The sequence below is a fragment of the Manis pentadactyla genome, chromosome 13 (genome assembly GCF_030020395.1).
Source record: "Manis pentadactyla isolate mManPen7 chromosome 13, mManPen7.hap1, whole genome shotgun sequence".
Lineage (NCBI taxonomy): Eukaryota > Metazoa > Chordata > Mammalia > Pholidota > Manidae > Manis > Manis pentadactyla.
In genome coordinates, this window is record NC_080031.1 from 63,871,250 (window position 1) to 64,015,428 (window position 144,179).

The following is a 144,179-nucleotide window of genomic DNA, read 5'->3' on the forward strand; positions in this document are numbered from 1 at the left end:
AAATCTTGAATCACTATGTTGTACACCTGAAACTAATGTAATGTAATACTGTGTGTCAACTACCCTTCAATAAAAAATAATTATCTACAAAAAAATTAATTAATTAAAAAAAAGAAATTATAAGATTTATATAAAGTTTGAAAACAAAAAGTGCATTTACTTTCCTCAGTAAAAACTAATGGGCAAAATAACTGTGGAAATAGCATCCAGAACTAATAGAATGGACAGAAGAATAAGTCAAGGATAATAATAACCCTTTTGCTCCTCCAGTTCTGTCTGCCTGTCTGGTTGAACCCAACATCCTATGATTTTTCAGAGCCTCATGCCCCTGGGCAAATAGAGTGTGGCCAGTTTAAGTGAATAAAGAGAAGGGAGATGCCATCACACCTTGTTTCATGGCGCCTGTCAGAGGAGCTGATACAGGTGGGTTGACCAGTCCCCTTGACCTTCAAGAGGCTTGCAGCGAACAGACCTAAGCAAGGCAATCAACATTTCAGTTGCAGTAATCTGGTTTTCTCCTTATTCCTTTTAAAAAATATTTTGTTATTAAGTGCAATGCATACTACATTTTAACAAATATTTAAATTAATCTCAAAAATCCCCATTATTAATAAATTCTTTTTTTTTTTAGATAATTATTTTTTATTGAAGGGTAGTTGACACACAGTATTACATTACATTAGTTTCAGGTGTACAACATAGTGATTCAACATTTATATACATGACAATTCTAGGTACCAGCTATCACCATACCAAGTTGTTACAATATTTTGACTATATTCTTTATGCTATACATTACATCCCGGTTACTTATTTATTTTACAATTGGAAGTGTGTATATATACATATATATATATACATAATTTTGTGAGGGTTTCTCTCATATTTATTGATCAAATGGTTCTTAACAACAATAAAATTCTGTATAGGGGGTCAATGCTCAATGAACAATCATTAATCCACCCCAAGCCTAATTTTCATCAGTCTCCAATCTTCTGAAGCATAACGAACAAGTTCTTACATGGAGAACAAATTCGTACATAGTGAATAAGTTACATGGTGAACAGTAGAAGGGCAGTCATCAAAGAAGCTTTTGGTTTTCCTCATGCATTATGAACTATAAACAGTCAGTTCAAATATGAATACTCATTTTATTTTTATACTTGATTTATATGTGGATACCACATTTCTCTCTTTATTATTATTATTTTTAATAAAATGCTGAAGTGGAAGATAGATACAAGACAAAGGTAGAAAACATAGTTTAGTGTTGTAAGGGAGCAAATGTAGATGATCAGGTGTGTGCCTGTAGACTATGTGTTAATCCAAGATAGAAAAGGGCAATAAAACATCCACGTATGGAGAAGATTTCTCTCAGAACAGGGGGAGGAAGGTTCTAAGCCTCACCACTGTTGATCCCCATTTTCTCATCTGATGACCCCCCTGCGACTGTGCCTGTCTTAGGTTGTTCTTATCTTGAGGAATCTTACCCGTCTCTGGCTTACCAGTCATCTTCCAGGGTCATACAGGGAAAGGTTAAGTTGGTAAGTGAGAAAGAAGGAATATTTTTAGAAAATTTTAGCTTTTTACTTCTTTGCATATTTATGCCCTGTGGCTTCAATGCCCAGCATTTGTCTTGAGGTGTCTTTACCACTTGGAAGAATGATGATACTCGGGAAATTCGATATGAGGCACGAATTCTATTTAAGGGTTGTAATTAGGAAGGAAGAAGAAAAGCAATAGAAGTAGCAGGCAGAAGAAAACATGGGAAGATTGATTATTTCTTTGACATATCTTCTTGTAGAGTAACTTCAGCATGTATAGGTTTTAAACTACTAATTAAATTGTGCATACACATTAACATAATAGGAGCACAGTTACGTAACCAAAGCATACCTATAATTACCAGCCATCTCCAGTGAAACCAACAAAACCAGTTAGGCAACTTAGGCATTTGTGAAAACTTATCTATGATATGGTGGATATTGTCCAACTGAACTTGAACAGTCTGAGAGAAATCAGACAAATTAAAACAACCCATTCCTGGGGACTGTTCACATCCCATATGTTCTTTTAACAGTAAATAGTCTGTAGTTGTAAGATTTTGGAGCGCTACAATTTGCACTTCTCCTAATTCTTGGTTGAGTTCCAACACTATAGATTCAGTGAAATTTGTTGTTTTACTGTATGGGCAGGCCAGCTTAGATATCTCCTTCTTCATTCCCATGGCAAGTCCAGGAACTGGTGGGATGAGTGCATCTACACCTGTAGCAGTGCGTGGATCTTTGTTGGGGTTTTTTGATGATCATCTTCTGGCATGAGTCTTCCCGAGAGTGCTGATGTTGGAAGTTCTTTTTCATATCGTATCTTAGTTCATTTTCGGGGTAGCCAAATTAGGCTTTGATCCTCTGTATAAACACAAACAGACCCTTTGCCTACACTTTTATATGCCCTTTACATCATTGTGTAGAGCTCATTAGAGGTCACCACATAGGAACTGTTTTTTTTTTTTTTAATCATTAATCTACACTTACATGACGAATTCTTTGTTTACTAGGCTCTCCCCTATACCAGGTCCCCCCTATATACTCCTTTACAGTCACTGTCCATCAGCCTAGCAAACTGTTGTAAAATCGCTGCTTGTCTTCTCTGTGTTGTACAGCCCTCCCCTTTCTCCCACCCCACCATGCATGCTAATTTAATACCCCCCTTTTTCTCGACCCCCTTATCCCTCCCTACCCACCCATCCTCCGCAGTCACTTTCCCTTTGGTACCTGTTAGTCCATTCTTGAGATCTGTGATTCTGCTGCAGTTCTGTTCCTTCAGTTTTTCCTTTGTTTTTTACTCCACAGATGAGTGAAATCATTTGGTATTTCTCTTTCTCCACTTGGCTTGTTTCACTGAGCATAATACCCTCCAGCTCCATCCATGTTGCTGCAAATGGTTGGATTTGCCCTTTTCTTATGGCTGAGTAGTATTCCATTGTGTATATGTACCACATCTTCTTTATCCATTCATCTATCGATAGACATTTAGGTTCTTTCCAATTCTTGGCTATTGTAAATAGTGCTGCGATAAACATAGGGGTGCACTGATCTTTCTCATACTTGATTGCTGCATTCTTAGGGTAAATTCCTAGGAGTGCAATTCCTGGGACAAATGGTATGTCTGTTTTGAGCATTTTGATGTACCTCCATACTGCTTTCCACAGCGGTTGAACTAATTTACATTCCCATCAGCAGTGTAGGAGGGTTCCCCTTTCCCCACAGCCTCACCAACATTTATTGTTGTTTGTCTTTTGGATGGCAGCCATCCTTACTTGTGTGAGCTGATACCGCACTGTAGTTTTAATTTGCATTTCTCTGATAATTAGCGATGTGGAGGATCTTTTCATGTGTCTGTTGGCCATCTGTATTTCTTTTTTGGAGAACTGTCTGTTCAGTTCCTCTGCCCATTTTTTAATTGGGTTATTTGTTTTTTGTTTGTTGAGGCGTGTGAACTCTTTATATATTCTGGACATCAAGCCTCTATCGGATGTGTCATTTTCAAATATATTCTCAAATACTGTAGGGTTCCTTTTTGTTCTATTGATGGTGTCTTTTGCTGTTCAGAAGGTTTTCAGCTTAATATAGTCCCACTTGTTCATTTTTGCGGTTGTGTTCCTTGCCCGGCGAGATATATTCAAGAAGAGGTCACTCATGATTATGTCTAAGAGGTTTTTGCCTATGTTTTCTTCCAAGAGTTTAATGGTTTTGTGACTTACATTCAGGTCTTTGATCCATTTTGAGTTTACTTTTGTATATGGGTTAGACAATGGTCCAGTTTCATTCTCCTACATGTAGCTCTCCAGTTTTGCCAGCACGATCTGTTAAAGAGACTGTCATTTCGCCATTGTATGTCCATGGCTCCTTTATCAAATATTAATTGACCATATATGTCTGGGTTAATGTCTGGATTCTCTAGTCTGTTCTATTGGTCTGTGGCTCTGTTCTTGTGCCAGTACCAAATTGTCTTAATTACTATGGCTTTATAATAGAGCTTGAAGTTGGGGAGTGAGATCCCCCTACTTTATTCTTCTTTCTCAGGATTGCTTTGGCTATTCGGGGTCTTTGGTGGTTCCATATGAATTTTTGAATTATTTGTTACAGTTCATTGAAGAATGTTGCTGGTAGTTTCATAGGGATTGCATCAAATCTGTATATTGCTTTGGGCAGGATGGCCATTTTGACGATATTAATTCTTCCTAGCCATGAGCATGGGATGCGTTTCCATCTGTTTGTGTCCCCTTTAATTTCTCTTAAGAGTGACTTGTAATTTTCAGAGTATAAGTCTTTTACGTCTTTGCTTAGGTTTATTCCTAGGTATTTTTTTTTTGATGCAATTGTGAATGGAATTGTTTCCCTGATTTCTCTTTCGGTTGGTTCATTGTTACTGTATAGGAAAGCCACAGATTTCTGTGTGTTGATTTTGTATCCTGCAACTTTGCTCTATTCCGATATCAGTTCTAGTAGTTTTGGGGTGGAGTCTTTAGGGTTTTTTATGTACAGTATCATGTCATCTGCAAATAGTGACAGTTTAACTTCTTCTTTACCAATCTGGATTCCTTGCATTTTTTTGTTTTGTATGATTGCTGTGGCTAGGACCTCCAGTACTATGTTAAATAACAGTGGGGAAAGTGGGCATCCCTGTCTATTTCCCGATCTCAGAGGAAAAGCTTTCAGCTCCTCGCTGTTCAATATAATGTTAGCTCTTGGTTTTTCATAGATGGCCTTTATTATGTTGAGGTACTTGCCCTCTATTCTCATTTTGCTGAGAGTTTTTATCATGAATGGATGTTGAACTCTGTCAAATGCTTTTTCAGCATCTATGGAGATGATCATGAGTTTTTATCTTCCTTTTTGTTGATGTGGTGGATGATGTTGACGGACTTTCGAATGTTGTGCCATCCTTGCATCCCTGGGATGAATCCCACTTGGTCATGGTGTATGATCCTTTCGATGTATTTTTGAATTCGGTTTGCTAATATTTTGTTGAGTATTTTTGCATCTACGTTCAACAGGGATATTGGTCTGTAATTTTCTTTTTTGGTGGGGTCTTTGCCTGGTTTTGGTATTAGGGTGATGTTAGCTTCATAGATTGAGTTTGGGAGTATCTCCTCCTCGTCTATTTCTTGGAAAACATTAAGGAGAACGGGTATTATGTCTTCCGTGTATGTCTGATAAAATTCCGAGGTAAATCCATCTGGCCCGGGGGTTTTGTTCTTTGTTAGTTTTCTGATTACCGCTTCAGTTTTGTTGCTGGTTATTGGTCTGTTTAGATTTTTTTGTTTCTTTCTGGGTCAGTCTTGGAAGGTTGTATTTTTCTAGTAAGTTGTCCATTTCTCCTAGGTTTCCCAGCTTGCTAGTATATAGGTTTTCATAGTATTCTCTAATAATTCTTTGTATTTCTGTGGGGTCCATCGTGATTTTTCCTTTCTCTTTTCTGATACTGTTGATTTGTTTTGACTCTCTTTTCCTCTTAATAAGTCTGGCTAGAGGCTTATCTATTTTGTTTACTTTCTTGAAGAACCAGCTCTTAGTTTCATTGATTTTTGCTATTGTTTAATTCTTCTCAATTTTACTTATTTCTTCTCTGATCTTTATTATGTTCCTCCTTCTGCTGACCTTAGGCCTCATTTGTTCTTCTTTTTCCAATTTCGATAATTGTGACATTAGACCATTCATTTGGGATTGCTCTTCCTTTTTTAAATATGCTTGGATTGCTATATACTTTCCTCTTTAGACTGCTTTTGCTGTGTTCCACAGTAGTTGGGGCTTAGTGTTGTTGTTGTCATTTGTTTCCATATATTGCTGGATCTCCATTTTGATTTGGTCATTGATCCATTGATTATTTAGGAGCGTGTTGTTAAACCTCTATGTGTTTGTGAGCCTTTTTGCTTTCTTTGTACAGTTTCTTTCTAGTTTATTGCCTTTGTGGTCTGAAAAGTTGGTTGGTAGGATTTCAATCTTTTGGAATTTTCTGAGGCTCTTCTTGTGGCCTAGTATGTGGTCTATTCTGGAGAATGTTCCATGTACACTTGAGAAGAATGTGTATCATGTTGCTTTTGGATGTAGAGTTCTGTAGATGTGTATTGGTCCATCTGTTCTAGTGTGTTGTTCAGTGCCTGTGTCCTTACTTATTTTCTGTCTGGTGGATCTGTCCTTTGGAGTGAGTGGTGTGTTGAAGTGTCCCAGAATGAATGCATTGCATTCTATTTCCTCCTTTAGTTCTGTTAATATTTGTTTCAGGTATGTTTTTGCTCCTGTAGTGGGTACATATACATTTATAATGGTTATATCCTCTTGTTGGACTGAGCCCTTTATCATTATGTAATGTCCTTCTTTGTCTTTTGTTACTTTCTTTATTTTGAAGTCTGTTTTGTCTGATACCAGAACTGCAACCCCTGCTTTCTTCTCTTTGTTGTTTGCATGAAATATGTTTTTCCATCCCTTGACTTTACGTCTGTGCATGTCTTTGGGTTTGAGGTGAGTCTCTTGTAAGCAGAATATGGATGGATCTTGGTTTTTATCCATTCTATTACTCTGTGTCTTTTGATTGGTGCATTTGTGCCATTTACATTTAGGGTGATTATTGAAAGGTATAAATTTATTGCCATTGCAGGCTTTAAGTTTGTGGTTACCAAAGGTTCAGGGTTAGCTTCTTTACTATCTTACTGTCTAACTTAACTCGCTTGTTGAGCTATTATGAACGCGGTCTGATGATTCCTTATTTCTCTCCCTTCTTATTCCTCATCCTCCCTTCTTCATATGTTGTGTGTTTTGTTCTGTGCTCTTTTTAGGAGTGCTCCCATCTAGAGCAGTCCCTGTAGGATGCCCTGAAGAGGTGGTTTGTGGAGGCAAATTTCCTCAACTTTTGCTTTTCTGGGAATTATTTAATCCCTCCTTCGTATTTAAATGATATTCGTGCTGGATACAGTAGTCTTGGTTCGAGGCCCTTCTGTTTCATTGCATTAAGTATATCATGCCATTCTCTTCTGGCCTGTAGGGTTTCTGTTGAGAAGTCTGATGATAGCCTGATGGGTTTTCCTTTGTAGGTAACCTTTTTTTTCTCTCTGGCTGCCTGTAATACTTTGTCCTTGTCTTTGATCTTTGCCATTTTAATTATTATGTGTCTTGGTGTTTCCCTCCTTGGATCCCTTGTCATGGGAGTTCTGTGTACCTCTGTGGTCTGAGAGGCCATTTCTTCCCCTAGTTTGGGGAAGTTTTCGGCAATTATTCCTTCAAAGACACTTTCTATCCCTTTTCCTGTCTCTTTTCCTTCTGGTATTCCTATAATGCATATATCATTCCTTTTTGATTGGTCACTCAGCTCTCTTAAAATTCTTTCATTCCTGGAGATCCTTTCATCTCTCTCTGCATCAGCTTCTCTGCGTTCCTGTTCTCCATTTTCTAGTCCATTAATGGTCTCTTGCATCTCGTCCATTCTGTTTCGAAGTCCTTCCAGAGCTTGTTTTATTTCTGTATTCTCCTTCCTTAGTTCTTGCATATTTCTCTGCAAGTCCATCAGCATGGTTATGACTTTTGTTTTGAATTCTTTTTCAGGAAGACTGTCTAAATCTATCTCCCCAGGTTCCTTCTCAGCGGAAGATGTAGCAGATGCCAAAGCTGTCTTGGTTAGTCTTGTCTGGATCATATTTTTTTGCCTTTTCATGTTGACAGGTGCTATTGAATGTCAGCTGGGAGGGCCAAACTTTTCACTTGCTACTGGCCTTTCTTTACTGGGACAACTGCGACCCCTAGTGGCTTGTGTTGGGTAATTGCGTGTAGGCTGGGTCTTTGTGTCTTGCGCGGCCCAAGTGTAGGAATTTTCGTTTCTGTGGGTGTGTTTTGCCTTAGGCTCTTTCTCTTCTTTCGCAGCGCCCAGAGGGGTAATGGACGGGTGGGCTGTTTGGCTGTTTACCTCCATGAGGGGTCTCAGAGCTGTTGCCCATAGGGTTAGTGCGCCCGGTTTTCCCTGTAATTTCCTGCCTCTGGGCTGTGACCTGTGTTGTTTCCGTCTAGCTGTTAAATCCCTGTCCCTTTAAGACTTTCAAAAAGCACTCGCATTTCTTTGTCACAGGGGCATCAGCTTCAGAACCCACTCAGAGGTCTTGCTGCCCTATTTCCCTAGTTTCCAGCCCTCCACGCATGCACTGTGTCTGCGCTCTGGTGCGGGTGGCTGGGGCTAGGTGTTTAGCAGTCCTGGGCTCCCTCTCCCTCCCGCGGGGAGCTGGGGGGAAGTGTGCTCGGGTCCGCCAGGCCGGGGCTTGTATCTTACCCCTTTCATCAGGCGCTGGGCTCTCGCACGTGTGGATGTAGTCAGGCTGTTGTCCTGTGTCTTCTGGTCTCTCTTTTAGGATTAGTTGTATTTGTTGTATTTTCAAAAATATATTTGTTTTGGGGAGGAGATTCCTACTGTTCTACTCATGCTGCCATGTTGGCTCTGCCTCAATTAATAAATTCTTATCTGAAATATATGGCCTAGTTTGCATATAGCCTTTTGTTCTACAAAACAAATATGTATGTTTGAGATATAAGGAGATAATCTCTAAAAATTGTTTAAATATTTTTAGTATTTGTTCTTATCATCACAGTTACTGACTGACGTCTTGACAAGAATCCCTGTATCCAATAGAGCCCCAGTAATTAGTACTGTGGTGGAGATTTACATGGAGGTTTCCTGCTTCATATCGTTGTCTTTATCTCTCCTCATGACATGATTGTTTGTACTTTTCTTCATTCACTTACAGTCTATGCTACATTATGTACGTAATTTTTTCATTTTTCTATTTGTCTCATGGTAAACATAAACTATATCATCTCAACCATTTGTAAGTCTACAGATCAAAGGTATGACGTGCATTCTTATGAGGCCATCTACACCATCCTTACCCAGAACTTTCATTTTCAAACTGTAGCTCTATACCCATCACATAATAATTGTCTCAATTTTCTTCTCCCTATTCTCTTTCAATAACCATTATACTTTCTGTCTTTATGACTAAGTGACTAAGGACACTCAAAGTAACTTGTGTAATTGAAATCATGCAGGTTTTGTATTATTGCGAGTGGCTCATTCACTTAGGATATTATCCTCATTCAGCACATTACAGAACACATTACACCCTATATTTACTGCCACACTGTTTACCAATGTTTCTTCATTTTAAGGTAATATTCCGTCATGTGTGTTTTCGACGTTTTGCTTATCCATTTATCCTTCAAAGGACACTTGTGTTGCATTCATTTCTTAGCTATTATGCATAATGCTGATAGGAACATGAATTCATAAATACTACTTCAAGAACCTGCTTTCAATATTTTAGGGAATTTACCTAGAAGTGGAATACAGGCACATATTGTAGTTAATGATTAATTTAGGGGCATCCCCAGACTCTTGTCCAGAGCAAATGCACCATTTTACATTCCCACAACCATGCACAAAGGTTCCTCTTCTCCACATCCTCATCAGCACTTGTTCTTTTCTGTGTCTTTGATAGAGGCCATTCTAATGGGTTTTCAATGGTCTGTCATTCCAGTTTTGTCTGCATTTGGTATCAGCATAATGCCAGTCTCATAAAATGAGTTTGGAAGTGTTCTTACCTCTTCAACATTTTTGGAAAAGTTTGAGAGGAATGCATATATGCATGTATTTTTTTTCCATTAAAGCATAGGTGATATAAAATATTGCATTTGTTTCAATTAAGTCACAACATAGTGATTTGACAGTTACACACATTATTAATCCTGACTCAAACTAGTGTAGTTACTATCAGTTAACATAGACAAAGAGGCTGCACATTGCTAATCATCAGGGAAATGCAAATCAGAACTACAGTGAGGTGTGACCTCATAGCAGTCAGAATGGCCACTATCTAAAATATAAGAAAGAAGTGTTGGCAAGAATGTGCAGAAAAGAGAACGTTATCTTACACTGTTGGTGGGAATGCCAATTGTTGCAGACACTATGGAAAGCAGTATGGAGGTTCCTCAAAAACTAAAAATAGAAATACCGTATGACCCCATATCACCACTTCAAGGGATTTACCCAAAAAGAAATTATCTGATTCAAAGAGTTTTATGCACCCCTGTATTTATTGCCACATTAATTACAATAACCAAAATATGGAAACACCCAAGCGTCCATCAATAGATGAGTGGATAAATATTATGCAGTACATGTATGCAATGGAATATTCAGTCAGAAAAACGAAAGAAATCCTGTCATTTGGGACAACATGGATTGACCTAGAGAGCAGTATGTGAAATGAGATAAGCTGGTGAAGAAAGATAAACAACATGTGATTTCACTCATATGTGAAGTCTGAAAACAAAAAAGCAAAATGAACAAGAGAGCAGTTGGAGTCACAGACACTGAGAAGTGACTGGTGTGACCACGGGATGGGCGGGGAGGGTGGGGGAGGCTGGCGAAGGTCACAGAGGAGAACAAAAATCTCACTCATAACATAAGTTGGAAATACATACTCATCAAATCATCACATATACATCTGAGACTTATGTAATGTTGATTGTCAGTTATATCAATAAAACTGCAAAAAATTAAAATGAAATTTGAGAAATGGAAAAGTAAGGTAGCATTAGATTAAGATAGATTTCATGTATACAACAAAAGAAAGTATACAAATCAGTAATCTAATGAACAGAGGTCAAGACAAAGTTGTGAAGGAAATATACTTAATTTTACTTCTAACCATAGTACTGACTAGAGGTATTGTCTTTGACAAATCAATTCCCAACTATTAGTTTCAGATTATCAATGAAAAATAAAAGTAAAATTATTTTACAAATTTTCCTTGAACTTTAAGTGAGAAAGTATATATGTTCATTATATACATGAACATATTTCATAGCCAAGAATTTATTAGTGGTGTTGGGATTTGTGATTATTGTTAATATCGGTTAAGCTTTTAATACATGTTAACATTAACAATAAAAGATTATTTTTAAGACATAAGAAAAAAATCCAAAAATTTTAACCGGGCTATCCATCAGCTTCTTTAGCTCTCTTAATTGCACTCCTCATCAGAGTCTCAGAGGGGATTTGTCAAAAGAAAAAGCATCCACTCAGTGGGCATAGTAATGCCAGGGATGATGTCACTCTCCTACTTGTTTGTACACTTAACCTGGACATGCGCCATTAGCCCATCTGGATGAGATGAGAAACATCACCTGGTGGTGGTCTCAGCCACAGGAGTAGACAGAACTGCAAAGGGAAAGAGTAATTTTTGCTTTGACTTGTTATTCTGACACATTCTATTAGCTGAAAGTGTTTTCTCGATTTTGACCTGTCTGTATTTAAGAAGGAAAGCATGTATGCTTTCTCTTATGAATCTCTCTAAATTGCATGTATGTATTGCAATATATTAGGAAACATGTCTTTGTTTTCCAACTATTTGTGGGAAAAGGAATATATACATTCATCCCCTTTTACTGGATGATACATTTTCTTTTCTTGAGATAGAAATTGACAGAGGAAGAGCTACTATTTTACTTGGTGTGGGATGATTTCTGAGGATTGTAAAATACTAGAAACAAACATCCGCATCATATTTATAGTTCCCCAGGAAAGCTGACATGGGCATCCAACACCAGGTCGTCCCCCATGGAGGGAAGGGCGTGCTGTCAGATCTGAGGCAGAGGCACAGCCTGCGAAGCCGAATCAAGGGCTGAGATGAGTTCTCACTTCACTTAGTTTGTGGCATGACGCAGATAATCTGAGAACCTGAAGTTTTTATCATGTAAAAGGACAAAGTAAGCTGAGTAGGTACCTCACAGGCTCCTGGGAAGGATGGAATGTGGTGAGAGCATTAGGACAATTCCTGGAATGCCTTTAGCTTCCAGTAAAGGTTTGGCTTATGCCACAGACACTATCAATGACATCAAGTTAAATATGCACTAAACTGCTTCCATGAAACTCAAGGAATTGCGCTAAAGTCTGCATGGGGTGGGAGCAGCTGCTGAGGGTGGTGCAGACACGGCTCCCTGTCTGTCTGTATCCCAGGTGGGCTGCTTGCTGTGGCCTAGTGATGCTGATCCCCATTTACTGAGGTGCAGCAGAGATTTGCCCAGTGACTCCAAATTCCCTTCCAGTCTCCCTCCACTCGCTCAGCAAACAGCTGAAGGTCTCACATGACAGCTCCCTCTGCTAGCCCTCGTTTACTTTGACCACAAGTATAGACTGGTAAACATCTGTTTTGCAAATAACTGGAGTATTTTTAACTTTTTCACAGAGCTCAGAATCCATATGCCAGGGAGGGTGGAATTTGAAAGAAAGGTTATATTTTCTAAAGTGTCCAGATTTCTTGGATATTTATATTAAGAAATTGAAATAATTGTCTCTGTTGTCTGCTGCTCTAACACCATGAATAAATTCAATTTGTCAATAAATTGAATATAGTAATTAACATTTGGAATTAAGACAATAGCATAAAATATATTTGATATGTGTACTATCATTATGAAATTTCCCTGAAATATAACCACCTCTCAACTCTTTCCAGAAAAAGGAGCCCATATTTCCTTCCATTACTGCATTTTAACATGTAAAAAATTGAAAATCTGCAGATTCCTAATCTTCATGAGAAGATACAGATGAACCTATTACTGATTCTCTTAAGAAATATCAGATATCTTTGCATCTATCATTCATTTTATTTATATTGTAGTTATTTTAAAATTCGACTTTTAATCATATTTATATAGTATTTGTTTCTGAATAAACTGATTGCGACCTTCCTATGTGTAATGAATTTTAATTTGTCTTCGGTTCATCTTCAGATGAATCAGAAGCTCGCTGTGAGCAGCAAGACAGAGGGCCTGACAGGGAATTGGAGTCAAATCTCTCAGCGTTATTCCATTTTCCTCTTTGTATCTCAGTCTCCATGAAAATTATTTGCTGTGTACATTAAAGCAGATAACATTTGGGAAAACAAAAACTTGTCTGATAAATGTCAGTGATTATCTACATCCTATTCCTTGTCCCCAATATTTATAGCAAATTGTAGAAGTTTTAAGATGAATTTCAACTTGGAAAAACATATACTACATAGAAAAAAGTGGAATATTTGCATAAAGTTCTGCTTAACCAGGATTAAAATAAGAAATATATGTGTATATTTATTTATATACTTGTGTTTAATAATTTAAAATTTTTTGTAATTATATGTGTCTATACACACGTATAATAAGTATACATAATATATGTATAAATTAAACAGATTCATGCTTAAGTTATTTAAGAAGAAAGAAATTATGAAACACAAATTATCAAAAGCATATATAGATACTAAACTTGGTGAACTGACCTAACAGTGCATCTTATATTACCAGACAAGAAGAGCAAGAGCCCTCACTTACATATATTCTGGGCAATTCTTTCTCTCTCTATTAATTATTTAAAATAGTGGTATTATGTGTATTCACTGTAACTGGTCATTATCTAACCACTTCCATAATTTTAGCTCATTTATTCCTAACCATGCCTGAGATCATTGTGCTTGTCTGCATTTTATGTAGAGTGGACAGGGGAATAGTGAGTGCAGGATAAGCTGGACCCACAGCTGCAGTACGGCTTCAGAGTCTGGGGTCCTAATGTTGCCCTTAGGATGTCCAAAGGGTTCATTGGTGAGGCCCACAGGTTATTTCAGAATATACAGCTCAACCCACCCAACTTCACTCCTTCACCATGTGACCCAGCCTCACGGGCACAATGGGTTCAGACATTCATATGGATTTTCTCAAACTGTGATTCAGTTACTTTTTAAGTCTTTTTTAAAACTGAAGTATAAAATTGACATATAACATATTAGTTTCAGGTGTACAATGTAATGACTCAGTATTTGCATACACTGTGAAATGTAAACTCTTTTTTATATTGAATGAAACTTCAAGAGTTTTTAAGAGCCTAAGTGAAATTCCATGTCCTATAACAAAAACTTAAGAAAGTGATACCCCATCTTTAATAATTCACTTTTTGTGTTTGTATACACCAATGACTATGTAAATTTCCATACTTGAAAAAGGACATATATAATTAGGTCATCTCATGACCATGAACTTTGACAATTTCAGAAGCTACCATTTATTTTGTCCCACAGGTGTGAATTATTAATCTTCTGGTATATTCATAGAATTACTGGTAACGTGTAACCTCTAATTATCCAGGACCATAAGGTTTCCTCCACTTAGCATAACTGGGTTGATACGTGCACACACACACACACACACACGTGTACACACACACGTGCACACACACACACTAGTCATTCAGCAGGTGGCATCTCATGAGTGATCCATTACTTCTCTCTTTGGTGGGCCAGGTGAAATCATGGAGGACCCCACATGGATGGCCAACCACACAGAAAGATCAGAGTTCATCCTGGTGGGAATCTTCAGTCAATCCAAACACCTAGCCCTCCTCGCATGGTCATTTTTGGGGTTGTCCTGATGGCCTTGTCTGGAAACACCATCCTGATCCTTCTGATATGCTCTGATGCCCGCCTCCACACCCCCATGTACTTTTTCATCAGCCAGTTGTCTCTCATGGGCATGACGTACATTTCTGTCACTGTGCCCAAGGTGTTCGTGGACTGGGTCACGGGTGTGAACACGATCTCAGCCCCCGGATGTGGGATGCAGATGTTCCTCTTTGTGACACTGGCAGGATCAGAATGTTTCACCCTAGCCGCTATGGCCTATGAACGCAATGCAGCCATCTGCCATCCCCTCCGTTACCCTGTCCTCATGAACCACAGGGTGTGTCTCCTCTTGGCATCTGGCTGCTCGCTCCTGGGATCAGTGGATGGCTTCTTGTTCACTCCCATCACCATTACCTTCCCCTTCTGCAGATCCCTGGAGACCCATCATTTCTTCTGTGAGGTCCCTGCTGTGATGAAGCTCTCCTGCTCAGACTCCTCCCTGTATAAGACACCCATGTACCTCTGCTGCGTCCTCATGCTGCTCATCCCTGTGACCATCATTTCAGACTCTTACTACTTCATCCTCACCATCCTCAGGATGAACTCAGCAGAGGGCCGGAAGAAGGCCTTTGCCACCTGCTCCTCCCACATGACTGTGGTCACCCTCTTCTATGGGGCTGCCATGTACAATTACATGCTCCCCAGCTCCTACCACACTCCTGAGAAGGACATGGTGGCACCTGTCTTTTACACCTTACTCACTCCTGTGCTAAACCCTTTGATCTATAGTCTAAGGAATAAGGATGTTATGGGGGCTCTGAAGAAAATATTGAATGTGGGATCCATCTCTCAAGAAACCATAAAGTAGGAAACTTTGATATTGATGCACTTATACTGTACTCTATATATCATAAGTTTAGAATCTTACATCAGAATTATTATTCAGACTTATATGTTTTACATGTTTTTTTAAGAATTACTTGCATGTAGTAGAAAACTCTTCAATTTCTAACCTTTTTCCATTCAAAATGGATTATACAGTCAGTATTTATGTTACATTTACTAAGTTTGATACCTGCACTGTCTGTAGAAGAATATCATCATTCTTAGAAATATATACCAAAAATATTCAGAGGGAAAATATCATGAGAAACTATGATATTGATTTAAATGATAGAGAGAGGGATGAGAGAGGGGGAAGTGACAGAGCAAAAAAGGTAGAATGTTAATAACTGGAGACTCTTGGTAAAGAGCATGTGGTTATTGTTTGTATAACTCATGTCCATGCTAGTTTTCTATAAATGTAAAATTATTCCACATGAATGGTTAAAATTTCAATTCTTCATCCTTTATTGAGTTTTTATTCTTTCCATTCTTGTATCTGCATTCTGTTTGGTGGCTGTGTATGTGATATACTGTCTTCTAAAAATGCTCCTTTCAAAGTGCCCAAGTATTAGCAAGACAATCACCTGCATGCTTTAATTTTGTCTACTTCATCCAATATTTTCCAAAAAAGGCATCAAGTGGTGATTAATATTCCCCAGCAAGTAGATGTTTTAGTGCCATGAGAAAACTGTAGGCTCATAGTTGGAATATGAATTGGTGAAGGTCCCTTGTATGAAGTGACATTAGACCTAGATTTTGAAGTTTATAATTTTTAGACAAAGGAAGAAAGCAAATAGTCAAACTCATTTATTGATTCAATTACTCAATATATATATATTTTTCTGTCATATTAATATCCAAAAATCTCAGTGTTAAACGGTGACTAGATGTTACCTCAGTGGAGTGTACGAGGCTGGATCATGGGGAACTTGTTCAGAGACAAGATACCCCAGAAGAGCATGAGCAGCAGTCATATGGCTATCCAGGCAAGACAGGGAAATGTTCCAGTGGCCCTTCCTTTCATGCTTCATGCTGTAGACTCATTTCTTAGCTTTTTGTGACCTAGAATTTTAAAAACAGTATTGAAAAGACCAGACTAGCACTTTGGTGATGTTAAATTGATGATAGTCAAATGGTGACCTGAACACGGGAGTTCAGGGGAGCAGGTGAGTATGGACGGTTAACTGAACGGTGTTGATCTGTGGGCACCTGGAGATGCCTGAGCACCAGGAAGGCTTTCTGGGGAAGGTTATTTGAAGTGTGGGGCCTTGGACCTCTTTCACAAAGCCACAGACATGGTTGCACACTAACCATGATTAGTTTATGACAGTAAACTATGGATCTGTAGTGTTTGGGGAGGCAATGTGGCCCAATTTCCAATATTTTTTGTCACAGTAAAAAAGAACTAATAAAATATGCATACGTCAATTTTTTTTTTTAATTTTGGTATCATTAATCTACAATTACATGAGCAACATTATGTTCACTAAGCTCCCCTCATTATCAAGTCCACACCACATACCCCATTACAGTCACTGTCCATCAGTGTAATAAGACGGTATAGAGTCACTACTTGTCTTCTGTGTTGTACAGCTACCGTGTACCTCCCCCGTCCACATTACGTCTGCTAATAGTAATGCCCCTTTATTTCCCCTTATCCCTCCCTTCCCACCCATCCTCCCCAGTCCCTTTCCCTTTGGTAACTGTTAGTCCATTCTTGGGTTCTGTGAGTCTGCTGCTATTTTGTTCCTTCAGTTGTCTTCTTTGTTCTTATACTCCACAGATGAGTGAAATCATTTGATACTTGTCTTTCCCTGCCTGGCTTATTTCACTGAGCATAATACCCTATAGCTCCATCCATGTTGTTGCAAATGGTAGGATTTGTTTTCTTCTTATGGCTGAATAATATTCCATTGTGTATATGTACCACATCTTCTTTATCCATTCATCTACTGATGGACACTCAGGTTGCTTCCATTTCTTGGCTATTGTAAATAGTGCTGCGATAAACATAGGGTTGCATCTGTCTTTTTCAAACTGGGCTACTCCACTCTTAGGGTATATTTCTAGAAGTGGAATTCCTGGGTCAAATGGTATTTCTATTTTTAGTTTTTTGAGGAACCTCCATATTGTTTTCCACAATGGTTGAACTAATGGACATTCCCACCAGCAGTGTAGGAGGGTTTGCCTTTCTCCACATCCTCGCCAGCATTTGTTGTTTGTCTTTTGGGTGGTGACCATCCTTACTAGTGTGAAGTGATATCTCATTGTGGTTTTAAATTGCATTTCTTTGATGATGAGCAAGTGGAGGATCTTTTCATGTATCTGTTGGTCATCTGAATTTCTTCTTTGGAGAACTGTCTGTTCAGATCCTCTGCCCATTTTTTTATTGGATTATAAGCATTTTGCTTTTGAGGTGCTTGAGCTCTTTATATATTTTGGATGTCAAACCTTCATCGGATATGTCATTTATGAATACTGTAGGATGCCTTTTTGTTCCACTGAGGGATCCTTTGCTGTACAGAAGCTTTTTAGCTTGATATAATCCCATTTGTTCATTTTTGCTTTTGTTTCCCTTGCTTGGGGAGATATGTTCAGGAAGAAGTGGAAATTGTTTATGTCCAAGAGATTTTTGCCTAAGTTTTTTTCTAAGAGTTTTATGGTTTCATAACTTAAATTCAGGTCTTTGATCCATTTCAAATTTACTTTTGTGTATGGGGTTCGACAATGGTCCAGTTTCATTCTCTTCCATGTAGCTAGCTGTTCAGGTTTGCCAACACCAGCTGTTGAAGAGGCTGTCATTTCCCCATTGTATATCCATGGCTCCTTTATCGAATATTAATTGACCATATATGTTAGGGTTAATATCTGGACTCTATTCTGTTCCACTGGTCTGTGGGTCTGTTCTTGTGCCAGAACCAAATTGTCTTGATGACTGTGACTTTGTAGTAGAGCTTGAAGTCAGGGAGCATAATTCCCCCCACTTTATTCTTCCTTCTCAGGATTGCTTTGGCTATTTGGGGTCTTTTGTGGTTCCATATGAATTTTAGAACTATTTATTCCAGTTGATTGAACAATGCTGTTGGTATTTTGATAGGGATTGCATTGAATCTGTAGATTGCTTTAGGTACGATGGCCATTTTGACAATATTAATTGATCCTAGCCAAAAGCATGGGATGCGATTCCATTTGTTAGTGTGTCCTTTTATTTTCTCTTAAGAGTGTCTTGTACTTTTCAGGGTATAGGTCTTTCACTTCCTTATTTAGGTTTATTCCTAGTTATTTTATTCTTTTTGATGCAATTGTAAATGTAATTGTTTTCCTGATTTCTCTTTTTGCTACTTCATCTTTAGTGTATAGAAAGCAACAGGATTCTCTGTATTAATTTTGTATCCTGCAACTTTGTGGAGTTCAGATATTAGTTCTAGTAGTTTTGGAGTGGATTCTTTAGGGGTTTTTTTATGTACAATATCATGTCATCTGCAAATAGTGACAGTTTGACTTCTTCCTTACCAATCTGGATGCCTTGTATTTCCTTATTTTGTCTGATTGCCATGCTTAGGACCTCCAGTACTATGTCGAATAACAGTGGGGAGAGTGAGCATCCCTGTCTTGTTCCTGATCTTAGAGGAAAAGCTTTCAGCTTCTCGCTGTTAAGTACGATGTTGGCTGTGGGTTTGTCATATGTGGCCTTTATTATGTTGAGGTACTTGCCCTCTATACCCATTTTGTTGAGAGTTTTTATCATGAATGGATGTTGAATTCTGTCAAATGCTTTTTCAGCATCTATGCAGATGATCATGTGGTTTTTGCCTTTCTTTTTGTTGATGTGGTGGATGATGTTGATGGATTTTCGAATGTTGTAACATCCTTGCATCCCTGAGATGAATCCCACTTGATCATGGTGTATGATCCTCTTGATGTATTTTTGAATTCGGTTTGCTAATATTTTGTTGAGTGTTTTTGCATTTATGTTCATCAGGGATATTGGTCTGTAGTTTTCTTTTCTTGTGGTGCCTTTTCCTGGTTTGGTATTAGAGTGATGCTGGCTTCATAGAATGAGTTTGGAAGTATTCCCCCCTCTTCTATTTTTTGGAAAACTTTAAGGAGAATGGTTATTATGTCTTCTCTGTATGTCTGATAAAATTCAGCGGTGAATCCATCTCGCCCAGGAGTTTTGTTCTTGGGTAGTTTTTTGATTACCGATTCAATTTCTTTTCCTGGTAATTGGTCTGTTCAGATTTTCTGTTTCTTCTGGGTCAGCCTTGAAAGGTTGTATTTTTCTAGGAAGTTGTCCATTTCTTGTAGGTTTTCCAGCTTGTTAGCATATAGATTTTCATAGTATCCTCTAATAATTCTTTGTATTTCTGTGGGGTCTGTCATGATTTTTCCTTTCTCATTTCTGATTCTGTTCAGGTGTGTAGATTCTCTTTTTCTCTTAATAAGTCTGGCTAGGGGTTTATCTATTTTGTTTATTTTCTCAAAGAATCAGCTCTTGGTTTCATTGATTCTTTTTCTAGTGCTTTATTCTTCTCAATTTTATTTATTCTCTGACCTTCTGCTGACTTTGAGCCTCATTTGTTCTGTTTCCAGTTTCAATAATTGTGACTTCTGACTATTCATTTGGGATTGTTTATCCTTCTTTAAATAGGCCTGGATTGCTATATACTTTCTTCTTAAAACTGCTTTTGCTGCGTCCCACAGAAGTTGGGGCTTTGTGTTGTTGTTGTCATTTGTCTCCGTATATTGCTTGATCTCTGTTTTAATTTGGTCATTGATCCATTGATTATTTAGCTGCATGTTGTTAAGCCTCCATGTGTTTGTGAACCTTTTTGTTTTCTTGGTACAATTTATTTCTAGTTTTATACCTTTGTGGTCTGAGAAGTTGGTTGGTAGAATTTCAATCTTTTTGAATTTACTGAGGCTCTTTTTGTGGCCTAGTATGTGGTCTATTCTGGAAAATGTTCATGTGCACTTGAGAAGAGTGTGTATCCTGCTGCTTTTGGGTGTAGAGTTTTGTAGATGTCTATTAGGTCCATCTGTTCTAGTGTGTTGCTCAGTGCCTCTATGTCCTTATTTATTTTCTGTCTGGTGGATCTGTCCTTTGGAGTCAGTGGTGTGTTGAAGTCTCCTAGAATGAATGCATTGCATTCTATTTCGTCCTTTAATTCTGTTAGTATTTATTTCACATATGTCGGTGCTTCTGTGTGTATTGGGTGCATATATATTTACAATGGTTATATCCTCTTGTTGGACTGCCCCTTTATCATTATGTAATGTCCTTCTTTATCTCTTGTTACTTTCTTTATTTTGAACTCTATTTTATCTGCTACAAGTACTGCAACACCTGCTTTTTTCTCCCTATTGTTTGCATGAGATATCTTTTTCCATCAATTGACTTTTAGTCTGTGTATGTCTTTGGGTTTGAGGGGAGTCTTTTGTAAGCAGCATATACATGGGTCTTGCTTTTTTATCCAATCTATTACTCTATGTCTTTTGATTGGTGCATTCAGTCCATTTACATTTAGGGTGATTATTGAAATATATGTACTTATTGCCATTGCAGGCTTTAGATTCATGGTTACCAAAGGTTCAAGGGTAGCTTCTTTGCTATCTAATCATCTGACTTCACTCTCTTATTAAGCTATTATAAACACAGTCTGATGATTCTTTATTGCTCTCCCTTCTCATTTTTCCTCCTCCATTTGTATGTTAGGTGTTTTATTCTGTACTCTTTTGTGTTTCCTTTGACTGCTTTTGTGAATAGTTGATTTATTTTTTGCCTTTAGTTAGTATTTGGTTGGTCTGCTTTCTTTGGTGTAATTTTATTTTCTCTGGTGACATCTATGTAGCCTTAGGAATGTTTCCATCTAGAGCAGTCCCTTTAAAATACCCTGTAGAAGTGGTTTGTGGGAGGCAAATTCCCTCAACTTTTGCTTGTCTGGGAATTGTTTAATTCCTCCTTCATACTTCAATGGTAATTGTGCTGGCTACAGTATTCTTGGTTCAAGTCCCTTATGTTTCATTGCATTAAATATATGATGCCATTCTCTTCTGGCCTGTAAGGTTTCTGCTGAGAAGTCTGATGATAGCCTGATGGTTTTCTTTTTGTAGGTGACCTTTTTTCTGTCTCTGGCTGCCTTTAATACTCTGTCCTTGTCTTTGATCTTTGGCATTTTAATTATTATATGTCTTGGTGTTTTCGTCCTTGGGTCCCTTGTGTTGGGAGATCTATCAGCTTCCATGGTCCAAGAGACTATTTCCTCTCCCAGTTTAGGGAAGTTTTCAGCTATTATTTCTTCAAAGACACTTTCTACCCCTTTTTCTCTCTCTTCTTCTTCGGGTACCCCTATAATGCGAGTATTGTTGCATTTGGATTGGTCACAGTTCTCTTTATATTTTTTCATTCCTAGAGATCCTTTTCTCTCTCTCTGCCTCAGCTTCTCTGTATTCCTGTTCTCTGATTTCTATTCCATTAACGGTCCCTTGCACCTCATCCAGTCTGCTCCTAAATCCTTCCAGAGATTGTTTTATTTCTGTAATCTCTCTTCTGACTTCATCCCTTAGCTCTTGCATATTTCTCTGCAGATTCATAAGCATGGTTATGACCTTTGTTCTGAATTCTTTTTCAGGAACATTGGTTATATCTATCTCTGCAGGCCCTCTCTCGGGTGTTTTCTGGGTCATTCTTGACTGGACCAGATTCTTCTGCCTTTTCGTGGTGATAGAGGTAGTTGTAGGCAAGTGGTGCGTGTGTCAGCTCGGAGAACAAAGTCCCTTCCTGCTTGATGTTCACCTTACCCTTCTCCGCTGCCTGTGTTGGTTACCTGCACACTTGGTGCAGCCTCTGGGTTAATTCCCTGAGCTGCCATAGGCGGGGCAGGCACACCGGGTGTGTTCTTCTGTGAGAGTGGTGCACCTTCATGCCTTGCCCCAGCTTCCTCTGTCTGTGCCAGGCAGCTATGCACTGGTGGCAGCCTCTGGGTCTTGTCTGGGTAGCTGTGCACTGGGAGGAGACTCTGCATGCTTGGTGTGGGCAGGGCCACTCTCTGGCTGCTCCACCACTGTGGCGAGACCGCGTCGGCCAGGGAAAATGAATGGTAGGGTGCTTATTGCCATGAGGGGCTTTGGGGCTGTGTTTCCCCCCAGGGGGTGGGGCCAACTGAAATTTCTTAGGATTCCCAGCTTGCTAGGCCGAGTGTGCCAGGAGGATTCCATCCAGGTGTGAAGCCCCTGTCCATTTAAGGCCTTCAAAAAGTACTCACTTTTCTTTTGTCCCAGGCCAGCTGGCTCTGGGGACCCACTCGCAAATTTTACTTTTCCATTTCTGTAATTTCTAGAATGCCATGCAATGTGTGTCTGTGCTCCTGATGCAGGTTACTAGGGCTGGGTATTTAGCAGTCCTGTGCTTCCACTCCCTTCCCACTCTGACACCTTTCTTCCCGCCTGGTGAGCTGCGGTGGGGGGCTCTCGGGTCCTGCCGGGTAGCGGCTTTGTATCTTACCCCATTCGTGAGATGCTGAGTTCCTGCAGATGTAGATGTAGCCTGGCTGTTGTACTGTATCTTCTGGTCTCTCTTTCAGGATTAGATGTATTTTCAAAAATATATATGGTTTTTGGAGGAGATTTCCACTGCCTTACTCGTGGCGCCGTCTTGGCTCTTCTTCCCCTTATACTGTTTTTACATTAGTTTGTTTTGCTAGGGAGAGGGCAGTGTTATGTACTGGAGGTTCCTGGGCCCTGGGGAGGACTGGGAGAGTAGCAGACTGGGGGGAAAGCACAGCTCACTGGACCCGTTGGATCCCTTCTGACATAGGATGTTCACATGTAAGCCCTCAGTTCCCTGTGAAACAAATGGGAGAACAAGGTTTTGCTCACCATGCTGAGCTGCCCAAGGTGTTTCTTAGCATAAGACTCCTTAGTGACTCACTTTTTCAGAAGTTCCTTGGGCATGAGGCTGTTGCTGCAGGGGTAGGGCACACCTGGGGTAAGCCACCAAGGATGGGTTACAACCATGCCAGCTGCAGGTACTGGGAGGCCCTGAGGGTGACCTGCTGCCCAGTGCTGGTGCAGGTGTGTCCAGGTCTGGCCATCTCCATTTCTGCCAGTTGGGACTTGGTGGATACCAGGCCCAGCACCACAGGGCTGAGTTTCAGAGGCTGCCGTGGCACCCCAGGGATGCTGGTCCAGGAGGCCGGGTTGTGCAAGTGGGCGCTGAGGCCTCCTCTCTGAAGCAGGTCCCCCTGGCCGGGTGCAGACACCATGGCTCTGCCAGGCCCATTAATAACCTGGAGGCCACTGGGATCTGACAACACGGTCACCACAGGCCCTGTTTCCCATGGTGGCCTGGCCTTTTCTGGCCCAGGGACCATGGGCATCCACGGAGACTGGCCAGTAAGATGGGGGCCCCACACAGAAACCTGTGGCTTTCATATACACTAACAATGAACTAATAGAAAGAGAAATCAGGAAAACAATTCCATTCACTATTGCATCAAAAAGAATAAAATACCTAGGAATAAACCTAAGAAGTGAAAGACCTATACCCTGAAAACCATAAGACACTCTTAAGAGAAATCAAAGAGGAGACTAACAAATGGAAACTCATACCATGCTCTTGGCCAGTTAGAATTAATATCGTCAAAATGGCCATCCTGCACAAAGCAATATACAGATTTGATGCAATCCCTATCAAATTACCAACAACATTCTTCAACGAACTGGAACAAATAGTTCAAAAATTCATTGGAAACACCAAAGACCATGAATAGCCAAAGCAATCCTGAGAAGGAAGAATAATGTTGGGGGGATCTTGCTCCCCAACTTCAAGCTCTACTACAAAGCCACAGTAATCAAGACAATTTGGTTCTGGCACAAGAAGAGAGCCACAGACCAGTGGAACAGAACAGAGACTCCAGACATTAACCCAAACACATATGGTCAATTAATATTTGATAAAGTAGCCATGGACATACAATGGGAAAATGACAGTCTCTTCAACAGATGGTGCTGGCAAAACTGGACAGCTACATGTAAGAGAATGAAAATGGATCACTGTCTAACCCCATACACAAAAGTAAATTCGAACTGGATCAAAGACCTGAATGTAAGTCATGAAACACCATAGAACTCTTAGAAAAAAACATAGGCAAAAATCTGTTGGACATAAACATGAGTGACTTCTTCATGAACATATTGCCCCGGGCAAGGAAAACAAAAGCAAAAATGAACAAGTGGGACTATATCAAGCTGAAAAGCTTCTGTACAGCAAAGGACACCATCAATAGAACAAAAAGGTACCCTACAGTATGGGAGAATATATTCCTAAATGACAGATCCGATAAAGGCTTGATATCCAAAATATATAAAAAGCTCACACACCTCAACAAACAAAATAGAAATAATCCAATTAAAAAATGGGCAGAGGAGCTGAGAAGACAGTTCTCAAAAGAAGAAATTCAGATGGCCAACAGACACATGAAAAGATGTTCCACATCGCTAGTTATCATAGAAATGCAAATTAAAACCACAATGAGATATCATCTCACACCAGTAAGGATGGCTACCATCAAAAAAACAAACAATAACAAATGTTGGTGAGGTTGTGGAGAAAGGGGAACCCTCCTACACTGCTGGTGGGAATGTAAATTAGTTCAACCACTGTGGAAAACAGTATGGAGGTTCCTCAAAATGAAGAAAACAAATCCTAGCATTTGCAACAACATGGATGGAGCTGGAGGGTATTATGCTCAGTGAAATAAGCCAAGCGGAGAAAGACAAATACCAAATGATTTCACTCATATGTCGAGTATAAGAACAAAGAAAAACTGAAGGAACAAAACAGCAGCAGAATCACAGAACCCAATAACGGACTAACAGTTACCAAAGCGACTGGGGAGGATGGGTGGGAAGGGATGGATAAGGGCAGGGAAGAAGGAAGGGGGCATTACACTTAGCATGTATAATGTGGGGGAGGGAATGGGGAGTGCTGTGCAACACAGAGAAGACAAGAGTGATTCTACAACATCTTACTACGCTGATGGACTGTGACTGTAATAGGGTTTGTGGGGGGAACTTGGTGAAGGGGTGACCCTAGTAAACATAATGTTCTTCATGTAATTGTAGATTAATGATACCAAAATTTAAAAAAAAACCTAAAGACTCCACTCCCAAACTACTAGAACTAATGTCTGAATTCAGCATAGTTGCAGGATACAAAATTAATACACAGAACTCTGTTGCTTTCCTATACACTATCGATGAAATAGCAGAAAGAGAAATCAGGAAAACAATTTCATCACAACTGCATCAACAAGAACAAAATACCTAGTAATAACTCTAAGCAAGGAAGTGAAAGACCTACTATACCCTGAAAACTACAAGACTCTCTTAAGATAAATTAAAGAGGACACTAAAAAATGTAAACTCACCCCATGCTCTTGGCTAGTAAGAATTAATACTGTCAAAATGGCCATCCTGCCTAAAGCAAACTACAGAGTCAATGCAGTCTTCATTAAAATACCAACACCAATCTTCTATGAACCAGACACATTTTTATGGGATAAAAAGTACAGCATTTTGTCAGGAATAACAGCAAAGAATAGTTCTCCTACCTTACGGTGGTGAGCACCATGTTCTGTGACGCTGATGAAGTTCGAAGAGTTAGGGATGCCCCCTGCCTCACTCAGAGGCCAGGGTGGCCTGAAGAAGCAGGCTGGAAGTCAGAGAGAGAAAGAGAGACACTCCTAATAGATACCCAGTCGGGCTGTTGGGGTCTGATTCCAGACACGTGGGCCTTTGAGCAGCCACTGAAGTGTAGCCTCAGTCTAGACTCTCCCAGCAGTCAAGGGTCTTCCTCAGTCCCTTGCATCCAAGGAGATGCCTCTGAAAGGGAATGCTGACCTCCACTCAGCTGACTTTGCTGGCTCCCAAGGGAGATGGGGAATCCATTGAGGGAGATGCAGGGGAACCTGTCACTTGAGACTTTGAGATCGGCAGCCGGGCTAGTCCCATTTAAGAGGCTGACGAGCGCCTGATGTTGTGTGCCACAGATGGCTTTCTTCTACAAAGACAGTGAAAGAAAAGGCAGGCTTCGATGCTGATACTCACCTCCTAAGTTAACCCGGACGGACCCTCAAAAATGATGCAGTTTCTCACACCACAAGGGTATGAAACTAGAAATAAATTACGCAAATAAAATGAAAAAGCCCACCATCACGTAGAGGCTTAACAACATGCTCCGAAATAAACAAGGCATCAATGACCAAATGAAAACAGAAATCAAGCAATATATGGAGACAAATGACAACATTAATTCAAGAATGCAAAATCTGTGGGACACAGTCAAGGCAGTGCAAAGAGGGAAGTATATTGCAATACAGGCCTAGCCCAGGAAAGAAGAACAATCCCATATGAACAGTCTAAACTCATGATTCACGCAACTAGACAGAGAAGAACAAATGAGGTCCAAAGTTAGCAGGAAGAGGACAAAAAAAAGATTAGAGCAGAATTAAATAAAATTGAGAAGAATTGAACAATGCAAAGAACCAATGAAAGCAGGAGCTCATTCTTTGAGAAAATAAACAAAATAGATAAACCTCTAGCCAGACAAATCAAGAAAAAAATAGTCTGCACACATAAACAGAAACAGAAACAAGGAAGGAAAAATCACTACAGAAACCACAGAAATACAAAGGATTATTAGAAAATACTATGAAAAATTATATGCTAAAAAACTGGATAACCTAGAAGAAATGGACAACTTTCTAGAAAAATACAAGCATCCAAGGCTAACCCAGAAAGAACAGAAAATCTGAACAGATGAATTACTAGCAACAAAATTGAACTGGTAATCAAAAAACTACCTACGAACAAAACACCTGAACCAGAAGGCTTCACCACTAACTTTCATCTATCATGTAGTGAAGATCTAATACTCATCCTCCTTAAACTTTTCCAAAAAGTAGAAGAGGAAGGAATACGTCCCAACTCATTCTAGGAGGCCAGCATCACCCAAATACCAAAACCAGGGAAAAACACCACAAAAAAAGAAAATTACAGACCAGTATCGCTGACAAACATGGAAGCACAAATACTCAACAAAATATTAGCACAGCAAATTCAAAAATACATCAAAAAGATCATCCATCATGATCAACTAAGATTTATTCTATGGATGCAAGGATGGTACAATATTAGAAAATCCATCAACATCATCCACAACATTAACAAAAAAGACAAAAACCACATGATCATCTCCACATATGCTGAAAAAATATTCAACAAAATTCAACATCCACTCATGATAAAACCTCTCAACAAAATGGGTATAGAGGGAAAGTACCACCACACAATAAATGCCATTTATGACAAACACACAGCCAACATCATACTTAACAGTGAGAAGCTGAAAGCATTCCCACTAAGATCACGAAGAAGACAAGGATGCCCACTCTCGCCGCATTTATTCAACATAGTTCTGGAGGTCCTAGCCATGACAATCAGACAACACAAATAAATACAAGGAATCCAGATTGGCAAGGAAGACGTCAAGCTGCCACTATTTGCAGATAACATGATATTGTACATAAAAAAACCCTAAAGACTCAACTCCAAAACTAGCAGACCTAATATCTGTATTCAGCAAAGTTGCAGGATACAAAATTTATACACAGAGATCTGTGGCATTCATATACACTAACAATGAGCTAGCAGAAAGTGCAATCATGAAAACAAATCCATTCACAATTGCATCAAAAAGAATAAAATACCTAGAATTAAACCTAACAAAGGAAGTGAAAGACCTATACCCGGAAAACAACAAGACATTATTAAGAGAAATTAAAGAGGACACTAACAAATGTAAACTCATCCCATGCTCTTGGCAGGGAAGAATTAATATTGTCAAAATGGATAATCTGCCTAAACAAACTACAGACTCAGTGCAACCCCATCAAAATACCAACAGCATTCTTCAACGAACCAGACACATTTTTATGAGACAAAAAGTACAGCATTTCATCAGGAATAACAGCAAAGTGTAGATCTACCTTGCGGTGGTGAGGATCAGGTTCCGTGATGTTGATGAAGTTAGGAGAGAGTTAGGGATGCCCCCTGCCTCACTCAGAGGCCAGGGTGGCCTGAAGAAGCAGGCTGGAAGTCAGAGAGAGAAAGAGAGACACTCCTCATAGATACCCAGTCAGGCTGTCGGGGTCTGATTCCAGACACGCGGGCCTTTGAGCAGCCGCTGAAGTGTAGCCTCAGCCTAGACTCTCACAGTTGACTACGGACTTCCTCAGTCCCTCACCCTAGACTCTCACAGTTGACCACGGACTTCCTCAGTCCCTCACATCCAAGGAGATGCCTCTGAAAGGGAATCCTGGCCTCTACTCAGCTGACATTGCCGGCTCCAAAGGGAGACGGGGGATCCACTGAGGGAGACGCAGGGGAACCTGTCACTCGAGACTTTGAGATCACAGCCGTGCTAGTCCCATTTAAGTGGCTGATGAGCGCCCAATGTTGTGTGCCATAGACGGCTTCCTTCTATAAGGACAGTGAAAGAAAAGGCAGGCTTGGATGCTGATAAATCACCACCAAGGTTATCCCCGATGAGCCGCACAAAATGATCCTCAGGTTCTTCTTGTCTGTGGAGTTAAAGAATGAATTTAGCAAACACCCAAGGTAGGAGATGCTTTTAGTTAGAGAGACAGTGAGAGGACAGGGCTCCTGGCTCGCTGCACCAGGAGGGGATAAGAGAGCCCATAGTTGTGCGTTGTCTAGGGGTTTTATAAGCAGTTGAGGACTTTTGGGAACTGGATAAAGGTTTACCAGTGTGGACTTGTTAAGTGGTCCTTGAATATTTAAATTTAATTACACACGAAATTTACTGCTCTGGTTTCTCCCTGGGAAACTGGCATCTTGGTCGGGGAGCATATGAGACAAGGCCACATGCCCAGCCCACAAGGTGGGCAGAGTTTCTGTCTACCTGCTAAAGAATAAGTTAAGAATCTTACTACTTCTTCACTCTGAAGCGGAAAGGAAAATCCCAGATATCACAATAGCTCCTCTCCTGACAGTAAATTAACTGCAACCAACAGAGCCATACAGATTTGACAAGTCAGAACTCCACATTCTGGGTGGAGCATCAAAACAACTGAGACTGGATTAAATATGGTGGTGTGACAAGCGAGACAGAGAAACCCTCATAAAGCCACATATAATATGAAAATGTAATTAACATAACCAGTCCTGAAATAGCACCAGGAAAGAGGCTGCACCAGAATGCATACACGTGGAGAAAAGAGCAGACCTCACGGAACAGGGCACCAGCACCACTCCCCTGCGACCCCGGACATGGCTCCAGTGGCTGAGCAGCTCCAGAGAGAGCTTCTGGGCACTAGAGGGCGCCACATACTAATATGAAATATCAGAGGCACCTGGTTCAAAGCAAAATTGCAGTACCAGAGAAAGGACTGAGACTGAATTAATAAATCTTCCTGATGGAGTTTTCAAAATAAAAATCATAAACATGCTCATGGAGGTACAAAAAAATATTCAAGAACTCAGAAAGAATTTACAATGGAGATATAATCGTTGAAAAGCACAGTGGACTGTATTAAAAGCAGACTAGATTCAGTGGAGGAGACAGTAAATGAAAAGAGAAACTAGGGAAGAGCAATACAAAGAAGCTGAGGCACAGAGAGAAAAAAGGTCTCTAGGAATGAAAGAATTCTGAGAGAACTGTGTGACCAATTCAAATGGAACATTATGCGTATTACAGGGGTGCCAGAAGAAAAAAGAGAGAGAGAAAGGGATAGAAAGTGTCTTTGAGGAAGTAATTGCTGAACAGTTCCCCAATCTGGTGAAGGACATAGTCTCTCAGGCAATGGAGGTACATAGATCTCCCAACAAAAGGGACCCAAGGAGGACAACACCAAGACATATAATAATTAAAATGGCAAAGATCAAGGGTAAGGCAACAACCTATTCAAAGCAGCCAGAGAGAGAAATAAGACCACATACAAAGGAAAACCCAGCAGGCTATCATCAGACTTCTCAGCAGAAACCTTACAGGCCAGAAGAGAATGGCATCATATATTTAATGCAATGAAACAGAAGGGCCTTGACCCAATAACACTGTATCCAGCAAGACTATAATTTAAATTTGAGGGAGGGATTAAACAATTCCCAGACAAGCAAAAGTTGAGGGAATTTGCCTCCCACAAACCACCTCCACAGGATATTTTAAAGGGACTGCTCTCGATGGAAGCATTCCAAAAGCAAAATAGATGTGACCAGAGAAAATAAAATTACAGGAAAGAAAGAAGACCAACCAAATACTAACTCAAGGCAAAAAAAATAAAATCAACTATCCACAAAAGCAGTAAAAGGAAACACAAAGGAGTACAGAATAGAACACCTAACATAAAAACAATGGAGTAGGAGGAATAAGAAGGGAGAAAAATAAAGAATAATCAGACTGTGTTTATAATAGCCCAATATGAGAGTTAAGTTAGACAGTCAGATACAAAAGAAGCCACCCTTCAATCTTTGGTAATGATGAATCCAAAGCCTGCAATGGCAGTAAGCACATATCTTTTGATAATCACCCTAAATGTAAATGGACTGAAAGCACAAACCAGAAGAAACAGAGTAACAGAAGGGATAAAAAAAGCAAGACTCATCTACATGCTGCTTACAAGAGACTCACCTCAAACACAAAGACATGCACAGACTAAAAGTAAAGGGATGGAAAAAGTTATTTCATGCAAACAACAGGGAGAAAAAAGCAGGTGTTCCAGTACTTGTATCAGATAAAATAGAGTTCAAAACAAAGAAAGTAACAAGAGATAAAGAAGGACATTATGGAATGGTAAAGGCAGCAGTCCAACAAGAGGACATAACCATTATAAATGTATATGCATGCAACACAGGAGCACCAACATATGTGAAACAAATACTAACAGAATTAAAGGACGAAATAGAATGTAGTGCATTCATTCTAGGAGACTTCAACACACAACTCACTGCAAAGGACAGATCCACCAGACAGAAAATAAGTAAGGACACAGGGGCACTGAACAATGCACTAGAACAGATGGACCTAATGGACATCTACAGAACTCTACATCCAAAAGCAACAGGATACACATTCTTCGCAAGTACACATGGAACATTCTCCAGAATAGACCACATACTAGGCCACAAAAAGAGCCTCAGTAAATTCCAAAAGATTGAAATCCAACCAACCAACTTTTCAGACCACAAAGGTATAAAACTAGAAATAAATTGTACAAAGAAAGCAAAAAGGCTCACAAACACATGGAGGCATAACAACATGCTCCTAAATAATCAATGCATCAACAACCAAATTAAAATGGAGATTCAACAATACATGGAAACAAATGACAACAACAACACAAAGCCCCAACTTCTGTGGGACGCAGCGAAAGCAGTCTTAAGAGGAAAGTATATAGCATTCCAGGCATATTTAAAGATGGAAGAACAATCCCAAATGAATAGTCTAATGTCACAATTATCGAAATTGGAAAAAGAAGTACAAATGAGGCCTAAGGTCAGCAGAAGGAGGGACATAATAAAGATCAGAGAAGAAGTGAATAAAATTGAAAAGAATAAAACAAGAGAAAAAAATCAATGAAACCAAGAGCTGGTTTTTTGAGAAAATAAACAAAATAGATAAGCCTCTAGCCAGACTTATTAAGATAAAAGAGAATCAACACACATTAACAGAATCAAAAACGAGAAAGGAAACATCACGATGGACCCAACAGAAATACAAAGAATTATTAGAGAATACTATGGAAACCTATATGCTAACAAGCTGGAAAACCTAGGGGAAATGGGCAACTTCCTAGAAAAAAACAACCTTCCAAGACTGATCCAGAAAGAAACAGAAAATCTAAACAAATTACCAGCAACAAAACTGAAGCGGTAATCAAAAAACTACCCAAGAACAAAACCCATGGTCTGGATGGATTCACCTCAGAAATTCATCAGACATACAGAGAAGACATACAACACATTCTCCTTAAAGATTTCCAAAAACTATAAGAGGAGGGAATACTCCCAAACTCATTCTATGAAGCCAACATCACCCTAATACCAAAACCAGACAAAGACCCAATCAAAAAAGAAAACTGGAGACTAATATCCCTGATGAACATAGATGCAAAAGTACTCAACAAAATATTAGCAAACCGAATTCAAAAATACATCAAAAGGATCATATACCATGACCAAGAGGGATTCATCCCAGGGATGCAAGGATGGTACAACATTCGAAAATCCATCAACATCATCCACCACATCAACAAAAAGAAGGGCAAAAACCACATGATCATCTCCATAGATGCTGAAAAAGCATTCGACAAAATTCAACATCCATTCATGATAAAAACTCTCAACAAAATGGGCATAAAGGGCAAGTACCTCAACATAATAAAGGCCATCTATGATAAACTCACAGCTAACATCATACTGAACAGCGAGAGGTTGAAAGCTTTTCCTCTGCAATCGGGAAGAAGACAGGGATGACCACTCCCCCCACTGTTATTCAACATAGTACTAGAGGCCCTAGCCATGGCAATTAGACAAAACAAAGAAATACAAGAATCCAGATTGGTAAAGACGAAGTCAAAGTGTCACTACTTGCAGATGACATAATATTGTACATAAAAAACCCTAAAGACTCCACTCCAAAACTACTAGAACTAATATTTGAATTCAGCAAAGTTGCAGGATACAAAATTAACACACAGAAATCTATGGCTTGCCTATACACTAATAATGAACCAATAGAAATCAGGAAAACAATTCCATTCACAATAGCATCAAAAAGAATAAAATACCTAGGAATAAACCTAACCAAGGAAGTGAAAGACCTATACCCTGAAAACTACAAGATACTTTTAAGAGAAATTAAAGAGGCACTAACAAATGGAAACTCATCCCATGTTCCTGCCTAGGAAGAATTAATATCGTCAAAACGGCCATCCTGCCCAAAGCAATATACAGATTTGATAAAATCCCTATCAAATTACCAACAGCATTCTTCAATGAAATGGAACAAAAAGATTAAAAATTCATATGGAATCACAAAGACCCCGAATAGCCAAAGCAATCCTGAGAAGGAAGAATAAAGTGGGGGGATCTCACTCCCCAACTTCAAGCTCTACTACAAAGCCACAGTAATCAAGACAATTTGGTACTGGAACAAGAACAGAGCCACACACCAGTGGAACAGAACAGAGACTCCAGACATTAACCCAAACATATATGGTCAATTAATATACGATAAAGGGCCCACAGACAAACAATGGGGAAATGACAGTCTCTTTAACAGACAGTGCTGGCAAAACTGGACAGCTACATGTAAGAGAATGAAACCAGATCACCGTCTAACCCCATAAATAAAAGTGAATTTGAAATGGATCAAAGACCTGAATGTAAGTTATGAAACCATAAAACTCTTAGAAAAAAACATAGGCGGAAACATCTTGGACATAAACATGAGTGACTTCTTCATGAACATATCTCCCTGGGCAAGGGAAACAAAAGCAAAAATGAACAAGTGGGACTATATCAAGCTGAAAAGCTTTTGTACAGCAAAGGAGACCACCAATAGAACAAAAAGGCATCCTACAGTATGGGAGAATATATTCATAAATGACAGATCTGATAAAGAGTTGACATCCAAAATATATAAAGAGCCCCTGTACCTCAACAAACAAAAAGCAAATAATCCAATTTAAAAATGGGCAGAGGAGCTGAACAGACACTTCTCAAGAGAAGAAATTTAGATGGCCAACACGCACATGAAAAGATGCCCCACATCACTAATCATCAGAGAAATGCAAATTAAAACCACAATGAGATATCACCTCACACCAGTAAGGATCGCCACCATACAAAAGACAGACAACAACAAATGTTGGCGAGGTTGTGGAGAAAGGGGAACCCTCCTATACTGCTGGTGGGAATGTCAATTAGTTCAACCATTGTGGAAAGCAGTATAGACGTTAATCAAAAATCTCAAAATAGAACGACCATTTGACCCAGGAATTACACTTCTAGGAATTTACCCTAACAATACAGCAGCCCACTTTGAAAAAGACAGATGCACGCCTATGTTTTTCACAGCACTATTTACAATAGCCAAGAAATGGAAGCAACCTAAGTGTCCATCAGTAGATGAATGGATAAAGAAGACGTGGTACATATGCACAATGGTATATTATTCAGCCATAAGAAGAAAACAAATCCGACCATTTGCAACAACATGGATGGAGCTAGAGGATATTATGCTCAGTGAAATAAGCCAGGTAGAGAAAGACAAGTACCAAATGATTTCACTCATATGTGGAGTATAAGAACAAAGAAAAACTGAAGGAACAAAACAGCAGCAGAAACACAGAACCCAAGAATGGACTAACAGTTACCAAAGGGAAGGGACTGGGGAGGATGGGTGGGAAGGAAGGGATAATGGGGGAAGATAAAGAAAGGGGACAGAGACTGTAATAGGATATGTGGGGGGGACTTGGTGATGGGGGTGTGTAATAAAGATAATATTCCTTATGTAATTGTGGATTAATGATATCAGAAAAAAAATCTGCTGAAAAAAAACACATGATCATCTCAATAGTCACTGAAAAATCATTTGACAAAATTCAACATCCATTCATTATTAAAAAACTCAATATGGGTACAGAGATTATGTACCTCAATATAATAAAGGCCATATATGACAAACCCACAGCTGACATCATACTCAATGGGAAAAAGCTAAAAACTTTTTCTACAAGATCAGGAATAAAACAAGGATGTCTGCTCTCACCATTTTTATTCAAAATAGTACTGGAGATCCTAGCAACAACAATCAGACAAGACTGAGATAAATGGCATCCAAATTAGTAAGGAAGAAGTTTACCTGTCACTGTTTGCAGATGACATGGTATTATACATAGAAACACTTAAACACTGTACCAAAAACTATTAGAACTAGTAACTGGATTCAGTAAAATTGAAGGATACAAAATTAATACATAGAAATCTGTTGCTTTCCTATGTACTAACAATGAACTAGCGGAAAGAGAATTCAGGAAAACAATTACACTGCCAACTGCAACAACATCAAAACAGTGTATCTTTAAAGAAACGGAGCACGACTAAGCTAATTGCACTTGCAGGAACTGAAAACTCTGTACTTTTGGGTAGGTGCCCAATTTCATAGGGATGAAAGCGTTGCACCTGGGGGGATGAGGTAAGGGGATAATGACCACTGAACCAGAAGGCATAGGGGCCCAGTCGGGCTACTTCTCTTCCTAAGTGGGGGAAGCAGGGGCATGTCTTTCTTAGAGTTTCCTTAAACCATGTACAAAAATATCTGTAGTAGTGATCTTTTCTATTGGGAGAGTCTCCGTAATCATGCCAGGCCCTTTCACATGCAAAAATTCATGCTCACTTTCATTTATTGTTCTATTATTCCCCGAGACCCAACAGGTCTAGGAGTCATTTAGAAATTCCTCATGGAGCCGAGCTGGGCGGGGAGAGGGAACTGGAAACTACTCATACAATTCGTATTCATTATAACTTGATACTTGTTTCTAAAATCTTCTCGGCATCCCCCTCCTATTATTTTTAATAAAATGTTGAAATAGTAGGTAAAATAAAGATTACAGTTTCTAATAGAAAGCTGTTTAACACAGTTCACTTTTTCATAAAAGTTATTTAAATATTGATGTAAAATAAAGATGGAAAGTAGAGTTTAGTGCAGTATGAAAGCAAAGGTAGGCGGTCAGATCCATGCCTATAAACTGGGTATTGATCTGAGCGAGACAAGGGCAACAACAGCAGTGGGCGCAGAAGATTTCTCTCAGAACAGGGGGGGTGAGGTTCTGAGTCTCACCTCTGTTGACCCCTATTGTTCATCCGATGGGCCCCCTGCGACTGTGCCTGTCTTAGGTTGTTCCTCCCTTGAGGGATCTTACCCGTCTCTGGCTAAACAGCCATCTTCCGGGGCCATACAGGGAGATGTAAAGTTGGTAAGTGAGGGAGAAACAATGTTCTTTGAAAAGGTTAGCTTTTTACTTCTTTGCAGATTTATGCCCCATGGCTTCTATGCCCAGCAGTTATCTTGAGGTATCTTTACCACCTGGAAGAATTAGGGGGTTCTTGCCTCTACCATTTCTCCCAAAGTTTTTTAAATTGTGTTTTCTAATCTAGGTGTATGAATGACCTACTGCTTCCCTACTGTACTAATAACATTTCCAAACACCATAATGATAAGGAGAGATAGCGGGGATGTTCCTTTCAGAAGTCTGCTTTGCGGTTCCTTCTTTCCGGGCGTCTGGGAGGTGCCATCTGATGGACGGCGGTTTGGACTGTCTCCCGATAGAACGGGTGTCTAAGCATGAAGCCAGGTATTAGTTGTGATGATATGTTTTGGAGCTATGATCTGTCAAATAATATTTGAGTTCAAGGATCTTATAACTCAAATTTACAATCAAAGTTGGAAGAATTTAGAAACATGGACATTTTCAGATTTTTCATCAGATTATGCAATTTCTTTAATTTTGGCATCTGTATAACCAAATTCACTTCAAGAGGATATAGAACTATGATTTCATTTTGGGATCCAAATAAAATATTAAATATGTCTTGTAATAGTATTATATTTATCTTCATTGTTAAGATAAAATTTGTATATGCCCTTAAACATGTATGAATCACTAAAAAAATGAAGCATTACCATAATATTTAGAAGAGAATGTATGGCTTCCCATTTCCCTTACAAAAGTTCTACTTTCCCAGTCTGTAACCAAAATAGTTCAGCTGCAAAGCTGAAATAAGACTAATGTCTTAAAATATTCTTTTTTATTCATCAGGGTCAACTAGTTAAGCTATTATTTCTTTGTAATATTATAAAATACACCTCTTATCCATACCTAATAACTAAAACTAAGAATTGGATGCCACAATTATAAACTTTCTGAGATTTGGAAATATTGGAAATAGGTCCTAATAGACTATTACTTTGAAGGCACTTTTGATTTTACCCAGTGCTTCACCAAAACATTATTTATGTCCTTAGTAGTAAAAATAAAATGTGGGTATAGTGATTTAGAAGGAAAAATGCATAATTGAGTTGGCTATCCCTTCATTCATTTATCCAACAGTTTTTCACCCAATATGGAGACTTATTAGGTCTGCTGTACCATTATATAGGCCATCTTTCTACCCATTTGTCTAACAGTTTAATCACTGATCTAGTTTCTCTATAAAACAAAGTATCTTACATTTGTCTTACAGTTTAATCACTGATCTAGTTTCTCTATAAAACAAAGTCTCTTATCCTCAAAATCATCTTGTTTCAATTTAAAAACTATGTTTCTTAACAAATATACTAACTTGTTACATTTTTTAGAAATAAATGAGTTTACAATTATAAGGGCTGTATTTCTCTTACTTAAGAAAAACATTTTATCCAGTTGCAAATTACCTCTCTACTTGTGCCCACATTTTTTACCTTCAAGCAATTTGGTTATTATTTACTCCCTCCTTCTTATGCATTAAAGACTTAAGCAAAGTAAATCAGTGAAACAGTGTTTATACAATATTGTATGTTAATAAATAGTCTGTCACCTCAAATTATATATCACTCATTTCTTCCACTCTAATCTTTTTCTTACAACTCACAAATATGTTTCATATTGTTCATTTAAAAACATAATGATTTATCCCCTAATTTTGCTTAACAAAGCATTCTGCAGTGATGAGACTGAAGAAGTCTCAAAGTACTCTTATCACTTTCTTCTAAAACAAAAGGTAGAGGAAAACTTGCTTCTGTTTTCATTTTGACTGGGAATCTCTGTTTTGTCATTGTCCCACCCAAAAATGTACTTTAAACACTATACCCTACTACCTCTGAATGTGACCTTATTTGTAAACAGGATTATGACAGGTACAATTAATTAAGATGAGACCAGGTGGTGGGCCCCTACTCCAATATCACTGGTGTCCTTACAAGAGAGCAATCAGGTGAAGACTCAGAGACACAGGGAAGATGACTGTCTTCAAGACAGAGGTAAACATTGGAATGAAGTACCTGCAAGTCAAGGAAGAAGAAGGATTGCCAGCCATCACCACAAACTAGAACAAAGTCATAGAATGATTCTCCCTCAGAGGTTTTAGAAGGAATTAACTCTGCCAACACCTTACCTTTGGAATTCTAGCCTTCAAAATTGTGAAAGGATGCATTTTTGTTGTTTTAAGTGATCCCATTTGTGGTACTTTGTTATGGAAGCCCTAGAAACAGATTCAATGGGCAAACTACCAATTTTATGTGTTACCAAAATCCTTTATTTATAAACTCAAGATCTGTCTCCATTTATTGGCACATTCTAAGTATTAACAGTACTGAATAAACATTCTAAGTATTAACAGTACTCAATACTGTTATGTATACATACCACACACCCACATCAATATTTACTACTAATAACAATCTAGAATGTTGCCAAATATTTAATGTTAAATAAAAGACGATAGGTCAGAACATAACTTTTTGTCATACAACAATAAGAGCATTTCATAACTGTCATTTAATATTCAAAGGCAAATCAACAGATACCCTTTGATTTCCTTGGACTAAGGAATCCTGAGAGGAACAAGTCTATCATATCGCTTACCCTAAGAGAAAGAGTATTTCCTGAAAAGGACTGAACTATGGGAAAAGAACAGACCTGGGCCAACCAACATCTCTACAGCAGCATTTCCATTCTAATGGGTCCATGTGTGGAACTGGAAGTATTTTACTGTGGGTCAGCATAGAGTAACCCAGCACATTTCGGGAGCCTTAGAAATGGCAGTGAGTAGATAATAGTTAGTGAACAGAAAGAATCAACAGCAGAGAATGAATAGAAATAAGGGATTAATATCCAAAATATTTAAAGAACTCATATGCCTCAATGCCCCAAAAACAAATAACCCAATCAAAAAATGAGTGCAGGAACTGAAAGGATGTTTCTTCAAAAAACAAATACAGATGACCAACAGGCATATGAAAAGATGCTCCACATTGCTAATCATCATGGAAATGCAAATAAAAACCACAATGAGATATCACCTCAAACCAGTTAGAATGGCCACTATCTAAAAGACAAGAAATAACAAGTATTGGGGAAGATGTGGAAAAATGGGAACAATACTATAGTGTTGGTGGGAATGTAAATTGGTGCAGCTACTGTGGAAAGCACTATAGAGGTTCCTCCAAAAACTAAAACTGGAAATACCATTTGACCCAGTAATTCCACTTCTAGGAATTTATCCAAAGAAAACAAAATCCCTGATTTGAAAAGATATATGCAGCCCTATGTTTATCACTGAACTCTATATGAGAGCCAAGATATGGAGCCTAAATGACCTGGCCCACAGCAGCTCAGAGGATTAACCCAGAGGCTGCTCCCTGAGTGCGGCAGACTGACACAGGCAGCGGAGAACGGCTAGGCAACTGGCAAGCAGTAAGGGACTTTGTTCTCCCAGGTGACACATGTACCACTCACCAGCGATCACTTCTACTGCCATGAAAAGGCAGAACAACCTTGTTCACTCCAAAATCACTCAAACACCAGAGAGAGGGCCTGCTGAGACCAAAATAACCAATCTCCCTGAACAAGAATTCAAAACAAAAGTCATAACCATGCTGATGGAGCTGCAGAGAAATATGCAAGAGCTAAGGGATGAAGTTCAGAGGGAGATAACAGAAATAAAACAAATGATGGAAGACTTAAGAGCACACTCAATGAAGTGGAAGACACTGTTAAGGGAATAGAACTCAGAGAACAGTAATACAGAGAAACTGAGGGAGAGAAAGATAAAACGATCTTTAGGAATGAAAGAATATTAAGAGAACTATATAACGAATTAAAATGGAACAACATTCACAGTTTAGGGGTATCAGAAGAAGAAGAGAGAGAAAAACGGATAGAAAGTGTCTTTGAAGAAATAACTGCTGAAAACCTCCCCAATCTGGGGAAGGAAATAATCTCTCAGACCATAGAAGTCCACAGATCTCCCAACACAAGGGACCCAAGAAGGACAACAACAAGATATATAACAATTAAAATGGCAAAGATCAAAGACAAGGACAGGGTATCACAGGCAGCCAGAGAGAGAGAAAAGATAACCTACAAAGGAAAACCCATCAGGCTATCATCAGATGTCTCAAGAGAAACCTTACAGACCAGAAGAGAATGGCATAATATATTTAATGCAATGAAACAGAAGGGCCTTGAACCAAGAACATTGAAGCCAGCAAGATTATCATTTAAATTTGAAGGAGGGATTAAACAATTCCCAGATAAGCAAAAGTTGAGGGAATTTACCACCCAAAAACCACCTGTACGGTGTATTTTAAAGGGACTGCTCCAGATGGAACTACTTCCAAGGCTAAATAGATGTCACCAGAGAAAATAAAATCACAGCAAAGAAAGTAGACCAATCAAATACTAACTAAAGACAAAATAAAAGCAGCTGTCCACAAAAACAGTCAAGGGAAACACAAAAGAGTACAAACAAAACACCATACACATAAAGAGTAGAGTAGGAAGAAAAAGGGAGAGATATAATCATCAGTCTGTGCATATAATAGCATAATAAGTGAGTTAAAGTTAGATGGTCGGATAGTAAAAAAGCTAACCTTGGACCTTTGGTAACCACAAATGAAAAGCATGCAATGGCAAGAAGTACATATCTATTGATAATCACCCTAAATTTAAATTGACAGAATGCACCAATCACAAGACACACAGTAATAGATTGGATAAAAAAGAAAGATCCATCTATATGCTGCTTACAAGATACTCACCTCAAACCCAAAGACATACACAGACTAAAAGTCAACGGACGGAAAAAGATATTTCATGCAAACAATAGGGAGAAAAAAGCAGGTGCTGCAATACTTGTTTCAGACTAAATGGACTTCAAAACAAAGAAAGTAATGAGATAAAGAAGGGCATTACATATATATAAAGGGGTCAGTCCAACAAGAGGATATAACCACTATAAATATCTATGCACCCAACACAGGAGCACTGACATATGTGCAACAAATACTAACAGAATTAAAGGAGGAAACAGAATGCATGTATTCATTTTAGAAGACTTCAACACACCACTCACTCCAAAGGACAGATCAACCAGACAGAAAATAAATAAGGACACAGAGACACTGAACAACACACTAGAACTGATGGACCTAACAGACATCTACAGAACCCTACACCCAAAGGCAGCAGGATACACATTCTTCTCAAGTGTACATGGAACATTTTCCAGAATAGACCACATACTAGGCCAAAAAAGAGCCTCAGTAAATTCAAAAAGATTAAAATTCTACCAACCAACTTCTCAGATCACAAAGATTTAAAACTAGAAATAAATTGTACAAAGAAAACAAACAGCCTCACAAACACATGAAGGCTTAACATGCTCCTAAATAATCAATAGATCAATGACCAAATTAAAACAGCAATATATGGAGACAAATGATAAAAACAACACAAAGCCCCAACTTCTGTTGGACACAGCGAAGGCAGTTCTAAGAGGAACTTATATAGCAATCCATGTCTAATAAAAGAAGGAAGAATAATCCCAAATGAATAGCCTAAGTCACAGTTATAGAAACTGAAAAATGAAGAACAAATGAGGCTCAAAGTCAATAGAAGGAGAGACATAATACAGATCAGAGAAGAAATAAATAAACTTGAGAATAAAATAATAGAATCAATGAAAACAAGAGCTGGTTCTTGGAGAAAATAAAAAAAATAGATAAACCCCAGCCAGAGTTATTAAGAGAAAAAGATAATCTACACACATAAACAGAATCAGAAAAGAGAAAGGAAAAATCATGATGGACAACACAGAAATACAAAGAATTATTAGGGAATACTATGAAAATCAATATGCTATAAAACTAGGTAACCCAGAAGAAATGGACAACTTTCTACAAAAATATAACCTCCCAAAAATGACCCAGGAAGAAACAGAAAATCTAAACACACCAACTGCCAGCAATAAAACTGAATCAGTAACCAAGAAATTACCCAAAAACAAAACAGCCGGGCAAGATGGATTCAGTGCTGAATTTTATCAGACATTTAGAGGAGACATAATACCCATTGTCCTTAAAGTTTTCCAAAAATTAGAAGAATAGGGAATACTGCTAAACTCATTCTATGAAGCCAGCATCACTCTAATACCAAAACCAGGCAAAGACCCCACCAAAAGAGAAAGCTAGAGACCAATATCCCTGATGAACGTAGATGCAAAAATACTCAATAAAATATTATCAAGCTGAATTCAAAAATACATCAAAAGGATCATACACCATGATCAAGTGGGATTCATCTCAGGGATGCAAGGATGGAACAACATTTGAAAATCCATTCACATTATCCACCACATCAACAAAAAGAAGGACAAAAACCGCATGACCATCTCCATAGATGCTGAAAAAGCATTCAACAACATTCAACATCCATTCATGATAAAAACTCTCAACAAAATGGGTATAAAGAGCAAGTACCCCAACATAATAAAGGCCATATGTGACAAACATACAGCAAACATCTTTTTACCTAAGATCAGGTACAAGACAGGGATGCCCACTCTCCCCACTGTTATTCAACATAGTACTGGAGGTCCCAGCTATGGCAAACAGACAAAACAAAGAAATACAAGGCATCCAGATTGGTAAGGAAAAAGTCAAGTTGTCACTATTTGCACATGACAAGATATTGTACATAAAAACCCTAAAATATCCACTCCAAAAGTACTAGAACTAATATCAGAAATCAGCAAATTTGCAGGATACCAAATCAATAAACAGAAATCTGTTGCTTCCCTATACACTAATGATGAAGTGGCAGACAGAGAAATCAGGAAAACAATTCCATTCATAATTGCATGAAGAATAAAATACCTAGGAATAAACCTAACCAAGGAATGAAAGACCTATACCCTGAAAACTACAAGACACTCTTACGAGAAATTAAAGAGGACCCTAACAAATGGAAATTCATCCCATGCTCTTGGGTAGGAAGAATTAATATTGTCAAAATGGCCATCCTGCCTAAAGCTATCTACAGATTCAATGCAATCCCTATCAAAATACCAACAGCATTCTTCAACGAACTGGAACAAATAGTTTTAAAATTCATATGGAACCACAAAAGACTCTGAATAGCCAAAGCAATCCTGAAAAGGGAGAATAAAGCAGGGAGGATCTCGCTTTCCAACTTCAGACTCTACTACAAAGCCACAGTAATTAAGACAGTTTGGTACTGGCACAAGAACAGATGCATAGACCAGTGGAAGAGAATAGAGAGTCCAGATATTAACCCAAACAGATATGGTCAATTAATATATGATTAAGGAGCCATGGATATACAACGGGGAAATGACAGCCTCTTCAACAGCCGGTGTTGGCAAAACTGGACAGCTACTTGTAAGAGAATGAAGCTGGATCATTGCCTAACGCCATACAGAACAGCAAACTCAAAATGGATCAAAGACCTGAATGTAAGCCATGAAACCATAAAACTCTTAGGAAAAAACATAGGCAAAAAATCTATTGGACATAACATCAGCAACTATTTGATGAACATACCTCCCCAGGCAAGGGAACCAAAAGCAAAAATGAACAAGTGGGACTATCTCAAGCTGAAAAGCTTCTCTAAAGTAAAGAACACCATCAATAGAACAAAAAGGCATCCTACAGTATGGGAGAATATATTCATAAATGACATATCTGATAAAGGATGACATCCAAAAATATAAAGAGCTCATGCACCTCAATTAAAGAAATGCAAATAAACCAGTTAAAAATAGGGCAGAAGATCTGAACAGACACTTCTCCAAAGAAGAAATTCATATGGACAACAGGCACATGAAAAGATGCTCCACATTCCTAATCATCAGACAAAAGCAAATTAAAACCACAATGAGATATCACCTCACACCCATTAGGATGGCCAGTATCAAAAAGACTATGAACAACGAATGCTGGTGAGGATGTGGAGAAAGGGGAACCCTCTTACACTGCTGGTTGGAATGTAAATTAGTTCAACCTTTGCGGAAAGCAGTATGGAGGCTCCTCAAAAAACTCAAAATAGAAATACCACTTGACACAGGAATTCCACTCCAAGGAATTTACCCTAAGAATGCAGGAGCCCAGTTTGAAAAAGACATATGCACCCCCATATGTTTCTCACAGCACTCTTTACAATAGACCAGAAATGGAAGCAGCCTAAGTGTCCATTAGTAGATGAATGGATAAAGAAGATGTGGTACATATACACAATGGAATATTACTCAGCCATAAGAAGAAAACAAATCTTACCATTTGCAACAACATGGATGGAGCTACAGGGTATTATGCTCAGTGAAATAAGCCAGGCAGAGAAACACAAGTATCAAATGATTTCACTCATCTGTGTAGAATAACAACAAAGAAAAAACTGAAGGAACAAAACAGCAGAAGACTCACAGAATCCAAGAATGGACTAACAGTTACCAAAGGGAAAGGGACTGGGGAGGGTGGGTCAGAAGGGAGGGAGAAGGGGGAAAAAGTGGCATTACAATTAGCACACATACTTTATGGGGGGTACACGGGGAAGGCAGTACAACACAGAAGAGACAAGTAGTGATTCTATACCATCTTACTATGCTGATGGGCAATGAGTGTACTGGGTTAGGTGTTGGGGACTTGATAATTGGGGGAGTCTAGTAACCATATGCTGCTCATGTAATTGTACATTAATGATACCAAAATAAAAAGTAAATAAAACATTTTTAAAAATCAGCAGATTCTGGAAGACTGCTAGAGTATGAAGAAACTGTTTCCATGAGGGTCCATATGAAGCAATGTTACCCCTGTGATGAAATAGGACCTTCTCTTTCCATTGTACTAATCCTTGCCTCCATCTCTTCTACTAGCAGAATCAGAGGATAGCAGGAGCTAGGAGCCCATGGCATACTAAGTGACTGAGTTCACTTACAAAGAGCAGCTGTTTGAGGAAGCAAAGGTTTGCCAGATATTTCTGTGTGATAATTACATCTGACTCAATGGCATGTGAGATACATCTTTTGGGGGATTTCCTGATATAACTGGGGTTTACCCTGAAAAGTAAACTCTCTTGCCTGAGGAATGGTGGGGTTTAGAAGCATTGTAACATGACAGGACCTAACGTCTGAGTGTACGTGGATTTACGTAAGTCCTATTTGTAGCCACAGACAGGCAAGCTGGCTGATCTCAGGATTATATATAAATAAACCAAAGGGAAGTAAGAGGTGCTTCAATATTGTGTGCATTGATTATGACTGTGGAGAGTTACCCATTTTGGAAGTTTCTTGGTAGTATAGATCAAATTGATGCCCTCCAAATAACTTGATATGGAAAATACCAGGGAGTCCATGTCTGCTAGAATGTCTTGGTTTCAGACACCAAACTGAGATGGTAAAATGAACCCATACTTATTTTTCATCATAAATTCTTAGAATATTCTAAGAGAGCAAAGTTAACAATCATCAATTAAAATTTCCCAAGTCATAAAAATCCAGACCCTGCAGTCATGAAAGAGGTCTGCCATCTCTCTGGTGGGATGGGGTATCTCTGACCTGCATCCACTAGAATAAATGATTCTTGCTTCCAGTCAGCATTCAAAACCTATCTGGGATGTCTTCACATTACATTTGGGATAAAGGAAGGAAAGTTGCTATTTTGTTTGTTAAGACATCAATTTGTGCTTTATGGAGAAAAATCCCCACAGGCAAAGTATGCAATCTCAGAAGGAGACAGAAGAGGAAAAAAACAACTTTGCATAATAATGTCAAGGGCCATCTTCCTAAAGGCAATATAATTTTCAAAGGTTTTCACTCCCCAAAATGAAGACAGTGATATATCTTAAACTGATTTGTACTGTTATTTCTTTGATATATATATGTTTTCCTTGGGATTGTATGCATCTGAATGTACAAATGTGTTTTGTCTAAGAGCTATCCACAAGCAGGGGAAAATATCAGAAATATCAAACTTAGAGCAGGACAGGGGGAAGGACAGGACCCCAGAAACTCATTGTAAACTCAGGATTTTTGTGAGGCATTTTGTCCAATTCCCTGTTTTGCTCAAGCTCCTATCAAACCCCACAGGTTGCTTTTCCAGACTTCATAATTCAGACGCTGCAAGCAGACTGCCATGGAGTATTATCCCGCTGGCTTCGGGAGTGATGTATGCAATTCTAACAGAGGATAAGCAAGGGTAGCATTTTCCTGAGGTACACACTTGCACTCTAAGAAAAAGAAAGCAGACTTTCTCTTAGGGTGACTACAAAAAAACGGAAAAAATAAAATTGTATGTTCCTAAAAGGAAGCTGTATGATAGGTACAGTTTCTTTTATCTTTAGTCCTTAAGACTCTAGAAAAGTCATCTTAACATCTAATTTCCAAGTCTACTTCCCCTCACTCAATGTTCTAATTCCCTATGGCTACTTATCCCCCAAATTTCCACTACTTATGTTATACATTAAAATCCATTGTTAGTGGCAAAAATACCATGTTAATTCTATAGTTGCAGGCAGAAATCATGGCAAAGAGTTGAAGCAAAGGCTGGTTGGAAGAGTGACCACAAGGAACCTACTGTCAGGAGAGGGAGAGACGATACTCCATCCCACTTCAGATCAGGAGGAAGACAGACTCACTCTCCTTTGTCCAAATGCTCTGGAAGAAGTTTTGTCAAAGGAAGACGCAGGTTTGGGGTGTGTAGCTAGAACCCAGCATGTGGTGGCATATGGGCTATCTCATTAATACATATTTGGGTTACAAAAAAAGAGTTACATAAATGAAATATTTAATTGAAAAATGATTTATAGTAAGTGTACATATATTTCAACAGATATTCAATACAAGTAGGTATTAATTTGGAAAGCAAGGCATTTGAAATATCCCCCTAAAATCTTTATTTTGTAGAATATTTTGACAGAATTATATTAGAGGTAAAATCTTCTTGCACAGCTACATATCACCCTGTAAGAGTTTCATGTGGTTTCTCCTCCTGCTCCTACCCTCTCTGTAAGTCCCTTAGCACATGCCTATTGCAAAATTATGTGACTGGATTTTGCTGCTGTCCCATACTTAAATGACATCCCATAGACACCAACAAGGTCCCGGTCTTCAGCCAACTGTTAGACATGAGTCACCCTAACTTTCTTATTTGGAGGGACAGCAATGCTTCATTTATTTTCACATCATTGGTAGTTCTGTGGTAGAATCAACCATGAGTAGCTCATAACATGTTGACTCAGTCAGCCTCAAAATACCCTCACTTCCTATAGCCTGGTTAAAACAGCTTCTTTAAATGTCCTTCTATGTGACTCAGGGCTCTGAAACAGCAGCCCAGCTCTAAAGCCAGATGCTCATCACACAGCAGTCACAGTGGTCATCTAAATCCTCCCTGTTTCTCATTGGTAGTCTTAAAATTATCATTTATTATCTCTCTTGCTGTATCAGTGGGGAAGTTGTAGATTTGTAAGAAAAAGAAATGAAATGAGCATTTGGAGATGTGAAATTGAAAATCTCAGATTCTGAGGTCTGGGGCTTTAAACACATATAGACAGTCCCCAACTTACAATGGTTCAACTCATGATTTTTCAACTTTATGATGGTGTAAAATCAATACACACTGAACTTTGAATTTTGATCTTTTCCCGGGCTGGTGATATGCAATACAATACCTTCTAGTGATGCTAGGCGTGGGCAGCGAGCCACAGCACCCAGTCAGCCCACCATGCGATCACAAGGGCAAATGACCAGTATACTTGTGACCAATCTGTATCCATACAACCATTCTGTTTCTCCCCTTCAATACAATATTCAATAGATTGTATGAGATATTCAACACTTTATGACAAAACAGGCTTTGTGTTAGTTGATTCTGCCCAACTGTAAGCTAATGTATTCTAAGCATATTTAAGGTAGGCTAGATTAAGCTGTGATGTACAGGAAGGTAAATTAAATGCATTTTGCCTTACTGTATTTTCAATCTATGATGGGTTTATCTGGATGTAACTTCATCATTAAGTGGATGATCTGTACTCTTAAAAATGAGTTTCTGATCTTTGCATCTCTTCTTTCTAGGCCAGCAAGCCAGCAAGGGTAAATGTGTGTCTTCGTTTCTCCCATTGCACCCACAGCAGTGCTAGTCCTACACCAGTTCTCAGTAGATATAAACTGTATAGACAGATCCTTGTAATAGAATTTAATCTGTACCTATCAGATTGGGATTCCTCTGCAAACTTCTCCACAAAATAGGAAGTTCAATTTCTCCCAGTTGCCAAGAAAATAACATAGGACCATGAGACCACTGTCTGTGGGGTCAGGGTCATCAAGGTTGTCCACCCTCTCCAAATGGATAGTGTCAGATACCTATGTTCATATACAGAAGAAATTGCATCTTCTTTTCCAAACTATATAGGTCTTTTCATTAAAGTTAATGTAACTAGAATAAAGGCCAAAATTATCATCATTAGCCCTCCAGATTTTAATGGTATGAAAATTTTAACTGAAATAAGAAAACTTTATTTTGGTCAGCCAAGTGCATATGAATAAAATATAACACCATTGCTACAGGCTCACAATAGGAAATCTACAGTGAACTGGAAATCAATTAATTTATTAGTAAACTAAGTGAAGTCTTCTGAAGTAAACTCTTCTACTTCTCTTTTGAATTGTGCTGGGAATGCCCAAAACTCAGGTGCATCTTTTGGCACCAGTTTTATATTATGCCTTCCCTTCCCAAATCCCTAAATAAAACACAACCGATCTTATATTGTGTGTGAGAAGAGCAGGAATGTGTCTTCCTCCGCCATTCCCCCACCCACCTGCCATAACAACTGAGCACCACAGTCATGGGTTGGCTGATTCTCTTCATTAGAAACACAGTTCTTGAAAGGAAAGGCAGCTTGTCTCCCTAGTAACATTACCAGTGGAAAGTTGATTACCTGTTTAAAGGACAGATAAGAGGCAGATTTTAGATTTGGAGGTAGTCATCTGATTGAGGAGGCAATTTGCTGAGTCTCATAGGACACCAAAACTAAATCTGAACTCTTACCTAGACAAATTCCAAAGGACGTTTGGGTAAATAAAAGGTACAAGGGGACATGAGATGTGAATATTCTACATCTTATTTAGCCATGGCATGTATTAACCTCACAGACTCAAATATTTATGTTTCCAGCTGTGTGAATTTAAAATTAAAATGTTCTTTTCCTTTCTTTCTCTGCGGCTTACCCCCTTTTCAGACCAAATGCTACCTTCTTTAAGGCCTTCCCTGATGTACTTCTTCACTCTAATCCCCCAACCAACACATTTTTCTGTAATTACAATCTTTTCACTTCCCATAGATCATATACCACAAACTATGATTATATATTTCTTTGTTAACTATTTACTGTCTTTATCACTAGATTGTTATTTTAGGTTCTCAAAAAATGTATGTTGCATGAATAAGTACATTGAAACATAAAAAGTCAAAGACATACTCGTTTTTTAACCTTTAACCCTTCTGTTGAAGATTAACCCTTAACATTCATATACTCCAACTTATATTTTAACATAAGCAGGAAAACTTAGAAAATGATATAATTAGGAAATAAAGACACAAAAGCACACTCCACACATTTATAGTAAAATGAGTGCACACTTCCTACATATTTTCTGATGAAGTATAATATGAATTTGCTTTATTGTTTGAGAATATTCAAATATTCTCTTACAGAGTACAAAGCAAATAGAATGGATGAAACCCAGATATGTGTTAAGAAAAGAAAAATCAGTTCATAACACATGGTAGATATAAAGGAAATCAGATCACAGATGCTAACTATTGATAAGATAGAGGGCCCAACCTGTAGTATAAATATATAAGAGGCTGTCAATCTTCATGAGGTCTTAAATCATTGGTGAAAATCATTCTCATACTACATCTCCAAGGCAGGCTCACAAAACTGTAGGCTTACTGCAAGTTTCATTTCTGGGTCAGATGTATGTGCCCCTGCTTCTCTCTGAGTAAGCAGTGTGTTGTAGTCGTCCCAGTTTTGTAAGACCACATCTACCCACCTGCTTTTCTGGATATGGCAATTTTCTCTCAAGTTCTAAAGACCCATTTTCCTACCTGTTGTCATACCCTAACAAAGAGATATTAGAAAAGAAAAGAACAAGGTTAAAAAAATGTGAACCGGATCACGGGAAGATGGCAGCATAAGTAGTCCAGAGGAAATCTCCTCCTCAAAACATATATATTTATGAAAATACAATAAATACAACTATTCCTAAAAGAGACACCAGTGGATGCAGTACAACAGCAAGGATACATCTACATCTGTGAGAACTCAACATCACACGAAGGGGGTAAGATACAAGACGTGGCCAGGTGGTACCCGAATGCTCCCCCACCCCAAAACCAGGCAGGAAGAAAGGTGTTGGAACAGGGAGGGAGTGAAAGCCCAGGACTGCTAAACTACCAGCTCTAGAAATCTGCACCTGGAATGCAGACACAAGGTGCACGGGGTGCTGGATATTACAGAAACGGAAAAGCAAAACCTGTGGGCAGGTCCCCATAACCAGCGCACCTGAGACAAAAGAAAAGCGAGTGCTTTCTGCAAGTCTTAAAGAGACAGGGACCCCATAGCTGGATGAAGTTGTCCTGGCACACTTAGCCAGCAGCTGGGAATCCCAGGGAAACTTAGGCGCCCTAAACCCCGGGGAGGCAGTGCAGCTCTGAAGCCCCTTACGGCACTGAACAGCTTGCCAGTCGTTCCTCCAACAGGTGCAGACCCCGACACACCAGCCTAGTAGCAGGAGAGTGGCAGTGCGTGCTGGGGACAGTGGAGCCAGTAGGGACTGGGAGCAGATCCATGTGCCAACGGTGCGGGAGGGGACCAGGAGAGGCTTGTGCGAGCCCGCAATGGTGCAACCGAACAGCCTAGGTGTGCCTAGCATGCAGTGGCATCAGTGGAACAACCAGAGGAGCCCGGTAGAGGCTCACGTGGGAAAGCTTCGTGCGCACCTTCAGCGGAGCCAGAGGGAGCAGGCACACTCCTAGTAGCTGACCAGAATACCAGCCCAATGCACAGCCACCTGGGCCAGACCCAAAGGCCGCTGCTGCCATACAGCTGCCTGGCAGGGGTGCTTCTAGCACGGAGGAGTGCATCTGGCGTGCCTGCCACTCCCCACAGGGCTCCATGCTGCTCTGACAGAGACCCCACCCACAGCAGCTGAGGGGACTATCCCAGTGTCTGCTCCAGAGTGTGGGTAACCATCACAGGCAGCGGAGAAGGGCAAGGCATCCAGCAAGCAGGAAAGAACTTTCTTCTCCCAGCTGACACTCCCGCAACCTGCGTACAGCCCCTGCTATCACCATGAAAAGGCAAAAAAATTTAGTCCAGTCCAAGATAGTTCAAACAACACCTGAGAAAGGATCTGCAGAGGCAGATGTAACCAGTCTTCCTGAAAAAGAATTCAAAATAAAAATCATAAACATGCTGACAGAGCTGCAGAGAATTATGCAAGAGCTAAGGGATGAAGTCCGGAGGGAGATTACAGACGTCCGGAGGGAGATTACAGAAGTGAAACAAACTCTGGAAGGATTTATAAGTGGAATGGATAAGATGCAAGAGGTCATTGATGGAATAGAAACCAGAGAACAGGAACGCATAGAAGCTGATGCAGAGAGAGATAAAAGGATCTCCAGGAATGAAACATTATTAAGAGAACTGTGTGACCAATCCAAAAGGAACAATATCTGCATTATAGGGGTACCAGAGGAAGAAGAGAGAGAAAAAGGGATAGAAAGTATCTTTGAAGAAATAATTTCTGAGAACTTCCCTAAATTGGGGGAAGAAATAGTTGCTCAGACTATGGAGGCACACAGAACTCATGAGAGATGGGACCCAAAGAGGACAACACCAAGACACATAATAATTAAAATGGCAAAGATCAAGGAAAAGGACAGAGTATTAAAGGCAGTCAGAAACAGAAAAAAGGTCACCTATGAAGGAAAACCCATCAGGCTATCATCAGACTTTTCAACAGAAACATTACAGGCCAGAAGAGAACGGCATGATATATTTAATGCAATGAAACAGAAGGGCCTTGAACCAAGGATACTATATTCAGCACAAATATCATTTAAATATGAAGAAGGGATTAAGCAATACCCCGACAAGCAAAAGTTGAGGGAATTTGCCTCCCACAAACCACCTCTACAGGGTATTATAGAGGGACTGCTCTAGATGGGAGCACTCCTAAAAAGAGCACAGAACAAAACACAGACATATAGTTGGAATCATATAGTAAGTAGCCTTTGCAGATTGGCTTCTTTCACTTAGTAGTATGCATTACAGTTTCTCCATGTCTTTTGATGGGTACATAGCTTATTTCCTTTTAGTGCTCAATCCTATTCCATTGTCAGGATGTATCAGGGTTTATTTACCCATTTGCTACTCCTGAAATACATCTTACCAAGTTTTGGAAATTATGAATAAAAGTGCTATTAGCATCTGTATGCAAGTTTTTGGGTGCATGTGAGTTTTCAACTCCTTTCAGTAACTACCAAGGAACAAGATTGCTGTATCTCATGATGAGTAGTATATTTGGTTTTATAAGAACCTGCCAACTGCCTTCTGAAGTGGCTAGGCCATTATGCATTCCTCCCAGCAATGTATGAGAGTTCCTGTTTCTCCATGCCCTCACCAGCATTTGGTGGTGTCTCTGTTCCAGATTTTAGCCAATCTGAAAGATACATAATGGTATTTCATTATCATTTAATTTGCATTTCTCTGGTGCTATAGGATGTGGAACATCTTTAGCTTATTTGTCATCTGTATATCTTCTTTGGCGAGATGTCTGTTAAAGTATTTGGCTTATTTTTTAATTGGATTGTTGGTTTTCTTCTTGTTGAATTTTAAGAATTCTTTGTATATTTTGATTAACAGTCCTTCATGTGTCTTTTGCAAACCATTTCTAACAGTCTGTATCTTGTCTTCTTGTTCTCTTAAGATTTCTTTACAGAGCATAAGTTTTTCGTTTTAATTAAGTTCAGCTTATAAATTATTTCATGGATCATGTCTTTCATGATAAATCTAAAAATGTATCACTACACCTGTGGTCAGCAAGGTTTTCTCATATGTTATCTTCTAGGAGTTAATAGTTTTGCATAAGTTTGTGATATGTTTCGTTTTTGCAAAGGATGTAAGGTCTGTGTCCAGATTCATTTTTTTACATTATAGATTTCTAGTTGTTCCATCAACATCTGTTGAAAAGACCATCTTTGTTCCACTATATTGCCTTTCCTTTGTCAAAGATCAGTTGACCATATATTATGTGGGTCTATTTCTGGGCTCTCTGTTTTGCTCTATTGATCTTTTTGTCTGTTCTTTTACCAATACCACACTGTTTTTATCACTGTAGCATTGCAATTAGTCTTTAAGTAAGGTAGTGTGTCTTCCAATTTTGTTTTTCTTTAATATTGTGTTGACAATTCTAGGTCTGTTGTTTCTCCATATAAACGTTATAACCAGTTTGTTGATATTTATAAACAACTTGCAGGGATATCAATTGGGATTGCATTAAATCTCTACATCAAGTTGGAAATAAATGACATCTTGACAATATTGAGTCTTCCTGCCCAAAAGCATGGAATTTTGTTCCATTAATTTAGTTCTTCCTTCATTCTAAAATTTCACTCATCAGGGTTTTATATTTTTCCCACATATGGATCTTATACTAATTTTGTTATATTTATATATATTTCATTTTGGAGGATGCTAGTATAAATGACATTTAATTTTTAATTTCAAATTTCACTTGTTCATTGCTGGTATACAGGAAAGCAATTGACTTTTGTATATTAACTTTGTATCCTACAACTTGGCTATCATCACTTATTAGTTCCTGGAGTTTTTTTTGTTGATTCTTTTGGATCTTCTATATAGATGATCATGTCATCTGTGAACAAATGTAATTGATTCTGTCTTGCCAATATGTATACCTTTTATTACCTTTTCATGTCTTACTGCATTAGAACTTCCATTATGATATTGAAAAGCAGAGGTAAGAGAGGACATACTTGCCTCGTACCTATATTAGTGGGAAAGCTTCAAGTTGCTCATCATTTAGTATAATTTTTTAATGTTTTCAATTAAATATCTTTAATTTTTGTTTTGTAGTTGGTAATTCTTTTTATTATTTTTTTTAGTTTCCAAATCTATTCTTTATTAATTTTGTAGATTATAATGCAAAAATTACAGTTGCATAAGCACAATACAAAAGTTATTATTCTTTAAAAGAAAATATTATAGAGATATTTACAGTACTGTGACTCTGACAGCATGACAATCCTGAAACAATTTGAAATGAACACCCAGTAGAGGAGAAGAAGACACATTTAGAATTCAGTAATACATTCTTTTTTTTTTTTTGTAGATAATTATTTTTTATTGAAGGGTAGTTGAAGCACAGTATTACATTACATTAGTTTCAGGTGTACAACACAGTGATTCAACATTTATATACATGGCAATGCTAGGTACCAGCTATCACCCTACCAAACTGTTACAATATTTTGACTATATTCCTTATGCTATACATTACATCCCGGTTACTTATTTATTTTACCATTGGAAGTCTGTACTTTTTTTTTTTTTGTGAGGGCATCTCTCATATTTATTGATCAAATGGTTGTTAACAATAAAATTCTGTATAGGGGAGTCAATGCTCAATGCAACAATCATTAATACACCCCAAGCCTAATTTTCGTCAGTCTCCAATCTTCTGAGGCATAACAAACAAGTTCTTACATGGAGAACAAATTCTTACATAATGAATAAGTTACATAGTGAACAGAAGGGCAGTCATCACAAAAACTTTCGGTTTTGCTCATGCATTACGAACTACAAACAGTCAGTTCAAATATGAATACTCATTTGGTTTTTATACTTGATTTATATGTGGATACCACATTTCTCTCTTTATTATTATTATTTTTAATAAAATGCTGAAGTGGTAGGTAGATACAAGATAAAGGTAGAAAACATAGTTTAGTGTTGTAAGAGAGCAAATGTAGATGATCAGCTGTGTGCCTGTAGACTATGTGTTAATCCAAGCTAGACAAGGGCAATAAAACATCCACGTATGCAGAAGATTTCTCTCAGAACAGGGGGGGTAAGGTTCTAAGCCTCACCTCTGTTGATCCCCAATTTCTCACCTGATGACCCCCCTGCGACTGTGCCTGTCTTAGGTTGTTCCTCCCTTGAGGAATCTTACCCGTCTCTGGCTAACCAGTCATCTTCCGGGGCCATACAGGGAAATGTAAAGTTGGTAAGTGAGAGAGAAGCCTTATTGTTTGAAATGGTTAGCTTTTTATTTCTTTGCATATTTATGCCCTGTGGCTTCTATGCCCAGCATTTGTCTTGATGTATCTTTACCACTTGGAAGAATTATGATACTCGGTAAATTTGATATGAGGCACGAATTCTATTTAAGGGTTGTAATTAGGAAGGAAGAAGAAAAGCTATAGAAGTAGCAGGCGGAAGAAAACATGGGAAGATTGATTATTTCTTTGACATATCTTCTTGTAGAGTAACTTCAGCATGTATAGGTTTTAAGCTACTACTTAAATTGCGCACACACATTAACATAATAGGAGTATAGTTACATAACCAAAGCATATCTGTAATTACCAGCCATCTCCAGTGAAACCAAGAAAACCAGTTAGGCACCTTAGGGATTTGTCAAAACTTATCTATGATATGGTGGATATTGTCCAACTGAACTTGAACAGTCTGAGAGAAATCAGACAAATTAAAACAACCCATTCCTGGGGAATGTTCACATCCCTTATGTTCTTTTAACAGTAAATAGTCTGTAGTTGTAAGATTTTGGAGCGCTACAATTTGCACTTCTCCTAATTCTTGGTTGAGTTCCAACCATATAGATGCAGTCAAATTTGTTGTTTTACTGTATGCACAGGCCAGCTTAGATATCTCCTTCATTCCCATGGCAAGTCCAGGAGCTGGTGGGATGAGTGCATCTACAGCTGTAGCAGTGCATGGATCTTTGTTGGGGTTTTTTGATGATCATCTTCTGGCATGAGTCTTCCAAATATCTTTAATTTTTATATTCATTTATATTATTTCAGAAAGTCCCAATTCTGGCTTATAAACTAAAGAAAAAGATGAAGGACATCAAAAAAATTATTTCAGGCATAAATGATTTTATTATATGATAGCAAAAAATTCCTTTGGATAATGTAAACCAAGGAAAACAGAACTTAGTTAAAAGCTTATGTTGCACTTACTGCTTTTTTTTTTTAGCAGTTGAGCATAAAGCATTTATTTGGACATTTAGAGTTGAAGAGAAAAGAGAGAGTATGTGTCTGGGATGTTGGGATGTTGGGGTTGCAGGCAGACCCAGAGCGGGTTGCTCAAAGTAGGGAACCTCTTTTTTTTTCTTTTTTTGAGAGGGCATCTGTCATATTTATTGATCAAATGGTTGTTAACAACAATAAAATTCTGTATAGGGGACTCAATACACAATCATTAATCAACCCCAAGCCTAATTCTCAACAGTCTCCAATCTTCTGAAGCATAACGAACAAGTTCTTACATGGTGAACAAGGTCTTACATAGTAAATAAGTTCTTACATGGTGAACAGTGCAAGGGCAGTCATATCACAGAAACTTTCGGTTTTGATCACGCATCATAAACTATAAACAATCAAGTCAGATATTATTCATTTGATTTTTATACTGCACTTACTGCTTTTTATATGTAAGTAGCACATGGTAAAAATCTTAATAATAAAGATTCAGGACAACAATATCATAATAACCAAGAGAAACAAACTTTCCAACAGTTTTTACTTGCCTGGACTTTTGGTTTAACAATTCACACAAAAGGGTCCGGTCGTCTGAGGACTACAAAGAAAGTGGAAAGTAAGGAGCTCAAAGCAGAGAGTGAGGCTTTCTACTCCCACAAAAGAGATTATGTCCCAATAGGCAAAGATACATTTAAAACTCTCAATGTTGTCATTTCATCTCTTAAACACACACACACACAGGCATCAGTTGTAATATCAAAAGGAAGATGAACTATGAGTTATTAGAACTAAAACTGAATGCCTCTTGCAAGATTTTTAATTACATTATTATTTTCATCCAAATCAGTTATATTTAAGGAGCAGTAGTACATAGGAGTTTATCATCAAAGGAAAATGAACAGGAGAAAAATATTTATTAATACACTAATAATACATACTTCCACTTATGACCATAATTGGGTAACTGGTGTTGAAAAAGTTCTCCTGCCATAAATAACTAAAACTGGGCAAAATATGTGATAACTTGCTTAACAGACTATGTTACAGGCAGCACAGAACTAAGATTCTCAAGAGACCCTTGAGCTCCATGACTGCTCTGGCTTTCAGCCTAGGGAACCTTTCTGGATGTGGCACAGGAAGAAAAAGCCTAAGCAGAACACAGCAGTCTCACCACACTGAGGAGACAGAGCTTGGGGTTTGAGGCTAATGATATGGCTGAAATGAGTGAGGCAGGTTGCCTGAAAAAAGGGAATTATGCAGTGTAAGATCTTCATAAATCTGCAGAGAGAATCTGCTTTATATTTTGGTTGAATATAAAGCTGCACTTCTGCAGGGCAAGAGTCTAAATGGCCAAGCAAAGAACAAGTGCTGAAGAATGAATTATTACCAGAGCATGCAAAGGGCTCTGAATAACTACTAGGGCATGAATGCAGAGGGCTAGGAAAGACCCTGATTTTAAGAAGACCCTGTAAGCAGCTCACCTTATATAAATCTATTATGTAATAGATCTTCAGGTAGTCTTAGGCACATGTCTAGCTCTTCTAAGTAGTTTCCCCCTAATTTAAGGCTACCTTAGATCCTCCATACAGAAACTTTAAAGCAACCCTTAAAAGGAACAACTGATATGCAACAAATTAAGTGCTAGCAGAAACAACCCCCAAAATACCTTAATAAGAGAAAATTACCAAACCTAGATGCTCAACAACATTGAGAAAAATGATGTCTTTAATAGAAGATAAATTCATCAACAGAAATAGACCTAGAAATCACAGGCTCATGAAATCTGCTGTTAGCACTTCCTTTGAATTAATTTAGTTACTATCTAAAGTTTTAGCTATTATTTGTATTTTTAATTTTAATATTTACTGTATATCTTTTTGGTTCTCTGGAAAAGTTGCTAACTCATCTTGAATTCCTTACATATTTTAATCATAATTTTAACATTTCATCTGATGATTATCTAGAATTCCTATGGATCTATTTCTATTGTCACTTTTTCCTCTTGATTTTTTATTATCTCAATTTCTCAGTACCTTATTATTTTTGAAATTAGTTTCTGCTAGCTTTCAGCTATCAAAAAGGATAGTGCCTATAAATTTTATAGGGTCATTTCTGAGGTAGGGGAAGATGTTCTTGCCTCCAGAAATTTACATTGTTTTCTGCTATGTAAGATACAGACAGGTAACATTATGCCAATCAAGGATTATATTTGCAGTGGAGCTTCCGTTTTGGGCTCCTTTGGTATAATTTCTGATTGTGCTTAATCCTCAGGGAGAGCCTTATGGAATTTCCCTCAGGAAGCTGTGGCACAGACAAGCAGAAATTTTCCTTGGATCTGTCTAAATTCAAATATTTGTCTTCTAACCTCCCTGGGGCTGCTAAAGCTCCGATCATCTGGGCCTCTCATCTACTGATAATTATAGAACAGGCCATTTATTGCCTTAAAGCAGGAATCAGCAAACTTTGTCCATAAAGAGCCAGACAGTAAACATTTTAGACTTTGCAGACCAGGAGAAATCCCTAACCTGTCCTGATCTGTGCTCAAGGGAAGGTCAGCACACTTGCACCCAGTTGCCGTATGGAAGAGACATTCTCCAGATGAAGAGTGACCAGCTCTAGCAGAGAAGCCTGGTGGATCAGGCAGGCAGGAAGAATAGGGAGAAGGGGCCCTACAGTCCATTTTACACTTTGTGTCATTGAAATTATGATCCCTGTGTACCCTTTTTTCCCCTTTGAGAGCCCAGCCATCTCCACCTGAGTAGCTGGCCAGAGTGGAGCCAACTCATTGAGCTACCGATTCCCACACTGAGATTCTAGGTGACCGGCTGTTGCCAAGAACTGAGTCCTTAACTTCTCGGCGCAGATCCACGTGAGCCAGAGCAGCTGGAACCCACCGCCATCTTTTGGGGAGGCAGGGCTGAGGGTGGAGGGAAAAAGAGGTGGCAGTGGTTGTCCCAGCTTGGTCTCCACAGCTCACGATGCCAGTTTGCCCGAGGGTGCATGTGGGCCATAAAATCCCGGCAGCAGCTGCATTTGGCCTATGGGCTATAGTTGGCTAATCCTAGCTTAAAAGTTAACGATGATTCCCAATGCTAGACTATCCACTTTCTTTCCCTTTTCAAGAGACTGATCTGGCAAACCCTTACTGCCTAGATAACTTTTTGTTTTTTTCAAACTCCGTTTTAAAATGTTTGCACAGTTTTTTCTCACTGGGAGGTCTAGTCTAAGACAGGTTCTCAACATCATCACTGTTGACATTTGGGCCAAATAATTCTGTTCGGGGGGACTGTCGTATGAATCCGTTTTAAAATGTTTGCACAGTTTTTTCTCACTGGGAGGTCTAGTCTAAGACAGGTTCTCAACATCATCACTGTTGACATTTGGGCCAAATAATTCTGTTCGGGGGGACTGTCGTATGAATTGTAGGTTGTGTGGCACCTTGCCTGATCTTTATCCATCGATGCCAGTATCACTTCCCCAGTGTGACAACCAAAAATGTCCCCAGATATTGCCAAATATTCCGTGGGGGACAAAATGGCCCCAGTTGTGAAGTACTGGTAGAAAGTACTATTTCATCATTACCAGAAGAAACTGAACACATATTAAAATTCTTTGAATTGTGGTTCTTTTTCTGCAAAAATTAATAATATATAGCATCATAAGAATTACATAACATAGAAAGTACTCAGCTTAGTGTTTTGTACATCAGAAACTACTTAGAAGAGCTAGACATGTGCCTAAGACTACCTGAAGATATAAAAAACACTAATAATATATTTAGGGTATGTCCATAAATGATAACATTATTAAAGTTTGCACATAAATTTTCCATGCTTGCTAATAATTTTAAGTTATGATGTTTGTGAGTTACAGGCATTTTTCTAAACTTGTTACTTTTATCACCATATTTCATTCTCAGAATGCTCTGAGGAGATAGGTGAATGATTGTCCTCATCTTAAGTATACAGAAAATGAGGTGCAGAGAGGTTAAGTGGCTTGACTAGTAGTGACAGCAGGTAAGTCATGGAGCCAGGATTCAAAAGGAAGCAGTCCATCTGTGGAACCTGAGCTTCCTGGTTGCAAGGATTTCCAGATGTGATAGATTGTACTGGATTAGTCACAATGTGTCTCTTCAGAGTTCTTTTGATGCTTGTTAATATATCTTTTAGAAAGGATGAACACAGTGTTCAGTTTAAGATCATTTTGTTCAGTTCTTAAATAAGCTGAAACACATTCACAATAATGAGTTTTGGGATTATATGAGCATTTACTTAAAATGTCTCAGGAGGAATTTAGCACAGAATTCATAAAATATTTCCTCACAGTAATGGTTCTGAACTACCACTGTTGCCAAAAAGTAGAATTTCCAAAACTGGGAAAATAATGAAAAGAAAAACAATATGTCTGCTATAATTTAGCACCATAACTTCCTAATGGGATTTAGGACATAAACATAATTTCCAGGTGAAAAGTAACTATTAAAAGTTGTTGAAAATGGAGGAAAAATTACTAGATGTTATAGAGTAGATACAAATAAAGGAGAAGAGCAGGCTTTTTAAAGTAATAGCATCTGCCCTAAATATCAACTGTGTTATAAGTTATAAATTAATATATACAGCAGTATAAGGTATATGTTTCTGCAACAAAATTTAGAGTTCAAAATTTCAAATAAGTGATTTTGTACTTGAGTTGTGGCATGAAGTTATAATGCAAAAATTAAAAGCACTTCCCTGGGGGGAGGTCAAGGACATGGGCATAGTTAAATTTTATAAGCAGAGTCAGAAATCTATATTAGTGTTTATATGATTGGAAATATTGAAACACTCAACACTCTTCAGGTGCATATGCACACATATTTACATATGTATTCATTCCTTTTCTGTCTGCCCTACTTTATCACCTTTGTTTGTTATAAACTAAACATCTATTAATAAGGCTCAGAAAAATTAGTCCTTCTAAATACAGTCATGTAGTTATGCTTTTAGCATAATTTAATATACCAAATTACATACTGACACATTTAGTTTAATAGAGATAGAATTTATCCAGAGCCCAAATGTAGGTCATTCATGCTCAACTTGGAAAGGCCTTATGTCTTATGCAAATAGCACATGAAATGCTGTTAGATGCTTTTCTCATTATCAAATTATTGTTTTGTTTCCCATCTGTAGAATATACAGAGGAAATTAAGGGGAGGAGCCTGGATTACAAGAGACAGTTACTTAGTGTTTTCCCAAAGCTTTGTAGTCTATGTGGGATTACTAAAAATATACTGAAAATATAATTTTATATTGATCCTTCACATGGAGATGTGACTAGTATCAGCCTAACTCATCAAAAATAAAATACTAAACTACTGTTTTAATGTTTCATTTTTTGAGGCTACTATTTGTACATACTGGACCAAGGGGACACAAGAGACTAATCCTTAAAAGTCTGGGAATACATGAAGTCCCACAATAGCCCTGGATTTCTTCCTGGAGGCACTTTCCTCAACACAGGAAAGCAATGGACAAGCAGAGCACAGCATTCTTGCTAAATTGGGGAAATAGAGTTTGGAGATAAGGGCTACTAAACTGGCTGGAGGTTGTGCATTAGGATACCAGTCAGGAGGGAGCTGAATAGAAAAGAGCCCCAGAAATCTACATGGAGACACCCTTATTCTGTTGATCAAATACTAAGTTGTATGTATTGTGCTTAAGACTCTCTGAGGCATGGAAGAGAACAGCTAGTGGGAGCTGTGGGCTAAATGGAGATTTCAACATCTGTGCAATGCTAAGAGACATGGAAATCCAGCAAGAATGAAATGTGTTTGCTGAACACTCTTGGTACTCAGCTAACACCCAGAAAGTCCCTTACTAGTCCTAGAATGGCAAATAAAGACTCACCCTAACAAAGTTTTTAAAGAGCCTCAAAAAGATCAAGGTTATTCACCAGTAAATCAATGCCTGCCTGCAAACATAAAACTCAACACTTCTCAAAGAAAGGCAACAAAAAGTGACCACAAGGAGGCCTAGATGTTGGAATAAGTAGATAACATGAATATGTAGTCATATATACTCAGAGACTTAAATAAATATATGGTCATAAAAAATGAACAGATGGACATAAAAAGGTCAATGAATTCATTAAACATAGCTTGAAAACAAAAGAAGAGAAAGGATTATCCAGTCTACAAGAACAGAAAAAAAATCATACATAGACAGAGGCTCAAACTTCTGTGAGACAAAATGTAGTGATAAAATGCAACATAAATAGAAATGGTGTCTCAGATGTAGAAAAAGAGAGATCTAGGAACAGAAAAGGTATTTGAAGAAATGTTGGCCCAAAATTGCCAAAATTTGGATTCTGGGAAGATGGCGACATGAGTAGGGCAGCGGAACTCTCCTCCCAAAACCATACCTATTTTTTAAAATACAACAATAAAACTACACCTAACAGAGAGACCAGAGGATACAGTACAACAGCCAGGCTACAACCACACCTGCAAGAACCCAGTACCTCACGAAGGGGGTATGGTACAAGCCACGGACCAGCGGGACCCGAGCACTCCCCCTGTCCCAGCCCACCAGTGGGAGGAGAGGAGTCGGAGCGGGGAGGGAGTGGGAGCCCAGGACTGCTAAATACCCAGCCCTAGTGAACCAGGAGTACAGACACACAGTGTGTGCTGTGCTGTATACTAGGGAAACAGAACAGTAAAACCTGTGAGTAGGTTCCCACAGCTGGCTACCCTGGGAAAAAAGAAAAGTGAGGACTTTTTGAAAGTCTTAAAGGGACAGGGGCCTCACAGCTGGATGGAATCGTCCCGGCACACTCAGCACAGCAGCTGGGAATCCCAGGGAACCTCAGGCACCCTAACCCCCTGGGTGGCAACGCAGCTCTGAAGCGCCTCATGGCGATAAACAGTCTGCCGTTCATTCCCCCTCCGGCGTGGCCCCGCCACAGCGGCCACCTGGAGTCTCCTCCCAGCGGGCACAGGAAGCCAGGACAGGGCGCAGAGAGGCCCAGTTCTTGCGGGAGAGCACACCGGGTGTGCCTGCCTCCCCCTGCAGGACTCTGGGCATCCCTGAGGGCTGCTTCCGGTGTGTGGGAATCGACTTAGGCAGTGGAGAGGGGCAGGGCGACCAGCAAGCAGGAAGGGACTTTGTTCTCCCAGCTGACACACACGCTACCTGCCTATGACCATCTCTATTGCCATAAAAAGGCAGAAGAATTTGGTCCAGTCCAGAATCATTCAGACAACCCCTGAGAGGGGGCCTTGGGAGATAGATTTAACCAACTTTCCTGAAAAAGAATTCTAAAAAGAGGTCAGAACCATGCTGATGGACCTGAAGAGAAATATGGAAGAGCTAAAGGATCAAGTTGTGAAGGAGAATACAGAAATAAAACAATCTCTGGAAGGATTTAAAAGCAGACTGGATGAGTCGCAAGAGGCCATTAATGGAATAGAAATCAGAGAACAGGAACACAGAGAAGCTGAGGCAGAGAGATAAAAAAGGATCTCCAGGAATGAAAGAATATTAAGAGAACTGTGTGACCAATCAAAACGGAACAATATTTGCATTTTAGGGGTACCAGAAGAAGAACAGAGCAAAAGGGATAGAAAGGGTCTTTGAAGAAATAATTGCTGAAAACTTCCCCAACTGGGGAAGGAAACAGTCTCTCAGACAATGGAAGCCCACAGATATATCCCAACACAAGGGACCTAAGGAGGACAACACCAAGACATATAATAATTAAAATGGCAAGCACCAAAGACAAAGACAGAGTATTAAAGGCATCCATAGAGAGAAAAAAGGTCACCTACAAAGGAAAAGCCATCAGGCTATCATCAGACTTCTCAACAGAAACCTTACAGGCCAGAAGAGAATGGCATGATATATTTAATGCAATGAAGCAGAAGGGCCTTGAACCAAGAATACTGTATCCAGCACGATTATCATTTAAATATGAAAGAGGAATTTAAAAATTTCCAGAAAAGCAAAAGTTGAGGGAATTTGGCACCCACAAACCACCTACAAAGGATATTTTAAAGGGAATGCTTTAGATGGAAGCACTCCTAAGGCTAAATAGATGTCACCACAGAAAATAAAATAACACCAAAGAAAGCATACCAATCAAATACTAACTAAAGGCAAAAAAAGAAAATCAACTCTTCACAAAAGTAGTCAAAAGAAACACAAAAGAGTACAGTATAAAACACCTAACATATAAAGAATGGAGGAGGAGGAATAAGAAGGGAGAGAAATAAAGAATCGTCAGACTGTGTGTATAATAGCTTAACAAGTGAGTTAAGTTAGATGGTTAGATAATAAAGAAGCAACCCTTGAACCTTTGGTAACCATGAATCTAAAGACTGCAATGGCAATAAGTACATATCTTTCAATAATCACCCTAAATGTAAACGGACTAAATGCACCAATCAAAAGACACAGAGGAATAGAATGGATAAAAAAGCAAGAACCATCTACATACTGCTTACAAGAGACTCACCTCAAACCCAAAGACATGCACAGACTAAAAGTCAAGGGATGGAAAAAGGTATTTCCTGCAAACAATAGTGAGGAAAAAGCAGGTGTGGCAGTACTTGTTTCAGACAAAATAGACTTCAAAACAAAGAAAGTAACAAGAGATAAAGAAGGACATTACATAATGATAAAGGGCTCAGTCCAACAAGAGGATATGACCAGTATAAACATATATGCACCAAATACAGTGGTACTGACATATGTGAAACAAATACTAACAGAATTAAAGGAGGAAATAGAATGCAACGCAATCATTTTAGGAGACTTCAACACATCACTCACTCCAAAGGACAGATCCACCAGACAGAAAATAAGTAAGGACACAGAGGCACTGAACAACACTCTAGGACAGATGGACCTAATAGACATCTATAGAATGCTACACCCAAAAACATCAGAATACATACTCTTCTCAAGTGCACATTGAACATTCTCCAGAATAGACCACAAACTAGGCCACAAAAAGAGCCTCAGTAAATTCAAAAAGACTGAAATCCCACCAACCAAATTTTCATACCACAAAGGCATAAAAGTAGAAATAAACTGTACAAAGAAAGTAAAGAGGCTGACAAACACATGGAGGCTTAACAACACTCCTAAATAATCAATGGATCAATGACCAAATCAAAATGGAGATCCAGCAATATATGGAAACAAATGACAACAACAACACTAAGCCCCAACTTCTGTGGGACGCAGCAAAAGCAGTCTAAAGAGGAAAGTATATAGCAATCCAAGCATATTTAAAAAAGGAAGAGCAATCCCAAATTAATGGTCTAATGTCACAATTATCGAAATTGGAAAAAGAAGAACAGATGAGGCCTAAGGTCAGCAGAAGGAGGGACATAATAAAGATCAGAGAAGAAATAAATAAAATTGAGAAGAATAAAACAATAGCAAAAATCAATGAAACCAAGAGCTGGTTCTTTGAGAAAATAAACAAAATAGATAAGCCTCAAGCCAAACTTATTAAGAGAAAAAGAGAATCAACACAAATCAACAGAATCAGAAATGAGAATGGAAAAATCATGAGAGACTCCACAGAAATACAAAGAATTATTAAAGACTACTATGAAAACCTATATGCCAACAAGCTGGAAAACATAGAAGAAATGGACAACTTCCTAGAAAAATGCAACCTTCCAAGACTGACCAAGGAAGAAACAGAAAAGTTAAACAAACCAATTACGAGCAAAGAAATTGAAATGGTAATCAAAAAACTACCCAAGAACAAAACCCCCAGGCCAGACAGATTTACATCAGAATTTTGTCAGACACACAGAGAAGACATAATACCCATTCTCCTTAAAGTTTTCCAAAAAATAGAAGAGGAGGGAATACTCCCTAACTAATTCTATGAAGCCAACATCACCCTAATACCAAAACCTGGCAAAGACCCAACCAAAAAAGAAAATTACAGACCAATATCCCTGATGACAGTAGATGCAAAAATACTCAACAAAATATTAGCAAACCGAATTCAAAAATACATCAAAAGGATCATACACCATGACCAAGTGGGATTCATCCCAGCGATGCAAGGATGGTACAACATTTGAAAATCCATCAACATCATCCACCACATCAACAAAAAGAAAGACAAAAACCACATGATCATCACCACAGATGCTGAAAAAGCATTCGACAACATTCAACATCCATTCATGATAAAAACTCTCAGCAAAATGGGTATAGAGGGCAAGTACCTCAACATAATGAAGGCCATATATGATAAACCGACAGCCAACATCATACTGAGCAGCGAAAAGATGAAAGCTTTTCCTCTGAGATTGGGAACAAGACAGGGATGCCCACTCTCCCCACTGTTATTTAACATAGTACTGGAGGTCCTAGCCACAGCAATCAGACAAAACAAAGAAATACAAGGAATCCAGATTGGTAAAGAAGAAGTTAAACTGTCACTCTTTTCAGATGACATGATATTGTACAAAAGAAACCCTAAAGACTCCACTCCAAAAGTACAAGAACTGATATCGGAATACAGCAAAGTTGCAGGATACAAAATTAACACACAGAAATCTGTGTCTTTCCTATACACTAACAATGAACCAATAGAAAGAGAAATCAGGAAAACAACTGCATTCACAATTGCATCAAAAAGAATAAAATACCTAGGAATAAACCTAACCACAGAAGTGAAAGACCTATACCCTGAAAACTACAAGTCACTCTTAAGAAAATTAAAGGGGACACTAACAAGTGGAAACTCATTCCATGCTTGTGGCTTGGAAGAATTAATATCATCAAAATGGCCATCCTGCCCAAAGCAATATACAGTTTTGGTGCAATCTGTATCAAATTACCAGCAACATTCTTCAACGAACTGGAACAAATAGTTAAAAAAATTCATATGGAAACACCAAAGACCCCGAATAGCCAAAGCAATCCTGAGAAAGAAGAATAAAGTAGGGGGTATCTCACTCCCCAACTTCAAGCTCTACTACAAAGCCATAGTAATCAAGACAATTTGGTACTGGAACAAGAACAGAGCCACAGACAAGTGGAACAGATTAGAGACTCCAGACATTAACCCAAACATATATGGTCAATTAATATTTGATAAAGGAGCCATGGACATACAATGGCGAAATGACAGTCTCTTCAACAGATGGTGCTGGCAAAACTAGACAGCTACATGTAGGAGAATGAAACTGGACCATTGTCTAACCCCATATACAAAAGTAAATTCAAAATGGATCAAAGACCTGAATGTAAGTCATGAACGCATAAAACTCTTAGAATAAAACATAGGCAAAAACCTCTTAGACATAAACATGAGTGACCTCTTCTTGAACATATCTCCCCAGGCAAGGAAAACAACAGCAAAAATGAACAAGTGGGACTATATTAAGCTGAAAAGCTTCTGTACAGCAAAAGACACCATCAATAGAACAAAAAGGTATCCTACAGTATGGGAGAATATATTAGTAAATGACAGATCTGATAAAGGCTTGACATCCAAAATATATAAAGAGCTCACTCACCTCAACAAACAAAAGAACAAATAAACCAATTAAAAAATGGGCAGAGGAACTGAATAGACAGTTCTCCGAAAAAGAAATACAGATGGCCAATAGACACATGAAAAGATGCTCCACATCGCTAATTATCAGAGAAATGCAAATTAAAACTACAATGAGGTATCACCTCACACCAGTAAGGATGGCTACTATCCAAAAGACAAACAACAACAAATGTTGGTGAGGTTGTGGAGAAAGGGGAACCCTCCTACACTGCTGGTGGGAATGTCAATTAGTTCAACCATTGTGGAAAGCAGTATGGAGGTTCCTCAAAATGCTCAAAATAGAAATACCATTTGACCCAGGAATTCCACTCCTAGGAATTTACCCTAAGAATGCAGCACTCCAGTTTGAAAAAGACAGATGCACCCCTATGTTTATCGCAGCAGTATTTACAATAGCCAAGAATTGGAAGCAACCTAAGTGCCCTTCAGTAGATGAATGGATAAAGAAGATGTGGTACATATACACAATGGAATATTACTCAGCCATAAGAAGAAAACAAATCCTACCATTTGCAACAACATGGATGGAGTTAGAGGGTATTATGCTCAGTGAAATAAGCCAAGCGGAGATAGAGAAATACGAAATGATTTCACTCAACTGTGGAGTATAAGAACAAAGGAAAAACTGAAGGAACAAAACAGCAGCAGAATCACAGAACCCAAATCACAGAACCCACGCTCCCTCTGCACGACAGCAGGGTGGGGATGGAGTTCTTGGGTTGGGTTTCAGATCTGGGGACATGTGCAGCTATCAGAAAATGCTGCAGAATTGCCTGCCTGGGAATCTGTATTTGGGGGTTACTCTAATGCAGCACTTGACACACGATAAAGAATGTATTTTCCAGCTTTCTCTGGCTCTATTTTAAACTGTCATCATTTAAACCATGAAATATCTTAAGTGTTAATTAAACCTCATCACAGACACGTAGTCTGAAAATGATTAACTTTTACCATTTGCCCCACACACATTCTGAATATTCTGAGTCTCCCAGGTATGGGATCATTACATTGACAGATAAGAAAAGTTGTCTCTATAATAATTGATTTTTAAAAGAACAAAAACAAGACAAAAAATTCTGTGCTTCCCCTCTGGGTTTTAATTTGAAAACTTCTGCCATGAACTTGCTTTGAAAAGAGGCCTGGCAGCAGGGAGCACAGAGCTGTCAGGTCTCCAGCCCTAAGGCCACTGGCTGTGTGACCAGGGCAAGTCCCTCCCCCTCTAAACATATTTCCTCAGCTGTCAGACGCCAGTGATAATATCTTCACTCTACCAACTTAATATTAAATGAGGTGACCAGTGAGAACACTCTTTGAGAACAAAAAGCAGCCGGGTAATGCCATCCATGTAGGAGACATTATCATTTTAAACTCCGTGTAAAGGGGGAAAGCAATAATGCTAGCACAACTTTACAGGCCTGCTGTCTCTAAAAAAACAAAAACAAAACAAACCTCATTTTATTTTCAGCTGAAGTTTCTAAACATGACATTAGATCTGAATGTATCAGATAAATGTCTCCGCTGAGCCACAGGACTCCCATTTTGTGTCCAAATATGCAGTGACTCACACAAATGACAAAAATTCAAATGCAGCAGCCAAGGAGCTGGATATTCATGGGCTGCTTCTGGCAAAAAGAGAAAGCAAATAACTGCTAAACTCAGTAAAACAAACCAATTGAAGTGTATTTTTGTTCCCACAACTCATTTTCCAGACCTGTGATTTTTTTTTAAGGCCAATTTCTTCTGACCGTGGAGGTCCCTGTTCCCTCCTGCAGCAGACCTGCCGGGCCCCGTGACCCTAACCTGCAGGCATTGCAGCTGCAGAGTGGTGAGTCCCCGTACATGGATGTGAACTTTTCAATCAGAATGGCACAAACATTGCTGAATATCCATCACAAATGTGCTTTCCTGGATGTCCCCAGTTGAGCCCATTTTAATTCTTTGATCAATTTCCTATAGAGTTCAAAGGGTTCCCCTTTTTTTCTGTTTATAAAATAGAATTGCAATGCTTATGTCAGAGGGTGTTTATGAGGATTAAATAAAAGACTGAATGTGAAGATGTTGCCATGAGGAACTCCTCTCATCTAGGGAATTTATAGTAAAGCAGTGAAGTAAGCTTTTGCCCCTAAATTAATATATGGACAATCAGGAAACTGTCCAGTAAAAAGGGGTCCTGATCAACAGCTCTGGTTAGATGTGTGGCCCACATGCCCCAACCTCATCGGTGCCCCTGCCTGCTGTGAAATGCCACTGCCAACAGCCAGCCCAGTGAGCCCCACCACCCACTTCCCAAGAAAGGGGATCTCCTGTGAAAGTGGAAAAGAAAGCTTGTGAGAAGCCTCATTGAGGTAAGTACTGCAGTTGCAACCAGGGTGGAATTTGCATATTCATTTGTGATCCTTATGCTCTTTGGCTGAAGGACTAAAGAAAAGAGAGGGTGTATGGGTCCAAGTGGACAGGGATACCTCCCACAGTATGAGCCACTGGATACCTGATCCCTCCACCCGGTCCCTGCACCTAACAAAGTGGCAGGGGGCGAAAGAGCAGGGGACCCAGTCACTGGAGACAGTTATGATAAAAAGCAAACAGAAGTGCCCTGTACTTGTCATCAGCGATCTGCATTCCAACCACACTCCCTTATAAGCTCCTGTGACTTCGAGACACAATGTCATCTCTCAGCCTTGGTTTCCATCTTGGAAGATGAGAGATGCCTTCTCCCAGGAATGCTGGATGAGTACTTGTTAGGCTTGGCTTGCCTTTGAGGCACCCCAAAGTCTTTGGGGATGGATATAAGCCCAGATGTGAAATAATTAGGTACATGGTAATATGCATAGTGGATTGTGACCTTCCTGTATCCATGTGCAGAGCCCCAGTTGCCGTTTGGGGGCCCACCTTCCTCCCACTCTCAGCTCACAACATCCAGACAACAGGGGCACAGCTGGGACTCTTGCTAAGACCAGCAGTTCACAAGCATCCTGGTCTCCTTACTGAAGCCCATCCAATCCGAGTGGATCTTAGCACTATTTCAGGAAGTATCAGATCAGACGCTCCGTATCATGGAGTTGTGACGGGGAGGTTAGCACCTACCATGAGAGACAGTCAATTGTGGGGGAGAAATTAAGAGAAACCAGGCCCTTGTGCCCTGCATCAAGTATGCCTGAAGCCAGCCCCTCTGACCCCCTCTACCTGCTGCCCAGCTGTCCAGTTACATAAGCCAATAAGGTCCTCTTCCTCTATTTGTTTGAACTAGTTGGGGTGGGTTTTGCTCTTTGCAAGAAAATGCCCCCATGGATAGAGTGTGCCATTAAGAGTCAAAAGGAGACCTTCTGCCAACTTAATCACCCTTTGGAGAAAAGATCCCAAGACTTTACCTCTGCCAGAACATTCAGAGAGTTGTTCTCCTAGGCCTCTGTGCTGGTCTACACTGAGCAAATACTCTCCCACCAGCAAGGAGCCTGGCCATGGGGCAGGCCCAGCCAGGTGGCTTTTCTGTCTTTAGGACACTCATATATCTCTTCCACTGACACATTCATTGACACATGTGCTCTGTAACATCAAGGACCACGTCCAGTCATCACTGCACACCAAGCAAACTCCAATCTACCCAAGCATCCTCCATTAGCACCTAATAAACCTCCAGGAACCCCTAAGAATGGTAATTACCTTTCCACAGAAGCTATTTCTCCTTTAGAAGTAATAATCATAAAACTAGGTTTCCAGACATTGCTTTAGAAGCAGTACAGGGGTGAGAGGGTAGTTGAGGTGCCAAAACACCCCACCGTGGCCTCCAGAGAATGGGACAGGTGGGCAGTGGGTGTAGAAGCACCATGTACCATTCAATTTTATGCTGGCTTCACACAGACTCGGGCCCAGACCTCCCCCTGTTGCCTGTACCCATGTCCCATAAGGTTACAAGTCACTATCAACATTCTACAGAGCCAGTGGCCAGTCAGAACCTGCTCATTTCTGCGGCCAATGTCCTCTTACTTCTTGGAGAGCATAAGGTAAGCTAATCTCACTTCATGCAAAATTCAACATTCGCAAAAAGTTTTTTACACATATAGCCTGAAGCATTTCTTGGAATCCAATAGCAGCCCTGGCCAAGAAGGGTCGCCGAAATAGGATTGTGCAGAAAATCACTGGCAAGGTTGTAATGCACAGGCTCCCCCCGCCCCAGCTGCCTGATCTGCAAGGGCCCTCCAGGGGCACTGTGGCTGGTTCACCAAGCCCAGCGTGGGCACCAGAGGAGACACCGTGCAGCCCTCACACAGCCCCGGGGGACAAACAGGCCAGAAGCTCAGCAGCAGTGACTGGGGTCAGTCAGGAGAGGAAGCACCGGCAGGCGTCACTCAGATGAGACATTGCACCTTGCAGATTATTTCCAGTTTGGGCTCTGTTCCCAACGGAAGCTGAGAGATTAAAGATTTGTTAACAGAAACACAGTCTGAAAATAAGAAGGCAGGTTTGTTTTATTTTAAAAGATGAACTAATTCTGATGACAAGAAAAGAATTAGAACAGAATGGTCAGTTGGATTCTGTACCTCGTTTCATGATAAAGAAAGACTGCTGAGCATCAAGGAGACAAAAGAGGCAGAAACAAATGATTTTTAAGTCACAGATAATTAACCCCGCAGGCTTGCCACCCACCAGGTTCGTTAGTATTGCTGGGGCAAATGGCTTAACAAGTTTGAAAAGGGCTTCAGTGTCCTTACGGAGAAGATAACTTCATGGGTTCCTAAAAAGCGGAGAAACTCCTGGCTTGCAGGCAAGGCAAGGGGTAAAGATGACATACGTCAGTCAGCCTTCACTGCTGGGACCTCAGAGGAGGGTGGCAGGCCTCTTGGCAGGGATGAAGCCTCTTGGCAGGGCTGGCGGGAGGGCGTGTCATCACCCCCCTCTCCAGGCCTTGGCCAGCAAGCTCAGCACACTCCAGGGCAGTGCAGTCTTAGGAAAGCCTAGCCTCACCATCTCCGGGAGTCTGTGGCAGCTCACATCTTTTGCAGGTCATGACTCTTTCCCCACAAATTACAGATCAGGACTTGTGCCCCAAATTTGCAGTGGAAAGCCCCCTGGGGTCTCCTTGATAAGCACAACTCATGGCACAGGGGTTCATTACCCTGCCCAGACCTACCAAGGGCCCACCGCTTGCCGGTTACAACCGCAGAGATTTAGTTCATTTGCACGAGCATCTTTTAAGTAGTAAGCCCTAGAGCTATGGGGTTCCACAGCTAAACAACCTGGAAGCCCCTGTACCTGTGCTATTACCTTGTGAGAAGTGGAGCAGTGGCACAGAGCTGGCTCAGCCCTGGGCTGTGCCAGGCATATAATGCTTTCTCAGGGCTTGCTGTGTGTACAGGGCCGGAGAGCAGGGGGCGGGGTCTCCTTCTCTGCTCTCCCGGCCTCACGCCACACAACAGCATGACAGCTGCTCCAGGACACAGGACACAACAGCACCAGAGTTGCGTCCTGTGGTGCTGAAGTCCTGGATGAGGGGTTGCACGTGTGGAATTCAAACAGCAGCACGAGTGGCTCCCACCATCAGACCTGAGCTGTACGTGACAAAGCCCTGCTTCTTCCAAGTCACTGGAGAGAGCTGAAATCAGCCAGGGGACAGGAACTCACCCAGAGCCTGGGCAACCTTTGATCATGGGAGATCGTGTGCAGGGGCAGGAGCGAGAACTCAGGCTCGCCGAGGCTGGTGTTTCCAGGCCCAGGCACAGAGTTATCCTGGGGAGAGGTGGGCGGTTACCCGGGGCCCAGAGTCCTTTGGCCAATGCTCTGCTTGGCCTCTGGGAAGGGCCCTTTTGTCTTCACCCCCTGGGCTTTATTACAAAGCAGTAACTGCAGGGAAATATGAAGGGTCAGCAGCTGTGAGGCTCAAGGGCAATTTCTGACCCTAGTGTCAGAAAGCTCAGGAGAGAAAGTCTTTGTTTGTCCTTCAGTTCTTAAAGACATCATCAAAAAGAGAGTTATTTGGTTCTTCTGATTATGGGAAGAGAGAATTCCTGCAGAAAGTTAAAAAAATTAAGGACTCTGACAGAGGGGAGGGATAGGAATGGGCGAAGCTTCAGGTTATGCCTCACGGGTAAACTCAACAGGTTGCAACACGCAGGTCACATGTAAGCCTGCCTGGAGACAGGGGATGGACTAGGGAACTGAGATATTCCTTCTTCTATGTCTAAGGCTAGATCTACGGGAACAGCCATAATGACACGACCAACCTCACAGGACACTGATGCCGCTGCTCACACTGTCCAAGGGCTCCTCGTGCCCGCCCCTCCCCGACATCACCATGTGGCCATGAGGGCACCGGCTGCATGCTGCCCAGCATCCTTCCTCTGAGGACCAAGCCTGTCTGTCCCATTGAGTCAGGGTGATTTTGCAAACCTCAAAGGGAGAACGTGTGATCTCACTGGTCAATCTCTGTATTCCATCCCCTTCGTGCCACAGTGACAGGTTTAGGGCTTGAGTCATAATACAAGCCCAGAATTAGAGTCCTTGCTGGGACTTTTCTGGTGACATTCCAGGGGAAAGCAGTTTCACCCTCTGGGATGGTGAGCAGTCAGGACTCAGAGCTGCCACTGCTGGCAGCCATCCTGCCAGGCTGTGCCCATGAGGCAATGAGCCACAAGAAGGCAGGAGAGGGGAAGCCTGCGAGCCTTTGCATGAGCTGTTCTTGAAGCAGCTGGATCCCCCCTTAGCTTCTATAGCTTCATGACACCTTCAGGCTTCACTCAGCGCAGGCTGGGCTTCTACAGTCCAGAGCTGGGACCATAGTCTATGCTATTACTTTCCCTTTTTGTTTTCAGCTAAGATTGAGAAAATTACCTATAGTCACACCATGAGTAAGTGGGTAGGTGAGATCCTAGTGTTAGCCAATTGGTCATGAACAAAACTGGGTATCACATCACTGTATCCAACCAGAACACACCAGCCAGCTGTGCCACGCACTTCCCACTGAACCTGGGGCGACCAGGGGCAGGGTGGTCCTCCTGCAGCCGGGTAGGGCTCCCCAGAAAGTCAATTTCTGTGGGGTCAGAAGTGGAAGGAGATAGACATCACTCCCAACTTTTTGGAGCCCAGTGGCAGTAGGAGAGCTTTGGCAGCTCCACTGACGTGAGTGAAGGGAGGATGGGGACAGAGACTCAGCTCTTTCCCCGGATGGCAGTCTTCACTTGAAAAGGACCCGCTGCCAGGCCCTGTCAGATCTGGATGGCTCCCTTTTAAGTGCCTACATCTGTAGACATTAAGATGTTACCCCAAAAGGAGCTAGGAGTTTATTAATCTTTCACCAAAGAGTCAGCCACTCACATTATACTAAGACAGATTATGTAGGGAACTGACAGATCCAGAAAACATCTGGTAAACAAAATCAAAATGAATGTAAACAGAATGCAATTCTTGATAGCTTTAGTTCACCCAGATGCAGAGAAGTATAAAGGGGCTCCTAGAGGTGTTGCCAATTAGGAGCTGATTCCAAGGGTTTTCAGAAAGGGAGGCTCCAGTTACACACTCAAGACTGGCAGATCATGTTTATTTAGGAGATTTGCATTGCTAAGGAGTCAGAGCCCCCAGGGCTGTGTGTGTGGCTGTCACTTCCCTCTCTTTTTCCATGATGACAGCAGCATCCTCTTCTCAGGTCTCTCTCACAGCCCTGCCAGAAGCCTGGCACATGTGAGTGAGCCACCTTGGGAGGGTGGGCAATGCAATGTGACATTTGTGCCCACCCCTAAACTCACAGCCTCTAATCACCGCACAATCACAGACATCTGGAATAGTTTATAGATGGCCCCATGTTCCTAAGAGATGCCTGACAAAGGCTGAATTATCTCCGCCACTTGCTGAGCTCACTCAAGTGTTCTCTCCTGGCTGTAATCCAAAGTGATGGCATCAGTTAGAGAAAAGTACTGGTTTGAGTAGATTAACTGTGGCAGTCACAATTCAGTGCCAGCCCTAGGAGTGGACACGGGAGTGTCTTGGAGAGGTGAGGTTGGCACCTTTTTCTGAAGCATCAGAAAAAGTTGAAATTAAATTGCAGCTGTCTAGAGGGGGGTGTAAAACACCTGCAGTGGAAAGCAGGTGAAGATGTAGCCGTCTCTCCTTCTCCATGCAGCTAGCACAGGTGGGTCCCAGGGCTGGAGGCGATTGCAGGACTTCCCTGAAGGAGGACGGCCTTCATCCAGCCAGGGCAGCCATGTGCCCTTCGCAAAAGACACCCTACCAGTCTTGCAGTCCTGCCACAATCTTGGATACTATGTGTCTTCCTCCAGGTTCCCCTGAGAGTCCTTCCCACAAATCTAACTTTGAAGCAAAGATCCTCTAGGAATTTTTCTTCCAATTTTATGTCTTCTCAGCTCTCCGGCCTTGGGAGTAGACATGAAGGCACAGAAGCCCTTGGATGGTGAAGGAGGATGAAATCATTTAAGCCTCCCATTAGTGAGAAAGTCAGTGCATGAGGAGGACACTGGTGCAGAGGGAGGCCCTGTCCCATTAAAATCAGCCTGGAAAGGAAGGGATGAGTCTTGTGTGCAGGGTCTATCTGCTCTGCTCGTGTCATGGGTTGCTGGAGGTCACGGGAGGTAAAGAATGTGAAAGCTCTTTGAAAACTTCAGAACAACTGGGCCATTTTTATCATCATCATCATCTCTCCATTCTGCCGCTGCACTGCCCTTGAAGTCACGAGTACCAGGGCTTGTCCTCACCCTGGGCACTGGGAAGTATCCCCTTCCTGAAACTCTCTGGAGCAGAACTTGCATAGGGCATTGTGCCAGCCTTGAGGTTAACAAAAACAACAAAATTAGGAGGCCTGGGAAACTAAGTTCAGGAAATGCTGCATATTACACCCCCTTTTGAGAGTCATATTTAGCATCTTAAAGATATGAGAGGCTCTTTAGTAAAAATATCAGTAACCAGCTCAGTATTGAGTCTAGCATTTGCTACATGTGTTATTTCCCTAGGGCTGCAATAACAAAGTTCCACAAATTGGGTGGCCTTAACGCAAGAGAAATTAATTTTCTCACAGTTCTGGTGACAGAAAGTCAGAAATCAAGATGTTGGTAGAGCTGTGCTCCCTCTGAAGACTCTCCAGAAGATCCTGCCTTGCTTTTTTCTAGCTTCTGGTGGTTGCCAGCAATCTTTGGCCTTCCTTGTCTTATAGATTCATCACTCTGATCTCTGCCTCCATCTTCACCCAGCATTCTACCTATACGTGTGTCCGAATTTCCCTCTTCTGATAAGGTTATCACTCATTGGATTAGGTCCCATCCTAATCTAGCATGATTTCATTTTAACTTGATTACACATTTGCCAAGATACTATTTCCAAATAAGGTCACACCCAAAGGTTCTAGGTTGAGACTATAATATATCTTGTGGGGGAACACAAGTCAACCCATAACACCAAGCTTATTTGAACACGGAGCACTTTCATCAATTGCTCAACTAGGAACAGTAAATGGACATCCTAAGAACACTCCTCACATAACACCTTCCTGGAACCACAACCCTCAGTGCCTCACTTGTATAACACTAGGACAAGATCTCCTTGAAAAGAAAAACACACAAAGCAATTTCTAGCTTGCAGTTAATTAAAAAAAACAATCGTTGAGCAACTTCAGGTCCTGGGCTAGGACTGTGAGGGATTTGGGGATAAATGAGAGAAGGTTCTCTACTCTTGTGAATGAGTGACCCAAAAGGAGACCTTCCTTCTCAGACAAGGTAATCTACATGCTTCAAGAAAGAGTTGGAAGAGATGAGGGAGAGGTGGCATTTGACAAAGATGAAGGACAGAGAGCATGCAGGCTGCAGAAGCAATGTGACTAAGGCCAGAGACAAGAAAGGTGGGTTATATTAATAGTCTTGGACCCTAGGAGGGGAACAGGGGAAATAAGGCAAAAAGCAGGTCTAAGGCACAGAGTGCATTCATGTTACCCAAACCATCTCCAATCCCACTGTGATTTAGCATAGACTCCATTCCCTCTGCTAATAGCCTTTCCCACATCTCACTTTACAGACTTAATCAAAAGTCTCCAAAAGTCACATAGTGTGAAGTTGCAACTGGTCATCCATTTGCAGCACTGAAGCCTGGATAGAGATGATACCTCTGAGTTAGGTACAATATTAAAACAAAACGAAAACAGGAAAATATCTTAGATTTTGTGGTCAAGAGGCTACCTCTCCAGAACTCTCCAGAATCTTCTAGGCCTGTAAACTGAGCAGAACAATTCAGAGTGTTGCTTATTTCCTCTTCTCTCAGTTCCTAGTCAAGTCAGAGCTCAGGAACCAATCTTAAGTGTTTGTTGCTGGATGATAATATCTTATTCTTATTTGTAAGAATAATAATTTATTGAAATAGTCACACTGCCTCTATTATTTTCATACTCACACAGTATTCTCAAGAAGACTAACAACCTTCTCAGACCTAAAAACACTTGGAACCAACCTGCATGATCCCACTCTGTACTTCCTGCTAGGTTATAAGGATTGACATTAAGGCACTGGGAAATTTTGGAAACTTGAAAACACTCAACTTTGATGGGAACGTGCAAGAAAGATGTCATTCACAATAGGAAGAAAAAAGTTTATGTGATGTTAACACAAATTTGTCAGTACCAACCCAAAACACATGCTCCCAGTCAACCAGTTATGAAAGCTGATGCTTCCAGAGACAGAGGGGCTATGGAAGAGCAGAGCAGAGCCCAAACACACCCTTGCTCATCCTTGGACATTCAGTCTTCGATGGTTTTGGAGTGTAAACCGATCAAACCTTTTCATGACTTTGGACAAAAGTACACAAGGTTCTGTCAGACCCCAGTCTTAATATTTAGAGACATTTCTAACATAAGGACAGTCAGAGTCCAAAGCTGGTTTATATGAGATTCTGTAATGCAAGTTGATTCCAAACATTCATGCTCAGGGGTACTAACAGGAATGCATAGTATTCAAAACCAATGTTCACTCCAACTTCTCTCCTAATGGCCATTTCTCTCCAGTTTACATTCTTATCATGCTCATTGTGAACACAACTTTTAATAAGAACATGCCTTCCTTCCCTGCCTACCCAACTTCATCCAATTTCATTTGGTTTTGATACCCAAACAATGTAGTTTACCCTATACATGCAATTCAGAGGACACTGGATACAAAACCAAATGGGAATAGAAACCAGAATGTTCATCCTAGAGCCACAGCACATGGATCCTTTGAAGCCAGCAGTCCAGCTCCATGGACAGCAGAAAGCAATGATTTCAATGCCTATACCAATACAAGATCATGTGGGAAGTTTAGGTTTCTATGCTCTAGAAACACACTTTGATACCATGGCCATTTTGTCTTCCATTCTGATGCATAAAATAAGAACTAATCATGAGTCAAGGATATGTTAGATTTATGAGTCAATATGGAACTTGCTCACTTTTGTAGACTGCCACTCTTTCTGGAGACAGTGCCACAGAGGATGTGGTTAAAGCTAAAACCAAAAGCTAGAGCCTAGACCTAGAACTCACTTTGGTTTCTGACTGCATCCTCCTATCTCTGCAGTTAAGGGGTGATTGGTGCTGATTCTATAAATCATACAAAAAACAGTATCTTATTGGAGACTAGATATTGCTGAAAGTGAATAAAGGAGACTTCAATGCCACGAAAAGATTTCAGAAATTACCACCCATATGTACTTACCTCAGAGATCAGAAAATAATGTGCTAGAAGAATGGTGGGAGGGAAAATAGAACAATGTGGCATTGTTTTCAAAAGGAAAATGAATTGGTTATTTCTATTTCAGCTTAGCTAAAGCTAAGAATCTAACCAGAAATATTTTTCACAGTGGCATCTTTCCCCAGTTTGAAATACCTCAAACAATAAACCATTTTTTATTGTTGATGTTGTTTTTGCTGGGTGAAACTAAATAATGACTCCAAACTACGTTAAGAAATGAAGCTTCTCTCAAGACTGTAAACATGATCATGAATCAGTCAGTACCCCAGTCCCCACCTTGGATACTTGAAGGTAGAAGACATAGTTCCCACAAAAAAGCAAATCTGGCTTCAGCTCTTTGTGTCCCTAGAGGCAAGTGCCAAATAGTCAGCACCCAGAAAAGGCCACATGAAATTTCAAAGAACAGGCTGCTCACTGTCTGACGTTCATCTTAGCTTCAACAAACTGCTTACAAAATGTCAACATTGAGAATAAAATAGGTACGAATGCATTTCCCTTACCTCGCCTTCTTGGGACTTCAAAGCTTCTGGCTTCCTGCAAGAAAAGAAAGACTTTGTTTTTGAAGAATAATTCATATGTAGAGATACTTGTAGATATCTCACCTTTGTTGGTCATTTATTCATAGAAAGGTGAAAAATCTCATAAGAACATAACATTTAGCAATGTTGGGTCTGCTAAACTCTCAACACACATACATATCTATAAAGGCAAACAACTTCTTACTTTGGGGGCTTAGCCAAAAACATATATTGCTAAGCATTCAGTTTTTAATGAACAGAGCCAACTCTCATGGTCTTACTTGCATGGAATCTGGGCTACTACCAAGTATTAAGGAAGACCTTGTTCTATGTCAAGGCTCCTACCTTCCACCATAGACTGCAGGTGCTTGTAGGGCCTGGGGAAAATGTATTACCTGACCAGCAGCAGGTTCTGATCTGTAGTGTCATGGTGGAGACCACCACTGCTCCTATGTGGGTGATTGGCATGGTCTGCTGATTGATTAGGCTCAACTCAGTAGTTTCCAAAGGGTAGGATCTTATGGACAGTTTGGATAGCCAGTCCACACCACTAGACTAAATGGAACCCTTGATCTTTCTTAATTCAACCCATTTCCTGCTATATGCAGGGCAATAAGCAAAGTGTTTCAGAAGGTACATGGGTAAATCATGCAGAGTTCCTACGCTGATGATATTCACAGTTGAACAGGAGGCTACAGAACAAACACAAATTACTGAGAAATAAAAGGGTGATTTTGCCTTGGTAAATACCAGTATATCCATATTCCGCTGCAAGCACAAGGAAAAGAGTTTTTAAAAGAACCTTTGAAAATAGCACTGAAGAATAGCAGGCCTGCAGACAGGACTAAGGGAGGGAGGGTACACCAGGAAGAAAGAATGGCCTAAAACAAGGTAGAGTGATGGGAAAGTACAGGGAATACTCAGGACACAGGAAAAGGCCCAGTAGGAGAAAAAAATAAGGAAGAAAGGTTGGAAATATATATTATGGTTCTCAACTAATAAGTATCTACAATTCACCATAAATAACCAGTTTAGGATAAAAAGCCTAATATTGAGAGTAAGCTGAAAATCCATGCTAGGAACTGAGGAAGAGAAGAGAAAACACCAAACTTGGGCCAACTTCTCACCATTGCATCCAAGAAGACCGTGTGGCACCCAGCATGTTTTTAACAAATGATGCTGTCTTTCACACCTTCGTGTTCTGTCTAGCATCCTTTTGGGGTCAAGAAGAGAAGACAATATTAGAGATGACACTAAGGAAAAATTTTCAGATGAATGCATGGGTATGCAAAAAGAATAAAGAACACCAGAAGAGGCTAAAAGAGAGATGAACCTAATTTTGGCTGCTTAGCACAACAGCAATAATGCTTCCAAGGTCATGATATTTGTAAAAATAAAATACATGACAATATGATTGCAGAAGATCAGGAGGTCAAATGGAATTAAAGTATTACAATGTCACATCACTGTCCAAGAAATGGTAAAGTTAGTGCTATGAGGCCAAAGGAGTGGAATGACAAAAAACTGAATAGTCCAAAAAAAGGCAAGAAAGGATGGGGGAAGAAAAGGAATAGAAAAGCAGAATAGTATGTTAGATTTAAGCCCATTTAAGTAAAATAAAAATGGACTAAGTACTCTAACTAAAATGCAAAGATTGACATAATAGAGAAAACAATATCCAATTACATGCCACTTACAAGAGAAATATAAAAGAATACAAAGAGTCTGAATGTAAAAAGATAGAAAAGATAAACTATATTAATTCCAACTGAGAGAAAGTTGGTATAGATAAAATAGACTCTAAAGCAAAAATTGTTAGTGACAAAGAAGAATGGTTCAAAATGATAAAAATTTAACAGCAACATAGAGCAATTTCAAATTTGCACACCTAATAGCATAGCCTAAATATACATAAAGTTAAGGCTAAAAGAAGTAAAAGAAGAAATAGATACACCCACAATAATGTTCAGAGAGTTTAAGAAACTTCTGTCACTAATTGATAGACTAAGTAGAGGGAAAAATCAGTAAGGGTATAGAAGATTAAACCTCATAATTAATCAACGTGATCTAGGTGATGTAGATCAAACATTGTATCCAATAACTGCATCCAACACATTCATTTCAAGTGTCCATTCAATATTTATAAAAATTGGCCATATGCTGAGCCATCAGGAAGTTTCAATAAGTTTCAAATTATTGAAATCATATATAGAATATACATAGTTTTCTGACTGTAGTGAAATTAAATTAGAAATTAATAACAGAAGGATATAGAAAAAAAATCAAATATTTGACGAATGGATTTAGTAGTATATTATGTAATTTCCAAAAGAAAATAACAAGGTGTTTTGAACTTAATGGCAATGGAATTATAGCATTTTTTTAAATGAGGGATGTGGCTAAAGCAGTGCTTAGAGGGAAACTATAGTTTTTAGAAAAAAATAAAGGCTAGAAATTGATGATCTAAGCATCGAGCTGTAAAAGCTAGAAAAAGGACAATTTAAGCCCTCAAAAAGTAGAACAGAAGAAATATGATAGAAGCAGACATCAAGGAGATAGGGGAGAAAATTATACCACAAAAATTTAAAACTGAAGGTGGTTCTTTGAAAAGATTAATGTATTCGGTAGATCCTTAAGGTGGCATAACAATAAAGAAAAAGAGAAAAGGTATACAGAATTCAAAATTGAGCAGGAAAAGCACACATATGCAGTTTCTGGGTTTATGATGAAGGAGTCAATGCAAAGCAATGGGAGAAGGACAGCTTTCCGGGCAGATAATGGGCTGGACTAAGTGGACATCCATGTTGAAAGAAATAAACCTCAATCTCAGAATACCTTACAACATACACAGAAATCACCTCTGGATGGCCTGTAGATCTAAATGTGGAAAGCAAAACAATGTTTCTAGAAGATATCAACTTTAAGTAAATGAAAATTTCTTAAATGGGATGTGAAAGGCAGAACCATAAAGGAAAAGGATGATACACCAGACTTTATTAAAATGAAGACCTCTGTTCATTAAGAGATATGATTAAGACAATGAAAATCGAACCATTAAGGGAATATATTTGCAATGCATATATCTGAAAATGCACTCATTCAGAATGCAGAAAAATACCTTTGCAAACAAACAAGACAAATATAAATAACCTAACCGAGAAATGAGCAGAAGACTTAAATAGGAACTTCACAAGTTAAAACCTCTGTGGGATACCGTTATACATGACAGAAAAGATAATATTCATAAAAATTGATAACGCCAAATGTATACATGAATTTGGAGGAACCTGCACTAGGACTGACTCCCTTCACTGGGCTGAGCCTCAGTCCTAAGGGTCTCTCCCCTGGAGACAATATCTGCTCCCTACAGTCAAGTCTGAGTTATCACAGCGGTTCCTTTGTTGTCTTTTCAATCCTTTAATATCTGTTGAACCATTTCCTATGCTTCTATTAAAAACCAGTGTGATTTCTGTTTCCCTAACCCAACAATTCCTCTCCTAGGTAAATGTCCAACATAAACACATTCATGTAAGCACCAAAACACAGGTACAAGAATGCTGGTAGCAGCATGACGCATGAAAGCCAAGAACAGGAACAGCCCAAATGTTCAGCAGCTGTAGAAGGATACATTCTGGCATATTCATGCAATGGAAAACTTCACAGCAATGCAAAAGAACAGACCCTGCAATATGCAATGCCATGAATCTCACAATGTTGACTGAAGGCAGACAGAACACAAATGAGTACCATTTACAGGATTTCATTTTTATATATTTCAGAAACAAAAGGTATGTTTGGTGATATATTAGTGGTCATCATCTTTGGAAGTGTAATGACTGAGGGGACACAAATGTGGTTTCCAGGTGCTGGGACTGTTCTAAATGATGATCTTGATGGTATTTACATGGGTATGTTCATTCTGAAAAAAATTTGAGCTTTACACTGAACATATGTACCCTCTCCTATATATTTGATATGCTTCAATCAAACATTTAAAAATAAAATAGGACAGACTATCCTATAGTTCAAATCAGAAGTTTGTGGAATAGAGGGAGTAAATTGTACTCCTTACATCATAGATGAGGAAGGTTCTGTGTATGAAGAAGGAAGTCTGCAGCTTGCTGAGCACCACACATGTAGGAAGTGGCTGAGTTACGGCTCAAAGCAAATGCTCAGTAAAGAGTCATGAGGCATGGGACAGGGATTAAAAGCTGGGTCTCTGAAGTCATGTGGATCTGGGCTGGGCCCCTGCCACTTTTGGTGAGCATTTCACTCTCCTAAGCCTCAGTGTGTCATCTGAAAAGTAAAGGCAGGAATGGTCCCTTCATCATAGAGTAGTGTGATGATTAGGTGAAACAACAATCAGCCTGCCATGCTTTCTGTGCTGGCTGGCATACAGCAGTCTCCAAATAGTGGCCAATGTCATCATCGTCATTCATGAAGATAACTAATGAAGGTAAATGAGTTCAATGCTGCATCGACTATGGAGGCTCAGTAAGAATCTGTCTTTCCAGTACTTGAAAAAGCCACCCCCCAAAAGCTGTAGCACAATAGTACAGAACAAAATTCATTGACATAAACGACACCAAGGCCCTGGATATATTGCTTAAGGAAGAAATTATTTGCTGCACAAACTTTAAACCAGACGGTTATAAATGAGAGTTAGCGATGGGCATTACTTAATGACTACATTTCTTTAACTAAAAATCTAATTTTATTATGGTATATATCACACTTTCTGAAAGTAGGAAAATAATTTTAGATTTTTCATTCACTGTTCATAACCTTTCCATGAATTTGACAGCCAAATCATTTTAAACGTCATTTAACCAATACAATACAACAGCTTTATTCCTCATTGTACCCTTCCTGAATCCATTATCTACCACTATAATGTAGAAGAACTTAAGTAAAAAATTACCATCCCGTAAAGCTGTATTTTACTCTGACGTTGAACTGCATAATCTTTATTTTTGAATCAATATAATGTGAGTACTGAGTAATTTTTTTCATAATACAAGAATCTATTATAGATTCTCAGCTACCAAAAAGTTTGAGAGCTGTGAGAAGAGTATAAGTGAGGCTTCTCAGATTCCATCTTTGGGTCTTCCTCACATCCATTAGAGGCTGTGCTCAGGGTCTTAGCTGTGTGTGAGGCTCAGAGAAAGAGGGTGGAGCCTGGCCTAGACCCACGTATCACACCTCCTCCTCCATGCAGCCAGCTGTGCTTGGTTAGAGCATAAGTCTCAGGCTGTCATTTTAAATATTATAGGATTCAGTGACTTCTGGGAAAAGGCTGGCTCTGTGGACTGGGAAAATGGGGATCAAAAGCACCCACTGCAAGAGAAGAATGGTATGAAAACAGCAAGCTGGATGGAGCTCAACTCGGACAGGTCTCCACGGACAAAGCAGAGGTGAGTGTGATGCTGAAGCGGCCAGCTGCCGGCCCTCCGCCCAGGCCCGTGTCCTGCTGATGAGTCCGTGGCCGGCATCGCCTCTGTCCAGCGTTGAGGAGCTGAGGCAGCCCTGCTGCAGAGCTCCTCAGACTCCACCCAGCTGGCTGGAGAAGCTACAAAGGAAGCCCATGTGTGAAATTCATCAACCATTTGGTACGGCAGAGATAGAAGCTTTGCTAACAGCACTGTTACTGAAATTCTGACATCCAAATTCTACGTTTTCCATACCTGAAATGCTCTTAAAACTAATGCTTCTTTAACAACCTTTCTGACAATTTTTCATGTATTCATTTGAATTTTTAAAACTTTAACCATTTTCATTTCTGCTAGCAAGACGCCATTCTGCAATTAAAGTCTTCACTGGACTGACAGAGCACAGCTAAATAAAGTAACACCCTATGCAGCATGAATTCCATTACTGGCTCCCACTTACCGGGTGCACACCAACCATTCCGCACACTTTATCTCATTTCTATGGTTCAGTGAAAGGCAGAAGGAAAACCGTCATGTAAGACTTCCTAGCACACGTCTGGGTGTTCAACACCAGAAGGCGAGACGATTAGGGGATTAACCCTAAATAAGGGCTAATTTGAGAGTCAAGCCGAATAATCCAGGAAACAACAGGATGTTCTGGAAAGAGAGCCTGACATCCGCTGCCTCCTCCGGTCACGTGGAGCCCTATGGCAAGTGCTCAAGGCGTATGTCAAACACAGAAGTGGGGGGTCTCTTGAGAAATGCCACCTAGTTGCAGGTGAGAGCTCACCTTTTGCCTCACAGAGAACAGCATGCATGCTGGGAGTCCCCGGAACAGGAGGTGTGGCCCTCACTGGCAGCCGTGATGTTTTAAAGGCAAGTTAACGATGGGAGAACAACAGCAGGCGGAACTAAACCAAGGTGCATAGGTGGCTAGGGAATCTGGGCACAGGGCAAGGGTCTTGTGCTTTCCCCGCACCCCTGCCCCCAAGTTGCCCCATCAGGTGAGGCCTCTCTCGCCTTTCTCAGGAGACCGAGGACAGAAGGGATGCGGCTGGGCACGGCCACACAGGCTAAGGAAGCAGCCGTCTCCAGCACTCTGGGGCAGAAACACGAGGATGTCAGCAAGCTCTGTGCCCCTGCTCTTTCTTGTCTAACAATACATGGATCAGGGCAAGGAGACCTCTGTTTACACAGGACCCAAAGCATCTAAACAGATGTTTATCAAGACAAAAGGAGGAGACCATGCATGGATGACATTGAAAAAAATATCAAAGAAATCTCTTCACAATTAAGGTGTGAGTCTGATAGTCTCCCTGTAGCGTACTTGTGGGGAACATCAGTTTTACCATGTCCATAAGGGAGACAGTGAAACAAGATTCTCTCAGTTTCCAGAAGGTTTGAATGACTTGATTTTATTGGTGGCTCCACCAGCTGCAGCCCTGAGGGGGTCCCCAGGTACCTCCCACTCCAGTTTATCCATCTGTGAAGTGGGCACACTGCACAGCTCTGCCAGGACCAATCAGATGATGTCTCAGATACAGGGTCCCACAGTCAATTCTGCCCATTGCTTCTGATGGGGAGCAGAGGGGGGCTAGCCTACAGAAAAGCTGTAATACTGCAAAGAGAAAAGTGTCAATGGTGTTTACAAGGCAGCAGATAGAAAAGAAAGGATGAAATTTACCAGGCCTTCAGAAATCAAGATTATTTCGATGATAACTTTCTTGTTTTTAAAAGTAAGGAATGAATAGAATATTATATGAACATTTAAGGATTTTAAATTCCAGGTATTATTTAAAGTTACATGTTAAAGGTCATTTACTTACAATTAAAAAAGAAAACTTGGCTCTGAAGTTGAGGCAGTCTTCTGTGGCCAATCTACCCAAGTGATGATACAAGTAAACACAAATTACATTTGATGGACTGAATGTCAATGACTCATTGATCACTCCACTGTGTTAAACATAATTGCCCACACACAGTCCAATTTAGGAGATGAAGAAGGAAAGAGGGGCACTTTCCACTTTTCTCGCTGTCAACTCAACAAATTAAAAACGAATTAATTTTGATTTGGAAAGTAATCGACATCCTCAGAAAATGCAATCACTGAGTGCAGGACTGGCCTAACAGTTAGCAGCACGGGGTTCTAACTCAGCACCGGAGGGACCATTTCATTAACAGACGTTATCTGCAGAACCCAGCCGTTACATGCAGAGCTACTTAACCACAGCAAGCGACAGTCACACTGAATTGTCATTACTCGAGCAGCATCTGTCTGCCCCACAGTCCACATCTCATTCAACTCTTACCCCAGCACTGGGCCTAGCATATCATAGGCCCTCAACAAATTTATTACAGGAATAAGATGAGATTATTTCAAGATCTTCTGGCAAGAATGCAGGAAGGAGGCCAGTGTGGTTCTGCAGAGGGTCACAGAGCACACCAACTATCATTGAAGCCCGACTTCAGGTAAATTTCTGCAGCAACAGGGTTACCCTGTGATGCCTTCTCATTCTGGGAAGCTGCATGGCCGCCAAACAAGCATCTCCCCTGTGCTGGCTCTATGCCAGCAATCCTCACACCTTAAGCAAACCAAGACCACCTTGTGAATGTGGGGGGGATACCAGATGGGAGCAAGGACAGATGGCCCCGGGAGGAAGGGGACAGTTAACAATTTTACTATCCATTATGCCTTCCAGGTACGATCCAGTAGATGATGCAACTTAGCATCAACCTGGTTAACATGCTAGTCAAATCTGTCACGTTTTTTTCTGCCAGCTGCAAGCCCAAGATGAGGTTTAGAATAAACTATGTCTAGAAAATAAGAAGACAAAAATGGAAGAAAGGCTTCCCTCCAGCACAGCCTCACATCTGAGTCTCTATTTCATTCGTGGGTTTGTATGTGGAGTTGGGGGAGGGTATCACAGATGTAGGTGATCTGACATAAAGATGCCGAGTCCAAGAGCCATGGGAGGCTGGGGGTGGGTGAAAAAGCAGACTGCCTGCCCAGCTGGGAGGGGTGGGCTCTGGCAGCAATAAGGATGAGAACAGGCACACTCTCTTCCCCCAAACGGAGCAGTGAAAAAGCCCTTAATCTCAGCTTCCCAACCAGAATCTCTCCCCTTGCCCTCCGATCCTCCTGCTGGGTGAGCAGCCCCTCTGGCCTACCGGGGTCCCCTTCTCCACTTCTCCACCTCCTCTTTCACCACTTCCAGTCTCAGTGGGCTTGGTTTTGCAGACGCATGGTTGTAAGGCCTTATCCTGCCATTCCCACCACCTTAATTCTCCCCAGGATGCTCAGCTCCTCACCCAGGGCTTTCAGGAGAGCTCCTGATTAGTCTCCTGACTTATTCATGAACTCATTGCTTTCTTCTACATTCATTCATGCAGTAAACACTCACTGCCCTGGAGACACAGCAGTGCCAGGACAGCCACAGCCTCTGGCGCCATGAAGCTTATGATCTCACAGGAAGAGAGGGATCCACAACAAACAAGTCAGTGGAATTTAGAGAACATGTCCTGCTAAGATGTGCACAGTCAGAAAGGAAACAAGGTGGGGGTGGAGGGGTGCGGACAGAATGACAGGGGCAAGGGCCTCCTTAGATAAGGTGGTCAGACAGGGTCCTCCGGGGGCTGTTCCTGGAGTAGAGACCTGTCCCCTGGGTGCAAGTCTGGCTCAGGACTGCTCAGTTACCCCTTCTGCCCAATAAACAGGCCCCCTCCATCGTGACCTCCCCTCCACAGCTGTGGCACCAGAAGGAGAACTGGCAATATAAGAACCTGTGGCCCAGAAACGGCTGTGAGCTTCACAATTCGGGCAGCTGCTGTTCGCTGAGCTCTTGCCACACCCACCTGCTGACAGCCGCCCCCCACGGAGTCCCCACCACCAGGCCTTCCACTCAGTTCTTGGAGATTTTTGATTGTCGTCTGAATAAGTAATTGGAGGGGCTCCCATGGGTACTTGCTTTTTGTACAGGGAGATAAATCCCCAAATACAGTTTAATTAGAAGGAACTTTCATTGTACCACTATAAAACTTATATTAAAAGCGGAATTTACAGTAGTTGATATTAAATGAGTTACAGATAATTAAAAAGGCTTTAAGGCACAATAAGGCTCTTTTTCAATTTTCTTTTATAACAGTCAAGGAAGAAAGGCACCCAGTGGTCAACGTAGCTGGACTGCTGTTCGCTTCGTAGCCGGCCCTCCAAGCGTGTCAGGTAAACCTGACAGGTCCTTCCCGGTGCATCCCTGCTCCTCCGGTGGAAGCTCCCAGGTTGCTGGGGTGTAAAATGAGAGTCAGGGTTGTGCGAAGTGAGAGGGAGGAGCCAAGAGCACTAGAGGTCAGGAGGCTGCCAGCTTCCACTCAGAGACAGCACCTCAAGCAGCTGGGCATCACTTTGTCCCCAGCGCAGAGCCCAGAGTAGAAGAGGTGCCCAGCCACGTCTCAGGGCTTCCGGAGCGGGGAGTTCTGCTGCAGCCAGCAGACCATGACGGCAGAGCCAGAGTGCAGGGAGGCTCCAGCGGCTGGGACAGTGGTGACCGTGAACCACCGATACCTGGCCAGACGGTCCCCTCCCACCCCTTCTTCCACCCACCCCTGATTTCTCTCACCCTTTGGCACTGCCCGTTAGCTCACTGGCTCCAGTGCCCTTAAATGCCAGGCTTCCTTCCCCTTAGTGTTCTGCTGAGTGGGCACCTCGTGGAGCCTGCCCTGCACACAAGCTGCCCTTCCCTCCTCACTTACCAGCAGTCTGGACCCCTACCAGCCACAGCCATCCCACAGGCTCAGGGCTGCCACTTCCTGGGGCGCTCAGCCCCCAGTGGGGAAGGCATACCTCTGAAGGAGCTACCGCCTGCCACACGGCTTGACCACGTGCCTGGGCCGCCTGACCACTCCCACCTCTGGGGAGGAGAGAGCCCCCTTTCATGAAGCCCCTGCACAGAAGCAGCCCACGGGTTCACCTCTGGCCCTAACCCCACACTGACTCTGCTGCTTCTCCCATCAGCCAGTGGAAGTGTCAGCAAACACCAACATTTTGCCAATGAGCATCCTATCCCACAAAAAACCTTTATCTGACAGTAACAACCTTACTCACCAACGCTGGGAATCTTGCCTCCACCCTATGGTCAAGGTCCCAGAGCCTAGCTTTTGAAATGAAGACTATTTTTATCAACCCTTAGGAGCTTCTCAAGGTCAATTCTTAAAAGCAGAAACAGAGACCACCACACATTATCACACTTCGTTCCCCATCCACAGCCCAGACACCTGGCTGGGAGCAAAGCTCAGCCCCAGAACTGGGAAGCACCTGCCACGGCTGTCTTCCATGACGACTGGGCTCGTTATCCCTCAACAGCTCGATCGTGATGTTGCTCACTGTGTTCCAGGGGTGGCAGACCCTCCAAGAAGAGACACCTGGTAAAGCATGACCCTTCTCCCACCAAGCCCTACTTTCTTCCCAAGAACAATCCCAGCTGAACCTCAAAGCAGCCACACTAAGGAGCTCCTTGCTACCACAAGAGATATGACTGGGAGTCATGGGGCCACATCTAAGCCCCAAAGCCTGCTCCCCTTTAGTCACTTCGGTGGCCAGGGCCTGTACACAAGCATCAGGAGGCAGGGGAGCATCAGGGGGTAACTGGCCAGCCCTTGGAGGCCAGATGGACTTTATGGCCTATCTGCTGGGGTAACTGAGGGGTGGGTAAGTTCCACATTGCCCAGCTGCAGGCAGGCCAGATTAGTGTGGTGAAGGCACCAATGGTAGGGGAAGGTGTGCAGGCAAAGCAGAAAAGCAAAGAGTCAAGACCACATAGAATGCCCTCCTCTTCCCCCTCCAGATCTGAAGATCAGAAAGCTTGACTCCATAAAATGCCCGCACTTCTAAGAACTCTGCTCGTATTGCTGAGTACTGTGGCTGCAGAGACTGGCTCCTGAGCCTCGGCCCTGCCCTCCACCAGGTAGGCCTGTACCTACCTCTGCTCAGAGCCCTTGAATGTCACCTCACATGTGGGGACCTGTCCCCTGGTCACAGGTGGGAGGACTAGGGCAGATGCTTCTCCACGTCAAGCCAACCAGGTCCTTAGGGACTAAGCCTCGGCCAAGCAGTGCAGGGTCCTGGGGTTACAGTGTGTGTGGTGGCAGGGCCGTGGGGCTTCCATTACCCAGTGAAGGGTGGGGGATGGGATCTGCAGCTCTGTGGAAAGGCCAGTCTCCAGAAAGAGAAACGGATGTGGGAAATGGTGTGGCTGGGAAGTGGGGAGACGAGGGGCAGGCTGCCTGACGACTTTATGCTGGGCCCGCCAGGCAGCCTGTGGCAGGCTCCCAGACATCTCTGGGCCTCAGGATGACCCTTCTTTATTCAGGAGCATATTGGAACGTGAATCTGCTCCTGGCCCCCAGAGGGGCCCTGGTGGACCACCTTGATGGCAGGCCTGAGTATCTACCTCACCTGTCTTGTCTTTGTTCCCTTCCCACCAGACACGGTCCTACTCCACCCCACACCTGTACTTGCAGTCTTCCTCCTCCTTAAATGCTCTGCCCACCCAGATCTCTGCCTTCCTCTCCAAGGCCCTTTACCTCTAAGAGGTCCTTCCCAAGTCCACCCACCCAGCACCCCTCCACTCTGAACTCTCATGTCACCTACTGTTTGGCCCACACTGCGAGCTGAATCCAATTTGTGCTGTATTTACTGCTCTCCATGGGTGAGTATATAGGTGATTTCTTAAAGCTGTTTGTGATTATTCCTTCTTCTTTCTCATAATCCCAAGTTGAGACCACGTACAGGAATTTCCTGGAGAAGGCAGCTCATGGCCTTCTCTTCTTAATACAAGAACAGTCATTATGAATGGGATTGTTTACATTTCATTGTGTGTTTTCATCTAGAATGTATAATGAATCACAGGCAATTTAGTTCTAGTCAGCTTGGCCACAGAAGCATTTTCATTCTTCAAAATTCAAATCAGTTGATAAAACCAGTTGGTCAAGGATGGACACCTTGCTCAAGATGAGACTCGAATGCAAGAGCTAAGACTTCCAGCATGACAGTGCAGGCACTGTCACAGGAGGAAGCAACCTAAGCAAAATGAGACAGAGCAATAATGAGCAGCCTTCGCCCTGACCATCAGCCCACATCCTCTGAGTGGGACCTGCACCAACAAGGACGGGGCCATTGCAGGGAGCACCACCCTAGGAGAGGGCCCGGAGGGGTAAAGACTCTGCTCTGGGACAAGTGCTGGAAATGCAAGAAGGGCCCTGAAATTCTGGGCCCCGGGCGCCATGGGGCTACCGTAGTCAGCAGAGTCCAGCCTGTGTGGGTGACATTCTGACGCTCCAGCTTCTACCTTCAGAGCAGCTGAGGTATGGGCACTGGATTTCCCATCAGCCACACCTCTCAGGGGAGAGATACCATTTGATGACTAAGACTTAAAACTTCCAGGTGTCCCATTTGGCTCAGACCACACAGGATGCACAGACCCATACTAGGTGGGACACAGCACCCGGAGGAGCACAAGTGGGAGGCTCTGCTTTGGCACGCCAAGACACTCTCCCAAGCTACACTGCCAGGGGATGAGCACCCCAGCATGAGGCAGAGAGTCCCATTCTTCATAGCCAAATGCTAAAGTGAAAACAATAGTTTATGTAACAACCAGGCAGAAGACAGTAAAGGAGGAAGAAGAGGATCAGTGGGGCATATTTTAGAAGCACCAGTAGAGCATCTGCCTGGCAGGCCTTCCTCATTTGACATCTCCCCACATGCCTGAATGAAAGTCTATTTCTCTGGAATAAACACACAAAATGTGCCATCAGAACCATAGAAGTTTGAGGTCTTTGCTACAGAAAAAGGTTTTGAGCATGTTTTAAATACAAGGCTGGAAAGGGAAATAAATGGAAAAAGAGTTCTGTTTTCTTTCGAGAGCAAGCTTTAAATGATATAACAGCTTCAAGAAGCTTTTAACCGAACTGTCATATGACTAGCATCAAGAAAAGCCATCAGGAGTCTTACAGGTATTTATAATGACATCTCCCAAGACAGCTTCTGGTCCCACCACCCTCAAGCCCTCCCTCCCTTTTGTAGGGACAGCTGGCAGCCACACTTCCGGAACCACAGACTATTCCTGCTGACCACGAAAAGTCTACCCACAAGCAGAACATCCTAATTTGTTTGCATTTACATTTCACTCTCTGGGTTCTCATTTAGGGTGAGGCTCTGGTGCGCCTGCCATAGTGATGCTGGCCTCTTCACAGAGAGGACAGCCAGGGCCAGGCAGGCCCAAAGACCCCTCTAGGAAGGGGACAGCTACTGCATCAAGGATTCTGTCCCCCACACATGCACACACACAGAGCCCACAAGACTCTCTTAAACGTCTACTGATTCAGTGAGGATTTTGGAAAGATTTCAAACTGTGATGGGATTCTACTCAAAGTGGAACTAAAGCGAGGTCTCTCCTGGGATTTCTTCTGTAAGGAGTCCTAGAAACTCAAGCCACACATCCCTTGTCCAAATCCTTACTTGATGCCAAAATGAATAAAATATCGCTGACTCGTTCACTTACTGCCTTGACAACATCTGAATATCCTCCTGTGAGCACAGTCTCCTAGACCCTGGGGATCCGGGGGTCCAGAGCCCTGAATATTCACCATTCCACCAGAAAGAAGACCCTCCCACCCCGAGGGCCACCCTGCTAATCACAGAGCAGCCAGGACCACAGTTGAGGCTGACATGCCAGGCCACAGTGGGGCAGGCTTCTTTCTTCCTGATGGGTACTGAGTGGGGTTCTGACATTATGGACACAAGACTGCAGCTCCGACTGCCATGTTCTGAGCAGATGTCAGACCTCAAAAGACATCTCTGGTCTGTAAGCACTAAGGCAAAGGAAGTTGACAACTAAAGGGACCAACATCAACGATTATAGTTACTTAGTGCCTGACAAGAAACTATGGCTAAGAGCAATTTAGAAAAACTTCAGCAAAATGCATGAAGGATGCATAATGCCACCATCTCATCTAGAGCCAAGTGAGTGGTGGGGACAGAGCATCCAGGGCCCAAAGTGGGGAGACCCTCCCACAAATCCCTGCCTCTCAAGAGGTGAGGATCCTGGGGGCTGCCACATCACTTCTCACTTTCTTCATCCCTGCAAATATTAAATCCTACCAGTATTGATTTTGCTACTACATCTATCTTGGCCAGTGCATGGGGGAAGGGGGTAAATATAACTAGTTCAGAATTTCAATAGGTTTTTCTCTCAGAATTGTTTCCTATGAATTCAGAATTTCATTAGTATTCTAGGCCATGTTCTGCCACTCAACTCTTATTAAAGAGGCACTCCACCCAGTTATATTTCTTTTTATCTATGTTTGTAAAATGGTAAACTCCCTGAAGCTATTTCAACTGCAGTCTTTGTACAGACAACAATAATTTAATAAAATTCACATTTGCTTTAATTGCTTTAAAAATGTGCACCCATGGGGGGAGGACTTGATAATATGGGTGAATGTAGTAACCAAAATGTTGCTCATGTGAAACCTTCATAAGATTGTGTATCCATAATGTCTTAATAAAAAAAAGAAGAAGAAAAAATGTGCACACACACACACACACTGGTCTTTTAATCCTTATTTAACCTTAGGGCACTCAAGTAATTAATAGAATAACTTTACAGGCAAATCAAGTCTTGTTCATGTTTTCCAAGTACTTTAAAAATCTTAAGTCAATGAATGTTTTCTAAAGTATCACTACCAGGAAAAAACATACACACACACAGAAACATTTTATCATGTAGTTCCTGAAAATATTTTTTAATTTTTTTACAGAGTCTCAGGAAACTTTGCTGGTTTTGAGTCTTCTAGAAAGCAAGACTGTCAGAAGAAACTGCTAGAGGAGTTTAATATGGTTTGGGCAGTCAGTATGGACATATTAAAAGGCTACTATTCAAAGAAGAAACTACCCAGAACCTGTAACACACAAGGACTGCCTGGGATGTTGATACAAGCCTGACTTGGCCAGCAAGTTGCCTGCAAATTTGCTACGGAGACCACTTGTGTCACCACTGGAAATGAACCTGCTGTGCAGAGAGATATGTCACACACCTAAGTGTTCCAGGGTCTAGTCTGAATTTGGGAAACACCAAGGTGACTTCATGGTTAGTACCAAATGTTGAATAAATATCAATTGGCTCAAAAACACACTGAGCCTCTATTCTGCTCTTAAAATTATTAGACACTGTGGAGGAGAAATATAAATAAGATAGGCTTCATCCATATGTTAAATAAGAAATATAAGAAATAAGAACAACCACAAAAAGGAAAGACTAGGACCTCAGAGAAAGAGCTTAAATGTGACCAAGAGTGGTCAAGGAAGGTTCTAGAGAAAAGGCAAGAACCAGAACTGAGCCTTGGTGAAGGGGATGATCCAGACATATGGGAAGGGATGGCATCCCAGGCAAGAGAACCCTGGAGAGTAATGGCTTGGCGGGGTCATGCATATAATGCAATCAAGGACACCAAACAAATCAATTACAAATAAATGCTCAGCTCTCTCCAAATATTTACTGGGGCTGTCCTATGTCCTAGGGCCATTCACATTCTCATCATCCTGGTAATCATTCATATAAGCAAACTCGATGAGTGGACGTCATAACACTTCGCAACACTCGCTCTCTCGCAAAGAGAACAGGATCGATAGGGCAGTTGTTCCTGTGGCTCCAAGTCTGCAGAGGCAGCACTTCCTTTGCCTGAAGCAGCAAAATTCCTGGACCTGGGACATGACAGCATCTCTGGGCTCTATCCTAATGAGGGAAATGGGGGGAGGTACCAAAACAACACCCCAAAACAAAAAAGCCTTACTTCCTCAGAATGAGCAGCATCTGCTTTCCTTGATGGTACCCGAAGTATTAGGGGGGTTCAGAGCCAAGGTAAAGATGCCCTAGGTTGACACTGACTTACCCTCAGTTTCCCTCCAGCTAAATCCCACCTTAGTGGTTTGACTCTTTTCATTGAAATAAGTGATTTAAAACAGTGGGCCAATGTATCTCAATAGTAAAGAGATGACACAAGCCTATCTGTGGGTTTGTCTGTTTGCTTTACTGTTCAATATTCACCACTGCATTTGCAGGATTTAAGTGACCACTTCCCTCTGTACAGGTATAATGAGTGAGCCATTCCCACACAGAACAGCTGTCCTGGCCAGCAAGTCAGCCAGCCGCAAGACTCTTTAAAAAGAGCATTAAGTTGTGTCCTTCATGGATTTAGATGGGAGAGATAATGTTTCTATTCAACCAGCTGCTCTCCACAAAAGGAAGCCACACTAACTTCAGCAGGAAAAGTCCGCATTAAATTACTTCTGAAGCTCCCTGAAGATTAAGGCTTCTAGGCTTGGGACTGCATTACAATTAAGTAATAATGAAAGAAAAATCGTTCCTTTTGATCAAATAATGCATTAATCCTGCCATACACTGTGTGTCGTTATTCACTCTCTGGCCATGTTGACTTTCTGAGGGAATTTTGCTCTCTCAGTCCACACAGCAAATAGGAGAAGAGCGTGCACCCAGGAAGCCAATGGAAGGAAAATGCTTGGATGAGAATCAGTATTCACCACATGGCGAAGAATATCCAAGGTAGTTTTAATGAAAGGGCATAGCTATTTCATAAGGTTCAGCAGATACAAAACATTTTCTACAGAAAAACCACATCCCTCCTGAGGCCCAAATTCAGGAGGCCTACTACTACCTGAGCAGGGCTAGGCTGCAGTTTATGAATCCTCTTTAGTACTTAAGGCCAAGTTCACTAAGCAATTAGCAGTATATCGAGACTCTCCAGGGAGGCATTTGAGAACCAGTTTTTCAAGCACTTTAGAAGCATTTATATATACCTAACATGCCATTAATCATTCTTATCTGTTCATTAAGGCAGACTCCCTCAGGACCCCTAGTGCCAGCTCTTTCTCAGCCTGGTTCTTTGTATCTGTATACCTGAAAAGGAGCCCATCTCTTTTAAAACATTTTGTAATTAAAAGATTTCATTCTCCAAAAAAGAAATACAGATGGCCAACAGACACATGAAAAGATGCTCCACATCGCTAATTATCAGAGAAATGCAAATTAAAACTACAATGAGGTATCACCTCACACCAGTAAGGATGGCTGCCATCCAAAAGACAAACAACAACAAATGTTGGCGAGGCTGTGGAGAAAGGGGAACCCTCCTACACTGCTGGTGGGAATGAAAACTTGTTCAACCATTGTGGAAAGCAGTATGGAGGTACATCAAAATGCTCAAAACAGACTTACCATTTGACCCAGGAATTGCACTCCTAGGAATTTACCCTAAGAATGCAGCAATCAAGTATGAGAAAGATCAGTGCACCCGTATGTTTATCGCAGCACTATTTACAATAGCCAAGAATTGGAAGCAACCTAAATGTCCATCGATAGATGAATGGATAAAGAAGATGTGGTACATATACACAATGGAATACTACTCAGCTATAAGAAAAGGGCAAATCCAACCATTTGCAGCAACATGGATGGAGCTGGAGGGTATTTTGCTCAGTGAAACAAGCCAAGCAGAGAAAGAGAAATACCAAATGATTTCACTCATCTGTGGAATATAAGAACAAAGGAAAAACTGAAGGAACAAAACAGCAGCAGAATCACAGAACTCAAGAATGGACTAACAGGTACCAAAGGGAAAGGGACTGGGGAGGATGGGGGGGTAGGGAGGGATAAGGGGGGGAGAAGTAGGGGGGTATTAAGATTAGCATCCATAGCGGGGTGGGAGAAAGGGGAGGGCTGTACAACACAGAGAAGACAAGTAGTGATTCTACAACAGGTTGCTACGCTGATGGACAGTGACTGTAAAGGAGTATATAGGGGGGACCTGGTATAGGGGAGAGCCTAGTAAACAAAGTATTCGTCATGTAAGTGTAGATTAATGATTAAAAAAAAAAAATGCAGTCCCTATGTGGTGACCTCTAATGAGTTCTACACAATGATATAAAGGACATATAAAAGTGTAGGCAAAGGGTCTGTTTGTGTTTATACAGAGGATCAAAGCCTAATTTGGCTACCCCGAAAATGAACTAAGAAACGATATGAAAGAGAACTTCCAACATCAGCACTCTCGGGAAGACTCATGCCAGAAGATGATCATTAAAAAACCCCAACAAAGATCCACGCACTGCTACAGCTGTAGATGCACTCATCCCACCAGCTCCTGGACTTGCCATGGGAATGAAGGAGATATCTAAGCTGGCCTGTGCATACAGTAAAACAACAAATTTGACTGGATCTATACTGTTGGAACTCAACCAAGAATTAGGAGAAGTGCAAATTGTAGCGCTCCAAAATCTTACAACTACAGACTATTTACTGTTAAAAGAACATATGGGATGTGAACAGTGCCCAGGAATGGGTTGTTTTAATTTGTCTGATTTTTCTCAAACTACTCAAATTCAGTTAGATAATAACCATCATATCATTGATAAGTTTTCACAAATGCCTAGGGTGCCTAACTGGTTTTCTTGGTTTCACTGGAGATGGCTGGTAATTACAGGTATGCTTTGGTTATGTAACTATACTCCTATTATGTTAATGTGTGTGTGCAATTTAAGTAGTAGCTTAAAATCTATACATGCTGAAGTTACTCTACAAGAAGATATGTCAAAGAAAAAATCAATCTTCCCATGTTTTCTCCCGCCTGCTACTTCTATAGCTTTTCTTCTTTCTTCCTAATTACAACGAATTCTTAAATAGAATTCGTGCCTCATATCAAATTTACCGAGTATCATAACTCCTCCAAGTGGTAAAGATACCTCAAGACAAATGCTGGGCATAGAAGCCACAGGGCATAAATATGCAAAGAAATAAAAAGCTAACCATTTCAAACAATAAGGCTTCTCTCTCACTTACCAACTTAACATTTCCCTGTATGGCCCCGGAAGATGACTGGTTAGCCAGAGACGGGTAAGATTCCTCAAGGGAGGAACAACCTAAGACAGGCACAGTCGCAGGGGGGTCATCAGGTGAGAAATTGGGGATCAACAGAGGTGAGGCTTAGAACCTCACCCCCCCTGTTCTGAGAGAAATCTTCTGCATATGTGGATGTTTTATTGCCCTTGTCTAGCTTGGATTAACACATAGTCTACAGGCACACACCTGATCATCTACATTTGCTCTCTTACAACACTAAACTATGTTTTCTACCTTTATGTTGTATCTACCTACCACTTCAGCATCTTATTAAAAATAATAAAGAGAGAAATGTGGTATCCACATATAAATCAAGTATAAAAATCAAATGTGTATTCATATTTGAACTGACTGTTTATAGTTCATAATGCATGAGCAAAACCAAAAGTTTCTGTGATGACTGCCCTTGTACTGTTCACCAAGTAACTTATTCACTATGTAAGAATTTGTTCTCCATGTAAGAACTTGTTCGTTATGCTTCAGAAGATTGGAGACTGACGAAAATTAGGCTTGGGGTGGATTAATGATTGTGCATTGAGCATTGACTCCCCTATACAGAATTTTATTGTGGTTAACAACCATTTGATCAATAAATATGAGAGATGCCCTAACAACAACAACCAAGAAAAAGTACACACTTCCAATTGTAAAATAAATAAGCAACCGGGATGTAATGTATAGCATAAGGAATATAGTCAAAATATTGTAACAACTTGGTATGGTGATAGCTGGTACTTAGAATTATCATGTATATAAATGTTGAATCACTGTGTTGTACACCTGAAACTAATGTAATGTAATACTGTGTGTCAACTACCCTTCAATAAAAAATAATTATCTAAAAAAAAAAAAAAAAAAAAAAAAGATTTCATTAATTCACAGGGGTGTGCTCCATCAATGAGTCTGGGTTTTCAGAGTTTTATTATATATATGAAAGACTATTCTCTTGAGGGTCTTCGTGTAAGACCAACCATGCAAGTGAAGCTTGTTTTTGGAATACACTTTCAGCACTGGAGAGATTTGAGACCGTTATTTACAGTATGATATAAATCTGTCCGTATCCACACGTTGCTTCTTTCTGTCCCCACCAGAAAGGGGGAGCAGCTTTAGTTCACAATGCACTCTAACTGATCTGAACTAAAGCTGGGGGAGGGAACCAAAAAGCAATCAGTTTAAATGACACATTGGCAGTTACGTGACTTTACCTCTGCCTGCGACTCCCCCACACCCATGTTCAGGCCTCTGCTGGTTCCTGGGTCCATCCATCCCAGCACAGCTGGCAGCAAGGCCCCAAGCAGTGCAAGATGCAGCCAAAAATATTCTGGCTTCATTTTGTTGAGTCTGTTGAGAAAACGACAGATGCTCAGAATTAAGTGCTGCAAAATGTAAGCAAGTCAGACTGGCTGGTTGGTACCTGTACTCCGGAAGCAGACAAACCTTAGTTTAAGTCCAAGCACCAACCCTTCTGTTCTACTAGAGAGATGTTATATTACTTCTGAGGTTTAATTTACTCACCTCTAAAATGGGATCAATTATGTGTATTTCACAGGGTTGCTTCGAGGACTGAAGAAGTCAGTGTCAGTACATAGTAAGAACTTTGTCAATGACAGCTGTAAGGTAGAGAATAACTTGAAATGCCACTTACTGCTACATATCTACAAGAACAAACTAGGGTCAGAAAACTGGGTCATCCCCATTAGGTTACTATGTATCTATGCTTCAGTTTCTTCAGAAAGCATTTGGGGCTGGACACACAACTGGTAGCACTAGTAACACAAGTTAGTGTTACTGCCCTGCTCTTCTTTTATCATTCTTCCCAGCTTATCCACTCTCCATCAGTGCTCCTGGGGTAAGCACACATATAAAAGTCCCTCTTATTTTCTTGTTCCTGTCTTTGAGCCTGAATAAACTAAAAACAGAGAGGTAATAAAATCTTATTCTAGTTAATGTACAGATGTTAATTCTTGGAGTCATGAAATATTCAGGACACAAAATCTACTATTTAGTTTTTAATTTACCTCGTAATCCCAGACCAATTACATCTGATGTTTTATTATTAATGGAGAGCATCAAAATAAAATCCACTCATTTCAGTTGTTATTTTGCCAAGCTCCAAATCACTTCATTTAAGGAGGTGCATCCAGGCTTCTCCGGTTAAACCAGCTGTTTTGAGATTCCGGAAGCCCGAGCTCGAGTCCTGCTGCACTCGGAGTGTCTCTCGGTTTACCTCATTCCTGGTGAGGTCCCTGTAAGCTTTCATTAAAGACAGGGAAACACATGAGCCAGGCCAACTACTCAAATATTCCTAGGCAGCTTCTTTGTAAAATTCGCTCAGCTTGGCCGCCACCAGATCAGACTTGATTTGCAAGGTGGATGCGTCTTACATGTCATTTTATACTCGTGATGATTGACAATTCATTACACCTATGGCAGCAACAGCCTAAAAATTTACAACTCAAGTTTTATGACAGTTTGGATCAAAGAATTAATACTGGGGCTAAATCAATTTTGATGATCTATCTAATAACCAAATAAGGCCTATCGATTTGGTTAACACTTATATAGCAATTACTTTGAGTCGGCACTGTTCTAAACACTTCACAGGTGTGAACTCAGAATCCTCGTTTCTGCTCCATGAGGAGGGCAGTGATTATCCCCTAGTCAAATGACAGAGGGTCACAGAGAGGGTAAGTACCCTGCCGAGGACATGGGGCAAACAAGTGGGAGAGCTGGGGCTCCAAGCCAGGCAGGTGGACCTGGGGTCTGTGCTCTTAAGCTCTATCCTCTCCCGCCTCTCTAGGTAGCAGTGTTTTATTTCAATGAATAGTTGCTTTTAGTAAGATGGGAAAAATCTATGAGAGCAAGATAGGCGTTCCTGAGCCCCAAATTCCCCCTTTCCTCTGAAAGAGGCCAAGAGCTGAGCTGCTCCAGCTTTCATGGCTCTGACCAAGGCCTGGGAAGTGGAGCAAGAGGAAAGAGACAAGCTGCCCCCAACCCAGAATGGAGCTGCTGTGCACACTGTCCTCAGCCCTCTCTGCTGCTGTCTTTATTGACGGAATGTGGCTGAAAAAAGAAACCACGAGGAGAAACACAGAATGCCAGCAGCCAAGGATGCCCTCAGCTCACAGGCAGCCCCAGCTTGGTAAAGTGGGGGAAGTAGATCTGGTGACTAATTACTCCTTAACTAGCCCTACTGGTCTTCAGTCAGAAGGAAATATAAGAATCTCCCCAAATAACCATCAATAGGTCACAAATGCTCTTTTTCAACTCAGAATTCCTTTTGAGATCAGTTTAGGTTTATCAGCTTCATTCAGTCCACGCTAGGGTCTTAAGATTGGTTATAAATCTACCTGAGATTGTTCTCATAAAAGAGCTGGGACTACCTTTTCTTTCAAACAGCTCATAAAACACAATCACTTGCTAGATAAGACATCCTGTTCCCAAGACAAGTACTTCACTGCTTCCTCCCAGGTTACCCCCCGAGCCCCACTTTCCCCCACTTTTCCATGCTCAGGAGAATCAGGCACCAGCCTGGATACTGCACACACAGGACACCAGAGGCCTGGAAGGTTGGGGAGCATGTGGGGCTATGTCAGAGTCTACACTTAGACTAAAACCCAAGCAACCCGACCTCCAGGCAACTGTTTTTTTCCTTATGCTATCACAAACTTACATGTGGAAAATGACTGCATTCTCTGTTTAGACTGATTTTGCTTTCTTAGTGCTGGTTGGGCTCCACTAGATCATCTACCCCCTCCTTGTGGAAACTAGAGGATTTCTGGTTTTATAATATAAGCTGATATCTGAGCTATTATTTATTTGCCTTTAAAAAAATAGGTCCTACAAATTTGTGTAATGTAACATTCCAAATAGTGTCCTGCTTTTTGAAGAAAGTTGGACAAATGTGACATGAGCGTGCAAATGACATAGGTGTGCACTATGTAAATTCCAAGCCTGCTCCCCCAGAGAACACTCACCAGCTTGGAAGTCTTTTCTGAACAGGGTCAGAGGCCAGAGAGAAGCACTGACATCAGACCGACTGTGGGTTTAACACAAACTTCTCTTTTCTCTTTGAGAACAACGCCTGTTTGGGAAGAGTCAGATTTCTGACCCTCAGAACTTTTGGAGAGATTGATCGCAGGTTCTCTCTCTCAGCCTCTCACTCAGATACACAGTAACATTATAGAACCAGAGGTTGTGGATTAGCTACATGGAAATGGCTTCCCATTGTTACCCACAGGACCAGAAATTATGAAGCGATTTTGCAGAACCAAGCAACACCCTTTAGCCTTGAAGAGAACAGTCAGGTTTGTGACCCTGAGGCACCTGCATTTCCAACCTAACTGAAAAGTGTTTTCTCTAGCCAATTACTTGACATGCATTGCATTTTACAAATGGGCTGTTGGCAATCAACAAACAGAACCAACTGGAAACCATCAACATCCTGAAGTCCTCTTCTGTGTCTGCCTGATGTTAAAATGAAAAAAAAAAAAAAAGACCATATAAACCCTAACCTAAAACCAGGAGGCTATATATTAATTTCTTCTGAAAGGTTTAGGACCCTAGTTTTGATTTGTGAAGGTTTTTGGAAGAAAAGGGTTTAAACTAAGATAGTCCCTGAAATACCAACCCAGGGAAATCAGGCAAAGAAATATACCAGGCTAACCCAGCAGAAAGCCTTAATGAAGTTATATTGCATGTCCCATTAATTATCTATTCTATAGTTAATTGTTCCAACATTTGATAAATTATATGCCTAATTTAGTCTATGTGTAATGTATAAATCTACAACACTCTCATTTACTACAATGTGTATCACACGAATGGCTTGCAGGAACCCTCACACTTCCAACATTTACATTATACATCTTAAGTACCATGTTCTCTCAACTGCAATTCAATTCTATTTTACCTGAAGTTCCATGCCATGTGTTAAGCATTGATAGAAAAATGTAAGACAGATGTGCTCTTGAAATAACTACTTAATTTCATTAAGTAAGCACACAATTGACCACATATAAGCAACACAAGAAGGTTGAGTTTGCAGAGAAATATCAAGAAAGGCAAAGTAGAAATTAAAATAGATTTTATGAAATCCTGACTATTCAATGTCAGTCTCTAGAATATAGTGTTAAGTCAAAAGATCACAACATGAAGATCACTTCAACAACAATGAAAAATCCTGCATTTCCTAGAAGGAGAAGGGAAGAATCCTGAGTAACTGACAGGTCAAACAGGAAAAATCCCCACCCTCCCCCACCCCCAGGACACAAAGGGATAAAAGTTCTCCCAGTGCCCAGAAGAACAAGCTAGCCACACTCTGGAAGAAAAAGAGCCTTTCTAGAATTAACAAAAATTGATGACAATCAAAAATTTTTGAGAGAAAAAGCCTCTGGAATGACTTCAATGAACAATTTTAATACATTAACAATATATAGAAACTATCTTCCTGCATGACCTTTGGCTCAGTCTTAAGTCTTGGAAGAGGGAGAGGTCTTTTCTTCCTAGCATGGTAAGAAAGCTAACATTCAAAGGAGTATGTCTGAACAGAAATGGTCTAGTGATGCGGCAGTGTCTTCTCACAAAACCAAGACGGTAAGCAGACGTGGGTCCTGTGGGGCATCAGCTCACATCTCCCATTTGAGCTACTGCCTGAGGGCTGCTGCTGCTCTGTCATCCTATCACCCACATCATTCACTCCCCTGACCGGTTGCTTCTCGGGTGAGCGCCACCTGACCACTGCCCAGACGAGAGCCTGTCCTGCAAGCCAGAAAGGGTAAGCACAGAAACCAGCCCACTCCAGGATGAGGAGAGCACTGTTAAAATTCATATCCTACTTTCCCCTCAGCTTAGTGGTAGGAAAATAACTTGGAACTTTTAAGAAGAGTCGGGATTTCTTCCCAATCCCTCACTGATGGTGATACAAGCTCACTCCCGGTGCACATTTCGGTTAACAGTTACCGTGCCGTCTGCTATTCAGATTCTGTTTCTGTTCAGCCCAGTGAACGTGGACAAATGTTTCTATCTCGGGGGCCCGTCCAGTACAATTTCTGGTGCACAGGCTTGCAGCAAATTACGATGCTACTGGCGCTGTTTTTCGCTCGCCGGAAACCTCGGCGGAAGCGACACCTAGAGGGGAGCGGTGGAGCGGCTGCGGAAGCGCTATTCATTAATGTCAGCGACAGTTACCTTGAGCTGGGACTGCGGGATCGCGCACTGGGGACTGACTCTGCGCCACACACAGACCTAGCGGGGTCCAACTCCGCCGGCGCCAAAGAACTTTAGTGCGAGGCGCTGCACGGATGCTGCCCACATTCGGCGTATTATGAGAAACGCTACTCCTTCGGGAGGGTTTCTGTCCTTGCAAGAGTGGCAGGCGCTTAAGTCCTCAGGTGGCAGGCCGCGGGCGACTGCGCTGGGGGCTCCGCTTTGTCAGCTGCAGGGAGCCCCGACGGGTGCTCTGCGCTCGCCCCTAAACTCAAGGAGACACGCACCCAAAGCTCAGTGCTCTGCCTGCATCGCCTAGGTCCCCCAAAACTGCAGGTTTCCTTTGCAGGCGCGAAGAGGGATGGAGACCATCCACAGTACAGGCTCTCTAAGGACCACGCTCCCCGGCAGGACCAAGCCTGAACATCCCCCAAACTGCTTGGTAGTGAGTGACTCCCCGGCAGGTTACACCGCCTGCCCGTTCGCTCCCTCAGAACAGCGACCAGCTGGGCCGAACGAGAGCAGCGGGCTACCGGGAGCCGGGGTGTGTGCGGGGTCCCTCCTCCCCAGCCTGCTTGGCCCCAGACTCCGTGGACCTCGGGGTAGGGGGGGGGGGTGCCAGGCGAGCCGCAGCGGGCGCTTCGGGCTGCCACGCAAGTTTCCCTGCAAAGCTGCAGAAGGAGGTAGTGAGAACGCTTGCCCCGCACCAGCCCGGGGCCAAGGGCACGGGACCGAGCTGAGGGGCCGCCGCTCACCTAGTTGGCCGAGGCCTCTCCGGGTCCGGAGCCCAAGAGCAGCGCCTGCAGGTAGGGTCTCGGAGGCCGGCTCCGGCTGCTGACTCGACCCGAGCGGTTCTGCTCCGCTCGTCAGCCGGGTCACTCCGGTCCCTACTGCAGACCCGGGCCACAAGCCACGGCTCCCCAGCCTAATTTACCCCGCATCCTGGCCGAGCCCGAGTAGCCCCGCCGAGCCCGGGTCCCGTGGCCCCTTGCCTGTCGCCCGCCAGGCGGGCAAACTTGGCTCTCCCGGAGCGGGCGGGGAGGACGAACAGGCGCTCGCGCCGGGCCCTGCAGGGAGACGCGGGGCCGCGGGCGCTGGGACCCCGGCGGAGCGCAGCGGGAAAGGTTGGTGGAGGCGGCGGCAGCCGCTTGGCACCCTCCGCGCGCCCGCTCTGGAGCTGCGCCCTCGTACCTGCGGCGGCCCGGGCCGAGGGAAAGACCTGGTGGCTGGACTCGGGCGGGCGGGCGGGCGAGCTCGTGGCGGTGGCGGCGGCGGCGACCCGGCCCCGCGTCTTCCGGCCGTTCTCCTCGGCTGTCGGCGACTCCCGGGCGCGCTGGAGGCTGCCTCGGCTCCAGCCCTCTGAGCCACAGCCGCCGCGGCCATCGTATTTCTGCCGCCGGGACCCGAGCCCGTGACGTCACCCTCCGGGCCCCGCCTGCCCGATAGCCGCCACTTGTGCGCGCTGCACGCCAGCCTCCAGCTCAGGCCCGTGAGGCGCCCGCGGCAGGTGCGCAGAGCAGGCGGGCGCGCACGCGGGCCCTAGGACTCCAGGACGCTCTCGGCGCCCACGGCAGGAGGGGATGCGCTCCCGCCTCTGGCTCGCTGGCGCAGGCAGGAGCCAACCCCCTCCCACCCACCGCCTCGCCCCCAACACACTCCCCCTCTCCTCGCGTCTCTTTCCCGGGCGGGTTCTCCCCCCAAGGCTGTGCTTTCAAAATGGCTTAATCAGCGGCCATAGACTGTGGAGCCCAGCCTGTCCCTGTTGGCAAAGTGAAGCGACACTCACCCTCACTGAGAACCAGCAACGTGCAAAAAAGCAAAGTTTTTATATCTCTCTTTCGCATCTGTCCTCTCCAAACTGCAGAATCTTATGAAATCCTGTGCATACAGAGGCAGTCCAGGTGATAGCTGCTTAGACTGGCCAAGTAGAGACCAGAGGGTCCTTTCTCCTTTAGAACAGGACTTTTCACGGCCCTGGCCTCATCCCCAAGCCTGGGGCTCCCAATCTTTTCTGCATCACTCTTCAACATCTACAACTTTTGGAGACACCCCACCCAGTGGCCATTTTGCTTTTATTAATTGGCCTAGAGATCAGTCTTGGTGCCTAAATAAACTGGAAACACCTTTGTAACCACTAGGGCCCTCCAGATGGCCATTCTGTAGCCCAAGTCTGGCATCAACCTTAGGAAGGAGACCCTAGCCAGACCAGGCTGGTGGTAACTGATGGGCAGGAGACTTTCTGAGGCACTGCCTCCTGCTCTGTGTGGGCACCAGGTAACTTCTGGGCACAGGGGAACAGTGTCTTGTGCCCTCTCCTGGCCTGGAGGAGTGGACAGAGAGACTTTTCTGAGGATGTTTAGTAAAATATCAGGAGATGGGGGAGAATAATAGAAAGCTGACATGTACGAAAAGGTATCTACTGGCCTCCTAGGTGCTAGGCACTGCGCTAGGTGCTGGGGACACAGCAGCGGCTAGGCCAGCATAGTCCCCACCTTCACACAGAGTGTGGTCTGGGACCCAGCCCTCCCTCTACCACTGACCAGACTGTAACCCAGGGCCTGTCATGTCTCTGCCAGAGATATCAGTTTCCCCATCTGTAAAATAAAATAAGGATTTAGGTAAGACCTGGGTGACTTCCAGATCTCAGTCGGCTATGACTTCCCGCATGGATACCATGATTTGGGCTCAAAAGGATAAAGGCCACTCCATCCTCAGCTCCCCAGGGCCTTGGCAGGCATGATGTTCTCTCAGGTCGGACCATGAATCTTGCCAGGGCCATGCATGACTAACGTTCCAAAGCTGACTGTGGCCAGATTCTGTGCATCTGGGTAGCAGAAGGGATGGTACTTCCATCTTGGAAAAAGAGAAGAAAGACTGGGCATAAAAGAAAACAGTGAGGTTTGAAAATATGCTGTGCCCCCCTCTGACATTTAATTCTAAGTCCATAGTCAAGATGAAGCCCCACAGTTCAGAGGTTTAGCTCCCTTCCCACACTTTGGGGTGTTTGGAAAGTCAGATTTACATTGTCAGCTCTCAGCACGAAGTCCCTGAGTCAGCCTAGTGGCCTGGTTACATAACCAAGGCAAGCCTCAGGGTGTGTGTTTTAATAACCCAGGGTCATATGTAAGTCAGGGTCTGCAAACTGACCAAGATCAGAAATAGCTTTGTTTAATGCAGTGAACAGGGCCTGGACTTCCACAAATTTCCTCTGCTTCCCAAGGAAAGGGGGATATACCTGCTGCAAACCAGATGTAAGGAATATCCCTTAGAGAAAATGCAAACATCTGAAGTGAGCTATTGTGACTACTGTGCATAAAATAAGAGTGGTATTAAAAGTCACCTTGGAATTAAAAAGGTGAAGTGTGAATGATGAAATGAAACAAGGCTTTGGGGAAGCAGCATCAGATGCTAGTGGACCTTGACACCTCTTTGAATTGCTCTGTACTTTCACCTCTCAGGGCAATTATTGGTTTAATAATACTCCCCAACTTGGAAAATAGGCTAGATTTCACACAGAGAATTTCAAAATTTGCCTGAAACCCAGTTTCAGAACTCGCAAGCATGCTGATGATTCTCAGTAGCCAACTAGGATGCCTGGCCAAAAAAAATTTGGATAAGGTTTATATTCCTGCAGTTCAGTAAGTTTGGAATGTACAAGTTAAAAGGAAACATAAATTCAGATTACTGCCCCCAGCCCCAACTCTAGGTTACTGGTGAGTGGTTTAGCCAGGCAGACTCAGAGACACACAAAGGAAGTTATCAATGTAATTTTACATGATCAAAAATTTTAAAATCTCCAGTATATATACATTTACTTTACTGGTTTTACAACTTGTTTCTGTTTTCTATTCTTACCAAAAACACAACTATTTGATCAAAAACTGCTGCCAAAGGATGTATCCTGCAGGTCATTTCAGAGTGCAGCTGCATATCAGGTTACCCAGAGATGGCACAGGGCCCTGGGGCTGGCGTGGTGGGGAGGGGGAAGGCAGAGCACCTCCTCCAGTCTCACTGTCATTGGCTATGGGTCAGGCCCACCCTGGTCAGACAGTGTCCAGAAATACTTGGTAGAAGCCAGGCTGGGAGAAGGTGGGAAGAGGCAGAAAACTGTCTTTCTTGTCTAGCCCAATTTAACATTCCACGCCTGTCCAAAAAGTGTCCTAGTAAATCTTCCAACCAGACAGTGCAGTTCACTGGGTCCCTCTGTGATTGTGCCCTCTCTGACTGGACGGGCCTGGATGAGCCCCACCCTTTCTGGGCCTCATTTCCTTGTGGCTCAGGTGGGAATTGTGCGTCGGTGCAGTGCCAGGCACTCACACGCAATGAACTTCTGAGGCCATCTTCGATTCTGCTTACCTGTGTCATTATTTTACCAGTCCTCTAGGAATTAGAGCTACTCTGATCTAAAAAGAGCTATATTGTTAGAAGTCTCCTGTATGTCTAGTATTAATGCTGATTTCTTAAATGATTCATTTAGTCAACTAGCAATGAAGGGAATATAGGCAATAAACTCAAAATCCTGGACCTAAAATCATACTCAGAAATAATTTTTTAACTGTGACTTTTGGGGAAAAGTAGCCAGCACGTAGGTAAGTAAGGTATTTATTCAAGAAATAATGGTGATTTGGGGAGTTTTTCACAGCCATGAAGAAGTGGAGTAGAGTAGGAATTTTCATTAAGAAGCTGTGATGAATGAGAAGCTGCAGTAATGGAACAGGAATTGTGAATGGTTAAAGTGGAAAGAGAGGAACAATAAAACCTTCCCATGGTATTGCTCCAGAGACAGAAGTCCCATCCAGGGCCTAGACTGGTGGCACCCAGGGCCTGAGAAAGGCACCGGCAGTGGGAGAAAATGCAGCTCAGCCACTTTCAGAATTCCATAAGCACCGGGAGAGTTTGGAATGAGAAGGCCAGGCCTCCACGCCCTCTTACTGGGGCTGGGGGTGCCATGAAAGAGGGCACAAGGGAGGAGGAAAGCAAAGGGAGGGGCCAAACTCCTCTTTTTTCCATGGCTTGTCCTCCAACCCACCCGTATAGAGTGGTAAATAACAGGACAATCTAAAAAAAGAACATTCAAAGAGACGAGCATCTGCCTTAGGGAGACTCCATTCCTTTGCATGTATGCTCCACTCAAATGAATGTGCGATTCTGTGGGTCGAGTACTGTGGCAGGGCATCTTAAGAGTTATGAACAGAAGTTGGCAAGATGAGGATCTGTAAGATGCTACTGGACTTAGGTGACATGCCATTCCGAATCTGGGCAGCCACTCCGACTTCTCTGCATCCACTCGCTGGTCTCTGGCTTCTTGGGCTGCTTCCTAGCCACACGGGTACTATCAGCTGTTCTGTGCTGCTCACTCAGTGAGCCGGGTCCCTCTGCTGTTACCCTCACTACCTCAGATCAAAAAGTCTCTCTCGTGGCCCAGGATACCAACTGACAGGGAGACACGGGCCTCCATGCCTGTGTGCTGCTCAGACTGGACCCTGAGGCCTGTGGTTTTCCCCAAGGCTGGCCGGAGGGGCTACTCAGTACAACACAGAGATGAGGGGAGTTCATTGACCAGAGGGAGACGGGGAACAGGAGGGAGACAGCAGATAAATTCTGCCCGCCTTCCCTGGAGGGTCTGTGCTGAGCTGCAGCGCTCCCCTGGCCCTCTGACGGCGTCCCTGGAGACCAAGCACTCCGCTGGGGCCTGTTCACTCTTTGCTCTCTCTTCTTCCCTGTTCCTGCTCCCGTGGGATTGTACTCACCCTCAGTAACATGTGGGCACATAAGCTTTGGCCTCAGGTTCCTTTTCCTAGAGAATCCAAGCTAAGTAAGCGGGGTGACTGCTTTAGGAGGCTGACGACAAAGTCCTCCCTGAGGAGGCACTAGAGCAGAGACAGGAACAGGTGAGGGGTGGGCCGTGAGAAGGCCCAGTGGAGAGAGCCTTCCGGCAGAGGGCATAAGGAAAGCGACGGAAGCTCTGGCTTGGTGTGACCCCAGCCGGTGTCTCTGAGCAGAGGGATCCAGGGGGGGAGAGTTGCTGAAAACAGCAGAGGGTAGGCAAGGCCAGATCACACTGGGCCCTGGAGGCTGTGATCACCAAGGACTTTTAATCTGATTTTAGTTGTAAAGAGAGCTTTTGGAGGGTTTTGAACAGGAGAGTGACATGATCTACTGTATGTTCTTACCACTCTGGCTGCCGTGTGGAGAGTGGACTGGGCAGAGGGCAAAGCAGCTGAATGGTGGAAAGACGAAAGCAGTTAGAGAGAGCTGTTCAGCAGCTGAGAGGCACTAAGTCGTGACTAGGTCGTGACTAGGTCACTATCATCATCACGGACATGATACCATCATCTTACTCTTGTTGATTGCTAACCACGCATTGGGCACCAGGCCTAACCTTTTATGTGTAATCCTAACAACTACCCTAATCCATACAACAACTCCCCATTTTATAAGCTCAGAGAAGTTGCACAATATACTAAGGCAGTTGTCCAGCAAATGGCAGAGCTGGGATTTGACTCGCAGCCTGCCCTCACACTCACTGTGCAATTCCAGAACAGTTATACACAGCGTATATGTATGTGGCAGGTAATACATATCTCAGAACTCACATCCTTCAAATAGCTCCTTCTGTTCTGAACCTATTGGTGTATTTATTTAATCATCCTCATCATGAACCCTTGTCGTATCAAAACCAAACACATGGCCTTTCTTTCTTCTCTGCCTAGAAGTCAGCTCTGTTCAGCACTGCCTGCGTCAGTCAGGGAGCTCTCTTTCTTCTTGCCAGGAACTTCAGGGATCCCTCTGGCCGCAGAGACATGAGAGACAGTCAGCTGAGGGGATGGAGGGATGCCTGGGGAAAGATGTGCCTCTTTTTTCTTTTGACACCAACATGAACTACAAGGGATGCCAAGACCCATGGTCACTGTCTTGTCCCTGATAGCAGCCCAACTGACCCATGGATGATGGGAGGACAGGGAAAGGGGAAGAAGGACCTAGGACCGCACTGGTATCATTGAGCTGCTGATGTAACTAACTCTGAAGCCGCCATACCTCGGATTCCTATTCTCCTCATGACTTAAATGGACTGAGTTCGGATTTTTCTGTTCCTCAAAGTAGAAAACATATAAAATGAGACAGAAGCCAAAATGTAATGAAAACTTGATTCATTATTTGAATAGCTTCAGATGCATAGCATGGGCTATAGGTGCTGTTAATATTGTCATCAACCCACTGTCTTTGTCCAAGAAGCCCAGGCTAGCCAAAGGTTGCCACCTCTTGACTCCAACCCAGGGCTCACATGGATAGTAATTTTCAGATATAGAGAACATTTCATGAGGCATGGCCCTCCACTTCTTAATTGCCCTAGATAAAAGACAATGGACTCATAACAACTGACATGTACAGGATGCTTTAAAGCTGATAAATGCACGTGCACACATCACGCCTAGCCATCTGTGACCTGCACCCTCACTACAGCCCTCTTCAAAAATTTTAAACTGGCTTTGTCATTTTTATGGTTCTGACAAAGGAGTGATTTGTGGTTGTAAACACATTAAGGGCATCATATAAATATGGTATTCTAATGTTTGTTTTAATGCAATCATAATAATATTCATACTATCATTACAAATGAGTTTCCACTTTGTATCATTTAACAACAAATGTGCAATGTTTAATTTTTACTAAATTATAGGAGAAAGCATAATTTTCTGATAAACATACTAAAAAATGATATATCTGGTTTAGGAACTGAATGTCTATTAAAAAAGTACTTTAGGCTTTAACTCCATGACACAGTATTAAATGTAGGCAAAAACTGTTCTCTAAGAATTGATGTCTGAAATTCTGGAATTTTATGCCTAAAAAAACTACAGGTTTATTTCTGTGATTTCCATGTTTTGTTTATAAATGACAGGAGGGGAAAGATTCCAGGCCACTATTTGCAAGCACTCTGCAAATAGCACATTGTGGGTGTGGATAGAGCCTTTATTCTCAATAAATGAAAAGCCAAATTGGACATAACTGTCACTCTATTTTCTCTTCTTAACACTGTTTTTGAAGTACCAGAGACATCTTGATGTTCTACATAAGGGTTTTTATCAAATGAATGCAATTTACAGATTGATGGAGGTAATTCTGAAGTAGGATTATAGTCTTCCCATTTTTTGCTTTAAATTATCTTGTGTTCCACCATAAGGTTCCTTATGTTTCTAGTCTTTAAACACAACCTATCATGGGCAAAAATCAAACATATGACTAAGAAGAAAAACAATTTAAAATGTAACAGTCACAACCATTCTAGCAGTCAGTGCTGTACAGCCAAGAAATAAACTGAGTGATGGAGTTACAAGTGTCCTCGTCTGAACTCCACCCAGACATTGCGGGTTCTCAGTCTTTTATTGTTAAGTGAAAAAATAAATTAAATAATGTATCACTTTTTAATTAAAGCTTTCATTTTGAAATAATGAGACATTCACATACAGTTGTAAAAAATAACACAGAGCAATCATGTGTACCCTTTACCCAGTTTCCTCCAATGATAACATCTTATAAAACTACAGTATAATATCACAACCAGAATACTGACTTTGATACCGTCAAGGTATAGAACCTTTCATTCACCAGAAGGATCCCTCCTGTGGCCTTTCTATAGACACACCAATCTTCTCTCTGTCCCTCCCTCCTCATCCCTAGTCCCTAGCAATCACTAACCTGTTCTCATTTCTATAATATAGGCATTTCAAGAATGTTATATAAAGGAATCGTTCAATATGTAATCTTTGGGGATTGCCTTTTTTCACTCAGCATAATTACCTGGAGATTCATTCAAGTTGTTTCCCATATCAATAGTTGTTCCTTTGTGTTATTGAGCAGATTCCATGGTATGCAAGTATCACATTTCTTTTGCCAGTTTGGTTGGTTCTATTTCTAGCTGTTACAAATAAAGTTGCTACAAACATTTGTGAACAGGTTTCTATATGAACATAAATTTTCATTTCTCTGGAATAAATGCCCATGTGTGCAACTGCTGGTTTGTATGACAGTTACGTGTTTCGTTTTTATGAAACAAACTATTTTCCCAAGTGGCTCTGCCATTTTATAATCCCACCAGCAATGCATGAGTAATTCTGTTTCTCTACATCCTTGTCTGCATTTGCTGGTATCATTTTTTATTTTAGTCCTTCTGATAGTTGTGTACTGATGTCTCATTGTGGCTTTAATTTGCATTTCCCTGATGGCTAATGATATTGAACATCTTTTCATGTGCTTCTTTATTATCTGTATATTCTCTGGTGAAATGTCTCTTCTTGTCTTTTGGCCATTTTCTAATTGGATTGCTTGTTTTTGTTGTTGCTGAGTTTTCAAAGTTCTTTATATGTCTTAGATACTAGCCCTTTATGAATATGAGGTTTGCAAATATTTTCTTCCAGTCTATACGTTGTCTTTTCATCCTAAAGGGTCTTTGTAGAGCAAATGTTTTGAATTTTGGTACAGTTAAATGTATCACATTTTTCCTTTTATATCTACTTTTGATGTCAAATCTAAATCCAAGATCCCAAAGATTTCTATTTTTTTAATAAAAGTGTAATAGTTTTACATTTTACATGTATGTCTCTCACACATTTTAAGTGAATTTTTACAAGATCTGAGGCTTAGACTGAGGTTAATTTTTCCACTAAGAATGTCCAAATGCCCAACATCCTTTGTTGAAAAGGCTGTCTTTCCTCCTTTGAATTGCTTTGTACCTTTGCCAAAAATCATTTGTGCAGCAATTGTAAAGGGCCCTAAAAAATCAAAACAATCTTGAAAAAGAAGAATAAAGTTGGAGGACTTGCACTTCCTGATTTTAAAACTTAACTACAAATCTGCAGTTATCAACACTGCATGGTACTGGCATACGATGACATATAGACCAATAGAACAGACATGAGATTCAAGAAACATGTTTCTGTGGTCAATTGATTTTCAACAAGGGTGCCGATACTATTCAATGCAGAAAGAATTGTCTCTTCAACAAGTTGCACTGGTACAACTGGACAACCACATGTAAGATAATGAATCTGGGGCCCCCTACCTTGCACCATTTATGAAAATTAACTCAAAACTGATCAACAACCTAAATATAAGAGCTAAAACCATAAACTCTTAGAAGAAAACAAAGGGATAAATTTTCATAACCAGGATTTGGCAACAAATTCTTAGATATGACACAAAAGCATGAGCAACAGGTGAAAAAAATAGGTAAGTTGGGTTTACCAAATTTAAAACATTTGTGCATTTAATGCAAGAACATTACCAAGAAAATGAAATGATAACCTATAGAGTGGGAGAAAATACTTGCAATTCTTATATCTGACAAGGGATTAATACCTGAATATATAAATAACTTACAACTCAACAACAATGGGACAAACAACCCAATTTAAAAATGGACAAAGGACTTGAACAGGCATTTCTCCAAAGGAGATACACAAATGGCCAAAAAGTATATGAAAAGATGCTCAACATTCTCAGTCATTAGGGAAATGCAAATCAATGAGATACTACTTCCCACACACTAGAATGGCTAGAATGATTTTTTTTAAGGGGGGAAGAAATAACAAGTATTGGCAAGGGCATAGATAACTGGAAACCTCATACATTGCTGGTAGGAATGTAAAATGATTTGGTTGCCATGGAAAACAGTGTAGTGGTTCCTCAAAAAGTTAAACATATAATGACTGTATGACTCAGCAATTCCACCCCTAGATATACACTTAAAAGAATTGAAAACAGGCTCTCAAAGACTTGCACACAAATGTTCATAGCAGGACTATTAACAATAGCCAAAAGTTAGAAACAACCCAAATGTCCATTAATGGATGAATAGATAAACAAATGGTGGTAAATACATACAGTGGAATATTATTCAGCCATTACAAGGGAATTAAGTACTGATACATGCTGCAACCTAGATGAACCTCAAAATGATGTTAAGTGAATGAGGACAGACATGAAAGGTCACAAACAGATTGGTAGTTACAGGGAGAAATGGGGAGTAATTATTAATGGTTCTGGGTTTGATTTTGGATTAATGAAAATATTTTTGAACTAGATAGAGGTGGTAGTCATACAACATTGCAGATATACTGAATGACACTGATTTTTTTTTTTTTTGGACAGCCAGTTGATTCAGCGCCATTTATTGAAAATTCCTCCTTTCCCCACTGCAGTACCGTGCTACCTCTGTCCTATCAGCTGATCACTTTTGTGACAGTCACCATTCTGTTCCACTATTTGCCTATCTTTGTTCATTTTTAAATGGTTAATATTATATGAATTTCATCTCAATAAAAATAAAATAATAATTCAGGGCATATCTTGTGGATCTGAGTTCTTTATTCTGTTTCATTAATCTATGTGTCTATTACAGTCCTGATTACTATACCTGTAAAAATCTTGAAATCAGATAGACTGATTCCTCACACTTTTTTTTTCAAAATTGTTTTAGCTGTGCTTGGTCCTTTAACTTTCCATGTAAATTTTATAATGATTTTGTATATATATATATATATATATGTATACTTGTTTGGATTTGTGTAGGAATTGTGTTAAACCTGTATATCAGTTTGGGGAGAACTGACATCTTTTTATGTTGAGTATGTCTCTCCATTTATTTAGATCTGCTTTAATTCCTTTATCAGCATTTTGTGATTTTCTGCTTATTTCTCTTTTTTTTAAGCAACTGCATTTTTAATTTTGGTGTCCATCCATTAATGTTAGGTATATAGAAATATTATTGATTCCTGTATGTTTATCTTGATGTATAATTTCCTGAACTCACTTGTTATTTCTAGGAATATTTTTTGGTATATATCAGGGTTTTCTATGTAGATGTGTTCTCTTCAAAAACTGTTTTATTCTGTTATGATATGTTTGTCTTTTATTTCCTTTTCTTGCCTTATTGCATTGGTCAAAACTTCCAGAACTATGTTAAGTAAGAGTGGTAACAGGAACAGTTTTGTTCCAATCTTAGGCAGGAAATGCTTACTTTTTCATAATTACGTACAAGGTTAGCTGTAGATATTTTGCAGATGTTCTTTATCAAAGCTGAAGAAGTTCCTCTGTATTCTTATTTTTCTGAGAGTTTTTATAATGAATGAATGAATTTTGTCAAATGCTTTTTCTGCATCAGTGATATGATCATGGGATTTTTTTCTTTAGCCTGTTAATGTGGTGGATTACACTGAGTTTTTAACATTGAACTAGCTTTGTATCCCTGTAATAAACCCCACTTTGTCGTGGTATATAGTTCTTTTTATATTTTGCTGAATTCTCTGTTAATATTTTGTTAAGGATCTTTGTGCCTATATTCATGAAGAATATGGGACTTTAGTTTTCTTTTTCGTAGTGTGTCTTGTTTTGGTATCAGGATAATACTAGTTTCATAACATGAATTAGGACATGTTCCCTCCTCTTCTATTTTTGGGAAGAGATTATACAGAATTGTTGTTAAGTCATTAAACATTTGGTGGAATTTTCCAGGAAACCATCTGGGCCTTAAGATTTCCTTCTTGGGAAGTTTTTTTGTTTGTTTTACCATTAATTCAATTTCCTTAATAGTTTAGAACTATTCAAATCATCTTAATTTTGGGGTAAGTTGCAGAAAGTTTGTGTCTTCTGAATAATTGGTGCATTTCATCTAAGTTGTTAAATTTAAGCATGTAGACTTGTTTGGAGTATTACTTTATTCTCCATTTGCTATCTGCAGGGTCTGCAGTGATATCCCTTCTTTCATTTCAGATATTGGTAATTTGTGTCTTTTCCCTTTTTTCTTTTGTCAGTGTTGATAAAGGCTTGTCAATTTTATTGTCTTTTCAAAGAACCCTCCATTTCTTTGATTTTCCTTTATTGGTTTCTTTTTTCAATATTATCAAATTCTGTTATTACATTTATTATATACTTCCTTATGCTTGTTTGGGGCTTATTTTGCTCTTCTTATTCTAAGTTATTAAAGTAAGAGCATAGATTATTTATTTGGGAGTTTTCCTCTTTTCTAATGTATGCATTTACTGCCATGAAATTCCCCCTTGGCACTGCCTAAAAGGTGTCCTAAAATTTTTGATATACTATATTTTTATTTTCAGTCCATATAATGTATTTTTTCCTTTTAGAGTTCCTCTTTGACCCCTGGGTTATTTAAAAGTGTGTTGTTTTGTTTCCATGTGTTTGGAAATGTTATCTTTACATTACAGATTTCTAGTATGATTCCATTGAAGTTGGAAAACATACCCTATGCGATTTAAATTAATTCAATTTGTTGAGGTTTATTTTTTGACTCAGGATATGGTCTATCTTGGCATATGTTCTGTGCACACTTGGAAAGAATGTATATTCTGCCATTGTTGGGTACAGTGTCCTGTAAATGTTGATTACATCCTCATTGTTGTTAGTGTTGTGAAGTTTTTTATACTCTTGCTGATTTTCTATCTAGTTGTTCTATCAGTTGTTGAGAGAGGCGTGTTGAACTCTCCAACTATAATTGTGGATTTGTTCCTTTTTCCTTTCAGTTCTCTCAGTTTCTGCCTCACATATTTTGCAGTGCTGTTGTTAGGTGCATACACATTTAGGATTGTTATGTCTTCTTGATGTACTGACCTTTTATATGATGTCTTTCTAGCATTTTCTTTGCTCTGAAGCCTACATTATCTGCTATTAATATAGCCACTCTGGCTTTGATTAATGTTTGCATCCTTTGATATTTAATCTTCCAGTGTCAGTATATTTGAAGTGAGTTTCTTGTAGATGGTATATATTAGGGTCATATTTTTAATCCACTCTGAAAATCTGGGTTTTTTTTTTGTATTTAGACCATTTACATTTAGTCAATATGTTAATATTTAAGCCATTTTATTTTTTGTTGGCTGTTTCTTCTCTTTTTCCTGCCTTCTTGTGAGTTACTTACATATTTTTTAGAATTCCATTTTATCTGTAGTGTTAAGTGTATCTCTTCCTACAGATTTTCAGTATCTACCCTAAACATTACATCTTATTATATGTTATACATATTATATTTATACACATTATAGTCTACTGGTTTCATAGTTCTACCAGTTCATGTATAAGAACCTTACCTTCTTTTACAACTCTTTATCCTCCCATTTATAATTGTCTTAAATCTTCCCTCTAAATACACTGAAAAACACATATGACAGTGTTATAATTTCTCCTTCCACTTCAAATTTTATTCTGAAAACTGAAGAGAAGGAAAATATGTTTTATTTACCCATTTTTTCCTTATATTCTTCTTTCCTTCCTGATTCCAAGATTCCTTATTTTATTGTTTCCTTTCTTTTTAGAGAACTTCCTTTAGACACATTCTTTTAGAGTGGTTCTGCTGGAGACAAATCTTATTTTTTCTTTTCTTGAGAATGTCTTGATTACCCCTTCATTCTTGAAGGATACTTTCTCTGAATATATGATTCTGCATTAATTTTTTTCATTGATTCAAAATGTTGTGCCACTTCCTTTTGGTCTCCATAATATCTGATGGGAAATCCTCTATCACTCAAATTTTTTTGTCATATAGTTAAAGTGTCATTTCTCTCTTGCTGTTTTCAAAATATTTTATTTGTCATTAGTTTCCAGAACTTTGGGTATGATGTGTCTTGGTGTGGATTTATTCTGTTTGTAGTTGCTAATCTTCTTTGAATCTATAATTTAAGTCTTTTATCTTATTTGGGATGTTTTACACCATTTTTTAAGTACTTTTTTAGCCCCCCACCCTCTTCCTTCTTAACATGCATAACTCCAATAGCACAAATGTTAGGGCTTTTTAAATAGTCCCAGAGGTTCCTGAGACTGTTGAGTTCAGTCTATTTTCTCTATGTTGCTCAGATTGGGAAATCTATTGTTCTATCTTCAAGTCCATTAATTATTTCTTCTGTCCCCTCCATTCTGCTGTTGAATCCATCCATTATAATTTTTATTTGTTATTGTATTTTTCAGCTTTACATATTTAACATTGCTCTTCCTTGTATCTTCTATTTCTTTTTCCATTTGTTTCAAGGGTGTTCATAATTGCTTGAAGTATTGTTATAATAGTTGTTTTGAAATCCTGTCAGATAATTTAAAAATCTCTGTAATCTCAGTGTTGGCATCTATAATTTTTTTTCATTGTTTGAGATCTTTCTGGTTCTTTGTATGATAAATGATTTTTTAATGAAACCTGGACATTTGGATATTGTGCTTTGAGACTCTGGATCTCATTTATTTGTTTTTCAGCTTTATGGCAGTGTAACTGACAAACAAAATAGTACATTTTTAATGCGTACTATGTGATGATTTGACATACATGTAACTTGTGAAATCTTTACCACAATCAGGTTAATGAATACACCTGGATCTTATTGACACCTGTTTAAGATGGCTTCCTCTGACATTGCTCTAAAAGAAGAAGGGAGAGGGGTTTGATCTTATTACTGCTAAATAAGTTCTCTATTCAGCTTCCATTGATACCAAAGGGGAGGGGGGCTCCTTATTACTGCTGGGCAGGTTGGCAGTTGCCTCTCCCTATTAGGCCTCCCCTGATACCTCCCTGGCAGAAAGAATATTACTGCCCACCCCATGGCCTCCACTGACACTATGGGGTGGGGACAGGTGGAGGAGAGCAGCCTTTGTTACCAGGGAAGAGGCCATGGTAGTCAGTCTGATGCCACCCCAGCAGGGGAGAAGAGAGATTCCTTGTCCTGCTACATGGGGTGGAAGTCCCTACTCTGACACCATTCTGGTAAGAGGACTGGGGCACCTCACAGCAATCTTGGCTCCCACTTGGCCTTTATTGGTGTATACAGGGGACGGGCCACAGTTTTTTCTGCAATGCTTGCCTGGAGTAGAGTGGTTATTGTCTTAAAGTTTTGCATCTTGCAAGGCTGCCCCTTTCCCGGCCCTTTGGCTAGAGAGAACAGGCTTTTGTCAGAGCATTTTTGTACATATCTGTTGGTATCTCCAGGTTGTTGGCTTCTTCAGTTCCAAGTCCAGGACATAAGGCAATAAAGAAAATCCAGGGAACTCACCACGGTAATGTTCACCACTGAAGTGCCTAGTAGGTCTGCCTTCTTTCCAACTTTCAGACTTTATTATGTTTGTTTCACACATAATGCCCAGGGTTGCTAGTTTTACTTGGTAGGCAGAATGGGGAGAAACCGGCCTGCTCGCTCATCCTGTAAGTGGAGGCCCACTCACTGGTTTTTCTCTCATCCTGTAAGTGGAGGTCCACTCATCGTTTTTTAGAAGTTGCAGTATGAATCCTGTGGAATGCTATAAGCAGGGAGGTGCTGACAGATGGCATCAGCAGAGATTTGTGATATGACAGACATGCTACTGAGAAAATAACTGTACAGTGGGACCCCCATGTCCTGTTCCTCTATGATTCTTTATCTGACTTTCTGCAGAGAGCACCTTCATATTCCATAGCAAGCAGTCTGAAAACAGATTTTCTCCAGGCAATTTGGATTGGAGAGGATTGCCTTGTTCAGTCAGAGCTTAGTTTTATTTGTATATTATATATATATATATATATATATATATATATATATATATATATATATTTATTTATTTATTTATTTATTTATTTATTTATTTATTTATGTTGGTTTAAAAACAAGTGTTTCTAGACATTGGGTTCTCTTATTTATTATATCCTTAGGGGAGAGTAAAGGAAAAAGTAATTCCTCTACTTGGCACTTTACTGATCTTTTGCCTATTTTATTCTTTTGTTAAAAATATAGAAAGGAGACCCTAGACATCATGCTGCCATCCTACCTGCTCTTTATGTCTAATTGGAGTGGAAAGCAATCACCTGCTATTTTACCTGAGAAGGTAGTTAGGAAGTGAGGATTCATTGGTTGTGGGAGGTGTCAATGACAAGCCATATGCATGACGTCATACTCTGATGACTACGACTCCCAGAAGGGATGAATGGACTCAACAGGATGCCGAGAAGACAAGTTGGGCTCCAGAACATGCCATGTTTATATGCTTGACAACAGCGGTCCTGACGTTAAATAATCCAATTGCTTCAACAATGAATCTGGAAAAGGTTGAAAGACATATCCCTGTTCTTCATATATGGAAAGGCGTGCATACCTGGAACATTATCAGTTCCTTAAAACTTACCTGGCTTCTCCTTCCTGAGTTTAAAAAAACAGTAAAAATATCTCCTCCTTCTTTCTCCAATAAAATCCAAGTGAGTCCAACTTAAGTCAAATGATGAGAGAAGTCCTGCTGTAAGCATGAGTGACCCTGTGTGAGGAAGGAGGCAGCAAATGCCCTTAGTAAAATTCCACCCCGTAGTGCATGGCACTGTGTGGGCAGGGGCTCTGTCCTGTCCATCACCGAGTCCCCAGGGCCCAGATATGAGAACATGGCCCATAATAGCCCCTCAATGAATAAGTGTTGAAAGAATGAGTTAACAACATTGAGAGGCTGTTGGGACAAAGGGCCAATTCGCAGAAAATACTTACCGAGTCCTGGTTATATGCAAGACAAGACTAAGATTCCAGGACTCCCAGGTCCCAGATCAGAAGCCTGTCCTCAGGAAGCTTATAGTGGAATCATCAGGGTAACACTTAGCAGCCTGAGCGCTCCATGAGCGGGACAGGCAGCAAGGGCTCTGGGAGTTCAGAAGTATACCTTGGCCATAAGTGGTCAGGAAGGCCAGGCTGTGGCACAGACAGAATTTTTTATGTTTCTTCAACCCCCAGTGTCCTTGCAGGGCCTGTTCACAGTGAATGTTCAAGAAGCGTTTACTGAATAGAAAATGAATGAAACATCTGGTTCCCCCACCAGTGAGCTGTGCAACCCAAGACAAGGCACCTAACCACTCTGTGCCTCCATTTGCTTATCTACAAAATGGGAACAATAATGGAACCTACCATTCATAGTCATTCTGAGAATGAAATAAGTTGATATAGGTAAAGTATTCCTTTATTAGAGCCTATATGCTCCATAAATATTTGCTACTGCTCTTATTATTATTACTGTGCAGAAATGAATGGACAGTCTTGAATAAGACCTTGGAGAAGATTTTAATAGATGGCCTATGGAGGGGGCAGTGGAACTACACAAGCAAACTGTCAGAGATGACGGCTCTGAAACTTGTGTCTCTATCCCAGACCTCTCTCCCGATTCCAGCCACCCTGAGCACCTCCTCTGGAATAGCCAATGGGCAGCTCAAATTTAATGAGTACTACCCTGAATACCTGACTTTTCTCCACCCAACAGCCACTCCACTTAATCTCCAGGTCAGACAATGGCAGCCCCAAACCCTCGGTCACTCAGTCTGGACCCTTGGAGTCGCCCTCGGCTCTTATTTCTCTCTCACAGCCCAGTCAATCTGTCAGCAAGCCTTTGTGGCTCTGCTTTCCCAGTAGGACCCAGATCAGCCAGCCCACCACTGCCTTTTCAGCCGCACCACCACTGTCGCAGGCCACCCTCAATTCCCAGGGGCATCATGCGGCTCCTGCCTGCAAGCTCCCCGCAGGGACGGTTCCCAGAACTCAGGTCAGAGCTGCCCTCTGAGACGCCAGCTGGATCATGTCTCTCTTCTTCCTGGTCTCCACCCTCCGTGACTTCCCATTTCACTCCAAGAGAGACCCCAAGTCCCCACATGGGCCTTTCAGGCCCTGCACAATGAGGCCCTGGCATCTCTGCCCTGGGCCCCCTTCTCTCCCACTCCTGCAGCCACACTGGCCTCCTTGAGATTCCTGAATATTCCAGGCACCCTCCTGCCTGAGGACACTCTTCCTCAGACACCCACTGGGTGCACTCCCTCCTCTGCAAGGCTGTGCTCCCCTACAGGTCCTTTCCCAACCAGCCTACTGAAATTAACTGCAGCTCCTCCCATCCTGGCAGGACTGGCCCTTCCCCTGCTGAATTTTTCTCCCAAAGCACTTATTTTCTTTCAACATATTCTACATTTTGATTTTGTCTCCCTCTTCTCACTGAAATATAAGCCCCATGAAGACTGAACTTTAATGTAGTTGGTGCATTACCAAGTCCTCAATGCCTTTACTGGTGTGGCAATAGATCTATAAATGTGTATTGATTGTTTGATTTAATATACAAATGGGGACCCTGAAATTTAGAGAGGGGAGGGTCTGTGGACAGCCCCGGAGATTTCCCCCAGCCCAAGTTAAAGAGAAAATTTGTGAAGCTCATAGGGTGGCCCTGGAGAGGGGTGGTGTTTCCCAAGCAGATTTCCAAACAGCCTCAGGCCCTTTCCTGAGGGAGCCCTTTGACCGACCCTCAGAGCGCACCTTCCTTCCAGAGCAAACCCAGCGCCCTGGGTCACGTCAGGAGGTCCCAGGCAGGAAGAGTCCCTGGGAAAGGAAGGGAAGTCCCTGCCCTGGGCCATCTGAGGGTAGCTGAGGGCAGTGAGCTGGGAGGAGCTTGCCTGGAATGGAGCCTCCAATGAACTTCTCTCAGGAGGGGAGCAGAGCCTTCGGGGTCTGCGACATTATCTCTGAAGCCTGAATTCAGGGGCTCCCACCAGAAAGGAACAAGCAAGCGATTATCTATCATCTCGTGCCCTACCAGCCCAGGGCTGGGCCTGTGTGGGAGACAAATGCACTCACCCCACCATCACCCCACCCACAGTGATCTTTCCCACAGACTCTGGCGGGGCAGCACCTGAGGTGGGGACATCTACCAGCGCCATTCTCCTTGCCCAGACTCCTTGCAAGCCAGGAAAAGTCAGGACTGACCTTTTAGAATGAAAAACAAGCATCTGCACTGGTTCTGATTACCATTAACATGCGGGCCCCATTCACATACACCACAGGTATGTTAGGCAAACACAAAAGTGACAACAGACAGGGCACAATGACAGAGGAGCCTACAATTCTCCTAGAGACAAGGTACGTCTTGCCCACCTGCTATTCGTTAAGGCTTTTCATGCTGATGGTGCATGAAATGATCAATCCTGATGGGGCTGTGCCTATTTTCATGCCAACTAGCAACATGGCACCCTCTCATTATCCTCTTGGTCACAAATGCACCTGCTGGGGTATGATTAATGAGAGGCTCATAAAACCTGGGGGGAATGGGCCATCCCTGGTGCTCTGTAAGAGTGAAATTGCCATTCACAGCCACATAAATCACCATGTGTCAATCCCTGAGTCCTCACTGTCACACCATGGTGAGCCACCCCACAGCCTCCAAGATGACACACTTTCTAGGACAGAAGACTCTGTGGCTCTCAAGGACACTTTACACCTAACTTCAAAGCAAGGTCAGAGTTTAACTCTAATTATCCCAGCACACTCCTGGCTCTGAGACCTCCTAACAGGGCAAAGAAAGGAGCCTGGTGTTTACAGCAGGGAAAATACTAAATGCAGAGCGATGGCCTGATTCATTTCAGAGCTGTAGTCTTTTTTGATTTGTTAATTTTCTACACTATTGCTTCCAATTTGATACTGTCTGGGCCTAGGATGACAATAAGAATGGGATAACAGATGATGAGCTCAAAATACTGAACACAATCATAGTCACCCTGCAGGTATGCACAATCAATATGTCACTTGGAAGAGGAACCATTGGCCACTGGGCAAAGTTGGGGATATAAAATGTCACAGGATCCCAGATACATTTTTTATGTACTTAGGAGCTGTCGCCATAGCTGCCTTGCTGCTCTGGAAGAAAAGAGCCGAATGTCTCAGGATTAGCTGCCTTAGGCAAATGAATGAAAAGTCTAAAAGGAGTCCTGGAAGGACTGCCCAGTGACCCCTCTTGCTTTGCTTGGCAAGGGTGCCATATACCATTGTACAGATGCTATGATGCACAACTGCAGGGGTGCAATTCCCATAGACAAAATCATGAAATAACACCTCCTGGAGTTGTGAAGTCTTTACCATACAATGATATGCAGTGGCCCTGTGGCTGGCTGAGCAACACAGAATTAATATTCCTAATGGCTCAGGGAAGTGTCACAAAAACTCAACTACACAGTGCCCATGCTGACAGCCTGGAAAATCCACATATAGACCCATGAATTGCTAGTACAGTTAACTTTCTCTTATCAGGTTCAATAAGGCAAGAGCCCATTCCATTTATTCAAGGTATTCTGGCTACTAAATCTACCATGTAGATATATGCATGTGTTAATCATTTTTTTATTTGAATATTGTTAAAACTCTCTAAACTTGACAACTCCTTCAAACATCGCCTCTCCTCACTGAGAGGTACTTTGGCAAGCTTTTAGGAAGACATTATATCAAAATACAAGATTTTAAATATCCTGTGACCAGTGCTTCTACTCCTAAGAAAAATAAGCTGAAGTATACAAGTATATTTGTGTATGTATGTGTGTATATAAACACATACACAAAGATGGTCACTGTAATATGGTTTTTAATAGCAAAATAAAGGAAACTTTGTAGGCAGATAGGGATTTACTAAATGAATTAGCATATATGCGTAAAATGAGAAATGCCATACAGCCTTTAAAATAATCCTTTATAGCCATTTGCACTTGAAGAGGACTTCCCTTTTTTCTTCATTTGCAGCAGCTTTTGAACATCTTTTTAATATTTGGAGAATTAACTTTCATATGATACTCTCTCCCCAAGGTAGAATCCAGAAATCTTACTTCCCAGGCTCCTTTGCAGCTGAGACACAGGTATGTAACCTGGTTCCACCAATGAGACTTCAAAAAGGAAGTGAGGAAGCAGGATCGGAGAGGGTCATCATTTTGCTGGAGGGAAGTGCCTGAGATGGTCTGCTGTAGGACTTGCAAGGCTGAGTTGCTGACCCAGGTGTGGCAGCAGTGCTAGTGGAGGTGGGGAGGGTGGCAAAGGTGAGTTCCCAGCAGAGCCACTGCAGCACCCAAGGCTTCCTGGTGCCATTTTTGCATCAGGGAAGCTCTGCAGTGTGAGTTTGGCCACTGTTGCTCAAAGCGAAACTCCAAACCTAGTTCTCTGGCCCCCAGCACCCTGTGAGCTGCCCAGTCTCCTTTTTGTAGGCTCCTTTTCTTCTTAAAAAGCTGAGTCAGCTTGCATGCCCAGAAAGACATCCACAATACAGGTATCCCTGACTTTCTAGTTTCAGCTTATGAATAACCTTCAAGCCATCACTCAAGTGTCAGATTTGGACTTTCAGAACTCAGCAGAAGGATGTACACTGGAGTTCTGCAGGGTGGCACTGACTGCCAGGCCCCAACCCAGGTTAAGGAGCATGGCCAGGCTAGTTTATACAATGATCCTTGAATATTTTATTGAATTGTGCCCTTGTTGCCTTAGTAAAATGAATAAGAAGAAGAGAAATTAAAAGAAGTCTGAGATACGAAGCAAGTCACCGAGGCACTACAAGGAGAAAGTCTTTAGTCTTGATTTGCTCTGCATTGGACCAGCTTGTGGACTTTGTGTTCAACTGCAAAGTAGAAGAACAAACTGCAAGACTGTGAATGAGACACCAGAATAATTTTGATCTCTGAGATTGCAATCACCTTAGAAAATGTATGTCGATTATTCACTTGTGCATATTTAGCCTCTGAACATCTTTTCAGAAATGTATGACAGTTGAAAGAAGGAGGCTGCCCATAAATTCTAAAGTAAAAGAAGTGGGATTTAGGAAGGTAAGCATAGGTTCGGCTCAAGCTGTAAAACATACATATATGTGTGTGTGTATGATGTAGACATTGAAAAATCAGTAAGTACACCCTGCCAGCTCTGGAAAGGTGTTAACTCTGTGGGTTTTGATGGCAAAGGAATTTCACTGGCTATTTCACACAGCCTTGAATTGTTTGAAATTTTGCAATGAGCAAGTTTCACCTACTACTATAATCATCAAAAACCTTAAAGCTACATCCATTGTGAGGAAAAAGTGTGATGTCTCTTCACAGCTTTCTGAGACCCAGGCCATCCCGCAGGGCCGAGCCCTCTGTCCTCTCTGGAATGCTGCTTCAGGCCAATGTGTGGCCTTGTGCCTGCCATACCACACCTCTGGGCCTTATGTATCGATCCCTAAAATTAGGGGGTTGGTACGTGCTATCCCGGCAAGCTCTGAAGTTCTCCACAGTGGACAGAGGACTTAACCCACAATCCAGGGCAAAGCACGTTGCCTACCAGGCAGGAGCCCTTCCCAAGGAGCTATCAATAGGCAAGCGAACTAAGTCCTGCCTTAAGAGAGACTGCCTGGTGACACAGAGCAGCATGAACAAGACTAATTGATCATCCTGTTTAATAAAGTGAGATCCTGCCCCAAAGGCAGCATAAACCTCCAAAGGTTCAGAGAGAAAACAGAGTGAATCTGACATTACCCTGTGCTCACAAGGATGGAGGTGAGAGCCTGCCAGCAACCCAGAAAGGAACAAAACTGCGGGCAAAGAAGACCCAAGGACACAATGAAGCTATTCTTATTTGGTGCTTCTCAGAGAGGCAACTTATCCTTCTAACACTCCTAACACTTATTTTATTCTTCTATTAAAAAATAAAAAGATTTCCTCAACTCAAGTGGTTATCAAAATAAAACGATCACGGGAAAAAGGTAAAGGTGTTGTTCTTTGTGAAATGAGTCCTTCCCAGGGCCACAGGGATGTGCTTTACTAGGAGACAAGAGCCATGTCTTACCAAAGGGTTTCAGCCCCAAGCAAGTTAGCTATGGATTGAATGTGACCAAAAAAGGAACAGTAGAATGTTCTTGGGGTGAAAGGGTTTATTACCTGGCTTGTTCTCCCAGTGGTAGGTCGAGCATTAGCTCTCTGCCTCCGCAGAGTACTGCGCTGAGCTCTCTGTATAGTGCAATAATAGCTTATTGCCTACAGGGGTGGAAGCAGTAGCCTAGCAACAGGCCAGTTACATCATCAAGTGGTTTAAGTTCATTGAGGATTCTGACCATAAGAACACTAATTTCCCTACACTCCACCTCTTCAGGATTCTCACCTTACAATCTACATGCTCTCAATCTTCTGCAATGGTCCCTGTGCAAGAAAGCTAGAACACTGTAACCAGATTCCACAACAGCAACAGAGGCTAATAACAACTTAGAAATAATAACAAAAATGAAAATACAGCAAGATTTTGATACAGGTAACAAAAATTATAATAATCCTCAAGCCAGAGGAGGTTCTCAATCCACAAAGACTTTAGGGGCGATAAGACACATGTTTTGATATCACCAACATAGGCAAATCTTGTCCATTAAGTAGGATGCATGCAAGAGAGTGGCCCTGTGGTAGGACTGTAACAGGAAGGGGATCCTGTCCAGGTCTAGTATACTATACTTTTACTCCTCTCCCAGTGGGGGTTACTGAAGGGTCTATATATACTGCTACTGGAGGTGCATGCACTGGCCGTAATGATAAAACAAAACTCCCCAGTAAGATGTTCCTACCTTCTGGCCATACAGGATATACTACGGTGATCTTTGGGGGCCACTCTTCTGTTAGTCCAGGAATAAACAGGAGGCCCTCTTCCAGGCCTTGTCCCCAAGGTGTCAGGAGAGCCAGACATCATTGGTCCATGTGTTGAAAGGTCCAACACCATGTCCACTCAATGGAGTCTCCAGGGTTCAGTGCAGTTGGTGCTGGCAGCAAGATATTCTGGTGGCCAAACCTCAGCTTCAGTGAGTCTTTCTTGGTTTGTACTTGCAGTTGTACAGGGGAGGCAGCCATATGTGTTCACACATCTACGGGGCTCAGGGCTCCCTTTCAGGGTCTCTTGTTTAAATGCCGTAGCACGGTCCATGAGCAGACTCACCATCCCCACAGACTATTGGTATCTAACTTTAGTCCAGATTTTAACAAGCCATTGTACCTCTGTACCATGCCTGCTGCAGTAGGACTGTATAATACATGAAACTTCCATTAGATTCCCAGCTGTTGCACCCATTCTCGCAGTGCATGTCCAGTAAAATGGGTGCCCTGATCACTCTCAATTACCATTGAGAGGCCATAGGCTGCAAAGAGATGCTCCAGACCTCTTTTGGTTGTCTGCTGGCCTGCACAATGGGTAGGAAAAACAACCAGAAGTCCAGTAGCTGTGTCCATACAAGTCATGGCATACTGATAACCTTCTGACACAGGTAGAGGCCCAATATAGTCTATCTGCCACCTGACGAGAGGTATTGGCCCCTTAGCTATTGTCCCATGTTGCTGTGTAACTTAGTGTAAGTCCTTTTCAGAGCATACGACACACTGTGCTGGACTCTACTAACTTCTTCAAAGGTCAAAGGCAAGCCCCACTGATGGGCTACAGCCCACATTGTCTTTCACCCAACATGCACCACACACTGATATAACCATTGGGCTACATCAGAGGCAGGCTTTCCTTTTAACCAATGTATCTGGGCCAATTTACCTGCTTCACCATTTCCTGGGGATGCCAGTGACAAATGACCTGTCACATGGTATACTGTAATTATCTCCTATCTCTGAGTATATTTTGGGGATTGATATCCTACAGGGTCCATGGTTGCAGACCATTGCAGGTGAGTTCAGACTGAGAGTATATGCGGTGAAGGCAATTCTGAGGGGACATGCTAGGCACTCACCCATAGCTTTGCCAGTGCCTCTGTGGGTGACTAATAAGTCTCACCATAATTCTTGCCTCCAAAGTGGTTGGTGACCAACCAGCCAGTTGGCATGGTACCAGGTTGGTAGCCAAAGGGTCAAGCCCCAATAGACAGCCCAGTTGTAGGTGCAGACAACTATAGGGGAAGGCTCCTGGGTGATCACAAGCCACACGCCTACAACTCTGCCCATTGGCTGCTCTTACCCTTACTTACCATTTTCCATCCAGGATGGAAAGCTATGGCCCTCCATTTTCGGGCTTCCATTAGGATGGAAAGCTATAGCCCTCCATTTTGGGGGCTGCCCATGGCTGAAGCCATCTGTATACCATGCATCTTTGAGTATAGGGGCTCTTCCTTCCCAATAGGGACTCTCTGCTACTAATAGTTCAAAAGCAAGTTCTTCCTGCTTTTCACTAGTATATGTCACTGGCCCCAAAAAGCATTGGAGTTCTTCACTCAAGGGGCTACTAGAGAGGGCACTACACTGCTGTAGGTAAGCACCCCATCTTGGCTAATGTGGGTGTTTGTGCCATACCACTCCTAGGATTTTGGGTCCAGTCTTGTACCCACCCCAAGATGGGATAGGTAGTTATTACCTTTATTAGGGCCATTCCAGTGATGGGTTCTGTAGCCAGCAAGGCGTGATGCATGGCAGCCAGTTGCTTTTTCTATCAAAGTGTATCATACCTCTGCCCCTTTCCAGAGTCATGACCAGAATCCAATGGGTTGGCAAGTTCGTTCAAGCTGCTGCCAGAGACCCCAGCCATAACCGTCTTCTGTCACATGAACACCCAGCTCACAGGGCCTTGACAGGTCTATCACACTCAGGGCCTGCACGGCCTTGACTGCCCATTTTGCTGTAGTAAAGGCAGATGCATATGTCTCATCCCAGTCCCACCTGACTCCCTTTCATACCAACTGGTGTAAGGGCTTCAGAATTTGTGCCAAGTGCAGTATAAACACTCTCCAGTAGCCTAGAAGACCCAGAAACTCCTGTAGCAATGCTACAGTTTTAGGGGTAGGAAAGGCCTGGACTTTATAACTGCTTCTGGCATGACTTTGGCCTTACCTGACCAGATGAACCCCAAGAATTTGACAGACAGACCAGGTCCCTGAACTACTTTGCTCTTTACAACCCATCCTTTCTCCTGTAGATGTTGCAGCAGTCTAGGTGCTGCACCTTCTAGATCTGAAAGAGAATTGGACATGAGCATGACATCATCAATATAATGGTACAGTTGCACCATTGGTGGTTTCTCCCATGTAGCCAAGTCCTGGGCTACAAGTCCATGACAGATGGTGGGGCTGTGGGTGTATCCCTGTAGGAGGATGGTGAAAGTCCATTGCCATCCTTCCCATGTGAAGGCAAACTGTTCCTGACTTTTCTGCTCAATGTCAATGGAAAAGAAGGCATTAGCAAGATCTACCACATAATGGTATGTTCTTAGTTCATGGTTGAGGGTATCCATCAGGCCTGCAATAGAGGGGACATCAGCATGCATAGGCGGTATGACTTTATTCAATTATCTTCAAACCACAGTCATAGATCAGTAGCCACCTGGCTTTTTTACAGTCCACACTGGGGAATTGAAAGGACTATGGGTGGGCTTTATAATACCCACCTTTTCCATTTCCTGGAGAGTTTCTCCAATCTCTTTATGCCCTCGAGGCAGTTTGTATTGTTTGGTATTAGTCACCCACTGAGGCACAGGCAAAGCTATGAGTGGGTGCCTAGCATGTCCCTTCAGAACTGCCTTCACCACACATACTATCAGTCTGAACTCACCTGCAGTGGTCTGCAACCATAGACCCTGCAGAATATCAATCCCCAAAATATACTCAGGAATAGGAGGTATATACACAGTATACTCTTTTGGGGGTAGACGCCCTATTCCCAAAGGGATTTGGGCTTGTTTCACTCTGATAGCCTTACCGCTGTATCCATCTATGATAGTGGGGGTCCTGGGGAACTGCTTAGGGTTGCCATGAATCAGTGAACATTCAGCCCCAGTGTCCACCAGAGCCAGGACACGTTGTATGTTCACTAGGGACCAATAGACAGCTATTTCAATATGTAGCCTCCGATCCCCCCCTGATCCCTCAGAGCAGGTACCTCGAACTGTGTTCCCCAATCATCTTCCTGTGTGGGCTCGAGTGAGGTTGGCTTGCTGTCCAGCAGGAAGTCTTGCAAACACACAGACTGGACTTGTGGCTCTGTCTCTGACCTCTTCCTTTCTGGCCTTAATGGCTGGAATTGCTGCTCTGGTTTCAGCTGTTGCCATAGCTCTAGTAAGATCCTTTTTAACTTCCCATCTAATTTCCTTCTGTCTGCTCCTGCTTGTATTATATCAACTCATATCTGGGTCCTTGTAACCTTCTTGGAGCCCTTTAAATTCTTCTTGTGAGCAGCTGACCTTATTTCTTTCTCTGTTCTCATTGCTTCAGCCTCTCCTAAGTCTGCTACTGTATGTGTCACCTCGCTTATGGGCTGCCCTAAGTGAAGGGAAAGAATGGCCACTAGACACCCAAAGAGGGATATGGGAGCCATTTGAAGCACAGTATTTCTCATCCCAGTAGTGAAAGGCTCTTCATCTGGGCCATGATTCTCTGGACTATAGATGGCATTTTTTTCATGCCTAGCTCCTGTAACACCTGTTGGAGCTCAGCATACATCTGCCATCTAGCAGGAGAGGATGGTAGATAACCCTGATTGGGCCACACAGCACGAAGTGCAGCCATAAGCCAATCAAGGAGGGAGTGATTCCCTGGGGTCTGATGTGCACTTTGTAACTGCTGCCTCAAGGTGGGCTGAACTGTCAGGGAAGCCAGCTTTCCCATCCTTGATTCTGACAGAATAATTCCATCCATCCCTAAGTCCCACCGATGCAGGATCCAAGCTGATATTGACTCTGAGGGCTTCTGCCTAAACCGGGAACCCAAATCCACCAGCTCAGCCTGAGGATAGGGGTGGAGCGTAGAGTGCTCCATGACCTGGGGAGGAGGCTGCTCCTCTCCTTGGGGAACTTTCAGCTGTCAGGTCTTTTTCTTTACAACCACTGTGCATGCTTTCAATACAGGAGGGGTCAGTGCCCCTGGCATCACCCCTTCATCCTTCCCCAGCTCCTCCATTTCTGGGGCTGATAACACCTTTCTCTCCACTCCCCTGAGTGCCTCCTCTGCTACCGTGCCTTGCAGCAATGCTAGCTCAGTCTTTAGCAGCTCTCTTACCTTCATCTCAATGCTTTGCAGCTGGTGTGCTCATGTCACCTCCACCGGTGCTTCCCTCAGGAGTTCATCTTCTTCCTTGATGGCTTTTTCCCCCTTCAGAACACCTGGCAGAACTGACATCTCATTCTGTAAGGAATCTTATACCTCTTCAAGGGCACCTCACTGCCGGTGTTCTCATCCTGACTCCTCTCGCATCAATGCCATTTCCTTCTTCTGGGAATCCACAGAATTTTGCAGCTCACGTTCTCATGCCACCATTTCATGGGTCTTTTTCAGGAGGGTGTCTTTCTCTTCTGTAGATTATTTTAATACTGTGAGAAGCAGCCAACCCATGGGGCAACAGTGCCTCATTGCCTCATGGGCACTCTGTCTCTCAAAAGACCTACTTACTATACCAAGGGCTATCCATACTGCCTCAGTCCACCTCCACTTGCCTCCAGTCCTGGGGTGGGGCCCAGTCCTGTAGGAGGCAAGCCACCTCAGACCACATACCCACTGGGGGACAATCCACTGTCTCCCCATTCACAGGGGCAGCCCACTGAAGTACCCCTTCCATAAGGGCAGCCTATCTTTTTCCTTGTTCAACAATGAACTCTGCTGACTTCACCAATTTTCTTGCCAATGGGTTTCAGCCCCAGGCAACTTTGCTATGGATTCAGTGTGACCAAAGAAATGACAGTAGAACGTTCTTGGGTGAAAGGGTTTATTACCTGGCTTCTTCTCCTGGCAGTAGGTCAAGCACTAGCATCTCTGCCTACACCTAGAGCACTAGGCTGAGCTCTCTATGTAGCGCAATAAAAGCTTATTGCCTATGGGTGTGGAAGCAGTAGCCTAGCAACAGGCCAGTTACATCATCAAGTGGTTTAAGTTCAGTGAGGAACCTGGCCATAGGAGCCCCATCTTCCCCGCAAGCAATCCTGCAGCTCAGATGCTGGGTGTCCAGGGAGATGTGTAATCTGTGTTTCAGCTGGAGCATCCCTCTGGTCACTAGAGTTTAAGCGTGCAACTGTGCTGAGAAAGACCATTCTACTTCTCATCTTTCCTTTGTTCCAACATACAAGTTAAACAAGTTTTCTGTTTCTTTTGAAGTCTTTTGTTGGGGCAGCAACTGAACCATGAAACCTGCCTTGGAATTAAAGTTCTGGCTGAGAACCTATCCCTGTCCACTAGTCATGTCTCAGTGGCTTCAACCCCTGCTTTCCACCAGTTTCTCTCTCTGCCATTGGTTCAGCATCTTTAGCTTACAGACCTTTGCAAAACTGGTGGGCTCTTCCTGTCCCCAACCCTCAAAGTGACAATAGTATGACAACTGTTAGAACCACTGAGGTGGTCTCACTGCTTACATGAAGGGTGGCGATGGCAGGGGAAGGAGGGAAGTTGAGATTGACCCTAAATTTCCAAGTGACAGCCCCTTCTGCCTCCCACTGCCCTGCTCCTTCTAACAGAGCCATTGCTGGTAACCTGCTCTGTGGGTTATTTTCCATTTGCCTCTGGCCCAGGTGTCTTCCCAGTCCTGTGCCCCAGGAGGCTGACCTCCTGGGGTCTAAAGCCTGACCACTATGGTCTGTTCAGCAGCAATGACAAGCTCCCTTTTATTCTGGCCCTGCTTGGGTTCTGCCCATTGGAAGTCCCAGTAGATCTGCAGACAGGAGGAGAGACAGGTTGGCTATTTCTTTCCCTACTCCCTCCCCACTTGGATTTTTGTCTCTCTTGAAAACTGTCACTCCTGCCAGCCAGCCCTGCTCCGTGGGGCTCTGGGCCTCTCCACCCCTGTTTGTTCCCACATCAGGAAAAGCAGTCTTCTCATTAACCTTCATTTGACCTGTCTGGAGAAAGCTTCTTCCTTCCAAGACCCTAACTGATACATCTGACACCCTTTCACTTTGGGGAGCCTGTTTTTCCTCCTCAGGGGGAGGTGATGCAGAGGGTCTCTGAACAAAGAGAAGCCCTGGAGATACCAGAGGCACCAGAGTACGGGCGAAGCACACAGCTGGGCAGGGTAGGCAGGCACGAATGCCCCATGCCGGGCACCCACCTGGGGAACACACCCGAGGGGAAGTGTTTCTGATCAAGGGTGAGGGTCCCTCCAGAGCACATGCATGTTGGGTCACGTTGGAGCCTGTCAGGAAGAAGGGCGTTTACAGTGATGGAACTTGGCCTCCCCCTTCTGTGGATGGGAAGTGAAAGGGATGGGTTCCAAACATGTCAGCGTCCCTACCTGCAGACTTACGTAGTTCACACGGTGTTTTGTCCTTATGACCTCGTCTCCTCAGCAGATGAACTCTCTGAAGTGGAGCTCACACCCCGAGGAACCCCAGTCAGAGGCCCTCACAGAGCCCCACACTCTTGGGGTTACAAGGAGACCCTGTTGGAACACTGGTACCAGAAATCTCTTCCCCAGGGAATTATCCCTCCAGGTTCCCACTCAGGCCGCTGCCTAGAATCTTCTCTCTCCTACCAAGGATTAACTCTTCTGCATTTTGGGCAGGAAATGAGTTCTTTGCTGTTTTTGTGGTCAAATCCTAAAATGAAGTCAATATAGCAGAGAATGCTGGATAAGTTGATGTCTCTTTATTAATTCATGAGGCACTTTGCAGTCCACCACTGTCCAAGCTGAGATTGATGGAAGCTGAAAAGGAAGTTCAAATTAAATTATGTCTTTGATAACTTCTGCTTAACTGGCCTGTCAGGGACCAAGACAATTAAACATCTGTGATTTATTCCCATGTTCATCTCCACACACTCACACACATGTCAGCTAATGAGACACTGCACCATGCTGCATTTCCAACAATTTGCAGTGTGAAATCAGAGAAAGGTCAGTGCTGATAGGCCACAGTGGGAGGTTCATTAGTCCTCCACTGAGTCCTCCATTCCTTCCCTCGTTGCATTCAGCCTTCCCTCATCAGCTTCTGCTCTTGCCGAAAAGGGTCTGGTGCTGGGCAGGAAGAAGATTCCAGGGCCCCCACTCTGCCCACTCCTAGACAGTCTGGCAACAATGAATATGCATGTGTATCTGAAGCAGTTCCTAACAGCTCTGCTTCTCATACGCGGAGTGGCCGGACGCAGGGCTGTTCCCTGTCTCTAGTCTCGCTTTCTCCGTGAGTCAGGTGAAATCGGAGAGCTTGGTAAGCGTAACAGCCACCATTCGCAAGACTTACTAGTTCCTGGCCACTTACCCCACGTCCTTCACACACAGTGTCTTTTTAATCCTCACCACACCCTATGAAGTAGGATTCATTTGCTCTTTTTACATACTTGAATTTGGAGACTCAGAGAGGTTCTGCACAAAGCCACCAGGCTACAAAATGCAGATTCTAAGCCCAGGCAGCCAGACCTCAGAGCCCATGTTCTAAACCACTCCAACTATGAGAACAGTCCTCATATACGTCGGGGCAGCTGGTGATTCTTCCTGTCTCTGCTCCAGGCCACAAATGGCAACTGCCTGCACTCCCCATGGTTTCCAAGGGTCATTCAGTTGGCACCTCTGTGTAAAGCCTTCCATCTTTTCTACTGGACTTCTGCTGATGGGTGGGTCATGCAGAAGGGACTTCTCCAAACTGGCCTTCAGTCCCCTGAGGGCTGAGCGCAGAGCCTGGGGACAGCTTGGGGACACCCTGGGAAGAGGAGAGAGGAGACAAAGGGCAAATATCCGTGATGGAGAGATCCTGGCACCAGTACAGGGATGGAGAGATCAGGTGTTTCCCAGGAGGGCTGCTCTGGCGCCAGCTGGATCTTCACAGGCCTTCTGGGATCACGTGGGCTTCTCTCTGGGCAGGAGTTGGGATCACATTCCTTTCCAGGGCACCAGCTTTCTCCCTGCTACAACATATCCACACGTTTATGTCTCCCAGCCCACGGTCCCCGGCTGCAGACCAATGTATCTAACTGAGCACCAGTGTCTGTCTCCACCAAGTGATCCGCAGACTTTTCTCACCCAACACAGTTCAAACCAGAGTCCACATCTCCTCCCCAGACCTATTATCTCCTGTGCCTCTTCTTACTTTCCGTCTAGTCTGAACCAGGCTCCAGGCACAGAACCTCCCTTCTTTCTTCCCTCACCTGTCAGGCCTGCTCTTCTTCCCCACAGTCGCCACCAGGAGCTCAGCATTAATCATCTCTTCACCTCTCATCTGCCTTAGGCTGAGCCAGGCCTCCAGCAGGACTCCTGCCTGCAGCCTCTAGCTACCTGACCATCCACACAGACTGCCCGAGTGAGCCATAGTGGGGCACAGACTCAAGCATGTCCCCAGCCTGCCCCGCACCCAGCAGTGCCCACCCCACAGAACTTGCCATGCTTTTAGCAGTGGTTTTCAAATGATGCCATCCTATTGTCCAGTGAGTGGGATGAAGTGTGGGGGGGAGTGGGAGGGGCTCTTCAGGGCCTTTTAAGAATGGTGTCGACTAAGAGTCACTTACTGAACAAATGTGAGCATCTACCCTGAGCCAGGCCCTATAGGAGGAGCAAGGCATTCCGTGGTGGACTGCACAATGAGCCCTCGTGCTGGGAACCTAGGATCCTACTGAGGGAGACGAAAGCAACAAACGAACCAGCAGAATGGGGTGAGTCCCAGATAGTGACATGTGGCTGTGAGGGTTACAGGCAGTAATAAATATGCTGCACTGAGCCTGCCAGTGCATTAAGCACTCAATAAATGTTACCTTGTAACCCTGAACACCCAACTAAAATGGTTCTTGGCCTCATTATTATGATTACATTTTAATTTACAAATGAGAAAAAGAGAGCACAAGAGCTCAAGTTCACAAAGCCAGTGAGCAGAGGGGCCCGGCTGTGACCCTCAGTGGCCCAGGCCCAGAACCCACTCTCCTAACCGGTGGGCTCTGTGGCCTCCCCGGAAGTGATTTTCAAATTGAGACTGTTTGGAGTCAGGGGTGTCTTAGTGTGGGCTCCCCCAGAAGCAGAACTGAGACAAAGATTCATGGGCTAGCATTTTAAGAGGTGATCCCAGAGAGCCCTGGTAGGGGTGTAGGAAAGTGACACAGAGAAGAGAAGAGAAGGCAGCCTCTAAAGGGTGTGCCACCGGGCCAGTCACCACTGTGGGCAAGCGAAGCCTAGGCCGCTGGGGCCCAGGGATCCAGGGTAAGGCATGTGCCTGCAACTCTCCTTCCCACCCAAAGGGCTGAGGGAGCTGGGCTACTGATACACCACCTCCACCCTCACTGGGGAGGGACGCCGTCAGGAGGCACTAATGCCCTGGCACTTCTGACTCGCACTTGCACAGGCAAAAGAGGCTGTTGCCGAAGAGAGTACCTGGGCAAGAAGATGCGGCGGCCGGCAGGCGGAAGTCAGCTGTGTGCACACAGACGTGGAACCCAAGGGGGATGTGGCCAAGGCCCCAACAGCAGTGGCTAGAGCACTCCAGGTAGGGGGAACGTGGTGTGAAAAGGCCCACAGGTGACAGCAGCCTCCTTGTGCTCGAGGAGCACAGAAGGCTGTGCCTAGAATGGTCACGGCCGTGTGGTGGCATCTACCTTGGGTGTAGGAGCTGGCACTTCAAGGATGTTGGGGTTGCCATGGAAAGTTTTAGCAGGAGAGTGACTCTCTTTGACTTACATCTTTAAAAGATCGTGTAGTCGCTGTATGGAAAACACACTGTAGGGAACAAGAAGAAGGAAAACCAGTGGGGAGGCTATGACAGCTCAGGTGACAAATATCCAGGCTTGGACCAGGGTAGCATTGTAACTGTGGATGGATTCAGGGTATAGTTTAAATGCACAATTGCTAAGAATTAATGATGGAATTGTCATGGGGTGTGAGTGAAGAAAAGAGTCATTTACTGAGACAGAGGGATGAGGGGAGACCCAGTATAGAGCGGCCGGGTTCGGGGGCCCAGAAGTCAGTTCTGGACATTAAGCATTTGAGATGTCGTCTTATTACTAGACTGTGTGGCGCTCAGTGGAGTTTGGTTACGTTTGCCGTGCAGTGAGCACCCCACCTTCCCTTGCCTCTCCATTCCTCCAAACCTTCAGTAGAGCCCCACCGGGACACCTCAGTGTCCGGCATGGGGTGTGCAGTGCTGACCCAGCTTGGAAGAGGGACGGTGGACTCAGGAACATGGTGGAGAGATGGAAAGTAGCAAGATCAGTAGCTCTGAGCCTGAGATGGCCCGAAGTCAGCCCTAAGAGTCAGTGGTGCACACACGTCACCACATTACATGGGACAGTAGGAGGGTTTTTTTTCAGACTACATTTTCTTATCCATTCTCCTAAAGGGGCTGCCTCAAACTCTTCCTTTATAAACTATGCTATAAGAAATAGCATTTAAAAAATATGTTTTTAGCTGATAGCTTTTGTTAAGATTGGAAATTTTCCTTTTATTCTGGTTTTCTCAGAGTATTTTTTAATAATGAACAGATGTTGAACTTCATCAAACCTTCATTTGCATCTGCTGAAGTGATCATGAGATTTTTCTACTTTATTCCATTATTAAATGAATCACATTGACTGATTTTCTCATGTTTAAACTTTCTTTAATTCCTTGGAAAACTCAACTTGACTGTACATGTTTTCAGAAATAAACCACTAGATGTGAAAGCTAATATCATATTTATGATTTTCAAAGCTATGTTCCTAGTGAAATTGGCCTATAGTTTTCTTTTCCTGAATTGTTTTTGTCCAGTTTTGAAATGAAGGTTATACTAACCTGATAAAATTATGTGAATAGTTTTCTAGTTTTCCCTTGATTTCTATTTTTCTACAGGAACTTCATAGATTGGGATTCTCTCTTCCTTGAAATTACTATTGAACATTGCTGTAAAACTATCTGGAGCTGTGGTTTTTTTTGAAAGGGTGATGATGATTCTGTTCTCGTTTTTTTAAGGGTTATAGTTCTAAGATCTTGGATCACTTTTAGCATTTTTGTATTTCTCTGCAACTTGAGTTCATCTAAGTATCCCATTTGTTGGCATATAACTATACATATATTCTCTACCTCACATTTTGTTTGTTTGCATATCCTCCCCTCTTACCCTCTCCTGTCAGTCTTGCCAGGGGCTTATCTATTTTATTAGTCTTTCTAGAGAACACTTTTAGTTTTGTTAATATCCTATTTGTCTTTGATCTCTAGTTTTATTCATTTCTGCCTTGATGCTTATGTATGTCCTTCCTCTGCTTTGGGCTTACCCTATTTCTCTCTCTTGAATTTTCTAAGTTGAAAGCTTAACCCTCTTGTTTGCTTTCTTTCCTGATTTCTGCTATATTTAAAGCTATAAATTTCCCTCTGAGTCCTGCTTTAGATACGATCCACAAAATTTTACGTGTGTTGCTTTAAATGCCATTCACCTCTATATATTTAAGTTCCTCTTTGATTACATTTGGCAGTATTTTTTAAATTTCTAGACATTAGGATTTTAAGATTTAATTTAATTGCATCATGGTCAGGAACACTGTAAAAATGATGTTGATTCTTTTAAATTAACTAAAGCTTCTTCTGTGGCCTAGCACATAATTTGTTTGCTCCATGTGCATATAAAAGGAAAGTATTTTGTTTCTTGGGGATATATAGTGACAGATAAATTATATTATTATAATCTTGCTTATTTTTGTATGCTTCAACTCCTAGTTTTTGAAATGATGTATTAAAATCAAATATGAATTTTGATTTATTATTTCTTATCCCAGATCTGTCAATTGTTACTTTCACTAATTTGATTTTCTACTGTATGTTCATGATCATTATATTCCCTGGTATATTATTTGTTTTACCAATATATAACATCTTCATTTTCCCCCTCTAATATTTTATACCTTACATGACAATTTCCTTGGTATTAACTTTTTTATTGGGGCTTATTTTTAGTGAATCTTTTCCTATCTATCCTTTATGTATATTTTTGTTCTTGATTTGTGTCTTGTAGACAATATATTGCTTGTTTTTATCTCTTTAGTTTAATTAGAGAGACAACACTTTGGTTAAGTTTAAACTTTTTACACTTATTGTAATTCCTCTTATATTAATATTTATTTCTGCCTTTTTTATATCTCCAACTTTCCATACCTTCTTTCCTATATTCTGTTGGGTGGATGAAATTTTCTCCTGCTCGTTTGAAAGATATGCATTCTATTTTTATTCTTCTAATAGTTGTCCCTAACTTATTAACAACAGCACCTTTTTCCCCTATCAATTTCTTATGCTATCAACATGTGTCTTTTCCTCCAGAAAAAGAATTTCAGAGAAATAGATAGACAAAACAAACCAAAGTGAAAGAGATAAGGAAGGAAATAAATGAGGGAGCAAGACATCAGCAAAGAACAGAAAAAAAAAAGAAGCAGAGAAGTCAAGAGAAAGAACTAGTTAGGGTTTGAGGGAATAAAGCCAGGAGTCCTGCACACCCAACATGTTCAAATTCTGACAGTGAGAAAATCTCTAGGCTTCAGTTGGTCCTTTCATGTAATGCCCCCAGATCATTCCTTTCTTCACTTGCTTAGGAAAACATTACCAATTATTTCATGGCTATATACTAAGCAGCCACTCTGTCCAAGGCCCTCTTTCAGGCCTGGGACAAAGGAGTAAATCAGTAGACCCTGTCCTTGCCTTCCTAGAGCTCATAGTCAAGACAGTTTATAAAGAAATTACAACAGAGTAGGGAAGAACAGGAGTGTATAGCAGGGAAGCCCAGTCTGTGGGAATCAGGGGAGTCCTCCATGCAAAGTGATACTGAACTGAGGTTGGAAAGACATAACTCTTCCACCAGTAGGCGCCAAGAGCAGAGGCTGGCCTTGACGGGTGCCCTGCGGTCAGCCACCATTCCTCTGCATCCTATGGGACTTTGGCCAGAGCACACCTGGATGGTACATGTTCTCGGCATAGAGTCGGGTGTCCTTAAACAGCCTAGGTTCTCTCAGTACATGTGCCCAGAATTTACAAGGTCCCCATCCTGTCTCATCTCCCTTGGCTGTGTCAATGGGTAACTACAACTGATGTCAATGCGACCGCTTGGTTTCTGAGGCCTACCTCCTCTTCTTTACCTGCCTGTATGTTTGCTAGGAATCTTAATTTTCTTTTATGCACAACCACACTCACTAATTTACATGGATCAAGGAAGGGGTCTGAGTTAGGAAATCTTTGTGAGTGAGGAAGCAGTTTTTATTGTTCCCAAGGAGTTATCCTAAATCCAGTGAGGCCCACCTCAAATGCCATTCACACTGGCTTCAGAAATAAAACAGGATGGTAAGAGGAGAAGAATTG

At 41.8% G+C, this 144,179-nt stretch overlaps 1 protein-coding gene and 1 pseudogene across 1 annotated transcript; one reads left to right on the top strand and one right to left on the bottom strand.

Annotated features, from left to right (window-relative positions):
- Positions 1–14,385: 14,385 nt before the first annotated feature.
- LOC118921444 (olfactory receptor 2T29-like) lies at positions 14,386–15,344 on the top strand (annotated as a pseudogene).
- Positions 15,345–16,110: 766 nt separating this feature from the next.
- LOC130680226 (uncharacterized) lies at positions 16,111–108,237 on the bottom strand. The gene is made up of 5 exons (XM_057490496.1): positions 108,096–108,237; positions 107,399–107,687; positions 101,206–101,341; positions 80,590–80,623; positions 16,111–16,423 (listed from the first exon to the last, which is right to left on the bottom strand). Exons 1-5 carry the CDS (start codon positions 108,235–108,237, stop codon positions 16,389–16,391), a joined length of 636 nt encoding a protein of 211 aa, XP_057346479.1. The 3' UTR covers positions 16,111–16,388.
- Between the last annotated feature and the right edge of the window lie 35,942 nt (positions 108,238–144,179).

Excerpts from the sequence above, each read along its gene's own strand:
- LOC130680226 (XM_057490496.1), bottom strand. The coding sequence starts at position 108,237 with ATGTTGAAGAGTGATGCAGAAAAGATTGGGAGCCCCAGGCTTGGGGAT. Across the intron at positions 107,688-108,095 it reads CTATCACCTGGACTGCCTCT|CTGGAGGCTGGCGTGCAGCG; the intron begins GTATGCACAGGA and ends CACGGGCCTGAG. Across the intron at positions 80,624-101,205 it reads TGGGGGAGTCGCAGGCAGAG|GAAGCCAGAAGCTTTGAAGT; the intron begins GTAAAGTCACGT and ends CTTTTCTTGCAG.